Source organism: Ochotona princeps, chromosome 17 (assembly GCF_030435755.1).
Source record: "Ochotona princeps isolate mOchPri1 chromosome 17, mOchPri1.hap1, whole genome shotgun sequence".
NCBI classification, from domain to species: domain Eukaryota; kingdom Metazoa; phylum Chordata; class Mammalia; order Lagomorpha; family Ochotonidae; genus Ochotona; species Ochotona princeps.
In genome coordinates this window covers 4,106,738-4,242,589 of record NC_080848.1, presented here as the reverse complement: position 1 = coordinate 4,242,589, position 135,852 = coordinate 4,106,738, and the positions used below count along the sequence as shown (strand labels likewise).

The 135,852-nt window shown below is 57.6% G+C and overlaps 7 protein-coding genes and 1 pseudogene across 13 annotated transcripts in view; 3 read left to right on the top strand and 5 right to left on the bottom strand.

Annotated features, from left to right (window-relative positions):
* The window catches only part of RAB37 (RAB37, member RAS oncogene family), a 50,382-nt gene extending 12,448 nt beyond the window's left edge, over positions 1–37,934 (top strand). The window contains exons 1-9 of one of the 3 annotated variants that reach the window (XM_058676481.1): positions 30,236–30,384; positions 32,451–32,561; positions 33,385–33,426; positions 33,912–33,978; positions 34,074–34,126; positions 35,845–35,910; positions 36,428–36,484; positions 36,571–36,647; positions 36,793–37,934. In XM_058676481.1, the coding sequence (XP_058532464.1) occupies positions 30,292–30,384; positions 32,451–32,561; positions 33,385–33,426; positions 33,912–33,978; positions 34,074–34,126; positions 35,845–35,910; positions 36,428–36,484; positions 36,571–36,647; positions 36,793–36,898 (672 nt within the window). In that variant the 5' untranslated portion in view covers positions 30,236–30,291 and the 3' untranslated portion in view covers positions 36,899–37,934. Of the gene's footprint in view, positions 1–27,446; positions 27,558–30,235; positions 30,385–32,450; positions 32,562–33,384; positions 33,427–33,911; positions 33,979–34,073; positions 34,127–35,844; positions 35,911–36,427; positions 36,485–36,570; positions 36,648–36,792 lie in introns of those variants that run through there. The other 2 variants (XM_036495979.2, XM_058676482.1) reach the window with 2 other exon arrangements.
* Positions 10,236–19,084, bottom strand: CD300LF (CD300 molecule like family member f). Its single transcript, XM_058676486.1, has 7 exons — positions 18,892–19,084; positions 13,859–14,200; positions 13,409–13,535; positions 12,935–13,041; positions 11,406–11,434; positions 10,931–11,068; positions 10,236–10,529 (listed from the first exon to the last, which is right to left on the bottom strand). Exons 1-7 carry the CDS (start codon positions 18,929–18,931, stop codon positions 10,386–10,388), a joined length of 927 nt encoding a protein of 308 aa, XP_058532469.1. The 5' UTR covers positions 18,932–19,084; the 3' UTR covers positions 10,236–10,385.
* LOC118759698 (U6 spliceosomal RNA) lies at positions 17,225–17,306 on the bottom strand (annotated as a pseudogene).
* Positions 37,935–38,946: 1,012 nt separating the features above from the next.
* Positions 38,947–55,922, top strand: NHERF1 (NHERF family PDZ scaffold protein 1). The gene is made up of 6 exons (XM_004592939.4): positions 38,947–39,616; positions 51,326–51,487; positions 51,998–52,151; positions 53,797–53,837; positions 54,794–54,883; positions 55,083–55,922. The coding sequence occupies exons 1-6, from the start codon at positions 39,182–39,184 to the stop codon at positions 55,272–55,274; spliced, it is 1,074 nt and encodes a 357-aa protein (XP_004592996.1). The 5' UTR covers positions 38,947–39,181; the 3' UTR covers positions 55,275–55,922.
* Positions 55,923–57,619: 1,697 nt separating this feature from the next.
* NAT9 (N-acetyltransferase 9 (putative)) lies at positions 57,620–61,798 on the bottom strand. Of its 3 annotated transcripts, none has more exons than XM_058675672.1 (7): positions 61,516–61,625; positions 61,181–61,267; positions 59,627–59,736; positions 58,899–59,042; positions 58,406–58,465; positions 58,152–58,246; positions 57,620–58,059 (listed from the first exon to the last, which is right to left on the bottom strand). In XM_058675672.1, the coding sequence occupies exons 1-7, from the start codon at positions 61,590–61,592 to the stop codon at positions 57,925–57,927; spliced, it is 708 nt and encodes a 235-aa protein (XP_058531655.1). In that variant the 5' UTR covers positions 61,593–61,625; the 3' UTR covers positions 57,620–57,924. The 3 variants fall into 3 exon arrangements, with proteins under 3 accessions (XP_058531655.1, XP_004592995.1, XP_058531656.1); XM_004592938.4 differs by having other exon boundaries at positions 61,511–61,616; XM_058675673.1 differs by lacking the exon at positions 61,516–61,625 and adding an exon at positions 61,695–61,798 and having other exon boundaries at positions 57,622–58,059.
* Positions 61,799–61,910: 112 nt separating this feature from the next.
* Positions 61,911–109,197, top strand: TMEM104 (transmembrane protein 104). 2 transcript variants are annotated; one of them, XM_058675619.1, is made up of 10 exons: positions 61,911–62,018; positions 62,525–62,620; positions 71,421–71,542; positions 73,710–73,791; positions 74,151–74,250; positions 74,664–74,744; positions 77,789–77,888; positions 78,214–78,322; positions 95,042–95,135; positions 106,096–109,197. In XM_058675619.1, exons 2-10 carry the CDS (start codon positions 62,576–62,578, stop codon positions 106,854–106,856), a joined length of 1,494 nt encoding a protein of 497 aa, XP_058531602.1. In that variant the 5' UTR covers positions 61,911–62,018; positions 62,525–62,575; the 3' UTR covers positions 106,857–109,197. The 2 variants fall into 2 exon arrangements, with proteins under 2 accessions (XP_058531602.1, XP_058531603.1); XM_058675620.1 differs by lacking the exons at positions 61,911–62,018; positions 62,525–62,620; positions 71,421–71,542; ... (1 more) ...; positions 74,151–74,250; positions 74,664–74,744 and adding an exon at positions 77,456–77,681.
* A 2,289-nt stretch (positions 109,198–111,486) lies between these two features.
* On the bottom strand, positions 111,487–120,008 carry GRIN2C (glutamate ionotropic receptor NMDA type subunit 2C). The gene is made up of 12 exons (XM_004592936.3): positions 119,610–120,008; positions 117,668–118,266; positions 117,284–117,398; positions 116,495–116,706; positions 116,210–116,375; positions 115,885–116,038; positions 115,350–115,475; positions 114,940–115,169; positions 114,679–114,839; positions 113,980–114,167; positions 113,133–113,365; positions 111,487–112,778 (listed from the first exon to the last, which is right to left on the bottom strand). Exons 1-12 carry the CDS (start codon positions 120,006–120,008, stop codon positions 111,630–111,632), a joined length of 3,732 nt encoding a protein of 1,243 aa, XP_004592993.2. The 3' UTR covers positions 111,487–111,629.
* A 5,988-nt stretch (positions 120,009–125,996) lies between these two features.
* Positions 125,997–133,048, bottom strand: FDXR (ferredoxin reductase). 2 transcript variants are annotated; one of them, XM_004592935.2, is made up of 12 exons: positions 132,904–133,048; positions 132,257–132,354; positions 129,453–129,548; positions 129,206–129,328; positions 129,022–129,135; positions 128,791–128,892; positions 128,118–128,225; positions 127,848–127,932; positions 127,526–127,725; positions 127,272–127,443; positions 126,574–126,744; positions 125,997–126,395 (listed from the first exon to the last, which is right to left on the bottom strand). In XM_004592935.2, exons 1-12 carry the CDS (start codon positions 132,980–132,982, stop codon positions 126,265–126,267), a joined length of 1,479 nt encoding a protein of 492 aa, XP_004592992.2. In that variant the 5' UTR covers positions 132,983–133,048; the 3' UTR covers positions 125,997–126,264. The 2 variants fall into 2 exon arrangements, with proteins under 2 accessions (XP_004592992.2, XP_004592991.2); XM_004592934.2 differs by lacking the exon at positions 132,904–133,048 and having other exon boundaries at positions 132,257–132,538.
* Positions 133,049–135,852: the final 2,804 nt, after the last annotated feature.

The following is a 135,852-nucleotide window of genomic DNA, read 5'->3' as shown; positions in this document are numbered from 1 at the left end:
GCGTCTCAACTGAAAAACATCCAACCACGCACAAAATACACCAGATCCTTGGCCCCTGGAGAGCAGCCTGGCCTGGCCCATGAAAAGAGACTTGGAAAAGATGGCAGGGAAGCCAGGGCAGGGGTTCATGCCCTACAGGACCTCACTCCTCCATCCCCAAAGCCTGGTTTCCTCCTGACAGCATGGCATATATGTTGACCACACAGGAAAACAACATTGTAGAGTCCCTCAGCATACCCATCCCGTCTACCACCTGCCAGACCACCCCATGTCCTGGGGGCCCACCACCTGTCTACCCCTGCCCTGCCTGTTGACTTCCTTAGAGCAAGCGACAGCTCATTGGTAAAGTAAGAGAACTGAGCTTGGGGTGCCAGCACTGCTATGAGCCCGGTGTGCATCCTTGGTCATCCATCCAAATAACCACTTTGCAACAGGCAGAGCTCATGCTTGTCAATTGTTTCCTTGATTTCTGCAAATGAGCATGAGTAGTGCAGACTAAGAGGAAAATGCGATGGCCAGGACCCTTCTGATTACCAGGGACAGAATCCAACTCTATTGCTAGAAGAAGAGAAGAAAGAAGAGGAGGAGAGAGAAGGAGAAAGAGAAGGGAAGGAGGAGGAGAAAAAAAAAGAGGAAACCTGGGCTTGCAACTGACATTGAGCCTGGCTGAACTAAGGAACTGAAGCAGTGACATCCATCTCATTCTCTCTCAGTATTGTTCCTTCAGACCGAGCTTCAGTCACAGGAAGCTGGTTCCTCGTGGGGTCACATGATCACCAGCAACTCCAGGACCACAGCCTCACATCTCCTATTCTCAACTGTAGCCCTAGATAGAAAGCACATGGGGGCCTAGGATGGTCACCCATGAACTCATCGCTGTGGAGAATATGATGATCGTATGTCTCTTCCAGAACCAATGTGCTGAATGGCTTACACTTGACTCACAGGGCCACTCTTGAAAGTGGAGTCCAACCCATCCCAGCCCTCTGGGTCAAGAACGGAAGAGAAAAGTGTCCAAGGGAAATTGTGAGCTAGCCACTACTCACACAAAAAGCAGCTGTCCCCATGAGGACTCTGGGTGAGGCAGGGTCTCAATCTTTTTACATCTTTAATGAGCAGTGACCAAAACAGAAATGAACAGATCTCGTCACTGTCTCAGCTGAACTGGGAGTGATGGGAGCAATTAGGGACCCTGCTGTGTGGCTTTCTGGCATGTTCCTGTGAATCACACTGTCCCCCAGTGGTGTCATTAAAGACTGAATAACTAGACTTGGCTTGTTAACCGCTGGACTTGGAAAGCACATTGCTCCTATGGGTGGGAGCAGCATTTCCTCTAGGGGACAATCAACAGCTGAACAGGCTGGAGAGAGGTTGACTTGGCAGGGGGTGAGGAGCCAGGTGTGAAACTCACCTTGACTGAGGGATGCCCTTCCTCCTCTTGGCGATCAGGGCAAGCTGGGATGAAGATGCCTGGAGCTTTCTGCTTGGGGATGACAGCAGGCACAGTCCAGGGCTACAGGAAGCAGAGGAGGAGCAAGGGGCACCTGCCCCACAGCCCGGCCCCCCAGCTGGGTGAGCTATACCATCACACACATGGCCCTGTGCTCCAGGGGCCTCCGGCTTGTGTCATGCTGTGTGGGCACACTGCTCAGAATCTTAACGTGTATGCAAGGAGCCCTGGACTTCTATCACACGCTTGGCCCCACAGATGATGCAGCCCTTCCTGCTTTCTGGTTAAAACCCCTGAAGGGTCTGAGTCTGGCTCTGCGGGATAGTTCTGCACTGTATCCCTCCTTTAGACTTCACACCACATCTGGTGTCAGACATAGCTGGAAGGACTAAGCTATGCTTTGGGCCAATAGGCAACAGGTGGACAGTGCCCCCTCACCAGTAAGTATAGTGTCAATGTGATGGTCCCAGCAAGGTCAACTGCAAAGCCCACAGCACAGCATCTGCAGGGGCCAGGACAGCAAAGGCACAGCATGGAAGGCTGATCAGGAAACCTGAATGTGGACAGGTGGGCCTTGGCCCTGGTGGGTCCCCGGGGGGTGAATGTCTATCGCCCAGGGGTAGGGAAGAAGCATGTGAGGCCTATGGCTACCGTGGAAGCACGGTGCTGGATGGTTACTTGTGAATCATTTGGAAGATGAAAAAAAGTTGAAAAGCTCTCTGTGTGTAACCACATCAAAAATACATACCTCAGGCCCAGTGCGCTGGCTCAATGGCTACACCCTTGCTCCGCAGATGTTGGGATCCCACATGGGCAGCAGTTCATGCCATGGCTGCTCCACTTCCCATCCAGCTCCCTGCTTGTACCCTAGGAGGACAGTCAAGGACGGCCCAAGTCTTGGAACCCTGCATCCATGTGGGAGACCCAAAAGAAACTCCTGGCTCCTGGCTTTGGATCAGCTCAGCTCCGACCATTGTGGCCATCTGGGGAGTAAATCAGCAGTTGGAGGATCTTTCTGTCTCTCCTTCTCTCTGTAAATTTGATCTGCCTTTCCAGTAAAATAAATAAATCTTTAAAAAAAATACATACTTCAAATGAAATTGAAATAACACCCTAAAATACAGACAGGTGTGTGTGTACACATGTGTGCCAAATAGATAGGTGATCAATGGATGATATAGATAAATAATTGATGTGAAGATGAGCAATAGATGATTGGTAGATAGGCGACACAGATTATTAATAGATAGATGATTGAGAGGTGATGGATAAGTGATTGACAAGGACTTATTTATCTACTGATAAATGATCGACAGCAGATAGAGTGACAGATCTGTTTTGCCAAGCATGTATTCACCCTCATTCTTGCTAGTGACAGAGGAGCGTTCCAGTGAAGAGAAACATGAAAATCTATTCTTTCTTCTGAAACGGTAAAACCACAGAGAAAGATACAAAGAATAGAAAAACAGAAAAACCAGCCAGCCATGCACCCACTGTCCCTGCGCGCCAAACACTAAGGGAGCCTCCGTGGGGGCAGTGTGAAGGAATCCGGGAGCCCCTAAAACAGCCGGGTCCACTCTGGGGCAGGCGGGGGTAGGGGCCAGAAGTGAGCACCCTGACACTGACACCGCAGCCCTGGGGGTGGGGTCTGCGGCACCTGGTTTCACAGTGGTTGCCTCTGATCTGTAGTCTCAAGCCCTGCGGTCCCAACCTCTCCCCCAAGTTCAATGAGGGGTAAGGAGGCTGCAAGAGAGAAACCACATCCACATGACTCATGTGACATTGTGGCATTTCTCTCGCTCTATTTTGTCCTTGCTTCTGTTGCTCGTCTTTTACTGGGCCTCATTTGCAAAGGAAACTTGGTCACGGGCCATCAGGTCTAGGAAAAAAAAAAAAAACAGGACGTGCTCACAGGTGGGCTTCGGTACTTAGGGCATGATTTCATTAGCTGGGCTTCTTGCAATGTGTGCACCTCAGACAAGGCAGGAGGTTACTTCTCAACTCTGTTTGGCAGAGGGGCAGTGGCATCCCAAGGGAGGCAGCCTAGGGTTGCCCAAGGCCACTCAGCAGGTCACAAAAGGCAGGACCTCAGGGCTGAGCTGGTGCAGACCCTAGCTCTGGCAAGGCCTTTCCCAGGCCTTCAGGGTCCTTAAGGAAGAGGAAGGTAGAGCTGGAAGCACACAGCTCCCCTCAACCCAGTTCCTTTTGTCATTGGCCTCCCAGGAATTTGGCCAAAGCAACCTCAGCCTGGCGCAGGGCAAACACAGAAGCAGAGCCCTTGATGGGTAGACAAAGCAGGTAGAAGGCTGCTCTGATGGAGTGGCCTGCACGCACTGAGCCCCCACTTTCCGACCTCAGCTTTGGAAGTGCTGACAGCTTCCTCCCCCCCTCCATACCCTCCCCGCCACCCCCTGGGGGTGGCCTCCCTCTGAACCCAGCTGTGGATGACAAGCCCAGGAGAGGAAGCAGAGCCTGACCTCCACCACCATCATCCTTACCATCTCCACTTCACATCTCCCCCATCAGATATTAAGACACATCTTCCCCTGCCTGGGCCCTGGATCCACCATCACCCTCTGCCTACAGATGGCGGGGTGTTTCCCAACAAACCCACCAAGTCACTGGGTCTTGGTCCTTCTGCTTTTGAGGCTTGCTCGCTTTTGCAAGAGTTCCATGAGGTTGTTTTTTTTTTTTTTTTTTTTAGATTTATTTTTATTACAAAGTCAGATATACAGAGAGGAGGAGAGACAGAGAGGAAGATCTTCCGTCCGATGATTCACTCCCCAAGTGAGCCGCAACGGCCGGTGCGCGCCAATCCATGCCAGGAACCAGGAACCTCTTCTGGGTCTCCCACGCGGGTGCAGAGTCCCAAGGCTTTGGGCCGTCCTCAACTGCCTTCCCAGGCCACAAGCAGGGAGCTGGATGGGAAGTGGAGCTGCTGGGATTAGAACCGGCGCCCAAATGGGATCCCGGGGCTTTCAAGGCGAGGACTTTTAGCCGCTAGGCCACACGGCCGGGTCCAGAGTTCCATAAGGTTTTGAAATGAGTGCGCCACCGGAGCTTGCGGCTCTCTGTGGGGACCCAGAAGGGCACTTCGAGGCCTGACTGAGGCCAGGGGCTGTCGCTGTCACAGAGCAACATCTCAGTGGAGACCTCAATGGAGTTCCTGGCTAGCCCCAGCTGTTGCAGCCATTTGGGGAGTGAACCAGCAGATGGAAGGTTCTTTCCCTCTCTCTTTCATTCTGCCTTCCAAAAAAAAAATAAATAGGCTGATAGATGATCAGGTTGGAATAAGAAAGTTTAAGGCCCCGAATATAGAGAGGGGGAGAGAGACTTTTTTTGGGGGAGGAAGGTTGGGGTTTTTTATTTTTTATTATTTTTTTTATTCTGGAATCTGTGGCACATGGACAGGAACAGACAGCTCTATTCTGTTCATAGCAGATTTCCAGAACTTTCCTTCCTTCCCTAGGGACAGCTTCTGCCTCCCCCAACTCTGAACCCCTCCTCAGAGGCACCGTCTGCGAATGAAATGAATCAGTCCCTTTCTTGGTGCCAGAACACACGTGCTCAGGACAGGGCCATGTGGACCTGGGAACACAGTGAACCATGGACTATGAGGAGGGGGCTTATTCTGGGGAGGAGAAGTCTGCCAGCTTGCCGGAGTCCTTCACCCCATGGATGGGGTACCCCGTGCTTCCACAAGTGACACCATCGTTAGGAGCCCACTCAGGGTACAGGCAAGGACTGGGCCTGGACCAAGCATTCTCCCATGAGGAGGGATCTGCAGGCACACAACATAAATAGCACTGGCATAAAGCTAGGAACTTGTAAATGACACGTGTTCATTACTGTGATGCACTTGGATTAACTGAGCTAGGAACTCGTGAATGAGGAGTATAAACGGAAAGAATATTGTCCAATGAAGCAAACGTATAAACAAAAAGAGAGAGCTGCTATTTCTACAAAAACTAAAATTAAATGCTTTACAAAGACTTTAGAAAGACCTGTCATTCAGAGCCAAGAAAGCCAAATAGCGACAGGTCAAGGAAACATAACATATGAGAGAGAACCACAAAAACGAACAAGGGTTTTTGTCGTCGGATTGCTTCGTGAGTGTCTGGAATTTCTGGCTTCAAGTTGGAGTTGGAAACTGCACTTGGGGCAGCACAGTGTGTGTGACGCCCCCTAATCCCAGCAACAGAAAGCCAGAGGCCAATGTCAAAACCCCGGCAGAAGGGCTGCATACCCAGATACTCTGAGTCAAAACCTAACATTTTAAGAATGAATGCATCTCTGTTACGCTTGCCTAATTTGGCCAACTTTTCTTTAAAAAAAAAGTTTTTTATTTATTATTTGGAAGGCAGCACAGCAAGGAGGAATGGAGAGACAGAGATCTTCCAACTGCTGCTTCACTTTCCAAATGGCCACAACAATTGGAACTAGCCAGAACGCAAGAGCTCTCTCCAGGGTCTCCCCTGTGGAGTTCAGGCGCCTGAGATCCTGGGCCGGCATCTGTGGATTTGTGTGAAGCTGGAGCAGATGTGTGGAGTAGCTGGGGCTTGAACCCGGCACTGTGACCTGGAATGTGGGCCTCCCAGGTGGTAGCTAAATCCTCTGTGCCACAACTCCTGCCTCATTCAACATCTTCAATGAACTAACTAGTTGCCGATTTCAATCACACTGTATAAGAGTGTACTTACTTGATTTAAAAAAAAAAAATGCTGGGCCTGGTATGAAAGCATAGCAGCTAAAGTCCTCACTTGTACGTGCCGGGATCCCATATGGGTGCCAGTCCTAATCCTGACAGCCCTGCTTCCCATCCAGCTCCCTGCTTGTAGCCTGGGAAAGCAATTGAGGACAGCCCAAAGCCTGAAGATCCTGCAACCACATGGGAAACCCGGAAGAACTCCTGGCTCCTGGCTTCAGATTGGCACAGCTCCAGCCATTGCAGCCACTCGGGGAGTGAACCATAGAACAGAAGATCTTCCTCTCTCTCTCTCTCTCTCCTCCTCTCTGTATATGTGCCTTCACAATATAAATAAATAAATAATTTTTTAAAATGCTGATGCCCATATCTGCGGCTCTCCGCAACCTGAAAAATTATTGGTGCACAAAATCCATGGACTCTGAGACGGCCTGGTCCCTCTGAGGCTGCACAGCTGTGACTTCTACTTTCCTAGGTACCGGGCAAAGGTAGCCATTGCCTCACGTCACACCCACATTTATCTTAATCCTATGTTTTGGACTTGGTCTTCTGATCCAATCAGAAGTGCATATGGTTCTCACAGGAAGCTATCCAAACCCCCCAAGTTTTATCAGGCGCAGCCTTTAAACATTAATAATTCAGAAGCCCAAGAGGGAAACCCCAGGGACCTTAGCAAGGCTATAAATAATGAGGCACTCAATCAGAACTGAGTGCTTCCATGACTTGGAGCCTACAGAAGCTGCTTTCCTGGAAACCCTAGAGCAAGATGGGAAATGCCAACCTTGCCCAGAGCCCAGGATCCCTCTCTCAGTTCTCTCCCTTGCACTAAAGGTGTGCCAGTTCCCCCAAAATCACCCAAGAAAATTCATATGAGGCAGCCAGGTAGAGCTGAGACAATACCCAGATACAGATCAGCAAACATCGTGATTTTCTTTCTAGCCGCTGGCTTGTGTCGCCTCCCCTCCTCCGCCGACTACTTCCCAGCACGCTTCAGACTAGGTCAGCCTGGACCAATCCAGGCTGGATAGTCAGCTGACATCCTGCCACTCCAACCCAACATACAAAGGAACTAGATGCTCCCACCAGGGCCAGGGAAAGACATCTGCTCCATACAGTAAAAGAATTGACTGGCCTGGTGCATGAGTCTCACAGTGTAACCAGTTCCATGTCTGCGCAAAGGATCCCTGAAGACACCATCAGTCCAGGTTCTGGAATTTTAGATAAAAGCGTTGTATCCAAGGATCAGAGCCATGGTATAGTATGTTAGGCCTCTGCCTGTAGTACCAGCAATCTGTGTGGGCACTGGTTTGAGTCCCAGCTGCTCCATTTCTTTTCCTTTTTCTTTCTTTCTTTCTTTCTTTCTTTCTTTCTTTCTTTCTTTCTTTCTTTCTTTCTTTCTTTCTTTCTTTCATTCTTTCTTTCTCTCCAAAGATTTATTTATTAATGGGAAAGGAAGATTTACAGAGAGAAGGAAAAATGGAGAGAAATATTTTCCAACTGCTGGTTCACTCCCCAAATGGTCGTAACAGCCATAACTGAGCTGATCCAAAGCCAGGAGTTTCTTCTGAGTCTTCCATGCAGGTGCAGAACCCCAAAGGCTTTGGGCCATCTTCTGCTGCTTTCCCAGGCCACAAACAGAGAGCTGGATGGAAAGTGACACAGCCAGGACATGAACCAGGGGTCATATGGGATGCCAGAGCTTGAAAGTGGAGGATTAGCTAATTGACCCATGGTGCCAGCCCTATGGCTGCTCCATGAATTCTTTGCTGCCTAACATTAGCAAGTGCTTGAACGTTCTGCTTGCTACTGGCTGCTTCAAATCAGCTCAGAACTAAAGCTGCCTCCTGCGCAGTAGTTAACAATGGCACAGTAACGCGCCAGTCCCCAGGCATTACCTCGTGACTGATATTAGTCTGTAGAGTCGTCCACTTTAGGTCACTCTAATTTAGCTTCACTTAAAGATCTCTATGGCTCTGCAGACCCAAGGTACTCTGGGTCAGAAATGGCCTGGCCAGCAAAAGTGGCCAGTTCAACAACATCTGGGCTTTTGAGGCCCTGTCCCAGGTTGGAGAAGTTCTCGTCATTTCAGGAAATCATCTTTGGGGAGATGAGCTCAGGAGTCCTCCACCACTATAGACAGCTCTCTTGGATTTGCCAAGGGGGTTCCCAGCTCAGTAGACACTGATCATGGTCCACTGCCCACTATTGTTGCCCTGTCACTTGCCAGTGTCCCCTGGCATGATGGCTCCCCTTGATACCTTACCCTGTGCCCCTCCCCACCAGATTCACCTTACATTCATAGAGACATTTCTTCACCACTCACTTCCAGGTAGTCAATCCTGAGGTTCCTCAGTCTGCGTGGCCCAAGACTGCCTTCCTGTGCCCACTCTGAGAGCTCGCCCTGAGTGCCCAAGTCAGAACCATCCACCTTGTCAACTCATTGAGTCCAGAATAAATTGGGTGCCACCACCAGCAATACCAGCATCCCACATGGTTCACTTCCCAGCTGCTCCACTTCTGATCCAGCTCCCTACTAATGGCTTTAGAAAAGCAGTGTATAATGGTCCTAGTTTTTGGGCCCCTACAACCAACATGGGAGATCCAGAAGAAGCTCCTGGTTCCTGGCTTTAGCGTGGCCCAGCACTGACCATTGTGGCCATCTGGGGAATGAACCAGTAAATTAAATACCCTTCTTTCAAATTTAGTAAGTGTGTGTGTGTGTGTGTGTGTGTGTGTGTGTGTGTGTGTGTGTGTGCCAACCATTAATTAGACACAGGGAATACAGAAGTGAATGAGACAAAATTATGACACAGAGGAGCTAACTATTCTCAAATCTACAGCAACAGTATTCTAGAAAGAAGGAACAGCAGGTGCAGTGCTCAGAGAAGGAGACAAGCCTCACTTTGCTAGAACAGAAGAAAGGCCAATGTGGCTAGAACAGAGTGGGCGAGAGGCAGGTGGGTTGAAGGGGCAGAAAGGGACTGGAGAAGAAGCCATTGGAAGATGATGTGCAGGGAGTTTTAAGTCTGTGCTTAGCAGGATCCACCCTGGCAGCTGGGAGGAGAAGGGACTCTGGACAGTGAGAGCAGGATGGAGACCAGGCAGAGAGTAGACGGTTGGACCAGGCTGGTATCATGCAGATACTGGGATGTGTTAGGATACAGGATACAGGAGACACTTCAGAAGGAAGAACTGAAAAATGAGTTTATTCTGGTATAAACAAAGGTTGAAACCCATGTGTCACTTTCTCACAACATGCATTTTCCCATGAATTTTCAGGGATTCCTGTTTTCCAGAGGGAGGGCTACCAGGACTGTGGGATGAGATAGCACATGCCATGTCCATGAATTCTGACTTGCATTGCCCAGCAAATGGTGGCACAAGTGGGCACACACACATGGCAGAGTGGGGGCTTAACTCCACCCTCCACAACCATAACACCTGGGTTCAATCCCTGCTCATCTGCTCCCAACCCAACTCTCCCTCCTGTAGCTCCAGGGAAGGTGGCCACACAGGCTGAGCACCTGCCATGCAAGGTGTAAATTCCAGCTGTTGCAAAAAAAACAAAAACAAAACAAATGACCAGAGTTTCAGCGCCTTAACTGAAAACCAGACCATAAAGTCAAAGTTGTCTTTTCAGGGCTTGGAGCAAAGGGTCGGCAGGGCTGGCTCCTTTCAAGGCTCCCAGCGAGGATGGGTCCCTTGGCTTTGCTTGGTGAGCCCCACGGCTTTCCTCAGCTGCTGGTCCTGCTTCAGCAATCACATTATCTTACCCCCATTTGATCTTCTCGCCTCTGTCCCCTTTGTGATCACAGGAGTCACCTGGATAAGCCAGAATCTCCTCCTAAAAACCTTTGCCTAATTACATCTTCCCCATCTCTTCCATGCAAGGTCACATTCACAAGCTCTAGGGGCTGGGACGTAAGTATCTTTGGGGGCTATTCTGAGCCCCCTCTACATAAGCAATAAATAAAGGCTGATGACTACTGTCCATATCATTTTGGCAGGGGTGGGGACAATCCCAGAGTATGGGCCAGCCCCCTCCTCCAAGTCAGATGGCAGAGGAGATATGAGGAGAACCCTAACAACAGAAACCCCTTACGATACGGTCCCAGGCCCAAACAGGAGGTGGGAGCCATGCAGGATGGCCAGTTAGTGCTGTTGAGTATGTGTGCAGCCAGAAGACAAGACAGGCCCATGCTCCCAGGACCATCCATGAGGGAGGCCTGGCTAAGGCTTCTTGATGATGCTGTATTCCGTGGCCTCGTGATGAACCCTGATGGGAATGTGGCTGGTATTGCTGTAGGTTGGCTCCTGGTCCGAGACGTGTTGCAACAGAGATATGTAGGAGATTTCCTCCCTCGGACAGGGAGCCTGAAACCGACATTGGCAGAGGTTAGAGAGGCTGAGGGGAAGGGCTACATCACAGGATGGGCAGGAAGGACCCTCAGATGAGGCTGGCTGGGGAAAGACGCCCCCGGCTGTCTGAGCTCTGCTCCCAAGCCCTGCAGCTTCCCTCTCCTCTCAGCTGGTCAGGAATTTCAGCCACAATGGCACCTGCACCACCCAAGCAGCACGTTCCCACAGAGTCCCAGTCCCTCAGCCAGTCTAGCTGTCTCCTGCCCAACACCAATACTGAGCTTGGCCCATCCCTGAGCCCTGGGTTGGGACTTGGATCAGTGACGCCCAGGCCAGGCTTGCAGTGACCGCAGCTTTGCTGAGCGCCTGCCCACCTAAGTGGAACCGATGCAGGCAACCCCTTGCAGGTAACGCACCATGGTGACATAGTCCATGTCCTCCTGACCATCCTGGGCAGAGGAGAGCCTCCTGGGGGCCTTTTTCTGGGAGGAGCTGGCAGAACTTCCTGTCTGATGCAGAGTCAAGTTGGCATAGCACAGGTCACTCTCCAGGGTCTGCAGTATGTGGGACAGGGAACCCGGGTTGGAATCACAAGATCAGTCTGGGGCGCAGGTTCCTCTTCTGGGGGTGGTTGTGAGCTTCTCAGTTTGCCCGGTTGCCTCTCTCCCTGTGCTTCTCTGGCTCCCATCCCAACCCCAGTCCTCCTCCCTCTGGTTGTTTCCAGCCCATCCTCCCCCTCCACCCCACCAGATACCTCCCCAGCCTCTCCTCCCACATCCTCCCAGCCCCTGCAGGGACAGTGACACTCTGGCAAGTGGTTGAAGCATTCAGACCTCAGGGCTCCTGGGAGATGGTTAAACAAAGGGCCTAGGGACAGAGCTGCCAGGGAACTCTCACCTGTTCTGGAGGTGGTCCCGAGGCTAGAAGGAGAAAATAGTCTGGGATTAGGAAGCTGAGCCCTGTGGGTCACAAGGGAAGAGACACATGGAAGGAGGGTGCAGAGTCTGCTCTCTGAGCTTCCGTGTGTCCCCGTGATAAGCAGGGAGACCCAGTGCACCTGTTCCCCACATCCCAGAGCTATGCATCAACTGTCCATACAAAGTCCAGGCTCCCCTGGGTTAAATTTCCTTTTTCAGAACTCCAGGCTCAGCCGCCCTAGCTTCTGCCTGAAGTGCCAGTCCTGGTTTCCCCTGCAGGATTAACTCCAAGTCATTCCTACCTGCTGCACCTCCAGCAGGTAGCTGTCTCACCCCTGCCTCCCTGGCTCCACGGCACATTCCTCCTGGCTTTCTCATCACCTTTATCCCACAGAATTCCACTTCAGGTTTCTGCAAACCACTGGGAGGTTGGGCCTGTTTCTTGCTTGCATCCCAGGTGCCTGAGTGTGCCTGGCAGGTACATGCTGGCTGAGATGTGCGTCAGCGAGCCACCTGGCTCCAGGCACAGCATGAGGGGATGCTCAGGATGAACCAGTACCTACACTGTTGCTGCTCCTGGGATTTCTCTCTGCTCCTGTTCTATGCACCTGCCCCCTGACCCCTATCATGGCCTCCCTTGATCCAAAGACAACAAAGAAATTAGAGGTTACACACACACACACACACACACACACACACACACAGGTTTTCAGTTTCACAAGTCTAGATGGGAGGAAAGAAGAGAAACAAGAGGGAAGCTCCCTGTTCTCAGATTCAAAAAAAAAAAATTTTCCCCAAGCTGTGAGGAAGGAGGAGCTCAGGTCCCAAGGCACTCTGGGAAAAAGAAAGGGTGCCAGCATGTGAGGATGTGAGAATGGGGGAGAAAGGCCAGGCAGGAAAAGGGTTTGAGCAAGACTAGACCTCATGATCTGTGACCCAGAGAGCAAGGTCCCTGGGACAAGCCAGCCAGTCTGGAGGAGCAAGGGTAAGAGTCACTTCGCCTCTTCTGATCAGACCTGAAGGACCAAGCGTGTGGGTGCATGCATGAGTGTGTGACTGTGCAGATGACCGTGTTCTGTGTGTGTGTGTGTGAGTGTGTGTGTGTGTTTCTCCATCACCCTTTTGTTAGCACAATGTTTCCTTGGCAGCCTCACAGTCCCCAGTCTGTCACCCCAGACAGGGCTGCTCACCTCAGGCCATTGCCACTTCTGTAGCCACTTCTACCACCAAAAGCCAAGGCAGGCAACAGAGTGAAACATATCAGAGAGAAGAAAAGGGCCAGGAGAACACAGGGTTAGTGGCTCATGCCAAACAGCACGGGAATTACCAGCAAGCTCCAGGGTACCCAATCATCAACTACGCTGACTCCCAACTGTTGGAGACATTTGGGACAGCACCCTTACAAAGTGTCTGGGTAATCTGGATCAGGCACCGTCCAGATGGCAACATTGGCCACCAGCCACACCTAGCCTCGTCCAATGCAGCTGGACCAGGTGCACTCACCTTTCTTCTGTTGTTTCATCATCCAAGCCAAGAGGGTGGCCCCCACAAAGAGAAGCAGCAACACAGCAAAAATGAGGGGGAGGAGGATGCTGAGCTTCAGGGTGGGGCTGAAAACACAGATGGAGGCCCCGTGTACCCCAAGTCCACTGACTGCCTCTGAACCCCATCCCGCCCACCCAGGACTGGGGGAGTATCACAAACCTGACAACCCCAGGGGCCCTGTGGTTTACATTCAATTGCCCTCACTGCCAGGTTACTAAGAGAGAGGATACGGGGCTCCAAGCCCAAAAGAAACAGTGGGATGGCTGAAGAAAATAACCAGCAAACTTATACCAAGCTCCATAAGAAGGCCCGAGGCAGCGGGGAGGGCCCAGCAACCCACCCTCTCTAAGGAGTTGGAGTCTGGGAGAAATGCTGGCTGGGGCCTGACACTGCAGAGAGCAAATTCACTGGAGGAATCCCCATGTGGCTTACCTGCCATCCCCGGAATGGCTGGACATGGTCGGGGAGCCATGGTTCTCTCTCCTGGTGGCTGGCGCTGTAGACATATTCATGGTGGAGGTGACGGTGGTGGATGATGTGGTCAGCACAGTAGTGGGTGCTTGGTGCATTGAACAAGGTCACCTGCTGCCCTGGGCACTGCTGCCCCTGCTCCCAACCCTGCACCCAGCTCTGAGCAGGGAAGTGTGGGCTGCCCGCAATGGAGGGCAGCTGAGGAGAGCAGTTTAGCCTGGCCCCACCCATGTCCCCAGCCTGCAGGAGGCTCAGAAGCAGGAGGAGGAGCAGACCCTGAAGGGACAGGAGGAATGGGAAGGGCTTTAGGCAGTTCAGAAAGCCCCAGGACAGAGCCCCACTCCAGTTGACCACTCAAGCAAGGCTTTGAGGACCAGGGACGAGCAGGCCCGTGACATACCTGCCCCTTACCTGGTTCAACAATCACTTCAACTGGCACCCCAGGGTCAGCCCCAACTTTCTCCATCCCACACCAGTAAGTGTCAGCATCGTCTTCACTGAGCTGCTCCACAGTCACGGTGAACGTGCAACTTCTGTGATGATCCCTGATGGACAAACGGCCCCGCCGCACCTCGTGCTCTGACCCGGTGGTTCTGATGAGGATCTTGCAGTAACTCCACTCAGCTCCCCGACACCAGTACTTGTTGTATGTCTCCCATCCTCCGTCATAACGACACCGCACAGACAGGTTGCCCCGCTCTGGGCCTCTAACTGTTCCTGGACCCGTGATAGCTTCCCTGGCATCAGAGCTGCCTGCAAAACACAGATCCATGTGTCTGCACAGGGCATGGCTCTCACATCCGAGTGCCCCATGGAGGATAGTCCAGGACAGCAGGAGTGCACCTGCACCTAGACCAGCCTTGTGCCCTTCTCCAGGACCCTGTGCCCCAGCCACCGGGAAACCCTGGGAAGACACAACTGCAGATCTCAAAAGTAACACAAACATTACCCTGAGCAATAAGCTGTAATTCACCTGTCCCATGTCCCCACTGGCCCGTCACCCTAGGGTTTCAAGGAAGAGCCTTCTACACATGCCTCTGTGTGAATTTGGTCTTGAGGAGCAGCAGAGGGCAGAGAGACACAGGAGAGGGACACTGACCCAGCTCTCATATCAGTGAGCCTGGGGAAGGCCTGTGGTTGCAGCCAAGCCATGCTGCTGCTGGGGCTCTGCAGTGAACCACCTGGATGAACACCCTTGAACTTGATGGCAGCCAGGCCAGCACCTGGACTCCCTATGCCACATGCCGCTTCTCCTGCACAGCCTCCTGCTCTCTGCTGAAGTGTGTGGTTTCTTTGTCGATCAGCAAATTTGTGACTCATTTATGAATTTTTCATTGATGCATTTGTCCGTGTCAGTGCCAATCTCACATTACCTTACTACAGCTTTATAAAATCAGAGGCAGCAAAGCGGCTTTCTCTAATATATATATATATATATATATATATATATATATATATATATACATATACATATATATATGTAACTAGAAGATGGTTGAGGTATGACCATTGGAGCTCCCACGCATTGCTGGCATGAGTGTGAAATTATGTAATTACTTTGCAGCACTTCAGAGAACTGTTTTTTCAGTTGATAATAAAGTAGCCCAGGAATTTCATTCTGAAGGTTTTTTTTTAATGAAAAGAAATGTCCATAACATTCTTTTCATGACTTTACTCATGATAACCATACATGAGAAAAAAATTCAAATGTCCAGCACGAGAATGGATAAACAAATGATTCTGCACCCACAGTGATGGCACACCAGAGAAAGAAAACGAACAAAACACCGACATGCAAAGCAGCGGAGATGGGTGCTGGGAGTGCAGCCATGCAGAGTGACAGGCGAGCAAAAGCGTGCTCTCTGGCCCCACCCATGCAAAGTTCTGTGGCAGGTGGGTTACGGTGGTGGACTGTCAACATGGTTCCTGAGCAGAGAGCTCAGGAACATTCTGGGTGGTGGAATGTTCCGTAACTCGACGGGGCTGTGAGACACAAGTTACATGCATGTGTGGAAAACTCACAGACTTCAGCACTAAAGACCCACACACTCCACCACATGTAAATTCTATCTCATTTTAAAAGAAAATTGTGGGTTGCATCTAAATTGTGCTTAGAGACATTTTTCAGTGTTAGATGCTTGCATTGAAAAGAAAAAGGAAAAAAATAGAAATTGTAAAAGCTTAAACAACTGTGCCAAAAGTTAGAAAAAGGGACACTATATAGCCTCCTGGGTAAGATACCCTCGTCCCGTGTTGAAGCACCTGGGCTCAAATCCTGCCTCCAGCTCCTGAGTCCTGCTTCCTGTTAAGGCGGACCCTGAGAGGCAGCGGTGACTGTTCAAGGAGCTAGATACTATCGCCCCTGTGGGAGGCCTGGATTGAGTTTGCAGCTTCCAACTTCTGCCCAACCTAACGCCAGCCACTCTGGGCATTTGAGAACTAAAACAGGAGATGTGAGCTTTCTCTTTCTTTCTCCTTCTCTCTCTCTTTCTCACATACACACACACTGAAAAATAAGAATAAACTAAAAGTATTCGATGGGATACGCTAGAATGGTAAAGCTGCTAGCTTGGGACACCTACATTCCGTATTGGTTAGACCAGGCCAAAAGCAAGAGCATGCGATTCCATCCAGTTCTCCAGCATCCAGTGGATGCTAGGGTTCAAACACTCCAACCATCTTCCACTTATTTCCCAGGAGCATTAGCAGGGAGTTGAATCAAAAGTGGAGCAGCTGGGACACAAACCAGCACTCTTACGGGGGGTTAACACCACCAACAGCAGCCTAACCCTCTGCACTGTGTCAGCCCTTGTGTCTGCACTTCTGTGGGAGAGGCTGGGAAGAAGCTGGTGGGTACAGCAAGGGCTCACGCTGGAGACCTGAGTCCCGAGTGATTCACACTCCAGACAGGGCCTCAGACACACACTCAACACGACTGTCACATCCACTTACCACCAAGCTCTCCCATTTGCAGATGCCAGAGCAAAGTAGCCCGGAATACGCACTCCTGACCCTGTTGGATTGTCCCACAATACCCCTCCCCAAGCCAGCCTGCTCCAGGTCTGGGCTGAGGCCCTCTCCCAGTTCCTGGGCTCCTGGACAAGGCCCATTTCTCCCCCTCTAAGATCAAACAAAATCCTCCCGACCCTTCCCCCAGGCATGTGATCCACCACCCTGACCTTTCTGTTCTTCAGATGTGCCAAGGCCAAGCTTATTTCCACAGCAGATCCCCAGGGGACTCGCTGCCTCCCTGAAAGAAACTGCCCACTCATTAGCACCTATTCATCCTTTACACTATCTGGGCTCCAGCACACCTGCCCACCAACTGCTCCATCTTACTTACACTATGGCGGATGGAATGGAGCGTCCATTAAGCTGTGTAAGAGAACCACAGACCATTCAGGACTACCCAGCTGCCATGTCCCTTTCAGAGACTTCTGTCCACGTGCTACCCAGCAACACGTGCCAGGAGAACACCACTTCCGCTGGGCTCCCATTCCTCACTGCCAGTGGGGTGTTCCTCCTGAGCCATCATTCACACTCCACCCTTTAAAGGCTACAGCTCGGCGGGTGTTCGTCCATGCAACTGTCATTCCTGTCTAAATCCAGAACACCTTCAACTCCCCAAAAAGAAACTCCACTCATCAGGGGCCACTTTGCCTGACCCCCTCCCCCAGGCCCTGTGGATTCACCTCTCTGGACGAGTTCACGTGAACGGGATCCCATGCAGGACGTGGCCTGCCCTGTCCACGCTGGCTCCTTCACTCAGTGCCATGCTTTTCATGTCGCCCTTGTTCAGGGACCATGCTGATCTTCTCTGTATCTTTCCAATTTTAGTACACGCGTGGCTGAAGCGAGCACGGCGCCATGCTCTTCAGCCCCTTCCCTCCATGCTGCAGCACACAGCAGAACCTCCATCTAGACAGCTACGTCCTCCTCCTCTCGTTTAGCCCTTCCTCAGGGAATGGACTGCTGGGTGGTCTGCATGTTCCAGGCACCAGGAAGAACACTGTCACAGTTTTTTCTGTAGATAAACATTTTCGGGAGTCCTAGGTAGAAACCTAGGGGTTGGGGGGAGGGGCGTTGTTGGGTCACATGCTTCTGTGCTTAAAGCTTTGAAGTGTAGCCAGATGGCTTTGCAAAGGGGCTCAACACTCACGAATCCCCATCAAGTGGTGGGTCCTCTCCAAAGAGCTGTTAGAGTCCTAACTGCTTCTCTCTCGAAAAGCGGAGGAAGATGGGTAGGGTGGGAGGGAGGGGGCATGGCAGCAGTTGCATTACTCTCTCACTATTGGATGTGGTCACTCATTCAACAGAACTTACTACTTGTCCAATCAGTACCTTTTAGAAACTCATTGTGGGCCCAGGACTCCTTGCCCTGCTGGAGCTTACCTCCCATGGGACTGGAGGAGATGAGGCAGAAAACACAAGAGAATCAGAGTTCTGATCAGGGTCATGGATGAAGTAAAGACACGGAAGATGCAAGGGCTTGGAGCCTGTGGCTGTCTCAGAAAGAACATTCTGGGCCCAGATGACAGCCCAAGGAAAATCCTTGAGGCCACAGTGTGACTCACACATTCAAAACCAAGTTGGCTGGAGTGAGATGAGTCCCAGGAGAAGGGGAGGAAGTGGGGAGCCCCCAGAATATATTTGGATTTTAATTGTAACTCACATAGGCACTCCTGAAAAACAGACAAGCGTCCCCTAGATTTTGGCTGAGTACCAAGAAAGTGCCAAGCACAATGATAGGTGAGGCTGGGAGAGAAACAGCCTCAAGAGAGGCAGACGCGGTTGGATCATGAGTCGATGTGTGAAGTAGGCAACTGTATGGAAAATTCTGGAGTCCCAGGGGAGGTCTAAAGCTTGGACTATACCACAGGACGCCCCCTGCACTGAGTCCTCAGACCCTCCAACATTCAGAACTCAAGGACATCAATGTTAAGCCAAACTCCGGTATCTGCCTACACAGCAGTCAGTGCTTTCCATGGTGGGTCTGGACCCTAAGAACCTCAACAGCTTCCTCCTGCCCCAAGCACTGAGAGCTGCCTCTGCCTGCCTCTGGTGCCTGGCAAACTCCCTCTGCCCTGGCTCCCTCCCATGTTGAGGGCACATGTACAAAGACACGTCAGGTGCCCGGCAGGACCTGACCTTTGCTGGCCCTCCCCACTGCTCGCAGACTGGCAGGGCCAATACTCTCTCCCTATTCAGTGTCGCCAGCTCCCATGAGAGCAGGAATCATACCTCATGCTGGATATGGGGTGATGACGCTCGTGCACCCTGTTCTTGCTGAGGCAGCTGTGGACACTGAGATCCCAAGTGACAGTGGTTGCAACTCACGAGGCCCTTAGCAGAAAGGATCTTCTTGCTGAGTTCCTTTCTCCACTCTGCCAGCCACATCCCCCTGCTGCCTACAGCTTCCCAGGAGGACAGCCCCGTCCACTCACCTGAAAGCCAGAGGAGGAAGGGAAGCAGCAGCAAGTACATCTTCTCTGCTCACTGGTCTCTCCCTGAAGAGGTAGCCGGTCAGCGAGAACACTCGCCACGGTTCGACTCCTTAAGCTCCCGGCCCTCTGTTTCTTTTCACTTTAACACTTCCTCCTTCAGTCACTTCCCACTGGTGGACACGGCAAAACAGGAAGGAGGTGCAATTTCAAGGCAAGGTTGGGGGTGGAGGCTGAGGCGGGGGTGGACCCTGATCCACCAGCAGGTCTCGGTGAGCCCCAAGCCTATGGTTTCAAGAGTAGCTAGGATCTTGGGAGATCTAAGAGTTCAACAGAGGATTGGGACCAAAGTTAGACATCTGGGCGATTAGATTCGGGTCCAAAGTTGGGGATGAGAGGATGACGGAGATGTGGGGTATCAGACCCAGACCAAAAGGAGTTTCAAAGACCAAGGAGATATGGCCAGGGACCTACAAGCCTCACAAGCCAGAGGGACTTTGTCCTAAGACCCCTTTAGTAAGTGAATGCTCTGCCCCTTCCTGACAGATGGGGGCCCATGGATGATGGAAGCCTGAGTCCTCTGAGAACCTGTCCTGCACTCCAGGGCCCTCCAGCTTTTTGTTCATGACCTTTGCCCCACCCCCACCCCTTTTCCATAACTATGGAAGAAACAGATGGGAAAAAAGAAAGAAAGAAAACCCAGCTTTCTTTTCTCACTCCCTTTCTCTGACTACTGTGCCCATTCCCCAAGTCCCCTCCTCCATCAAGACCCCAGCGAACCGAGGGTCACCTGCAGCCACTTTTGCAGTGAGTCACCCACACCCTGTGTGACATCGGACCAATATATCCCAAAAGAGGACATGAACCCTTCACACCCCAACCAGACACGAGACAGGAGGAGTTATTTGCACATAAAACCAGAGCCACTGACATGGGGGAGTTTCCAGGAGGTGGTCAGAGAGAACCTTGTGCTTTCCTGTGTATCTACAGGCCGTAAAGTCAGCTCAGCAAGCTGGGGTGCAGGCATGGGCAGCTCACAGAGCTCCAGCACTCATCGAACAGGCCTGCTGCCCAGGACACTGGGAGACAGCAACCGCCTGCATCAGGAAAAGCTCCAGCTTCCAGGAGATGACCAGGCATGAGACAGGTTATGGCAGCCTGCAAGAGTAAAGGGGCAGGGGCCAGCGCCATGGCTCAGTTGGCTAATCCTCTGCCTACAAGCACTGACATCCCACATTGGCACCAATGTCCAAGCTGCTCCACTTCCCTTCCAGCTCCCTACTTGTGGCCTGAGAGAACAGTAGAAGATGACCCAAACCCTTGGCACCCTGCATGGGAAACCCCGAGGGAATTCCGGGCTCCTGGTTTCAGAACAGCTCAGCTCTAGACACTGCAGCCATTTGGAGATTAAATTAGCAGATGGAAGATCTTTCTGTCTCTCTTTCTCTATGTAAATCTGCCTTTCCAAGAAAAATGTTAAAACATTAAAAAGAGAGAGAGAGAGCAATGAGGGTCAGGGGAAGCCTCTCCTTTCCCCAGAATGGGCACAAAAGAGTGAGCAGATCTGTGCCCTGTGCCCTGTGCCCTGCCCTTGGTCCCTGGTCCTGCCTAGTCCCAGTCTTGACTTTGGGAGGACTCAACAGGGAGCAGACTTGTCCTGGTGGTCCTGCATCCTCAATTCAGGACCCTCATCCCAATTTGAGCATTGACTTGTATATGCATGACTTACCCCTGAGCTTTCACCTGCCACTCGATGAAGGAAGGGATCAACAGAGCATCAGACAGCCTCCCTGTGTGTACATGACTGTGGCACTCACCTGCGTGTAGCCGATGCCTCTGTGCACGTGTAATGTGTGTGCTCTTATCCGTGGGGGGAGCTGGATGTACTGTGTGTTGTACATAGGTGCACATGTGTTGTGTGTGTGTACGTGGGACTAGCTGAGCATGTTGTGCACATGTGTGTGTATTAATACAATTGTTTGGCTTCTCTCAGTAGCAAGGACAGAATCTACAGCATTCCTGCTCAGTCACTGGGACTTATCAACTACGGACTGCGGTCTCTGAACTCAACCCATTGGCAAAGGGGGCCCTCGTGCAGAAATAGGACCAGCTTTACAAGGCCTTCCTCACTGTGCAGTACAAGTCCCCTGGGAAGGACAAGACCCACCTGGGAATGAACACTGAGTACTGAAGTCTGAACCAGGTGGAGCAGAAAGCCAAAGAGTTGAGCTCCTAGGTGTAGAAGAGTCACTTGCATGTGAACTTATGCCAAAGCTCACTGGCACTCAGAGTGCTTGCAGGAGCTTGCAAGCTCTGCTGGGTAGTGTTGGCAATCACTAGGTAGAGCCAGCTGTAAGGTCATAGATGGAAGTCCCAGCATCAGGTGTGAAATAAGAATAGTCAACTATAGAGTAGTTTGCTTCACACGGTTGGCTTTATGAGTTATTTCCTGGACAGGTGTCCATGAGCTGAATGTTCCCCTTCTTTCTCACGGTTCAGTGGAACTTTCCCCTGATGAGTTTTCACAGCTGAATGGTTTATTCGTGTAGATACTACCGTGAGCATCCTTACATACACACCTTGGTTTGCTTGTGAAAGGAGAATTACAGCCCTGCTGTGTCAGTAGAATTTGCCTTGGTAACTGTGACATGCTGGGGTCCGTGTGATGGATGCGGAAAACAGGAAGGTGTGAGGAGCATTGCTTCCATTGCAGGCAGGGCCGCGAAGGAGCCCCCGCCGAGCAGGGCTTCCACGGGCCGTTGCTTTGATCACCTGAACGCAGCCTGCTTTCCATCGCCGGACACCGGACTTCCCCACTGAGTTTTCAGTGATCTGCCTAGGCACTGTCTGCCCCTGCGGAGTTAACAGTTGACGTGTGGTATCTGTGCGAGCTTGGCAGTTGATGTTACTGATATTCGCTTCTAGCATAAAGGTTTTTACCTGCTACTGCTATGGCTGCCACCATTGCTATGTTAATCAAAGGTGTTCTGTCCTCAGGTGGCGGGAACTTGTTTACAGCCTTTCCTCTCCCATTGACGATATGCTAATCAAGGGTGCTAACTTCCCAGGTATAGGGGAAGCCCATTCTTTCCTTCTTTCTTTGATCTTTGGATCTTGCCTCCTGTGTTACATTTCCTCCCTTAGTTGATTCAAGAGGTATGAGCTTGCCTTAGGTGAGACAAACGGCAGAATTATCTTTAGCAACACCCATTTAATCATGACGTAAAAAGTCTGAGCCAGGGTTTAACTGATTCTGTATAAATAAAGCGGACGGCTTTATTGCTGCGTCCACTATCATCATGGAATCCTAGTAGTCCGCCTCTTTCTTTCTGCGCCTCATCCACGCACCCTTCCCGAGTTCCGAAACCCAGGTTGGAGCTGGACTCCGGCAGTGACAGACATTGTCAACTGCTGACAATGTTATATAAGTTATCCTAACTTAGGTATCTATCATTGCTGTCTAAATGAGTGTCTATTCTCCAAAGTGTAACTCAGTATGGAGCATTATCCAAGGACTACTGCCAAGCTGTTATCAAGCAAATGCATATTATATTGTACCAGTCAAGGTTTTCTAGGGAAACAGCACAGGTAGAATAGATGGGGAGTGCGGCAGAGAGACAGAGAAATCTCCTATTTGCTGGTTCACTCCTCAAATGGCTGCAATGGCCAGTGCTGAGCCAGCCTAGAGCTAGAAGTCCGGGACATCAACCAGGTTTCCCATGTGGCTGGTAGAGGCCCAAGCACTTGAACCATCTTCTGCTACCTTTCCAGGTACAATAGCAGGGAGCTGAATTGAAAGTGGAGCAACCAAGACTCAAACCAGCATTCGTATGGAAAGCTGATGACACAAGTGGTGGCTTAAACTACAACGCCAGCCCCCTTCCCATTGGACTTCATTTCTGGCATCTTCCATTGACTGGAACTTTTTCATTTCTGTGCACCAGACTTATTGATCCTTTTCTTTATGGATTCAGCACTTCCTGTCTTATTAAGAAGGTCACTCGGAGCTACTTGAGGAGCCCTGGTAACCACCCATTCACCTAGATTGTCTAAATGCTGCTCTCAATGACAGAGCCACAGGAAAACCACATACCAGGACAGCCTTTGTAAGGAGTTATTCCAATACCCGGCGCCATTCCTTCTTCCTCACAGCTCATGAAGTTCTCGCCCGCCTAGCTATCCACCAATCGGATGTAACCTGGCATTCCACCTGAGAATCCCACCCCAATCTTCCAGCCCCCTCCCCAACTCCGCCCACTCACCAATCATCCCTAGGCATTCACCTGCAGGCGCCAATCCCCTGGGGGCCTGCCCTCAATCCCTCCCAATCCCCACCCCCTACACCTGGCCGACAAAAAGGCCCCCCAGGTGCGGCTCGCTCTCTTATCCCCCCCCTCTTATCCCTCTCCTACCCTTCTCTCTCTCCCCCTTTCTTGCTGTTCCTGCCCCGTTGGAATAAACCTCCTAAGATACCTCGTTGCGTCTGGTGTGTTTCAGCTCACGGTAAAGAACCAGGTTGTGGGAATTAGCTGCGCGTAATAATATCGTAACATCCTATGAACTAGAACTCTATCATCTTTTTAAATAACTAACAGCCTTGGCCCAGTTCCCATTGAAAGGTCATCATTGAGGCATGGTTTAGTACTAGGTCCTTGCTTTCACCAAGGTGGATGCAAAACTCCTGGGGAAGCTCGCTGGCTTTGCATCATGGCCACGGCCCATCCTGTTATCCAGTTTAGCATGGAGGAATATCAGAGGTTCCACATAAGATGCAGCCACCTGGAGACAGCCGGACGCTGGCCCCCAGCCCCACCTGCAGGCAGCTCCCTTCCCTTACCCCTCCCACTGACCTCAGCACCATAGTCTCTCGGGAAAATGCAAGTGGACATCCCAGCCTTCAAGTCCAAATTCTGGCCGCACACTGCCCCTCCCCCAAATGAGACACCTGTTGTTTGCACACTCCTCAAACATGCAGAAGTGCCAACAGCACAAGCTAGAAACAAAACGTGGCCTGTAGGAGGACCAGGCCTTGGACTCTGAGGACTCATTGCATTTAGAGCAGGAGCATAATGGAGGAGGGACAGGACTAAAGGGAAATCGTTCAACAACACTTGTGAATGAACCAGCTCTGCACTCTCCTACTTTTTTTTTTTTTTTAAGATTTATTTATTTTATTGGAAAGGCAGATATACAGAGAGGAGGAGAGACAGAAAGGAAGATCTTACGTCTGATGATTCACTCCCCGAGTGAGCGCAACAGCCGGTGCGTGCCAATCCGAAGCCAGGATCCAGGAACTTCCTCCAGGTCTCCCACGCGGGTGCAGGGTCCCAAGGACTTGGACTGTCCTCCACTGCTTTCCCAGGCCACAAGCAGGGAGCTGGATGGGAAGTAGAACTGCCGGGACTAGAACCGGCACCCATATGGGATCCCGGCACATTCAAGGCAAGAACTATGGCCGCTAGGCCATTGCACTGGGCCCCTGCACTCTCCCCACTTTGGCCTGGGATGAAAGCTCTTGGAGGGACCACCACTGTGTAGGAAGGTTAAGCTACAGCTTGCAACACCTTCACCATCCCACAGCAGAGTGATAATTTGAGTCCCAGCTGCTCTGCTTCAGCTCCAGCTTCCTGATTATGCTCTTGGGAAAGCAGTGGATGATGGACCAAGTACCGTGATGGAATTCCTGGCCTTGCCTTTGGCCCGACCCACAGCTGGCTGTTGTAGCCAATTGGGGAGCGAAGCAGGGGATGGAAGACACTTGATCTCTCTCTCTCTGCCTTTCATACAAATAAATATTTTCTTAAAAGATTTATTTATTTTTATTGGAAAGTCAGATATATAGAGAGAGCAGGAGAGATAGAGAGGAAGATCTTCTGTCCGATAATTCACTCCCCAAGTGACCGCAACGGCCGGTGCTGAGCTGATCTGAAGCCAGGAGCCAGCAGCTTTTCAGGGTCTCCCATGCAGGTGCAGGGTCCCAAGGCTTTGGGCCATCCTCAACTGCTTTCCCAGGCCACAAGCAGGGAGCTGGATGGGAAGCGAGGCCTCCAGGATTAGAACCGGTGCCCATATGGGATCCCAGCACAGTCAAGGTGAGGACTTTAACTGCTAGGCTTCCGTGCTGAACCCACAAATAAATCTTAAGGGGAAAAAAAGGCCAAGATGAGTTGGACCTGAAACACTGAACCCCAAGTGCACCTCTGGACTGGTCCCCAAAGCAGAAAGGAAAGCGGAAGTTTTCCCCACCGTGAGAGAAGAGAGTGATGGGAGGGAATCCGTTATCCTGGAGAAGAAAAAGATAAAAAAAAAAAAAAAGAAAAGAAAGAAAAGAAAAAGAAAGAATTAGAAGCTGTTGTATCTGTTACAGGAATGAGAGGGACATGTATGGATTTGTTCCTCAATTTCTGGAACATTCTATCTAAAAAGCACGGCTTAAAGCATATGCAGATGGCCAATAAATGGCACAGTGGGCTAATCTGTCCCTGATGCAGCATGCATCTCATGCTGTTTTCCCATCCAGCTCCCTGCTGATGCACCTGGAAAGGCAGTGCAAGGTGGCCTACATGCGCGAGCCCTTCCACCCAGATGGGAGACCGGGAATTCCAGGCTCCTGGTTCCGACTAGTTTTGACTCAGCCTGGCCTTGGATTTGTACCTATTTAGGGCATGAACCCAGTGAATGGAAGATCTCTCTCTCTCTCTCTCTCTCACATACACACACACACACACAAAATCTTTCAAATGAATAAATAAATCATTTCCAAGAAGTATGAGGAAGTTAGATTTGAAGCATAAACTATTGAAGCCACTCCTCACAGCAAACAAAAGGAGCCTTTAGCTCAACAGGAAATGGAAAGTTGAGAATAGTTAGGAAGGGGGGACAGAGGAACCATAGTCAGGGGACGTCCAAAGTCAACATTTCAGCCAACGTCATGGCACCAGTTCCCTGAGATGCCATCATCAGAGCCCAGCAGTGGCTAGGGCTCAAGGGTCACTTCCGAAGAGGCCTGGCCATCTTAATGCTTGCATGTTTCTGCAAATCCAGCCAGTTTGTTGCCCCCAAGCCTTTCCAACGACCTCGAAGGCTGGTCTTTGGTGTCCACTTTGTGTTTTTTGTTAGTTTGTTAAGGCTTATTTATTTTTATTGAAAAGGCAGAGTTATAGAGAAAGAAGTACAGAGATAAAGATATTCCATCCACTGGTTCACTCCTCAAGTGGCCACCAATGGCCAGAGCTGAGCCGATCTGAAACCAGGAGCCAGAAGCATCTTCTTAGTCTCCCATCCAGGTGCTTTGGGCCATCCTCTACTACTTTTCCGGGACACAAGCAGGGAGCTGAATGTGAAGTAGAGCAGCTGGGGCATGAACTAGCACCCATATGGGATGCCAGCACTTGTGAGGCAAGGATTTAGCTAGTGAGCCATCGTGCCAGGCCCTTTGGTGTCCACTTTAAAGCAAAAAGACATTTATCCACTGCCCAGGAAAGCACTCATTCCCCGAGCACCTGCTGGGCACAGCCACCACATGCACATCTGTCTTCTGTAGTGCTGATGGCTTTCTTTCCATAATTCCAATAACCGCCACTTCCTGCAGTTCCTACAGTACACACATGGCCGAGGACAATGGCCTTGCCCACTTCCGCAGTGCCACTTCCCTCTGAAATGGGATCCACTACAAGGCCAGTCCCACGGCCAAGTGTGAAACCACCCCAAGGCACACATCAGACTACCCCGTTTGCTGTATTCCAGGAACTGGCGCTCTGGGACTTTTGCATTTCGGGAAACCCACAGACACCCTCTTAGCTTTGATCTTCCAAGGAGCAGATGACAGAAAGGAATCCATTTATGAAGAGAAGGTTCCAGGGACGCCAGGGGGAACCATCCAACCACGATGCGGGGTCAGCCCCTCTTGAGTGGACCCTCGAGCTGACACGGTTGTTGGAGGAGTCACATGTCTGCCGGTAGCAGGCCTGTCTCGTCGTCCCTGCCATGCCCTGGGAGATGTAGCCTCAGCACAGACTCAGGAGCATGGTCCCCGGGCCAGATCTTCCCCTGTGGCTGGGGTCTGGGAAGTGTTCTCATGGTCTCTGCAGAAATTCACCAGCCTGGATTAGAACAAGATTCCCAGGCTGGGTCAGACAAGGCGTGCTAAGCCTCTGCCTGCAAGCACCAGCATCCCGTATGAGCACTGGATCAAGTCCCGGCAGCTCCACTTGTGTTCCAGCTCTGCTTGTGGCCTTGGAAGGTGGCAGAGGAGGACCTCAATCCTTGTCCCCCCTTCCTCACGCCACAACTCCACCTTTCTTTAAAAAAGAAAAAAAAATTCCTTCCTGCCTCCAGGCCTTCGGGGACTTGGATAAAAAAAAAAATCCAGACAGCTGTGTGTGTGGCTCTAAGTGCCAGTCCGTGTATCTTGTGTGAATGCGTGTGTGCACTGATGTTACGCTACAGCAAGTGTCCGCTTGTGTCTGAGTGGAATCGGTTCTCTCAGCCTTGCCCACGCCTTGACAGCCTCACCCGCAACCCAGGCCCTCACCCGTCTCTCTCTCGCTCCCTTGCAGACCATTCTGGTGGGCGACAGCGGCGTGGGGAAGACTTCTCTGCTGGTTCAGTTCGACCAGGGCAAGTTCATCCCAGGCTCCTTCTCGGCCACTGTGGGCATCGGATTCACAGTAAGTGCTGTGCCTGGCACTGCCCCCGGGGCTCTGGGACCCTAGTGTGTTCCTGCTTGGAGCCTGCTGGGAACAAGTGAACCCTCACATCAGCTCACACAGGAGGTTGAGCAAAAACAGCATTTCCCAAGGTGCAGGCAGGGTGGTGGGTACCAGGGGAGGCAGGGCTGCAGTGCCCACGGGTGGCCCAGGGACTCCATTCTCCCTCTCACTGTAGCCCCAGGAATCCTCCCTCCGTAGGCACTGCACCTGCAGCCTGCAGCTCTGAGGCCTTGAAGTGAATCTGCTCACCCTGGCCAGCCCATGTCCACAGGCCACACCCACAGCTCCACCTCCATCCTTCTGACAGCAGGATTTGGAGACCAGAATGGCGGGTTGGGTGTGAGCCACACTCCACAGACCACAGGCAAAAAAAAAACAAAAAGCAAATCTGCTGTGGAAAGCAGAAAGCACCTGGTCTACCTGCAGGCCCAGAGCTGCCAGAGATGATCCAGGCTGGGCCTTCCCAACCACTGCTGTCTGCTCAACTTGTCAGGATGCAGCTCCAGCCTCTGTCCTTGTCCCCTCCACAGCCCGACCCTGAGCTCCCTGACCTGTGCTATCTGCAACTCAGGGCTCTCCTGGCCACATGGGGCATCAGGGAGGCCTCTTCAGATCACCATGACTGCACCCAAGGGCCCTTATAGGACAAAGTGAGGTGTTCACCGGGTACTCGGCACTTCCTCCAGGCGGGAATAAGTGACTGAGTGTGGTGTACAGAGCGGGGGGCGGGGAGCTGTGTATACACTTCCTGTTCACCTCTGGCTGGAGGGCTGACAGCCCGCGGGCAGCAGGGGAGCGTGGCAAGCACGGAGGAAAGGGGACAGCCGCTGCTGGGAACTGTGCAGTAACATGACGTGGGCTGGGCATGCATATGTTCGGGGGAAAGTGAGGAATATGAGACTAGGGTTGTACAAGACATTGTGTGTGTGACATGATACAAACTGTGACTGTCACAGAAGCTAGGGGTGTCAACAGAGTATGGGAAATGTGTGTACGTGGTGTGAGGGGAGGAGAGCTGACGTGAAGTGGGATGTGTGGTGCGAGGTGGGGGTGGTTATAATATAGAAGGTGTTTGTATGCTTTGATTTGAGGGGGTGTGTCTGGGATTGTATATTTGGAGTGTGATATGAGGCATATGTAGTCGAGAGGCTGTTTGTGGTGAAAGATGTGTGTATGAGGCATGATGTGAGCTGTGTGTGGTGTGATGTGTTTATGTGTAGAGTGTGGTGTGAGGTGTGTCAGAATGGGAACTGTGTATGTTTGTCTATGGTGGTATAAGATGTGTGGGAGAGATGGAGCGTGTGGGGGGGGGGTGTGAGGAATGTGTGAGGTATGTGGTAAGATGTAGAATGCCTGCGCATTTATAATAGAAAGTGTGTATATGTGTGTGTGTGTGCAATGGTGTGAGGGATGTGTGTCTGGGGTGTGTTGTGAGGTATCTGTGTGTGGCAAGCTGTAGAGGGTGTATGTGGTGTGGTGTGAGGTATATTTGTATGCATAGTGATGTGAGGTATGTGTGTGTCTGTGGTGTGTGACGTGTGTGAGCTGTGTGTATCTTGGGTATGATGTCTCTGGTGTGTCTCTGGTGTGTGAGATGTGTGTGTGCATTTGTGCTATAGTGTGTGGTATGAGATGTGTGTGTGAGGCGCATGTGGCAAGATGTAGTGTGTGTATGTATGTGGCGTGTGTGGTGTGTGTGGTGGTGTGAGATGTTACGTATGCGTGAGCAGTAGAGAGTATGTGAGGTTTGGTGTGAGGTGTGGGTATCTGGCGTGTGAGAAGTGTGGGGGAGTGTGAAGTGTGTACGTGATGTGTGTGAGGTGTGGGGGGGGTTGTGTCAGTGCTGTCTGTGTGATGCAGCGTGTGCCGTGTGAGGGAGGGTTGAAGCAGTGGTTCTGAGCACCCCGACCCTGTCCCCCTTCAGAGGCTTCCGGTCGCTCCCTGGCGGGCGTTCCCGGGATGGCGCCGCTCGGCTGGGATCGACCTCGCGGTCCCTCGGAACCACAGTCAGTGCAGCCTCCAGCAACAGCAGGGTTCCGCCAGGGGGCGCCGTGCTGCCCTGCTGTGCTGCGGAGCATCCCGCCTGAGGGGGCCAGTGCCCCGGGAACCATACCTCAGCAACTCCCAGACCTTTCCTCCAACCGTCACCAGGAACTGCGCAGCGAACTGTGCTCAAAAGAAGGCCACCTGTTGTGCGGCGGGACCTTCCTGGCGCACGCAGCCCGCAGCCCGCAGGTCAAAGTCCAGCGGGGCGCGGGCTGGGGTGCACCTGCGAACGCAAGGCTGCACCCCGCCTCCCTGCCGCGGGACCACCTGTCACCTGCCGGGGCTAGGGTGCCGCCTGCTGACTGCGCAGTGCGGGTCCGGAGGCCAGACCCAGGCGGCTAGGGACCTGGCAGGGCTAAATCTGACCCCACTCTAAGAGCACGAAACCAGGCCGGTGTTGCTCAGGGGGTCCCACCCTCCCCATCAGCCCAGGGACCCTGGGGTCCAGCGCGCCATCCTGGGGACAGCCCACTGCGGACCAGGTGTCGTCGAGGAGGTGGCGTGGGCAGAGGGTGGAGCCAGTCTGTCGGGGTCTGAGCCGGGTGGGTGGCGGGGAGGAAGGGGTGGGCGGAGCTGGGGCGGGGCCGTCCCTGAGCTGTCCCTCGCCGCTGGCTGGTCAGGCCCAGCGTACCTCTTGCCTGGGGACATGACCTGCACGCCTGGAGAAGCTACCGCCTGGGATGGCGAGGCCCCCCGGACCTACCCACCCTGCGTTCAGAACTACGATCTCACGGGCAAGGTGGGTGGGTGCTGTGCTGGTTCTGAGGGACACGCTGCCCTGTGCCCTGCTTGAAGAGACCCTGCTGTATCCCTCTCCCCCAGCCCTTCTCTATATCTGGGCTGGACCCCAGGGGCAGCTGAGCTTAACAGAGGAGAAAGCAGGGAGGGGTGGGGTGTTGAGATGGGATAGGGATGGGGTTTCAGGCACACCCCCTGGACTGGTCTCCAGCTTGTGCAGCCCAGGGCAGGTAACTCAGAAGACCTGCAGAACTCAACCCAATTTTCCTGTGCCGCACAAGCCTCTCACAGCGCCCGTGGTCCTCCCAATCCTAGGACCACGTGGAGATGAGAAGGGCGCCCCCTGGAGGTGGGGCAGCTAATGACTGACACCTTTGTGGAGTTGAGTTCCAAGGCAGGCCTTAGGTTTCGAGGGTCCCCACCTGTCCCCACATCCTACCCCTTTCCTTACTCCGCCTTACTTCCTGGCACCTCTCTCCTGCAATCAGATGAGCACCCTCCTTTCAGGAAGTTGTCCCATGCGGACAGGCTGGTTCCCTGTTCCTGCCACCCCCATACCCTCCATATGAGCAGATGCCAACAGGAGCTGCCAAAGGACTGCCAATGGGCACAGGTGGGATGTGGGGGAGAGTATCTGAGCATTGCAGTCTTCCTGGGGACCTGGGCTTGGCCCCATGGCCCCATCTCCATGGAAGCCTTGGGTCCCACCACCACTCCCCGAGAGCACAGAGTTTCAGAGGAAGCGACAGAACCGTTGAGATAGGCGCGTGGTGTGTGTGCTCGCGGCCGGAAATGGGCCCTGCACCTTCCGAGGACGGGGAGCTGTGGTCGGCCAGCCTCAGACAGATGAGGGCCTCCTCCCGACCTCCGTGGCCCACAGGCCTGCGAGGCTGTTTGCCTAGCAGGCGGGGAGTCTGGGCAGCTGTTTGTGCTGGGTGGGAAGGCCTGGCTGGCCTCGTTTGCTCAGGGCAGCTGTGACCTATGAAGTACACACACATTGGCCAGTCCTCCCACCCCTGCTCTGGCACTGGGTTGCAGGAACCAGAGAGGAGCTCACCCCCACGCCCACCCCTCAGCTGTCCCTTAGGCCAAGCCACATCTGCAGGAGGGCCAATCACTGGCTGCCCCCAGGCCTGTCCCAGCCCCCTCCCAACTGCCCACCCAAATGAACTGATTCCAGTGTCCCATGCCCACGGCAGGAGAGCATCTGAGCCCCACGGTCAAGCTCAGAATCTTGGAGCTGATTCCCACCTAGTCCCTGCTCAACCGAGAACATCCCAGCACTGGGTCTAGATGCTGGAAAGGACCAAGGTCCCCTCTGCACATTCCCCAGAGAAGATGTGCAGGGACCAGCCCCTCCCCTGAGGCCAGGGGACATGCCCACCGCATACTCTGAGGGCCCCCTCCCCCGCCACTTGTGGTGACCCTCTCGGCCAGGTCAGTTGGTATGCATGTGTCCCAGCTCTGCTGAAAGGACTTTAAAACTAAAGTCTCCATTTTCAGTGCAAACCTCCACTTTCTCTAACACGCTACCCTTTTGTCCACATGAAACATCACTGGGAACTGCCCCCCCCCCCAATACCTGTCCAAATCCAAACAGAAAGAAGCCCAAACAACAATAGTTTCAGAATATGCCCATGCAAGCGACGGGACCCCCTGGGAATCCCTTCCCAGGTAGTAATGTGGCCCTGGCCCCGCCCACAGGTATACACCAGAGTGGGATCCGCACATGGGGGTGGGGGCAGAATCCCTGCCCACTGTGGCAAGAGGTAGATGTGACCAGAGTCCCCGCCATGTGGTTCTCTGGGACCACTGAGACCATCTGGGGGGACCTGTTAGTGTCACCTTGTGCTCCCACAATGTTGGACAAGAACAGGAGGGCTGGAGGACACAGCAAGGAGAGGGGAAGGTGTTGGCGGCAGCACGGACTTCCCAGAAGCAGGTGGCCCTTGTGCCCTCAGCATCCATCTCCAGCCCCACTCCTCCTCCACTCTGCCACCTGCCCTCTCTCTGCAACCCCAGAAGCTCCCCAACTCCCCCGTTAACTACCTCTGCCCCATCCCCTAGGTGATGCTTCTGGGAGACTCGGGCGTCGGCAAAACCTGTTTCCTGATCCAATTCAAAGATGGGGCCTTCCTGTCGGGGACCTTCCTGGCCACTGTCGGCATAGACTTCAGGGTGAGGTGGCTGCAGGCTCCTCCTCCCCACGCACGCCACGGGCCACGGCTCAGGCACAGCAGCTGCCCTCTCCCTGCCCACACCTGCAAGGCAGCAAGGATACCCCCACCCCTGCACAGGTTCAAAGAGCATGGGCAGGGCCGTCTGCTCTACTCCAAAACAAGACAATTTCACTCCCTGCCCTCGAGGTCTGGAAAGGGGGGTGGCCTTTCTGAAGCTCCCAGGACGCACAGTGCCGCAGGAGGCTTCAGGTCTGGGCGGGCCCTGCAGGGAAAAGAGTGGCCAACCCAAATCCCTCCCCTCCTCCCTGTGAACACCATCCTCCTAGCCCTGCTTGGGAGCTGCAAACTGATACACAGAAAAGAGTCCAAGATCTAACCAGCAGGTGGGGTCTGACCAGCCTGAGACCAGCACCTGCAGCTGCATTGGGAGAACGCTGGGGGGTGGTAGGGAGATGGGGTCAGTAAGTCCAGCTTCTTGGGCCCCCAGGATTGCAGGTGGAGGTGAGCGTGGGAGCCTCTCAATGCTAGGGTGATGGAAGTGAGGATGGGGCAGAAACTTTCCTGCCAACACCCAGCCCTGTGCTGCCCACAGTGCCCTGCCCGCAGTCCCCCAGCGCACATTCTGGGCTTCCCTTCTGCCTGAAATGTTGTGAGAAGAGCAGAAAAAGCACCCCCATCCAACTCCAGGGGGTAGGAAGCGCTCACTCTGTAGCCGGTGTGCCAGGGGACAGGGTCCCTGCTACCCTGACATGACAGGGCAACAGGCTGGAGAGGGACAGGCGTCCCGTGCCCTCCCTACTCTGCACCCCTTTGCCTTTCAGAACAAGGTGGTGAGTGTGGATGGCGCAAGAGTGAAGCTGCAGGTGAGGTGGGAGGCTGGGCTGGGGGAGGGAGGTTGCAGGAACCAGACCTCCCCACTCCTGACCCTGAACCACAGGCAGCCTGCAGCCCTGCCCTGCAGCCTGGGGCAATTTCCTGTGGGGCCCATGAGAGCGGAAACAGCTTTTGTTTGCCTGCTGTCTATAGAAGTAGCGGTTCCCAGGCACCCTGGCCTCTAGTTAAGGCAGCTCAAAATGCCTTTAGACTGGGACTCCAGAGAGCAGACAGAGTGTGGCATCCCTTCTGTGGTCTCTGCAGTCTCGGCACCTCTATCCAGAAGGCTGGCTAGCTCGCCCAGCCCTCGGCCAGGCTCTGATGAGCCTCAGAACTCAAGGACTGCCACCCCCACTCCCAGGAGTTCCCAGGCATCATTAGGAAGTCCCTGCCTTGCCATGGGCCTGGCTCATGCCACCTGCTCCCAGCATCCTTGCCCCCACCTCCTCTGACCACTTCTCTGTCCCCTTCCTAGATCTGGGACACTGCAGGGCAGGAGCGGTTCCGCAGTGTCACCCACGCTTACTACCGAGACGCCCAGGGTGAGTTCCCCGTGCTTGCTAAGCCCTTCCCCAGTCCCCTGTCACACGCACACACTGCTGGGCTGAGTGTTCTCCGCCGCCTTTCTCCCCTACAGCATTGCTGCTGCTCTATGACATCACCAACAGAGCTTCCTTCGACAACATCAGGGTAGGTCCTGCCACCTGCCACCCCCACCCCGGCTCTCTTAACCACCAGAAGACCTGACCAGCTTCCTGCTCTGTGCTGCCTTCTGAAAACACCTGGCGGTGACTCAGAAGTCATACTCGCTGTTGGGCTTTTTACTACCATGCAGGCACGGAGGCCGGGCAAGCTGGCATGCCCCAGCGCCACCTGCACAGCCCTGACTGATTCATGAGTGCACTGCTTGTCAAAGTGTCTACAAGGGCCCCAGCTCCACCCTGCACAATTAGCCACAGAAGCCGAGGGCAGAGCCTGACCAGAAAGATCTACACAGCATCCAGCCCAATTCGCAAGAGAGTGAGTCAGACAGAATGACTGCTAGGTCCTACCCAAGCCCTCGGACTGGAGATGGTAATTCAGCAAACATCAGCACCAGTTCTGTGTCCGACAGCACGTGCGCTTCCCAGGCTCCCTGTCCTCAACAGGGGACAGTTTGCTTGTAAGCAAGCCAGAGGAATAAGGTATATCAGGCGTCTCCCAAACAGCCACAGTATGGTTAAGAATCCCGCGCATGGATTCCAAAATGTTGAGTAGCAAAGGAACAGCTTTTCATTTCACCTTTCCACTAATGTTATCAAATAAGAATTAATTCTTTTCTTGGAAAGGCAGAATTACAGAGAGATCTTCCATTCCCTGGTTCACTCCTCACGTGGCTACATTGGCAGGGGCTGGGTTAGGCCAACGCCAGGAGATGGCAGCTTCTTTCAGATCTTCCACTGCTTTCCCAGGCACATGGGCAGGCACCTGGATTGGAAGTGGAGCAACCAGAACCTGAACTGGAGTCCGTATGAGATGCCGGCTGTGGTTTTGATTTTATTATTATTGGAAAGCCGAATATACAGAGAGGAGGAGAGACAGAGAGGAAGATCTTCCATCCGATGTTTCACTCCCCAAGTGAGCCGCAATGGGCCGGTGCGCGCCAATCCGAAGCCGGGAACCAGGAACCTCTTCAAGGTCTCCCACACGGGTGCAGGGTCCCAAGGCTCTGGGCCATCCTCGACTGTTTTCCCAGGCCACAAGCAGGGAGCTGGATGGGAAGTGGAGCTGCTGGGATTAGAACCGGCGCCCATATGGGATCCCGGCGCGTTCAAGGCGAGGACTTTAGCCGCTAGGCCACGCCACCAGGCCCCTGGCTGTGGTTTTCTTGCTATGCCACAGCACCAGCCCCTTTCCACTAACTTCATACACTTTTTTTTTTTTGGAAGGGGAAGGAAGACAGACAGAGGGAGACAAACAGCTCCCACCTGCTTTCTCACTCTCCAGTTACCTACAATGGCTGGGGCTGGGTCAGGCTGAAGCCTGGGACCAGGAACCCAATCTGAATTCTCCCATGAGGGTTGCACGGACCCATCTATTTGAGCCATCATCTGCTGCCTCCCAAGGTCTGGAAATCTGAAACATAACTGTCCAAACTGGTGGCTTAACCGCTAGGTCTAAAAGCTCAGCCCACCACAAACTTTTTGACATCCACTTAGGGTTATTTAAAAAAGAAAGAAAATCCATAGCACTTATTTTACTACCTGCAACCACGTAGTGATGCCACCGCAGACATCACTAATCAATCACAGAGCTCGCTGAGCCCTCACGTGCTCTGTGCTCTTGTATCTCTCTCCCCCCCCCGGGCACTTCAGTAGGACAGTGAGCTGCCTAGGCCTTGGCCTGGCTCAGCTTGCCTTCTCCCCCAGGCCTGGCTCACTGAGATTCACGAGTATGCCCAGAGGGATGTGGTGATCATGCTGCTAGGCAACAAGGTGAGTGGCTCCAAGCAGGGTCAGCCCGCCCTGCACCTCCTCTCCAGCGGCCTGGGCCCCACCCTGCCCCATACACGCCCAGAAATACTCATCCAGGCACCCTTCAAGCCGAGGACTCCCCAGGCTGCAGTTCAGAGGTCAAAGCATCTGCCAGTTTCTGCCCATCCCATCTGCCTTGTCCAAGCATTGGCAGCAGTCCATCCAGGGGTTACCCAGGGAAAATCCTAGTGAACCGGGTCAGGGGTCAACACTGTAGAGATTAGCCCCCGTTGCAGCCAGCCCTGTGAGGCTGGGTCATCCACCAGCCTCTTAGACCCTGGGCGTGAGATGGGTGCCTGCTGGGCTGGGCAACACAGCCTGAAAAGACAGGAAAAAAATCATCCCAGAGCCTCAGGCATCTGCTGTCAGTGCCTCAGGCCACCAGCAGAGGGCAGGCAGTGCCTGCTCCTCTGGCAAAAGCTGGGCCAGTTGGGGTCAAGGCTGCCTTCCCCCAGAGTGACCCATATCGGCTTGACAGGCGGATGTGAGCAGTGAAAGAGTGATCCGGTCAGAGGACGGGGAGACGCTGGCCAGGGTGAGTGGCCACTGGCGGGGCCAGGGCAGGGTGAAGGCTCGGGCAGCCGGGGCCGGCCCTGTGGACACCTCCTCTCTGTCCTGCAGGAGTACGGCGTTCCCTTCATGGAGACCAGCGCCAAGACGGGCATGAACGTGGAGTTAGCCTTCCTGGCCATCGCCAAGTGAGAGCTGCGGGGGAAGGGGCCCAGCCCGGGCAGGGTGGCTTGCACTCGGGAACCTCGGAGTTCCATTTGCTGAGAGCTGTTAAAAAGGGTGGAGGGGGCGCACACTTAAGCCTCTCCTCCCCCACACCTTTTGGTCTCCTAGGGAGTTGATCCACCGGGCGGGGCAGCAAACTCAAGAGCCCAGCTTCCAGATCCGAGACTACGTGCGGTCTCAGAAGCAACACTCGAGCTGTTGCACCCTTGCGTGAAAAGCCCCGCTTTCTCCCCAGCATGGCTTCTTCTCCGAGGGGGAGGGGAGGCCCACCAGAGTCCCCTTCTGCAAAGGAGAAGACTCAACTCCCACCCCAGTTCCTGCTTCCCCTGGGATTGTAGCATCATTTAAAACATTCACTGGGTGGGGAACCAGGATACAACTAAGTTAGGGCCTCAGTGGCTCACTTTTGCCTTCTGGGACTGAGGGACTCCCCCCAGGTCCCCACCCTGGGCAGTACCAGGGAGGACCATGCACTTGTAGTTGTATGAAGGCAGGAGACCCCATGCCTACTGTCACTTTAACTGGACAGGGGCTGGGCTGCCCCTCCATGTCCTGGGGAGCTAGAGCACAGCCTGGGGCAGTCACAGCTATGGCTTTGGAGGCAGCCCACTCCCCAGGACAAGGGGAAGAGGATCAGAGACCAGAGTTGGCCTGTTTGGCCCTCTGGCCTTACCAAGCCCTTCCCAGTGGACACCTGGTGAGCCTGGCTCTTGTCTCTGCACCTTAGTTCCTAGGGAACCCCGCCCCCATCTCTATCTTACCTGCCTCCTGCCTGCACCCCTAGCCACCATCCTAATCCTGCAGCAGGTACACCTGGTAGTGCTAAGCTCTCCAGGGTCAAGAGTCAGATGAACTCCTGGCTCCTGGAGCAGGTGGCCCAAGCACCCCTAGCCCGTCCCCCCTAAGCCCAAGCTCCACCTCTTACCTGACCAGCGTGCCCTAGCACTTTTCAATGTTGAGGGTCCCAACTGCCCAGTGTCCTCTCACTGTGTCGGGTGAGGGAGTGAGAGGTCATTCATGTCTGGGACCAGTGTGCCAAACAAGGTCACGTGGGTACACCTGCCCCCCGAGGCAGGGTGGGCAAAGGGCCAGCAAAGAGTTCAAACAGGACCAAGGTCACAGTTCCCAAAGCCCTGCTGTCCAGTTCCAAGGAAGTGACCCTAAGATCCCCAGGTCATGACCTACAGGTACTTTGACCTCAGCCCTGCTGGCCAGGGGTGGAGTTGGAGGGGTGTTGGGGGGCGGGGAGATGAGAATGAAACCAGCACCTTGCTGAAGCTGCCCAGAATAACAGCTCCCTGGAGCAGACTCCGGGCCGGGACTTGGGCGGGATAAGGAAGCAGGGAGGAGCCTGACCTTGCCAGTCTATCCTAGGGCTAGCGAATGCCCTGGGCCTGCAGCGCGCGTTTTTCGGGATTAAATTGCAGTATTTTGGAAAATAACACCCTGTCCCTCCACTGCTTCTGTGAGGTGGGCCTGGGGGAATGGGGGTGCGATCCCGCGGGAGTATGCATGCGGCCGAGATCGTCCACTCCTCGAGGTCCTTCAGTGTTCTCAAATGGTCACCTCCCGCTTGGACAGATGGCCCCCAGGCCTCCCTGGCCAGCCTGGCACCTGGCAAGGGGGCGCTTTCTACTCCTTCCCTGTGCAGTGACTTTCTTCTGCCCCTCCCACCCCCACCCGCGCCTCCCAAATTCACAAGACTCCGGTTGGGGAGGAGTGGGAGCTTCCCCCTCCTCAGCCGGGATCGCAGCCCGCACTCCTGGACTCGGGTCCTGGGACAGAGCAAACTGCCTCCACCACGGGGAAAAAAAATGGCCCTGGCTGCCAGGGAACTGGGGCGGTTTCCCTGGCAACGGCCGCGCGCGCACCTCCCCCTCCCCACCCACCCCCACTTCAAACCAAGTTTTGGCGAAGAGCTGTGAGTACTTCAGGGTCCTGTAACCCGAAGGCCGCCTCTCCTCAGTCCCCGCCACAGGTTGGGGGGCACCAGAAGCTAGCCTCTGGCTCCCCGGCCCCGGTACCTGACCCTCGCGCCGGGCGCCGCCCCTCCCGCCCCGCTCCGGCACTTGGTAACAAACACTTCCACTTCCTGAGCCCGCTTTCTGGGCCCTCGGCGGGGCGCCGCGCCGAGCGCAGGCCCGCCCCCTCGGGCTCCCATTGGCCGGCACTGTCCATCCGGCCCGAGCGCCCCGGCTTTCGGGGCCGCTGAGTGGCCCTCGATGGTCCACACCCTCGAAGAGGCCCCGCCCCCGGGATTAGGGGCCGGGGCGGGTTCTGGAACGCTCAGACGCCGCGCGGGGAGGGGATTGGTCCGGGCTCGTCCTCCGTGCGTCTCCTCGCCGTTCTCCGGACACCTGCTCGCTCCTTGGTGTCCGGCGGTGTGCGGATCTTCCTGCCACACTGCCCGCTTTCTCCCGGTTCGCAGAGCTGGGCCGTCCCATCCCCGCACCCAAACCGGAGCCCGCTTGGCGCCGCTGAACCGTTGCGGGGCGAGATGAGCGCGGACTCGGCGGCCGGGGCACCCCTGCCCCGGCTCTGCTGCCTAGAGAAGGGTCCCAACGGCTACGGCTTCCATCTGCACGGGGAGAAGGGCAAGCTGGGCCAGTACATCCGGCTGGTGGAGCCGGGCTCGCCGGCCGAGAAGGCGGGGCTGCTGGCCGGGGACCGGCTGGTGGAGGTGAACGGCGAGAACGTGGAGAAGGAGACCCACCAGCAGGTGGTGAGCCGCATCCGCGCCGCGCTCAACGCCGTGCGCCTGCTGGTGGTCGACTCGGAGACGGACGAGCAGTTCAAGAAACTCGGTGTCCAGATCCGGGGGGAGATGCTGCGGGCCCAGCCGGGGCAGGCCAAGCCACCGGCGGCCACCGAAGCTCAGGGGGTTGGCGGCAGAGACGAGCTGCACGAGGCAAACAAGAGCCCCCCGGAGCGGGTGAGTGCGCGCCGGGGCCGGGATTAGGGGTGCAGGGGGAAGACCCGGGCGCCCCTACAGCCCCGCCAGCGGCGGGGTGTCTAAGGGGAAGGAGACTGCTTCCGCCCGGCGCCCCTGCTGTTTCCAGACTGCCGCGGGGCTGCTTCCCACGACCCCATCCCCCTCCGCAGAGCTCGGCGGGGAGCCAGGGTACCTTATCCTTAGTTCTGCTGGGGGCTGCCCTCGTGCCTCGGAAACCCCTTCCTGTTCTTCCGTGGAGTCCTGTCCCCCTGTCCCGAGCCCACGGCCCCTGTGGGTGGGTTCCTGTGCGGTGTTGAAAGGCGAGTGTATCCTGTCTTCAGAAAGTAAGCGGAGTAGGAAGCGGGTGTGTGCCCAGTCCCGTGCGCGGATGGGGAGGAGGTGGCCCTTCCCCCCGCCAGCCCGCCGGCCGGCCCGGTGTGTATATTAACCTCAACCCGCTGGACTTCATCCTCCGGGAGCCCAGGGTGACTCCGGAGAAACAGGGAGGAAGCCCCGTGGTCTCAGGGCGCCGTGTGGGGGTGGGGCGCGTGGAGGAGGCGCGGAGGCGTCTGGGGGTGGTGTCTCTGCCACCCAGGAGGATTTATGAGTCTCAGGAATGTGAGGAGTAAGCGCAAGCTTGTATCAGGCCGCAGAGGGAGGACCTTGGAGGGGGGGGAGATGGCTGGGGGAGGGCGCGAGCAGCGGCCCGCGGAGCTTCCTGCCGTGGACAGGTGGTCCTTCCTGACCTCGTTCACTCTCCTGCCCGCACAGCTAGCAGGCTGGTTGCTTTTTGCCGGCGCTCCAAACAGTCCCAGCTGGGACCAGCTGCAGGCGCGCTGCAGCTGGTAAAACAGGAGCTGCTGCGCGTCCTGAGAGCCACGCGCGGTGCAAGTGGTGGGGAGAGGCACCTGAGGGGCCGGTGTGGCACGGCCTTCTCTGGAACCAGGAGGATCCTACCTGGACAGAGAAAGGGCCCGGTTCAGCATGAAGGTGGAGACTGAGAGGCCCAACTCGTTGGGTGGGAGTGAAGGAAGTGAGGTCACCAAGAACACTGTCCAGCCGGAATTGGGTGCCAGGAGTGCCAGGGCCGCCAGGCTCCTGCTTCCTGCCACTGCCAAGCTGGCAGAGGCTAAGGTTATGGGGTGAGGTGGGTCAGAGCACCCCTGATAAGGGGGGAAGCCAGGGATCTGGAACTCGATGACCTCTGGCCCCAGGAAGAAATTGGTCCTGAACTTTGTGCTGAGGGGAGGATTTACCATCCGCCTCCCCGTTTTCATTCCTAGGCTCCGGCTCATCAGGCCCCTCCCCCACCCATCGAAGTCTCAGCTCCTTCCTGGGCTCTATTGGTTTTGCTGCTGGTGCAGGGGGTCTGGGGAGGGGGCGGGGAGGATGGAGGGGCGGGGCTCACCTGGAAGCCTGCACGGCCCAGCTCCCGCACAAGCCTTTTGAGATACCCAAGAACCCGGCTTATACACACACACAGTCCTTGGTGAAGTGGCCCCTACATCTGCGGGCCAGCGGAACCACCTTAGGCAGGGATCCTGGGGACACCAGGCAAGTCAGTTCTGCTCTCTAAAATGAGGGCATTGGCCAAGTGGCACCTACCTTCTCACTGCGATAAAAAAAAAGATTTATTTGTATTGCAAAGTCAGGTATACAAGGAGGAGAGACAGAAAAATCTTCCATCTGTTGACTCACTCCCCAAGCAGCCACAACGGCAGGGACTGAGCTGAGCTGAGTTGAACTGAAGCCAGGAGCCACGAGCCTCTTCCAGATCTCCCATGCAGGCACAGGGTCCCAAGGCTTTGAGTTGTCCTCAACAGCTTTCCCAGGCCACAAGCAGGGAGTTGGAGGGCAAGTGGGGCTGCCGGGATTAGAACTGTCACCCACATGGGACCCTGGCATGTTCAAGGTGAAGACTTTAGCCACTAGGTTACCGCACCGGGTCCTGAATTGAGCTCCTTTATGAGGCTTGAATGCACCCCCTACCCCATCCCCTGCTCCAGGTAATCAACCCCTTAAACTGTAGTAAGAGCCACCCAATGCTGAAAATCCTGCTGGTAGAAGATCCCCTGTGCCAGGGTGATGAGGGTGACCCGCTTTGCATTGGGAGGGCATACCTTTCCTCTACACAGCATCTAGTTGAGGTCTGAATGTGCTTGCAGCAGCCAGGCTGTTCCATTTCCATCCCCAGTTCTCAGAAATGCAGAAGGGGCCGTGTGGGAGCCCTGGCCTGGGAAGACCAGGCATGGTGAGCGGTGACCAGGCAGCCGGCACTTGGCAGAGCAGTAAAGTTGCTGCTTGAGACGCCCATCTGAGTGGCTGGTTCGAGTCCCAGCTGCTGTGCACCAGATCCCAGCCTACTACTAACGCATACATACTCTGGGGGTCAGCAAGTGATAGAGCAGGTGACCCGGGTCCCGGCCTCTCGCGGGAGAGACCCTGCTTCAGCCGGTCTGGCCCCGGCTCTTCCTGGCGCTGGAGAATAAATCACCCAAGCCAATGTAGATGCAGGATCTCTATGTGGGTCTCTCTGTGTCGCTCTGCCTTTCAAAGAAAAAAAAAAGCCACAGGGCAGAGCATGAGGCTGCCTGGCCGCTGGCCACCAAGTGAGCGGTCTGGTCTTTCTGGGCCAGGAGGGGGTGTGCTGTGGTTGGCCTTTGTTCATTCCAGTGCTCTGCTGCTGTACGTTTCCCCCTACCCCGTGCCCAGGTCCGCTTCTCTGCTGGTCACTGACAAAGACCTGAACCCTTGTTCTTGGGGCTTGACCCCTGGGCAGGCCCGAACCAGCTCAGCCGCACTAGCCTGGCTGTCTGGAGTTGGGTCATCTTTGTAAGCATCAACTTCCTCTTGTGTAAACCGTGGGTAGCAGCAGCCACCTCCCAAAGCTGTCTGGATTGCGTGAGGGTGAGTGTGCAGTGAGTGCCCAGCCAGCAAGGGTTCCTCAGCATTTGGATTAACAAGGGACTCACAGGGGCAGGTGTTTGGCACAGCGGGTGAATTGCCACTTGGGTCAGCCGCATTCCCTGTCTGGTGTGAGTTCCAGCTCCTCTGCTTCCTAGCCAGTTTCCTGCTACTGCACATCCTGGGAAGCAGCCGCTGATGGCTCAGGGACCTCGGTCCCCACAGGGGTGACCATTGTGGACGACAGGTTCATCAGCTGCCACTGGGGGTGCCACGTTGGTGTGCTGGTTTGAGTCTATCCAGCTGCCTGCTAAGGGGCCTGGGAGGCAGACAGTGATGACTCAGGTATCTGAGTTCCTGCTACTCATGTGGGTGACCCTGCTGGGGCTTTTGACTCTTGGCTTCAGCCTGGGTTAGTCCCAGCTGTTGTAGCCATTGGGAGAGTAAGCCAACAGCAGGTGGAGGATCCGTCTCTCTTACTCTGCCTTTCAAATATGTCCTTTTTTTTTTTTTTTTTTCAAGAGAGACACCCAGATTGAGTGCCCGGCTCTTGGCTCCTGCCTGGCCTAGCCCTGGCTGTTCAGGAGCATCTGATGGGTAAACCAGTCACTGGCAGATCTCCATCGCTCTGCCTTTACAATGAAAGGAGAAAAAGTCAATAAAAAAACTAGCTCAGTGGTCATTGCACCTGGTCCCATGGGGCAGTGAGTGCTCTGTGCCTCTCTGCTGGTGGGGCAATGGCTGGGCCTGGTTCTTAGGCAGTGCTCAGTGAGTGGTTGCTGCTATTCTCTGCAGTCCCAGGGCCCCTGGAGGTGTGGCCACCTACTCCCACCACCCCAAGAATCTGAACTCGGCTCCAGCAAGCTAGGCCCACCTTCCCCTCCCTCTGATGCCCTACCCTCCGAGACTTCTCCAGTTGGCGGTGTCTGCAGGTGCTGCTCGGGTCACTCACCTCCACAGCACCTTGGCAGATTCAGCTCTTCTTCTCTCCTGCTCTTTGTCCTTGTATCTTTTTTAGTATTATCATCTGTAACTTTATTATTTATCTGCTTGTTCACTCCCTAAATGCCCATACCAGCTGGAGCCAGTTCAGGGCTGAGGCAGATGGAAGGAGCCAGGAACTCGGTCCAGGACTCCCACCTGGACTGCAAGCACCCATGGGCCTGAGCCATCGCTGCTGCCTCCCAGGATCTGCATGTGGCAGGAAGCTAGAGTCTGGAGTCGGACCCGGGTGCTCCAGTGCAGGACTTGGGTGTCTTAACCAGAGGCTTAACTTCAAGGCCAGGAACCCGCCCCATGTCTTATCTTTTTATCACTCGGAACACGCAATATTTTAGTCATATGTCCCTGACCGCCGCCACCACCTCTCCTTCATGGTAAGCCCTAAGGGTCATGACCGCGGTTTATTTGTGTTTATATCCCGAGCTCTGTGCCTGGCACGTGGTAGGGAGGTGCTCAATAAATATTTTTGAATTAATGGGGGAATTACTGCCAGCCATAAGGAACCTTTGTCCCTGCTCATCTCCATCCAGGGCCAGCACATCTGGGCTTGTTTGTGCCACCGACACACCCAGAGATTGGCATTCCAGATAAACCTCTCCCTCCTCTTTCCTGCCTGCTGGCAGCTTCCATTTGAAGATTAGGCAGGCAGGGTCTAGGCCTCGGGTTGAGCCAGATCAGTGTTTGGAGCCCAGCACTGCCCGTTGTTGGCTCCAGGTCTCTGGGAGTTCCTTGGTCAGGCAAGCCTCAACTTCCACGTCTATGAAATGGGGCTGTGGGAACCCCTCCCCTAGTGGGGTTGCTGGGCAGATGTGATGAGATGATAGGGGTGACAGCTTGAAGGAGCTCGTGCCTGCCACTGCTCTGACCACAGGGGCAGAAACAGCAGCATCACCCCTGTAGTTAGGTGGAGGGGTGGTGCAATTAGCTGGCAGCCTACCAGCCTCTTTCCCAGAGTGGGGGCACCTGTGTCCGACCTACCAGGCTGGAGTTTGGCAAGGTGCAAGTGTTTGGATTCAAGATGCAGGGACTATAAGACAGATGGTGCTGGTTCCTACTTGTCTGTTGTTAACTTTCTCCACTGGCAAATCAAGATAATCCCTGATTCTCTCCTTCAAGCTCTTGTTCAGCTAACTCAGTCATCCTATAGCCGATTCTCTTAGAGGGTACTGGACAACCTTCTCCTGCCCCCCCCCCCCACCTTCCAACTTTTCCAGGGACCCTGGGAAAGATGAGGGAGCACATTGATAAGAACAAGGGCTGGCACTGTGGCGCAGGAGGTGAAGCTGCAGCCTGCAGTGCTGGCATCCTGTATGATGATTGCCTGTTTGAGTCCCAGCTGCTCCACTTCCAGTCAGCCCCCTGCAAGTGCACCTGGGAAGGTAGCAGAAGCTGGCCCAAGTGCTTGGATCCCGGGGACCTACATAGGAGACCCGGATGGAGTCCCAGGCGCTTGGTCTTGGTCTGACCCAGACCTGACTTGTTAACCGCTATTTGGGGGAGTGAACCACCAGGCAGATGGAAGATCTCTCTCTGTCTCCTCATCTCTCTATAACTGTGCCATAAAATAATAAAAATTGAAAAGTTCTGCCAGTCGACATTCAGAGTAACGCAATTTTCACAGTGCGCAGTCACACACCTAGCATTGCTCGGGCTGCTAAGGATCCATACATCTGTGATAAAACGACTCCCTAGGATTCAGTACAACACTTCCGGACAGTGGCTACCTGTCCTGGAGGAGCGGAGGGGAAGGAGAACTCATCTGGGGCAAACCATGTGGGCATCCAATACATTTTATTTTTAATTTTTTTTAAGATTTATTTTTATTTTTATTGGAAAGGTGGATATACAGAGAGGAGGAGAGACAGAAAGATCTTCGTCCGATGGTTCACTCCCCAAGTGAGCGCAACGGCTGGAGCTGAGCCAATCCAGAGCCAGGAGCTAGGAGCTCTTCCGGGTCTCCCACACAGGTACAGGGTCCCTAGGATTTGGGCCGTCCTCAACTGCTGTCCCAGGCCACAAGCAGGGAGCTGGATGGGAAGCAGGGCCGCCAGGATCAGAACTGGCAGCCACACGGATCCCGGCACATGCAAGGCGAGGACTTTAACCACTACGCTATCGCGCTGGGCCCATCCAATACATTTTTACAGTATTAATTAAAAAGAAAAAGAGAGAGAGAGATCATCTAAGGTTGTGGGGCTTGCAAGGCCTCTTCCCAAGGAGCGAGCAGGTCTCTGGGTGGTCCCAACACCAGGCATTCTCTGCCACTGAAGACTCAGTAACTCTGCCCGGGAAAGGAAACTGCCAGCTGTTCCTAGTAGGTGTCGATGCGCCTGTCAATCTGCCAGCCAGTGTGATTTCGTTTTCTCTGTTTTATAAGCTCTTGGTCAGTGTTCAACACACAAAAGCTGTCGTGTGTGCCTGGGAATGAACCTGTGCCTTGGTTCACGTGCCCACCCACGTGGCAGATGTTAGCGCCTTTCTGCACGTGTGTAGACTGAGGCTGTGGAAAGCCCCCTCCGGCCCCAGCCACAGCGGGAATCCCTGGGGCTGCATCAGGCATGGGCTTGGAGGGCCCACAAGGGCCATCACACTGGCTTTAACTTAACCTGCAGGAACCAGCTTCCAGACGAAGATTCTTTTATCTCCTCGGCCCGGACAGACGCCATGGGGCATCTGTTCTCTGTACCTAGTGACGGACAGTTGGCGAGATGGAGTCCTGCCCCTGCCCTGGGAAGGGGTGGGGTGGGGTGGGGTGGGGTGGGTGGGAGGGTGAAGGTGAGGTTGTATTCAGCATGCAGCAAATGCCTACTCAGTCCAGGTGAGGGCAGAACCCTGACCTCTCAGACGTAAAAGCTGGACCCTCGTGTCCTGCCTGTGGCAAGGTCATGGATACCTGATCCCAACCACAGACACAGGACGTGGGGGTTAGGAGAGCGCATGGCCATGGCCAGGAGAGAAGCCGCTGCCTCTGTGCCTTACCGGGTGGCAGCCACTGGCCACTGGGGGTCGTGAGCCCCTGGACAGTGCTGGTCCCAAGGGAGAGCTGGGATGTGAGTGTCCAACCTGGATATTCCTTGTTGGAAAAGCCTGAAACCGTTAGTGTTTTGGGTTTCCAGGTTTTCTCAAATTTTGGAGTTTTTGCATTTAGTACATGAGATACCTTCACAATTGATTTGTTTTATGCGCATACATTTCAAAGATTTATTGGGAACAGCACCACTGCAGGTGTAGTGGATAAAGCTGCCGCCTTTCATGCTGGCTCCCATGGGACATCAGTTGAAGTCTTGGCTGGCTGTTCCACTTCTGGTCCAGTTCCCTGCTATTGCACCTGGAAAAGCAGTAAAGGATGGCCCAAGTACGTTGGGCCTGTGCTGTCCGCACGGGAGACCTGGAAAACACTCCTGGCTTTGGCCTACTCTAGCCCATGCCATTATAGCCATGTGGGAAGTAAACCAATAAATGAAGCACTCCGTCTCGCTTTCTTTATTTTTCCTTTATAATGTGGCTTCTAGGAAATGTTAAAATTCCGAACGGGCTGTCAGGTCCAAGTTTACATTCTGCCTGTGTGTTTTTGAGCCAGCTACTCCATCTCCTTAAACTCGAGTCCCTGCAGCTGTGAGGCAGGGCTTAACAATCACCGTGGTCGCAGGGTCAGAGAAAATAACACCTAAAGCCACCAGCACAGGCCCTGGGACATAGCAAGCATGCAGTCAGTGACAGCATGGAGTCCCAGTGTCACCAGCTCCCTTAAGGGCCTCGGGCAGCCTCTCAGGACAGCCCAGTGCAATGGGAGGGGGGCGGGAGGAGGGGTGTTGGTGGAGCACTTGCTAGGCAGGCTGAGTGTAAGGCAAGGGCCGCCAGCCCTGAGTGCTGTCCGGCCGGGCAGTAGCCCAGGTTCCAGCCTGCCCCGTCCCAAGCCTGCCCATCTCTGAGGAGGCCTGAGCCAAGCTGCACCACAGTGGGTCTCTGGTTGGCACTGGAGGCACGGCCAGCCTGGCTCGGGTCCCTGAGTCCCGGGTATACAGGAGCTAAGACTGGCTATGCCCCAACCCTTCCCCTCACTGCCCTGCTACAGGAAAGAACCTCTTCCCACTCAGAACACGAAGTGCAAGATCAAGGATTCTGGGAGTAGCATCCTTTGGTTCCAAGGAAGGAGTTCAGCGTTCCTCAGGCTGCAGAGATGCGGGGCTGGGCAAGGGGTCCTGAAGGGCACCTGGAAGACACCAGGGCGTGGGGGCACTGGCCGCCCAGCCTCTTGTCCTTCACCCAGGGCAAGGAGAGGACACCATCTCAGCTCAGAGTTCCAGAGTTGGCCATGTGTGCAGAACCGCCCCCCACCCAGGCCAGCATGTCCCAGCTTGCCCCAAGGACAGGGTCCTGTCGCTCAATGACGCCCCAGGCAGGGCCAGCTCTCTCCATCTGGTTTGCTTGAGGAGCCAATGCTAGACCCAAGCCTGTGTTCCCAGAATCCCCGGAACAAACCATGCCTGCTCCCAGAGTGGCCTGGGCTTATAACCCCAACATATCCTCAGATGCCACACGCCCTGGGCTGCTCCCTGCCCTGTCCCCTCCTCCTGTTGTCCAAGCTGATTTCCATGTGTGGTGAAGAAGACAGAGCCACAGCATTCTTGTTTGCATCACCTGGAGCCCAGGGTTGAGGCCGGGCTAGGGAAGGGAGAAGGCGGTCACTTCTGATGTCCCCTTGCCGTTCTAGTGGTCTTCCTGCTCCTCCAGCCTGTGTCCCAGGGCTGCCTGCCAGCTGGAAGCATGCAAGCGGCCAGGCTTTCTAGAGGCCCCATTCCCAAGGCATCCGCCAGGGAGAGGCTGAACACCACGGGGCGTTGGCCCCCAGCCACAGCAGCCTGCCTTCTACCCCCGCCCCTCCCCCAAGGAGCAGCAGGGCGCGGGCCTGGACCTGCTCCTGCTCCCCGGAGACGTCACCAGGATTAGGGTATCGACTTTCCTGGCTTTCCAGGTGGCTGCTGGTGGCGCCTATTGAATTCCGTGCCCGCTGTCCGCTCCCTGGGATGCGTGGGTGGAGGTGATGGGGCGGCCACTTGGGCTGGGGCTGGGCTCCCAGGGAGGAGGAGGGCTGAGGTGGCAGAAGGGCCGTGGGGAAGGGCTGGAAGCAGCTGTGCCAGCAGGGTGGGCCCGGCCTGCCTGATCCCTGGGCACATCTGGATTGTGACCCCTTCCTCCCCAGATGCTCTGAATGCCTTGGTTCCCCTTGATACCCTCCTACTCCCATTGCCCTGGGCCCTTCCGAGGCTGGCACCCAACAGGGAGTCCCTTGGAGCTCCTCCGACCCACACACCAAGCTCAAGATGACCCAGACTTAGTCCCCATACCTATCCTCCTGTCTTCCAGGGTAGGTTCAAACCCTGCCCCAGCCAGGGTGAGCTGGCCCAGGGGACTCTTGTAGCTGCAGCCTCCGCCCAGGCTGGAATGGGCCACTTGCCCAGTTGAGTCGGCTGGGACACCTGGGTGGCTTCTCCCGGTAACATGGAAAACCCTTTGTCCCCATGTCCGAGAAGGGTCATGTAGGTGTCTGAATGCGGGCAACTTCCTAGGCTTCCTGTCCCAACATCCTGAAGTCTACAAAGAGTCCCCCAGCAGGTTCTGGGATGGGGATGGGACTGAGCCCCTTGGCATGGGTTCCCCTTGCCCCTCGCCACTGCCTCTCGTAGCTTGGTGGGCCTTGGACTTTGAAAACATGTCACCTTTAGTGACACTTCTTGGCCCAGAAGGCAGCACCATGGGGGTGGGGGGTCAGTCAGCATAGCCCTAGTGACCAGGAAGTAGCCAAGGCCACCTGCACCCCTTTCCCCAGCCCAGGCGTGTTAGCTGCCTATCTCCCATGTGACTCCCACCAAGCCTTATCCTTCAGTTCAGTCTGTAGCACTGGCTGAGAGGCCTAGGTACCCAGAAGCAAGGTGGTATTTCGTCAGCTCCCAGGCCGCCTCCCCCTACCAAGACTGTAAGCCCTCTGTGGCCCAGCTCTGCCAGGGCCTCAGCTCTCAGTGGGCTGCCCCGTTCTGAACATGAATCCCTGAGTACCAGTGCACCGTGTGGCTGGCAGAGCGTGGGTCCCAGGGCAGGCCCAGGGTGGCCTCAAGCTGTAGGTCATCAGACTTTGGGCTCCCCGGCTCTGAGCCTGTTTGTCTACCCCCAAGGATCCGTGGCTCTGTGGTCCAGGGAAGGTGCTCTGGGGCTGTCCTCTGGGCGGCAAAGGGCCAGCCAGGTCGCCCAGCCCAGGTGGCCAAGGCAGAAAGCTGAGCCTGTCTTGGTGGTGGCAACTGGTCAGACCTGTTCCTGCTGCCCGGGCCGGCCCGGGGAGGGCCTTGGCTGGCAGCTTTGCTGAGGGATTAGCTGGAGGAGAGAAGAGCTTCTTGGTATAAGCCCAGAATCTGATCAGGATCTTGGAGGGCCCTGGGGGGGGGGGGTGTCCTGCTGTGGGGAATGGGACGCCAGCTCTGCCTGCCCTGGTGTCCGCCTTGGCATCCGGGGCAGTGGACACCGCCTTTTCACAGCTCACTTGGTTACCTTTGTCTCTGTGGTTGTCTGGGGCAAGGTGCCCTTAACCCAGGTTTGGGTCAGTGGCAGCCAGGGAACGGCCGCTCCACACCCCGCACTGAACTGACATCCTGAAATACAGGCAAGACAAAGCCTCCTAGCAACCAGACAGAATCCCCTCAGCACCTCCAGTGAGCAGCAGGGACGGGGGTTGGAGGGGGGAAAGGCCCTAGCAGGTGGCAGCCACTCTGTGGGGCCCCCAAGTCCCCCTCTGCCTCACTTCCCACCCTCCCCTGCTTTCTGCACTGGGGGCTTGGGTTTCATAGCAGCTGGGTCCCCCCTCCCCCCACACCTGCCTCACTTCTTGGCCTAAGACCACCATGCGTTGACACGAACAACAGGTGTAGCATAGGTGTGCGTAAAGATTTGGCGGTCAGAGTTTCCCACACTTGTTCACCATCTCACTGGGCATCACCGTGGGCCTGGAAGGCAGGTGGCAGCAAGACTAGCCTAACCATGAGGAACTGAGGCTGTGGGAAGGAAACAACTCCCAGGTCACGCACTGAGCAAACAGGGCAGCTGGAACCCTGACCGGCGCCTGTGTCCCGCCAGCGTCCCATGCTGGCTGCTCATGTGCCTGTTGGTGACCCAAGGCCGCTGTCTGGGCCAGCAGAACTCCCCAGGCTGTCGGGGTGGTAGGGGCAGTCCCTCTGCTCTGCTTGGTCCCACAGCTTGCTTTCCCCAGCCTCTCCCCCTGGGGGTTCCCTAGGGCTGCCTGGGGTCTCTCTCTGTCATGGTTATCCCCAAACCTGGAGATCCTAAGATGGCCCTGCCTGGCGGGACCCCTCCGTGTACTGCTCACCACATCACTGTCCTCCCTGCGCCCCCGACTTGGCCGTGGCCTTGGTGGGGCTGAGATAAGGGTTTACTGTAAACTGCTGACCGCTTTCAGTAAACGGGCCCACACATTCCTCAAGGACCCAGCTGGGCCCATGACGGGGATGCTCCATTCCCTCACCCAGAAGGGCCAGGGTGAGCCGAGGAGGAAGAGAGCTGAAGTAAGCTGCCAGGCACAGACCATCAGGAGGGGAGGGCTGTGGAGGCCAGCTTGGTCCCGCGCTAGGTTGGCGGCTCGGACAGGAGCAGCGTATCTGAAGCAGTTTTGCTGCAATGCGGGGCTGTACTGAGATTTCGGAAGACTCCTCGGGGGAGGCAGGAGCTGGCAGAGAACAGGAGACACAGGGTCTGGAGCTCATGGAATGGCCGTGACCCCCTCCTCTGTCTCCACAGCGTGAGCTCCGGCCTCGACTCTGTGCCATGAAGAAGGGTCCCAATGGCTATGGCTTCAACCTGCACAGCGACAAGACCCGGCCAGGCCAGTATATTCGAGCGGTGGACCCAGACTCTCCAGCCGAGGCCTCGGGACTCCGGGCCCAGGACCGCATTGTGGAGGTGACTTGATCACTTGCTTCCCCCAAACCCTTCCGGGCTTCTTCCTGCCTGCCTGACCACCATCTGTCAGGCTCATCCGCCACCAGGCAGTCCCCACAGCACCCCACTGAGGCTCTGAGCTTGCGCCGTCTCTTGCCAAGCTCACAGAGAGAGGCCACGGGGATCCAGTGCTTGGGCAGGTCCCGGAATCCCAGACCTTTGAGCCGGAGACCAGCTCGCTCTAAACTGCTCAGTTGACACGTGAGAAAGCCCAGGCCCCAGGAGGGAGTGGGCCCGCAGGCCTGGCCCTTCCCAGCTCTACAGCTGTGTTTACTTAGCCGTCCCCTCTGGATATTTCTTTGGCTTTTCCCACGTGTCCTGCCTCTCCCAGCTGACTGTCAAGTGGGAGGACCACTGGCCCCACCCAGGACCCTGATGGGGGGAGCTCCTTGTCCCCTCCCTTCCCCTCCCCCAAAGTGGGATCTGTGCCTGCAACCTGTGCCTGCAACCCGTGCCTTCCCTGCCCCACAGGTGAATGGAGTCTGTGTGGAAGGCAAACAGCACGGGGACGTGGTGTCTGCCATTAAGGCCGGTGGGGATGAGGCCAAGCTGCTGGTGGTGGACAAGGAGACCGATGAGTTCTTCAAAAAATGCAAAGTGATCCCATCTTCGGAGCACTTGAAGGGTGAGCTGGGTGACAAACTGACCGACAGCTGCTGGAGGCCTGGATGTACCCCCATGTCCATCAGGGGATGCCAGTCCAGAGATGGTTGCTAGGGGGAAGAACGGGACCCAGCAAGGGGAGAGGAAGCGGGGATTACCAACAGGCTTCTGTGAGTGGGTGCCCTGGCTTGCCGTGGTGAGAGCTGGGCACCACTGGGAGGTCTGGGCTGCAACTCCTGCACTATCTTGGGCCCCTGGTGATGCCAGGAAAGGGTTAACTCTTAGGGGGCCTCCAGCCTGTGCTGGTCAGATTAGAGTCCAATGACAGGGGCCCTCTGCCTCCCCCTCCCCCTTGTTGTCTTGGAAACTGTTGGCTCTGGAGAGCAGTGGGCCCCCCCTAAGTCCCTGGGCCCCTGCCTTTCCCTTCCCCCACAACCCCCTTTGCCAAGCCTGATACCTCCCCCTGCCCATGCTGAGCCAAACGGGGCAGGGCTACTTTGGCAGGGCAGGGAATGGGTTAAGCAGCCTCTGATCCCCGTTCTGGACTTTCTCCCTGGGAAGATGGCTCAGGGAATAAGGGTGCCTGGCGGGCCACACTGAGGCCGAAACCTTTGGACTTTGCCATGGGTGAGGCTTCTGTGAAGGTCAGGGTTCTGTGTGTAGGTAAAGGTCCACGTGACCCAAGCCCCAACCAAGGGGCTCTGGAGAGGAGGGTCCAATGCCCTCTGGCTCTGGGAAGTCTTTAAACACTCTGGGCCTGGGGGATGGGGCTCCATGTGCCCCAGCTTACGGAGATGAACCCCTTCTAGCACATGGTGAGGGGTTTTGCTGAGGCCCAGAGGCACTCATCTTGCTCTTGGGGACCCATCCCGGGGGCCCCATTAGGTCTCCAGAAGCTGGACCCTGCTCCTGCAGCCTGCCCCCTGGACATCCACAATGCCCACAGTGCCCTGCCAGCAGGCTGTGGGGGTCAGAAGCAGGGTCCCTGGCCGTGCCCTGGAGTGGGGACACGGGTGCCCAAGGATTGTCACCCGAGAGCTCAGAAGGCCCACCAGTGCCTGAAACTGGAACTGCCCCCACCCAGGAAGCCAGGTAGGGTAACTGCGGGCGTGCGCTGTCGCCAGGTTCCCATCGGCTAGGGGAGAGGCTGCTCAGGACATTGCCCCTTCACCTGCAGGCTGACAGGTAGGCCTTGGTGCCACTGTTCTTTGTGCTGAGGTAGGTCTTAACTCTAACCTGGGCTTACCAACAGCACTGGGCAAGCATTTGGGCCTGCCCCCAGCCTCCACTGGTGTGGAATCCCTGTTGCTGAGGCTCTGAAATCTGTAATGTTTAACCAGTTTCTTTCCCAAGTAGGAGCCGGGGAGCCAGCCTGGAATTTCAACCTCAGGGAGGACAATAGGTTTTCATACAGCTCAAATAACCCAAGAGCAGCTTGTGTTTTCTGAATGAAACGAAATGGAAAATAGCAGAACACTGCCCTGTCATATAGTTTTGTAATTCTTACATAATCTGCGTGTGCCAGGTTGTTAAGACAGGATCTGTAATTACTACGGGCTACAGACAAGGGCACTGGGCCTGATGATCCATCCCCATGCCCCTTGTCCTGCCTGCACTCCACACCGCCTTCCCCAAGGCTCTGGGCTCATCTCTGCTATCTCTCCTAGGTCCGTTGCCAGAGCCGTTCACCAATGGGGAAATACAGAAGGTAAGGACCCGTCCCCACAACTGCATCAGGTCGAGAGGCTGAAACCTTGGGTGCCTGGTCCCGGTTCCTCCCCGAGCTCCAAGCTGTGGACTAGCCAGTGTGCCCCTCAGTCAAGAGAGGGCACCCTGGCCATGCCCCTCTTGCAGCCTGCCATCCTGGTGACAGGTCCCTGCCTCCAGCACCCCACTGGACAGAGGCGGCCATTCTTCCCCCCAAGAACAGAGCTTCAGTGTCTGGCCGCGGGACGCTGGGGCCTCTGCTCCTCAGAGTCTGGGTTGGAAGAACAAAGCCCCTCCCCCATCCCCCCTTCAGGCAAGAGGAAGGGGGTGAGTGAGGCTGGGGGAGAGCCGGGCCCTGGGGCCAGCCCAAGCCTTGGAGGAACCCAGGAAGGGGGCTGGGTGCCAAGCAGATGCCCTCACCAAAGCCTCCACTCTGGGACCAGCCAACTGTGGCCACGGGGTGGGAACTCTGCAGGGCCTGCCACAAGGCGTCCCTTCCCCAGGGGCTTCTGCTGAGGGACCTAGCAGAGCAGGGTCCCTGTGTCCCTGATGGGAGTCTATAGAACTCTCCATCCACCCTGTTCCTTCAAGGCCCAGCCTGGCTTTCTGAGGTTCCTGGGGTTGAGTGGCCACAGAAGGTTCAAGGAGCACCCCATCCCATGTTTCCCATGCTGAGAGAGGAGTGCTAGAGTTCTAGGCAGCTTGGTCACTGGCCAAGAGGTGAGTTAGTACATAGTAGGGACCCAAGCAGGCAGTTGAGCTCTTGAATCTCCTGACGGTTGTGGCCCTGCAGCCCCTCCAAGTCCCAGGCTGGGCCGGCCCTGGGGGTGGACCGCTGCCCTCTGATCCTTGAAGGAATGTGAAAATGTAAATCCGCTACAGCCTAGAACTGGGGCGGGGTTCAGCCAGAGCGTCGGACCCCATCCCTCACCAGTGCACGCCCCCTCTCTGTACCAGGAGAACAGCTCTGAAGCACTGGCCCCAGGGACCTCTGAGAGCCCCCGGCCAACCCTGGCGAGGTCCACCTCCAGTGACACCAGTGAGGAGGTGAGCCGACCAACTGGGCAGGGGGCGGTGACTGTGTTCCTGGAGCCGATTTCCAGCCTGCCCTGGTGGTCACATGCTGAGCCACTTTCTGTTCTTATGACCTGGCTTGCCTGGGCACTACAGAGGCTGAGCACAGGGGAGCTTAGGGATCCGCTCAGCTTGCTGCTCCTCCACCGGCTCTACTCTGTTCTCTCAACAGCTGGCTTCCCAAGACAGCCCCAAGAGAGAGGACTCCACGGCACCCTCATCTACCTCCTCCTCCTCCGACCCCATCCTGGACTTCAACATCTCGCTGGCCGTGGCCAAAGAGAGGGCTCACCAGAAGCGCAGCAGCAAACGGGCCCCCCAGATGGACTGGAGCAAGAAAAATGAACTCTTCAGCAATCTCTGAACGCCCTGGCCACTCCCACCTCCCTTCCTGCTATCCCCCCACACACACCCCTGCCAGTTCCCCTCGAATCCACACACCAATCAGCACCAGCATCCTCCTCCTTGGCCATCTGATTTTTCTACTGAACTATTTGCTTCCCTGTCTTAGGGAAGGTGAATGTTCTGTCCCACCCAATCACACATCCCCGCTAGTGCCTCTCTCCCAGGCTGGCCAGGGATACCCTGCCTTGGGACATCACTGGGACCTGCTCTTGAGCCAGAATGGTGTGGGACCAGGCAGGTGGTCATCCTCCTTCATGACCTTGCACGGTGACCAAGGAACTCTGCGGCAGCCACAGCTTGCTGGGTGGGATGACCGCTGTCCTGGCAGCTGTGGCCTGTGCATCTTATTTTTGTTCGTTTGATTTTTTTTATTTTTTAAGGAGTGCATGTCACAGTTTAGAGGGATGCTCCTTTCCTTGATTAACAGTGATTTTCGTGGTTGTTGTATCCAGGGCATAGCAGCAGCCTAAGCCTTAAAACTTTCATCCTTGCTCTTCCTCCCCGTGGAGGCCGCACGCGTGGGGAGGGCTTGGCTAGCCCTGCCCAGCCCTGAGCCAGGCCCCTATTGTAAGGAAACTCCTTCAGAAATTAACTCATTCCTGTAAACGGCTCCCGTTTCCGTGTCTTCCTTTGGAGTTTTCTTTGCCCTGGGACCCCTTCTAGGTAGAACCGAGAAATGACAAGCCCCCACAGCCGCCCTGGGCTTACCCCCAGAAGTCTAGGCCCCCAAGTCTGGATGGCTTTGTGGCCTGGAGTCTGTGCAGAAGTCTGGGGGCGACCAGGACACCCACCACCACCACCACCATTCCCAAGTGTTTAGCTCAGGGCCACACAGGGCTGTAGGCGCTGCCAGGGGACCAGGGCCCCTTAAACAGGAATGTAGATCTAGGAAAGCAGGAGGGGCCTGGCTTCGTGTTTAGAACACTGGGAGGGGCCTTGAGAGCCCTGGACGCCTGAATCCCAGGATGGAGCAGACTCTGGAATGCAAGGACTGGGCTTTCCTCCTGCCCACAGCCAGTGGGGGCAGGACTCCCAGGAGCAGGCTGAGCCAGCACCAGATAATCTATCTTATCTGGCTGCGGACCTGATTGGAGGGCGGTTGCCCAGCAGTGCTGGGGAGGGTCCTGGGACAGGCAGTGTGGCCAGGTGTAGGAGAATGAACCTCACAGGGGTGACATGCCCTGGTCCAGCACAAGACCTGGGTCTCTTGTACCTGTTTCGCCGGAGGCCACCTGTGGGAGGTCTGCCAGAGTGACCTGGGAGAGCACAGGCTGCGGGGTCAGGAGGTTCCAGGGCAGCATAAAAGTTGGCTACAGGCTACTTCCTACCTGCCCCTCCAGGAAGCCCACTGGGAAAGTGGTGGACTGCTGGACTGAAGAGCAGCCAGTGTGCCAGCCAGCCCGCAGCCCCGGGCTGTAGAGAAGAGCCAGGCACTATCTTGTCATCTCTGCCGCTTGTCAGGGCTCAGATTCCGTGGACCCTTATCACAGCACTCATCGTCCCTGGGCCCTGCCTGGCTGGACCTGGCCTGCCCCCACCCCACCCTTGCCTTTACCCTTTGACCCCTAGTGGAGGTCCCCCGCCCCCAACAGGCAGAACAGGCCTAAGGCTTGTGCCACAGGGCTGTGGAGGGCCCCTCCCTGCTTCACCTGCAGGGTGTGGACACCTTGGTAGACCTTTGATCAATAAAATGGAAGACGCAGGTGGCTGAGGGGCCTCCTATCAACGGGGACAGGTTCCAGCAGCTGGCATGATGATGGGTCTCCAGGTCCCTGGCCAGGTTACCTAACTTGGTGGGACTGTTTCCCCCTTAACTTGAAAAATCATCCCACATAAATGGCCTTTTTTATCAGCCAGCCCACAGGGTATCCAGGCCTAGGGAACTCAGGGTGCTCTTCACTTGAGGGAGGGGAGACTCAGCCCACCCACCCACCCTGTAAGCAGGCTGGGTAGTCTGGCTAGGTTGACTGTGTGCCTGCACTGCCCCCTTGTGGCCTGGTAAGATGCTGCTGCCCCAGAGGCAGAGGGCGGGGGTGCCGGTGGGGAGGACATGTGAAGGGCAGACAGCCTTCCCCTGGATGGCCAGGTGACCCCTGTTTCCTCCTGTAGTCCCAGCATCCCAGGAGACCCATACTTCACCTGCAGGGGAACCCTCCAGCCTCAAAGAGCTGAATCCAAAACTCAACTCCTGTACACTATCAAGTGCTGGACATCCACCTCTGAGTCATGCAGGACACAAGGAGACTGGACCTGCACACAGGCCAAACATGAGAACCGAGAAAGGCTGGCCACGCCATGTGCTTTACTCTGACCAGTGAAGGAGACAGGCCTGTCCATTCCCCACAATGCCTTCACCCCTGCCCTCCCCGACTGCTCAGGATTCCTGGCGGCCACCCTGGGTTCCTGGAGTCTGAGTCAGTTTGGCCAGGAGGAAGGAGGGCACGACCCTGATGTGTTCAGCCACATTGCTGGCTGGTGCAGGAGTGCCAGAGACAGTTCGTTGAGTCCAGGAAGGTGATCCTAGTAGGACGTGGGCACAGAGCGTTCTGGCCCCGAAGGCCCCCATGGTTTCCACACAGGGCTCTAAGCTGTGGCAGAGGTGGCCCAGGTCAGCAGGACTCTGTCAACCTGTCCCGGTAGGATTTCTCTTCCACGTGGCTCGTCTGCTCCAGCAGCCACCGCTGTTGAGGCTCGCTCATGGTTAGCCTGAGTGTCACCTCCTGGAAGACGCTGCTCACAGCCACCTGTGCACCGGACAGAACAGGGCTCACAAAGGCACAGATGCCACAACAGCGTTCTAGCACCACTACAGCGAGGGCCTCTCCCGCCTGCTTACCTGCTCAAAGTGAAGTTTCCGGAACATCCGGAGACTCGGTTCATTTCCTTGTCCAATTTTAGCTTCAAACTTGGTCAGACCCAGCTTGGTCACTCCTCCCGGGGGTCAGAGAAAGGGGTAAGCAACAGGAATAAGCCTCCCCGCCCCCAACACCATGCGCCCCTCCTGGTTCAGGCTTCAGTGGGGTACCTGTCACCTGCCCCAACCCTAATGCGCTGGGCCACTCCCCACATCACCTGCTCAGAGGTGCTCACCGTACGACAACATCATGAGTGCAGCCTCAGTGCCCAGGCCCTTGCCCCTGGAGCTGGGCTCTAGGAGAGAGAACAGCAGCTGACGCCGGTGCCAGGCTCCAGCGTGCACCCCCAACATCCCCCTCAGTCCAACCATTCTGCGGCTGAGGAAGAGAGGTGCAGAGAAGGTCAAAGATACGCCCACAGGCCTCGTGGCATGCAATCTTGTGGGGAGCTGACCGCCACTAACTTCGGTCTGCTGCCTCGTGGAGACAGCTGGTAACCCCTCGGGGAAGCTGAGAAGCCCCTTGGTTGTGGGGGATCCCCAATCTGCCCCTAAGGAGGGGACACAGTGAATTTTAAAACCTTAATGTCAAACATTAGGGAATAAAGAATCCAGGAGTGAACCACCAGGCTAAAGGGGTGCCGTGGGGGTCGGTGTGCCCTGGCTATGGGCTGGGCTCCCATGTGGAGGGTCCTTTGCAGATGGCAGGCAGGGCCAGGCGGAACACACCTGCGATCATGACCTCCACCTCCCCCAGGGTGGGGTCTCCCGGGTCTGTGAGGAAGAGGTTCACGTCTCCCACCATGCAGCTCTCTTCGGCGGCAGCGGGCTGGGCCTGCCACTTTTCGGCATCCAGCACGATGAAGGTGCACTCTAGGAGGGAGGGTGGCAGCGGGATCACCTGCTGCCCCAGATCAGAGAGGTGAGGCTGGCATGGAGAGCTGGGGAGAGGACAGAAGGCTCAGCCAGCTTCAGTGGGCGGGAGAGCCCAGGGGTTTCTGGCACCTTCCAGGCTTTCCCTGACACTTCCATGGCCCTAGAAGGGCTGCAGCTGAGTTTAAGAAAGTGGAGTCAGGGCCCGGTGTCGTGGTCTAGCAGTTAAAGTCCTCGCCTTGAACGCACCAGGATCCCATATGGGCGCCGGTTCTAATCCTGGCAGCTCCACTTCCCATCCAGCTCCCTGTTGTTGCCTGGGAAAGCAGTCAAGGATGGCCCAAAGCTTTGGGACTCTGCACCCACATGGGAGACCCAGAAGAGGTTCCTGGTTCCCGGCTTCGGATAGGTGCAGTACCAGCCGTTGCAGTCACTTAGGAAGTGAATCGTCGGACAGAAGATTTTCCTCCCTGTCTCTCCTCCTCTCTGTATATCTGACTTTCCAATAAAAAAAAGAAAAAAAAAATCTTTAAAAAAAAAAAGAAAGTGGAGTCAGCCCTCCCACCCACAGCTCTCGGACTCACTGTCCGCGTCTTCCTGCCAGCTGCGCTGCATGGCGTACTCCTGCTCCAGGGTCAGCGGCTCCGAGGCGGTCAGACGCTGCAGCTCCTCAGACTGCATCCACTCGTGGTACCTGTACAATGGGACAGCCTTGGACATGGAGGGCCGGCTGAGAGGCCCATGTCTGGGGTCTTGCTAAGATGAAGCGATGGATGGCAGAGAAGGGCCCCTGAAGGTTCCCAGGAGCCCTAAAGGGAGGGACCTGCCAGCAGAGCGGCTCCATGTGCCTGGCTTCCCAGCTGGACTCAGGGGTCAGCACAGGGTAGCAGCCTACAGCAAACATTCCTGATTGCTGAGGGAAGGAAACAGGCAGCCGACCTCAGCCAAGGACAGGCCACTGGGAAAAACTGCATGTAGCACACCACCCCCACCCCCCACCATCCCCCCCACTAGCCATCTGCAAGCACCCCCACGGCTAAATGCTGTGTCAGCCTGAGTCCTAGGACAAGCCACAGTTAAGGCCCCAATAACCGAGCTCATTATTGACAGACACCAGGGGAATCTCCTAATGAGGCGTTATGCCAATTTCCCTCTTTTTTTTTTTTTTTTAAATTTATTCCTTTTCATTGGAAAGGCAGATTTATAGAGAGAAGGAAATATAAAGAGAATGATCTTCAGGCCACTGGTTCCCACTGCAACAGCTGAGAGCTGAGCTGACCCAAAGCCAGGAGCTTCTTCCGGGTCTCCCACGGGGTGCAGGGTCCCAAGGCTTTAGGCCATCCTCTGCTGCTTTCCCAGAAGCAGGGAGCCGGACGGGAAGTAGAAGAGCCAGGACACAAACCAGCACCCATATGGGATATCAGTGCGTGCAAGGCGAGGACTTAGCCACTGAGCCATTGTGCCAGGCCCTCCTTTTCTTTCTTACAAATATTTTACATAAAATAATTCCTGGTTGGTGTCTGCAACACCAGCATCCCATACAGGCACCTGTTCCAGTGCCAGGGCTGCTCCACGTCCAATCCAGCTCTCCGATAACGTGCCTGTGCAAGCAGCAGAGGCCTTGGGTCCCGGCCACCTACAGGGGAGCCCCGGGTGGAGTTCCAGGCTCTCCTGGCTTTGGCGTGGCCCTTAGGGTCACTTGGGGGGTAAAGCAGCAGATGGAAGACCTCTTTCCCTCTCTGTAACTCTCCCTTTCAGGTTAATGGATTTTTTTTTTAAAGACTTATTTATTTTATTACAAAGTCAGATATACAGAGAGGAGGAGAGACAGAGAGGAAGATCTTCCCTCCGATGTTTCACTCCCCAAGTGAGCCGCAACGGGCCGGTGCGTGGCGATCCGCGTGGGAGACCTGGAAGAGGTTCCAGGTTAATGGATCTTTTAAGGGAAAACAAAATCCGTGCAGCAAGGCCAAGGGGGGAGAAGTGGTCAGCTCCCTCCAGGGAAGTCCGGCCCTCCGTGTTGCCTGCTGTCTTTTCCCTTGGTGAGTCACTTCTCACTGTGGAGCCACGGAATGCAGGCTCAGGACAGCTGCCCGCCCTGGCTGACTCAGCCTGCCCACACAGCGGGCATTCGTTACCTGGGCACATGCTCCGCGGTGTAGGGCACCAGGACCACCTTCCTCCCCAACAGCAAGGTGTTCTGATTCAACCTCATTGGAACCAGCCTGCAAAGGCGCGGGGAGAGCGGATTTCAGGGACCCTGTCCGAGCTAGGCTCCCGCCCTTCTTCCCAACACCTCAGAAAGGTGAGCAGGGCTGGAAGGAAGAACAAATGATCCTTGGCCCGCATTTCAAGGAGGAGGCCAAGCCAGGCTGCTGTTTGTGCCCTGTTCCTTCTGTCCGCTCCAATGGTCATCGACTCCTCAACACCAAGTCATGAGGCTTATCTAGCCCCAAAGCTGCCATCACCTGACCTCCAACCAGGAACCGCAGCCCGGCCTTCCACCTGTTTGCAGCTCTCCTCTGCGCCCCCAACTCCAGTCTCCCTCATCCCTGAGTGCGGTAGGCAGATTCCTCCTCTTCGCCTGGCGCCAGCTACCCTCCCGGGCCCTCCCTAATCCCAGCCACCAAGTCCCGGAACTGCCAAACTCACACCCCAGGCCCCAGCCAACGAAAACGTCTCCAAACCCAGCGCGGCGCCACCCTTCCTTCGCAAGCGAGCCACGCTTCCCCGCCGGGCCCGCGGCCCCGGCCGCATGCGCGTGAGCGCGCACCCGCCCACTTCCGCCACGCAGACGGCGGCCGCGAGGTGTCCATCCCGGTCCGCCCCCGCCAGGGGCCCAATCCGCGCGCGGCCTTCCGCCCGGGGGTGTGCCCAGGAAGGAGGGCTCGCGCGCGGACGCCTGCGCGCTCTGGGCGCTGGTGCCGGTCAGCTGGCACCCGGCGCCGCACCGGCGGGGAGCGACGCGTGCAGCAGGTGTCGTGCAGGGTGGGGTGCGCCGGAGTGGGGCGCTGGGCTCGGGGCTCCTCCTGGAGTGAGAGGAGGCTCGGAGCAAGGCTCCTTCCGAAGAGAGGAAGATTTGAGGGTGGGGAACCCTTGGGCAAGTGACGGAGCGCAAAGTGGAGGCCCCGTTAATTAAAGAGAAGCTCTGGGACCAGGAGCTGGGTGGAGGGACTGTCCAGGGAGCGGACAGTTCCGGCGGGCACTGCCCTGTGTGAAGTGACAGTTCCCCGAATTCGGTGGGGGACACCGCGCACAGATGGGTGCGACGTGGCGGCTTTGGGCGCCCCAGAGAGATTGGGAGTCCGAGCCGCTGAGTTCCTCCTTGTGAGGCAGAGCGTCTCAGGTCTGTGATGTATCTTGGGGGCTCCCACAGTCTGATTGCAGAACAAGAGATGGAGGGGGGGAACCTACCGTGCTACCCTTGCCTCACAGTTTCTGGATCCCTCGGAAAGCTAAAGTCTGCTGCTCTTTCGTCCTAGGGAGCTGCCCCCTGCCCTGAGGACCCCTGTGGTGCAGCCCTCCTTGCGGAAATGGCGGGGGAAATCACGGACACCGGAGAGCTCTATTCCCCCTACGTGAGTTTTCCCTTCGCTCACCTCAGGGCTCCTGGGGTTTAGAGAGGCACCCTGCCTGCTAGGGACTAGCCGTGCCAGCTGCTGGGGTCAGCCCCAGGGACAGCAGGATTGGGGACCGGGGGTGGTGCTCCGTGGAGCTGCAGGTGCTGGCAGCTGCTGACCGGGCTCAGAAGTCGCGTCAGGTTTATCCCCTTTGTAGGGGCTCACCAGAGCGTTGACTCGCCTCCTCTTGTGATAGTCACCTCCCAGCTGCTACGGCTTGCTTGCTGTACTCCCCACGTGGACTGTGGCTGCAGTTTCACTCCTGTCAGCTGTTTGAAACTGCTTTGGTCTTTCGTGAAATCTTGTGAATCTTACACAACTTTTATGGTCTTGGATGGCGTAAGAGGCTTCCAATTGCGGTTTGGTTGTATCGGCAGTTAACACAATTAGGATGCATGATTTCTCCCCTCCTGGGCTCCATGTGATCCCTCACATCCCCGCACCCCTTACGCCCCTACTCCCACACGTGCTCACTTTATCTTCTGTGTGATGTCCGGCTGGTCCTGGTTGCTGTCTTTTAGGGCCCTCTGGCTGGCAGGGCTTAGCTAGAGGATAATCATGTTGCTACCATGTATCCCAGGCCCAGTTGCTCTGAGCAGCAGCAATCTTTCTAGAACTTACTGCCTGTGTCTCTTGGCAGCCTTTGCTACCGCTCCAGCTGTGACAGACAAGGAAGTACTTCTTAGGTCAGCGGGAAGGACTCTCTGCTTTCTTGAGTCTTCGACCTGTGAACTTCCTGGGCAGTGTGAGAGAGCCCCGTCCCACCCTGCGGTACACTAGGGAGAGGCTTTCGCAGCCGTAGAACAAGATGCATGGGGTCTCCCTCCTTGGAGTAGTGGTGTGCCAGCTGCTAGCCTCCTCATGTCAGCAGTGAAACATGCAAGCTGTCCCTGAAAGTCACCATGGTCCCTGTTTTTTCTTTCAACGTCCAAACTCAGGGATGAGGAACTGAGTCATCTTTATAACAGTTTGAGAGGAAGACGCTGGTATGGCCGCCGTGCTGGTGTTTCCCAGCTGTCCCAGTCACCATCCCGTTGTCAGCTTTGGCCCACGGGGGATGGCGCTGCTTCGACAGGCTCTGCTTTGCGTTCTTCATTTCCTGCATTTTTCCTTTTGTCCAGGGTCATTCCTGGGGCCAGCCGTGGGCATTTGCTATAAACCCATGTTCTTTTCTCTTGCTGGTGCAAGAGGGACGCAGGGAAAGATGAGCAGTGTTGGGGGTGATGCGGAAAGCCAGGGCTCAGAGGTGAGGTTATTAAACGGAAAGAATTAGGGCAAAGAGAGACCTCCCCCATCCACTGGTTCACTCCACAAGTGACCGCAGTTGTCAAGATTGGGCCAGGTGGAAGCCAGCAGCTGGGAACTCCAGCTGGAGCTTGCTTGTGGCTGCAGGGCCCGAGTGCCTAAGCCATCTCCTGCTGCTTTCCCAGGCACAGGAGTAGGAAGCAGGATCAGAGTAGGGCAACCGGGGTCTGAACCAGCGCTCATCTGGGGTACTGATGTTGAAAATGGTGCCGGCCCCAATGAAAATGAACCTTGATCACCCTGTGAGACCAGAGAAGGGCCCATATAGCCTCCAATGCACCCCGGAATTCCCCTGTAGGCCTGGCTTGGCACAGTGTGAGCAGATCCCTATTCTGGCTGCCTTGGAGAACCAAGGTACAAGACAGACCTTGGTAACAGTGCATCATCCCATGGTCATCCCCAGTCCAAGCCTTTGCTCGGCCATGGTCGCTCCATGCAAGCTGTGCTTGGCCCCAGGGTGCCCTGGGAGTTTGTAGCAGGCAGAGGAGCCTCGGGAGGCTCTCAAGGGTAGTGCTGCACATGGAAGCAGCAGACCTGTGTCCCCAGAGTGACATGGGGCCAGCAGTCTGGTTCCCCACATACAAGGAGCCAAATGGTTGTGTGCTCACAGGTACAGCGGCTTCGAGGTCCTCTGCTGTTCTGCTGCCCGGCGCCCACTGTGGCTGACTGCTGTTGTTTGTGAAGGAGTTGGTCCTTGCTTCAAAGCCCTGAATCCCAGTGCTGGCTGCCTCCTCTTTCCTTTCCCAATATCAGAGGGGGTGCTGTTGACAGACACTGGTGGCCCTGATTGGTGTGATATGGGTGACACTGCTGGGTGTGGGGGAAAGGGACAGTGCTTCTCTGAGCTTCCTGGGACACTAGGGCAGCAGTGAGCAGCACAGGGAGCAGGGTGTGCCTCCTGCGGTGGACTCCCAGAATTGGAGGAAGCTTGGTTACACCTTTAGGCTGAGGTCCCTTATGGAGTCTGCAGGGGGTCCTGACTCCTCTGCGCTCTGCCTCACCTGGTGACCAAGCAGTCACCTGACCAGTGGAAGAGCATGTCTTTTTCTCTGCTTCCTTCCCTACAGCTGCACCTGATCGGGTCCGTCACAGTTCACATTGCTTCCTGCCTCTAGGGACTGTTCTTAGGATCATTCCTTACCTTACTTCTTTACTGCAGCCGTCCTTCCAGGCCTACTGAGACCCCCTGAGGGTGACAAAGTCCTACATAATCCTACAGGACCTCAAGCCCATGCCAGGGGCACAGTGGTTGCTTTGGAGTTAAAACAACATCCACAAAGCAAGACAAAAGCATTTGCCTATTTCTGCTCCCATCTGCCTGTATTTTATTCTACGTTAACTTCTTTGTAGAGTTCCTAGAGTTTGCTTTTCATTAAGATGGGTTGGAAGCTTTTCTTGGGAGCATTAAAAAACACATATTTGGGCCTGGCGCGATGGCCTAGCGGCTAAGGTCCTTGCCTTGCATGCACCAGAATCCTATATGGGTGCCGGTTCGTGTCCTGACAGCTCCACTTCCCTTTCAGCTCCCTGCTTGTGGCCTGGGAAGGCAGTGGAGGATGGCCAAAGCCTTGGGACCCTGCATGGGAGACCCAGAAGAAGCTTCTGGCTCCTGGCTTCAGATCAGCTCAGCTTTAGCTGTTGTGGTCACTTGGGGAATGAGCCAGCAGAAAAAGATATTCCTATCTCTCCTTCTGTCTGTAAATCTGAATTTCCAATACAAATAATTTTTTTTCAAAAACCATGTTATTTATTTATTGGAAAGGCAACATTATAGAAAGAGCAGGAGAGACAGATCTTGCATCCGTTGGTTCGCTCCCGAACCAGCAGCAAGGCCAAAGCCAGGAGTATGGAACTCCATCTGGGTCTCCGCTTGGGTGGCAAGGCCCCAAGTACTTGGAACATCTTCCAGTGCTTTCTCAGGTGTGTGTGCAGGGATCTGGAGTGGAAGTGAAGCAGCCAGGACTTAAACCAGTGCTCACAGGGGATGCTGGGTCACGGCTGGTGGCTTAACGTGCTGAGCTGTGATGCTGGCGTTTGGGAACATTCTTCTTTTGTCGCGTTTGTGTCTTTGGTGGTGATTCTGAGCTGGTGTTCATGTTGTCAATAGAAGACATTGAACGGTGTTGGAAGACATTTGGGGTTGGCATGATATTGTTGTCGGGGGAGTTATTACTGGTCAGATGCCATGGGTGCTACTAAATATCCTTGGGTGCACAGGACAGGTTCTCCCTTGAAGAATGGCCAGCCGTCAGCAGTGTCCAAGTTGATCAACTCTAATCTCCAATAGGCCTTTGACCCCTCTGTCCCCAGACCTGCAGGCCTCCCTGAGCTTACAGAAGCCTCTGTACTGTCTTACTTTTCCACAAAACTTTTGCCTAATAGTCATCATTTCTTTTAAAAAAGATTTATTTACTTGGAAGGCAGAATTAAAATCTTCCCTCTGCTAGTTCATCCCCCAAGTGTACAATGGTTAGGGCTAGTCCAGATTGAAGCCAGGACATTTTTCCAGGTCTCCTGCATGAGGACGGGCTCAGGGGCCAGGGCCATGGCCATCTTCCCTGGTTTCCCGAGTATGTTAGCAAGGAGCTGGGTCACAAGTGGAGCAGCCAAGATCCCCATTTGGGAGACCAGTGCCACAGGCAGTGGCTTTACCCTCTACACCATGGTGCCAGCCCCAAGCTTTCTTAATCCTATTGGCTTTCTCTTTTCTTCTGTCATAAGAATTGTCTCTACCCAGACAGACCATTTTCCCTAAAGGGATCAAGTGCCTGGGCAGCCACCTGCACATCCATCCGATGCCAGCTTGAAGGTCACCACGAGGCCTCCCTGGAGTGCCCTGTACTTGATTGTTTCCGTTATTCTCTGTGCTGTCACCCTGATTCTTCATAGTGCCCCTTGGAGGTGGTTATCATGCTCTGTTCTCTTTTTTATTTGTTTGAGGACCAGAGCTCCCATCTGCTGGGTCATTCCTTAAACTCCTGTGCTGACCTGGACCAGGCTGGCCTTGGCTGGGCTGAAGTTGGGCACTGGGAACTCAGTCCAGGTCTCCTGCAAGCGTGGCAGGAACCAGTGTACTTGAGCCATCTCTGCTGCCTCCCAGGGCCACGTTAGCAGGAGGCTAGGGGCTAGAGCAGAGCACTCCAGTGTGGGTTCTTAACCGCCAGGCTAAGCAGCCGCCTCTCATGGTTCTGTGTGTTTTGTTGCCTGTCTTCTCGTTCGAACCTAGCTCCCTGAGGTCAACGGCCAGTCTGTCTGTCTGCCATCATGCTGCCAGCTCTGAGCTCTGGTCCTTGCCCATGGGAAGTTCTCACAGTTGACCGCATGAGTGAAGAAGCAGAAGAGGTCTAGTGAGGTGACCCAGTACTCTTTTTTTTTTTTTTTTGAAGATTTATTTTATTTTCATTACAAAGTCAGATATACAGAGAGGAGGATCTTCTGTCTGATGAATCACTCCCCAAGTGAGCGTGACGGCTGATGCTGCGCCTATCCAAAGCCAGGAGCCAGGAACCTCTTTCGGGTCTCCCACGCAGGTGCAGGGTCCCAAGACTTTGGGCCATCCTCGACTGCTTTCCCAGGCCACAACAGGGAGCTGGATGGGAAGCGGAGCTGCCGGGACTAGAACCGGCACCCATATGGGATCCTGGTGCGTTCAAGGCGAGGACTTTAACTGCTACACCATCGTGCCGGGCCCGACCCTGTACTCTTGAACATGCTAGCCTCAGAGTACCAGTGACTGAGGCTAACCCCTGCCGTGGGGAAACAGTAGGCCATCCTGGCTGTGCTCCCGAGTGGGGCTGGATTGTGTCGGGTGGGACCCGCTAGCTGCTGTAGGAAGGTGATTCACATTTATCGTACCTTCCTGAGATCACGTGGGGATTGTGACACCTGAAACAGTACTCAGACCCCTCAGGTCAGAGACAATCTGAGTGACTCCTGTCCTTAGGCACCCTGTGACATGGGATGAGAAATGGCCACCGCAAGCCTCAGGTTTAGAAACGGGGCAAAGGTAGATAGTCTTCCTCCAGCTCCTGTGGGAGGTGGGCTCAGGACCTCCTGTAGACAAAAGTCCCTTATAAAATGGCGTGATGTTACCATATAACCTTACACGCAATGTCCTGTACGCTTTGGATCCTCTACGGGCCATGTAGCTCTTATACTGGTGGATGCTGTGTAAATAGTGGTGACACTGTTTAGGGAATCGTGACAAGGGAAAAGATCGCTTGTTCAGTACAGTCACATTCTTTTTTCTTTTTTTGGTAAATGTGTTTGAATCTGTGATGGCTAGCCCACAGCTATTGGGGGCCTCCAGGATGGAGAATAAGAAGCTTTTAAAATTTGTGTGTGTGTATGCATGTATGTATGTATTTTCTGAAAGGAAGATTTAGAGGGAAGGAGATATCTTCCATGTTCCTGTTTGTTCTCCAAAAAGCCCCGACAGGAGCTTCATACAGGTCTCCTCTGTGTACAACAGGGACCCAAACACTTGGGCCCCCTTCCACTGCTTTCCCAGGCTATTAGCAGGGAGCCGGATGGGAAATAAAGCTGCCTGAACACAAACCAGTGCCCTATGAGATGCCAGCAGCTGCTTTAACCGCCGTGCCACAATGGCTAGGCCCTGGAATAAGAGGTGTTATTGCTCCCAGAATTCACAGGTGGGAAGCAAGACAAGTTTGAAAGTCTGGGAGAGCTTTTTGGTGGCAGTAGCATCTGGATGGACCCAAAAGCCTGGCTGGGAATTGAGGGGTTGGAGAGGAGCCACAGCAGGGCTTGGAACCCTGTACAGGAACAAGTATGCTGTGAGCAGAGCTGTTCTCCCTCCACAAGGTACCCCCCGCCGTACCCCACCCAGCCCTTGCATGCCCAGTAGACACGTGCTGGGAAGCCTGGCACTCACTCTCTCCCTCTTTTTAAGATTTATTTGTTTATTTGAAAGAGTGACAGAGGGGGAGAGAAAGAGTTCTCCCATCCACTGATTCACTCCCTGGTGACTGACCACAATGGCCAGGCCTGAGGCTGGGACCTGGTTCCAGCTAAAGCCTGTGGCCCTGGAGCCGCACCTGGGTCTCTGTCATAAGCAGAGGCCCAAGCACTCAGACCATCATCCTGTGCTTTCCCAGACACGTTAGCAGTTAACCGAATCAGAAACTGAGCAGCTGGGACTCGAACCATCACCCCAGTGTGGGATGCTGGCATCCGCAAACAGTGGCTTCAGTCACTGAGCCACCACACTAGCCCTGAGGCCTTTTCTGCCATCACACTGCCCCGTCCCTCAGTCCTTCCCAGCCAGAGCCTCAGGGTGATGGTTGACAAACCCTGTCTCTACTTCTTCATGCTTAAAAAAAAAATCTAGGTTTGCACAAGCAGGCCTCACTTTGTGTATGTGATGACAAATTCAGCACATAACTATCCTGGAAACATTTAAAAATGTAGGAAAGTGTGCCTTTCTAAGAACGGGAAGTGAAAAATGAGAGGTGGGCGGCTGTAGCCAGAGCTACGGTGTCTGTTGTTTTTAAATAAACAAACAGGCAGTAAAGCCAAGGCTAAGTCAACCGATTTAGCATACCGGAAGAGCAAGTAGGAGTCACCTGCGGTGACTGGCTGGGAGGATTCACGGGGGACTGTAGAGAGGCAGCAGCTGGAGGTGCCCCCCCCAAGAATTCGGAAATGAAAGCAGTTGCCCTGTGACTCGGAGTGGAGGGGTGGGAAGGGGCCCGGGCCCCTGGGGGGACGCCCCGCTGGACAGAGGAGCTGCCTGTGTTGGGAGGTCTGCAGAGGGCTTGTGCTAGCGAAACAGCCAGCAAGGCCCAGTCGCAGGTCAGGCCAGGTGCCATGGGCAAGGTGCACAGAGGGAGGAGAAGGGAACAGACTGAGGTGTGACAGGAGGGCATCGGTGATGTTTTCAGAGTCCTGGGGAGGGGGGAGTGTGGAAGCTGTGTGGTTGGAGATGAGCAGAGCGTGTGCTTGGTGAGTGCTGCTGAGGGGAGCCAGGCTCCTGTTTTAAGGAAGTTTGCTGGTAGAGCGGAGGAGCCACTGGGAAGAGAGAATTCCAGCAGGGTAGGATAATGCCAGAAGTCTAAGCTCAGGGTGGCTTCCTGCAGGAACAGCGCCTGTGCCTCACAAAGGCAGGTGGGACAGCAGGGAGAATGAAGGCTTCTGTTTTATTATTATTATTATTATTATTATTGTTCTTGTTGATTTAAAAAAATATTATGTGAAGTGCATCTGCTGGTTCTCTCCCCAGTGCCTGCTACAGCCAGGCCGCTTGAGCTCCCGTCGGTTCCCTCCCAGGCTGGATCAGACTCAACCAGGCACTCCGACACGGGACGCAGGCACCTGAATTGGCAGCTTAGCTTGCTGCACCACAGTGCCCCCCTCGAAGACGTGGCTATTTTTGAGCCAGGATGGACTGATGCTTCGGTTACATACCCCAAACCAGTCTCAGTGCCTCCCACAAGTCAGGGGCGGCACCCTCACCGTGAGTGCCGGACCTGCCGGCCTGGGGCTTTGAAGTACCAAGGATCACTGTGGGAAATGCCAGCAGGCCCCTTACAGAGAAACCAGGAACGCCCTGATGCTGCCACTCCCTGGTGAAGGAGCCCTTTGTTGTGGGTCCAAGAAAACATCTCCAGGAACCTGTCCCAGGGAGCGGGGGAGAGCAGGTGCTGGCTTCCCCCCCAGTAGGAAAGCGGGGAGGAGGCAGATTGGGCATGCGCGGTGGGACCAGCAGCTTGGACTGTGACGATGTCCAGGTGGGGAAGGGGTGAGCATCCCGCTGAGATGTGCAGGGGGAGAGGGGAGAGTGGAAGAGACTGAGCAGGGGAAATGGAATGGGTCAGCTCGGAGCTTCAGAACCACCCCTCCTCCCCCCCCCCGCCCCCCGCGCCCCGGGCGGACAGTTGGCTGTGGCTGGGAGGGGCATTTGTTGCTAGTGGCAGTGGAGTTTCCTGGGGCATGACCACAGCAGCAGAACCCACTGAATCTCCAGGGTGTATTGTATGATATGTGAGTAATGTATTTCCCCCTCCCCCCAAAACTCTGAAGTTGTCATTAGGTGTGGCCTACGATAAAGTCAGTGTGGATGTTGATGTCCTTCCCAGAGGACAGTGGCTAGGGGTGGCAGAAAGGAGGGTGGGGGTCCCTTGGCGACCTGTGTCCCACAGGAGTCCTGCAGGGAGCCTTAGCATCTGTGGCACAGCTTTGAATAATGGCCAAGTGATGAGGAAGTGGCAGGGATGATGGCCAAAACAGACCCCGCCCCCTCAGAGCTTCCAGAAGAGCTGCCAGAGTGGTGCTTTCCTGCCCAAGTGCTGGCAATTGGCTCCCGAAACCTCGCAGCAGCGCTGGCTCCTGGCTCCGTGGGGCTCAGGTGTGGCGTCCACAGCTATCCCTGGGAGCCGCTCACGGCAAAGGACAGCCGATCTCTGGCCTTCAGTGTCGCTCCTGTTGCTTCCAGGTGGGGCTGGTGTACATGTTTAACCTGATCGTGGGCACGGGCGCGCTCACCATGCCCAAGGCCTTCGCCACAGCCGGCTGGCTCGTCAGCCTCCTCCTGCTCATGTTCCTGGGCTTCATGAGGTAAGAGGCCATGGGAGGCGGTCACCCAGCCCGGGAGCTGAGCCCTGGGCCCCAGAGGGTGCTGGAGGAGGGCTGAGTGTCTGCCTCTTGTAGGTCAGTGAGTCCTAACCAGGCGGCGGGAGGGGTGCTGGGGGAGGGCAGGCACGGAGTTCCCGCCCTCTCCAGCCAATGGGGTAGTTGCACGGCAGGAACTGAGAGACTTGGATGGGCTGGGGGTGTGGCAAATTCTGCTGGCTGCTTTATGCTTTTTCTGCTGGGAGCTCCAGTTCTGAGAAAATGCCGCCCCAGAGAAAGAACCTATCCAGCAGTGCAGGTGAGGACAGGAGTCAGCTGGCCACCCAGGATTCGCTGGAGCTGACTCACAGAGCCAGGGTTTATGACCTTGCCTGTCTGGGGCTCCCCAAGCCTTCAGGGGCACCTGCTTCTTGAGGCAGGTGCAGAATCCATCCACAGGTGTTTCAGGGAGTTGGTCCACCGAGGGCTTCTCCCAGGGCTTCCACTGTGTGGGCTTTTTTTTATTATTTATTTATTTATTTTGTAAGTGCTCCAGGCCAGGGAGGGATTTAGAAGCAGGCGTTTCCAACCCTTGCTCTCCTCCCCAAGCCACGTGGGAATCCAGTTGCAGGTGTGGAAAGGAACACCTAGGTGGCTCTCTCAGAACTCCTCCCCCGAGGAGCAGGTCGGCTCCTGCTTCCCTAACCCGGCAGAGCCCACCTGCTGCTGCGGTGGGGAGGCAGGCAGTGGGTAGAGAGGAGACTGGACGGTGATGGGGGAAAAAAGGCAAAGTGTGGGACGGGCTGCAAGGCAAGGCTGACTCAATTTCTAGCCGTGTGGCCAGGGACCCGGAGGACAGCCCCGAGGAGCCAGGGAAGCCCTCTCTGAGACCCCTGCAGGAGCTGGAAGGGAGAGAAAAACTTCCTGGATTTTCAGTGTCTGTGGGGGAGCTCTGGGAGTCCTTGCCCTTGTGCGGTTCAGCCATCCCCGTTACAAGTCCTTCAGCGCAGGTGGTTCCAGGAGCCCCCCAGCCCCCACTGTACCTGCTGCAGCCCCTCACTGCAAAGCTAATCTCTTCTGAACCTGATCAGTGAGTCGGTTCTGTGCAGTTTCTTGATGCCTTAATTAAGATGGATTTCAGTCTTACTTCCGGAAACAGGGGAGCAGCAAAAGCCCTGAAAATGGTCACTTAAGCAAGATAATGAGAAACTTCTCTCAGAGGCTCTTCGGGAGCTGGCTCCCTGGGGCTGTAATTACATCTGTCTGCAGGGCTGGGACAAGGGTCGGCTCCAGAAGGCAGCCTGCCCCTGCAGCCCCAGGGGCTTCCGGCTGTCAGCTGGGTCCCTCCAGTCACACTTCTCCCAGGCCCACTGTGGGCTGTGGCTGCTGTTGGTAGGAGCCGGAGGATTCAGGAATTCAAAGTCCTTCCAAAGGGAGGGAGATTGCTGCGGGCGTCACTTGCCCTGTGTGTCTCCCTGTGCCCGCATCGTAGCAAGAATGGGAGCACACTGTCCCTACAAATGCTGGGAGGTGAGGGCAGGGGGTGGAATAAGCTCCCTCTGGCAACTCGGAACCCCCCTTCCCTGGGGTCTGTCCCCAGAGCACCAGTGCACCCTTTGACCTCTGCCCACCCCAGCTCCCTCCCTCCCATCAGCCTGTTTCTGCACCTGTGGGAGAGCCCAGGCCCTGAGGTGTGCACACACACACACACACACACACACCTGTTTCTGTAAATAAGCATCATCCACAGAGCTCCCTAAGGATCCGCGCTCACACAGAGAAGGCTTTAGGCTTGTTGTTGGCAGGCCTTTTTTTTTTTAAGATCTATTTTTATTTAGGTGGGTGGTAGAGTTAGGGAAAGAGAGAGAACTATCCTCAGGTTCACTCCCCAAATGGCTGTGACTGTGGGGGCTGGGCCAGGCCAAAACCAGGAGCCGGAAGCCAAGAACATCATCTGGGTCTTCCATGCGGGTGCGGAGTCCCAGCACTTGGGGCATCCTCCACTGCCTTCTCAGGCACATTAGCAAGGAGCTGGAGCAGAAGTGGAGCAGCCGGGACTCCAACTGGTGCCCATATGAGGTTGCAGGTGGTCGCTTAACCTGTCACGCCACAGCACACGCCCCTTTTCCTTCCTCTGTGACATCTCCAACTTCCTGCCTCATCCCACCCCCAGCTTCATGACCACCACCTTCGTGATAGAGGCCATGGCCGTGGCCAACGCGCAGCTCCACTGGAAGAGGACAGAGAGCCACAAGGTGGGTACATTGCCCTTCACCCCAGGCAGCACCTCCATTTAGTCCTGTACGCCAGAGCTGATTTCGGCTGCTGGTGCCCCCTCACCCCCAGACTCTCACCCCAGGGCTGAGGTTTCAGCAGGATAAGCTTGGAGGATGGTGCAGCCTCGTCCAGGGCCACCTCGCAGCTCTGCTCCCCAGCCCCTGACCCTTAGTGCCCAGGAACCTGTCCTGGGACGTGGCCCTGGGGACATTCGAGAGCCTCGTGGTCAGGTTGCCGCCTAGAAAGAGCCGAGGCAGTGGATCTGCCGCTGTGCTGTGGTTTGCCGAGGTCAGAACCCCTTCCTTTTTCCCTCCTCTTCCTTCCCCGAACCCCGCAGCAGGAGGAGGAAGACGACTCCTCCACAGCCTCAGACAGCGACGACATTATGGTGCAGGAGAGCTACGAGCGGGCAGAGAGACGGCCCATCCTGTCTGTGCGTAAGTCTTGGAGTGCCAGTGCCGCCTTCGCTCCCTGCAGAGAAGGCCCTGGTGGGGAGGGGGCAGCAGACATCTGAAGCGTTTTGAAAGGCGCTGTTAGGAGACCCAGCGGCACAGGCCTGGCCCTGCTGGCTGTGTCCCCCACCAGGCGCATGGCCTGACCCCTGTGCTTCAGTTTCCCCTTTCTCCTGCTCTGGACAGTGAGATACCTGGGATCTGGGGGGATGGGTCACTGGCTTCTCTCCACCGTCCCACCTGCCCCCTGTCTCGCTGGCTGGCTGGCCAGGGCTCAGGGATTCCCTTGCCCCGCTCAGCCCTGGCAGGGGGTGACCCTTGAGGCTGTCGCTGTTCTGGAGAATTCCATCCTGCAAGGGGAAGACCCATCTCCTCCCCCTGTTCTTTTGGCTCCACAGAGAGGCGTGGCTCTCCCAGCCTTTTCGAGATCACAGACCGAGTGGAAATGGGACAGATGGCCTCCATGTTCTTCAGCAAAGGTAGACATTCTTGGGGGGCGGGGAGTCCCCCTCTGGGACTCTGCTCTGACCACCAAGAGACATGGAGGAGTGACCTCCCAGAGCCCACAGCCTCCAGCTGCTTGCTTGGGAGTGGCTGTCCCAGCAGCGGTCAGCCCACACATGCCAGCCAAAAGCTTTGTGCCTGTTGCTTGAGTCCCCAGGCTTGGTGGTTTTCTGGTGTGCCAGGCACAACACGCCAGAGGAGACAGGATCTGCCACAGGCACATACGGCCTGTCTCCCTAGTGACCAGCAGAGGGCGCCAGGAGCCCATGCCTAGGGCTGCTGCAGGCCTGAGGGTCTGGATTCCCCTGACCCCTCTACCTGATTCCTTGCTGGGATTTGGCCGCAACCTGGAGGGGTCCTCCCAGCCCAGGGATGTTCCAGAGACAACCTCTTATGCCTGCATTAGCAAATCTTGTTGTTTTGGAAGACGGATCTCTTTAGTAAGGTATATATATATATATATACACACACAGATATAGATATAGATATAGATATATGTACAGATATAGATATATATGTATGCAAAATTACAGAGAGGGAAGAGTCCGAGAAAGATATTTCTTCTGCTGATTCACTTCCCAAATGGCCACAATGACCAGTACTGGGCCGGACCAAAATCAGGAGCCAGGAGTTTCTTTCTAGTCTTCCACATTGGGTACAGGGATTCAAGGGCTTGGGCCGTCCTCTACTGCTTTACCAGGCACAACAGCAGAGAGCTGGATTAAAAGTGGAGCAGCCAGGACTCCAACCTGTGCCTGCATGGTAAGCCGGCATGGCAAGTGGAGGCTTAACATGGAGTGCCACAACACCAATCCCAGTAAAATAGCTATGGGTGCCCAGACCCGTCCAGCTCTACCTCACTGGGAATCAGAATCTCTGAGCATCCGTCCCCTCACAGCCTTCCTTGGGGGCTGGCTGCCCCTTTGTCAGAGGCCCTTCTGTGCTGGGCATGGGCCTGTCTGTTCCTTCCAGTCTCTGGTGTGGCTACATTCAAAGCCGGGGTCCTGTTGAAATGAGGGTCTTTTTGACTGCTGCTCAGCTCATCACTGGCGGCACTATCGGGCTGCTGGTCAGATGGAGGTGACCATCAGGGAAGGGTCACTCCGAGGGCCCGGCTCCATCCTCCCTCCCAGACCCGCCTCACAGATGTTTCCAGAGTTGGACAAGACCAGGACCACATTGGCTGGCCCTAGCCCACTTCTGTGCTTTCCTTCCCATCCAGTTCTGTTACTCCCCGTCTTGCCAGGCCAGGAGGGTCCCCAAATTTCCCCCACACGAGCTTTCCAGGATGAGGCCCCTGGGAGGCACAGCACCTGCCTGTCCTATGTTCCCAGTCTTCAGTGAGCCCTGATTCCTTTAGGAACTGGTAGGTCGGCTGCCATCCTCATGCCCTGGCATGGGAATAGCCCCCTCCACCCCACACTTGTGGGACCCAGCAGTCACCTCCTTCTCCACAGGTACCCCCAAGCCCAGCTCTGGGGAAACCTGGCACAGGCCATTCTTCCTTAGGCTGGCATCCCTGGCCTATGGCAGTAGCCCCCCTGAATTAAGACAGTCAGAACCATCCTCCAGTGTGGCCACATGCCAGCCGGTGGCAGCGGGCAGAGGCAGCTTTTCTCAAAAACCATTGCCCTGCACTCCTTTAGCTCACAGAGGGTCCATGTCCCTTCCAACCTGTGCTGTTTAGCTCACAGAGGGTCCGTGTGTCACCTTCGCCTGTGGCAGGGCACCCCCTCCATATGGGGCTCCAGTGGATGGTGAGTGTTTGTGTGTGTGTGTGCTTGTTTCTCATCATCAGAAATGCTGGCTCTAGTCCCTGACCTTGGCTCAGGAGGGGCCTGGGTCATCCTGCTGTGTGTCCAGTAATGATACCTACTGCTCAGTAAGGGCGCTTGGCAGTTACCCCTACAGGAGCTGGTAGTGGGGAGTAGAGAGGGGTCGGGAGTGGGCAGGGCAGTGCCTCCCCTCCTGCAGAGAGCAGGCAGAGAAGCCCGAGCATGGACTGACCCAAAGGCTTGGGTCAAGTGCATGGGCCCCCGAGCTTACACATCAAGGACACCAAGGCCTGCCGGGGTGCTCTCAAGAGCTAGGCTTTCTGGTCTTCCTGACTCCTAGATGCATTGCTGATCTTACGGAGCCCGGGACAGTGCTGCGTGCTGGACCTCCCCTTGGGGAGCCGCCAGCCCAAGCAGGGAGCTGTCACTTCATTTTTCTTTCTCAAGCCAGCAGCTTGAGCCAGTGGCACCCCATACCAAAGCATTTAGTCTGAAGGGCAAGTCAGACTGGCTGCTCAGGCCATGCGCTTGGGTCCCGGAGGCCCTGGCCACTGTTTTTCCCCAGGGCTTCTGCACCAGGTCTTTACAGCTGGAACCCCACGGGAAGAGTACAGGTAGAATTCTTAGGATGACTGGTGGGGTTTGCTAGAGTCACAGAGCAGGTCTGATGGTGCAAGGCCAAGGGCCCTGCGTCCCTGGGACCTGGGAGCCTCTGCTCCCCCTAAGGAGGGAGCGGCCCACAGTGAACACTGCTCCCGCCCAGCTGGGAGGTGACCCAGGCTGGGAAGAAGGCTTTGGGTCTGGAAATCAAGAATTCCTTACTCTCTTTGCTCTCCACTGAGCTGGACCCAATTTCCCATTAAAGGCTGTGTCCTAGCCCCGATGCACCGTGGGCTTCTGGCTTCTGGGCTGCTGGTTTGGGCCCCTCCTTTGCCATCTGTCCCCTCACCCCCTTGCTGCCTGACCTCAACAAGAAGGCTCTCCTGGCTCTTCCCAGATCGGCCATGCTTCACTCTCCCCTTGCAGCTGTCCAGTGCTCCCAGCTCAGTGAGCCTCTCTCAGGTGACAGTCACAAGCTGATGTGTCTCCTGCCAGCGTCACAGCATAAGCAGCGGAAACAACAGACAGGACCGGAGGGTCGGCTGGGGGAACTGCAAGCTCTGAGGGGCTTGGTGTTTGAGTCCCCAGAAAAGGGTTGTCTATGTCTGGCTCTGGCTCCCTGACTCATGCTCTGTTCCTTTCAGTGGGGGTCAACTTGTTTTACTTCTGCATCATCATTTACCTGTACGGGGACCTGGCCATCTATGCCGCCGCTGTGCCCTTCTCCCTCATGCAGGTGACCTGGTGAGTGCCTCCCCCTCCTTCCTGCTTGTGGCCACGTCGAGGCAGGTGGCCAGGGTGGAAGCATGGCCCCAAGCAAGCACACAGCTGGCCGCGCCCGCGTCCTTAGTAGACCCACTGCACGCGCACCACAGTCCCTTTTCCTGCCCCAAGGGGACGATGGTTAGGATGCCTGCCAGGGGCTCTTGAGTCATCAGGAGACAGCGGGACAGGAGCAGGTAGGGTCCATCCTGCGAGGGGGTTTCTGGGAGGTCGCCTGGGCAGCGGGAATGGCAGCTGCCTGGAGGGCAGCCCTGAACTCCATGCTCCCGCCTTGTGTCCCCCACAGCAGCGCTATTGGCAACGACTCCTGCGGCGTGGATGCAGACACCAGACACAATGACACTGACCAGTGCTGGGGGCCTCTGCGTCGGGTGGACGCCTACCGCATCTACTTGGTGAGTGCTCTCAGCCCCGCTCTGGCCGCTCTGAGTGCCTGTGGATGTTCAAGCTGCCTCTGACCTCCTGGGGAGACCTTGCCCCAGAGGAGAGGGGCTGCAAGGCCTCGCACCCTGGTGGATTGCACTGCTGCATGCCTAGCCCCAGAGGGAGGCAGCCTGGCCTGGGAGTCATCTGTGGTTACAAGTTGGCACATAGGTCCCTGCCAGCTCTGGGGCTGTGAGCTGTTGTAACTTAGCTCAAGGTTTCAGGGGCACTTGGCAAAAGCTTATTTTACACAGGCTTGCCAAGGTGTGACCTTGCACCTGGCCAGCCAAAGAGCATGTGGGTTGGTACTGGCCTAAGCCCCCCTGACCATTGACCCTGACCGTGAGCAGACTCTTCAGCTGGCCCTGTGGGTGGGGAAGGACATGACTCCCCAGGCTGGTTCTTGACTGCTGTGTGCTGTGGCAGGGAGGTGGGGAGTGGAGGGTGGGTGGTCCCGCCAACCAGAGACAAAACTGGAGCTGTTATTTATCTCTGCCTGCTCAGCAGGCAGGACGCCGAGATGTTTCCCTTGAACTTTCACAGTGTCTATTAATATTCCCTGCTCAGCCCTGACACAGATTCAGGTGTGCTAGGTGACACGCAGCGGGCCGCGTGGCCGCTTAGCCGATTGGGGGCGGGCCGGAGCGGAGCTCTCGGGGCTGGTCTCTGGATGTGATTACCCCTGACCTGGCAGAGGTCGCTGCAGACCCTGCCGACGCCGTGCTTTGGGTGTGGGTCTGGTAACGCCAGGGCCTCCCGAGCGTGCTCTTTCTCCCCACCCTGTGGACTGTTGGGAGAGCCAGTGGCCCAGGGCCTGGACGCACTTTCTCTTCCTCTTTCTGTTTGGCAAGTGTTTCTGCTCTCATGGGTTCCGCTGTGACTGATGAGGGTGGAGGTTCAGTGGGAGAGCTGCCCTGTCGTGGGATTGCAGGGTGGGCACAGGAATGCCCAGGCTCCAGCGGCACCGCTCAGGTCTTGGCCCTGTAGCATCTTGGCTGCCTGTGTAGGGTGAAATGGGGAAAAGTACAAGTAAGCGAGGGCCCATCTGGCTTAGCAAGCAGCGTGGATGAGGAGGAGGTGATGAGGCGATGAGGCCGGCAGTCTCCGGGGTGTCCACCGGGGAGGCCTCTGGTGCCTGTGCTAACCCTGCCTCACATGCAGCCCCAGATGGATCCAAGCACTGGGTGCTGGGCTGCTGCCGATTGCCTGGTCTGTTACCCGCAGGCATTACTCTCACCTATGAACTTGTCCCTTCACGCATGCCTGTGAAGCCCCTTGCCCCATGACGGACGCCTTACCCCCTGCGTCTCGATAACTCTCCAGCCCTTTGGCAGCAACTGCCTCTGTCTCCCACCTCCCCTCGGAGCTGTCGCCAGCACCCTGGGCGTGGGCTGGCGAGACACGGAGCAAGGCCACAGAGTGAGACAGCAGAGCGGGAGTGGGCTTGGCTGCCCAGCCACAGCCAGTTCCTCTGGGTCACTGTCCAGTCTGGGGAGGTTGGGGGTTTCAGCCTGTGCAGGAGGTTTTGGGTTTATTTGTGCCCTCCTACCTGGTTTGGAGGCAGAGGGAGCTGGTGGCTGAGTCGGATGGGCCTGAATGTTATCTCAGAAGTCCCTGACAGCTCAGCATGTGCCTGTCGGGGCCTAAGTCCCTGCCGAACCGCAGTCCCTGGTACTGCCGACACTGGGCAGCCCTCTGCACCCTGGGTGAGTAGCATGGGCAGAGCAGCTGCGGGGCGGGGCCAGGAGGGGCAGGAAGGAACAGCTTTCCTCCAGCCGCCATGAGCTGTCTTAGGAGTTGCAGCAGCGTCTTTCCCCCTCAGGTTGTACTTTCAGGGTTCATTGCTCTGTGTCCTGTAGGTCAGAGCACCACAGGCCACCTGGTAGCCGCTACTGACCCCAGGGAGCAGGGTCATTGTCCCGCCGTGGCCCTCAGACTTTCGAAATGTTGTCCCTGCCTTCTGGAGACTCCCACCATAGCTCCTGTCACCACCACCTGCTTCTGGTTGTGCTGCCCGGTGGTTCCCATAAATGTTCAGCAAAGCAGCAGGCAGGTTGGGGTGGGGGAGGGCAGTGGTCAGAGAGCCCCCTTCTGTGTGCACACATCAGCTCTTCGTCTCAGAGAAACGATGCCCATAGCTGCTGTTCTGAAGAGCCCAGTGATAACTGCTTCTGCTGGCTGTTTTGGGGGCAAGGCTGTGGGTCCTCTGGAAGCGATCCCTGGGAAGCACATCCAGGAGGAGGGTATTTGGAATGCTGACTTCTCTAGGGTGCATGCGCACGCACACACACACCAGCTATCAGCCGCCTTCCCAAGCCTTTGACCTTAAGAAATGGAAAATTCCTCCTGCTGCCACATACCCTACAAGACCCTGTCCGTGTCTGGCGATGCCTGGTGCCGCCCCGCATGAGTCAGAGTCTCCCCCTCCTTCCCGGGCAAACCACAGAGCAGGGTGTCATGGCGGGAGGTGGGCTGTGACTCACCTGCTGCCCCACGTGGGCTCCAGGGAGCCACCCAATGGGAGCCAACAGTGACCTGGCCCCGTCGCCTTCTAAGGCCCCGCCGCTCAACCTTTGAAGACCCCAGTGGGAAGGCGTCAGGGGCCACGGCTCACTGGGGTGTGGCGGTGGCATGGCCCCCTAGCTGGTGGATATTTGGGATTCCTTCTACCCCCACCCCACTTCTCTGGTGTCTCAGAGGGACTAGAGACCATATCTGAATCCATTCTCTCTGCGACTTGGATGAGTGCCGGGGTAACCCATTTCCCTGCCCACAGGCCTGTGGGCGCTACAGCCTCCCAACCCATCTCTCCCCTCATTTTCTGGGTGCCCCTCCTTCTAGAGAGGGTGTGAGAGAAGCCTTGGGGGACAGTGGGGATTCCCCCAAGTGCTGAAAGTTCCTGGCCATTCGTAAGTGGCCACTGCCCAAGCGGACAGGTGACGGTGGGTCACCCAGCAGGTGCCGGCCACATATGACCTGGGGCACACATGACAGAGTGGAGCTTCTGGCTGGAGATGAGGTTGTAAAGGGGCTTGGTGGAGCAGGGGACCCTCGTGGGCTGCCTTGGGACAGGAAAATATTGCTGTGGCTTATATTTAGGAGATGTTAGCTCCACTCTCAGGGCACAGGTAACTCAGGAGAGTCACAGGTGCCTGGCATGGAGTACCATCCCCTGGCCTGAGGGCACTGTTCCCAGACAATTCCATGAAGAAGTGGGGGCTCTGTCCGCCAGGCTTTCTGGAGGAGCATGGTCTGAGATTCAGGCTCCAGGTAGTGTAGGAGGGAGCCTCCGCCGAGGCCCTGCCTTCTGATTGTGTCTTGGCTCCGTTCCGCACATCGGCACCAACCCCTGTCAGCTCGCATCAGTGAAATAGCGTGTCTTCCGCTTCCCAAAGCCAGCACTCTCCTCCTCCAGCCATACCACTCAAGGAGACAGTCCCCTTCTTGTGAGGAATGTGAGCAGGGAGTGAGCGTTGGCCCAGCAGTGCCGTGCCAGGCTCTGACAGCTTCTCTACCCCAGTCTGCCTGCCTGCCTGTGCCTGTGCCCATGGCCCGTCACCCGTGACTCTCACGGTTCCCGTTTAGGTCTCCCAGCCACAGGGTTCAGCCCATGGTGTCATCCATTTCGTGATGGTACAGACATGAACACAAGCTTCCCTGGGGGTCACAGAGCCAGAGCAGACAGCAGCTGCTCTTCCTCCTCTCGGCCCAGTTGCTCTGCTTGCCCAAGACGCAGGTCTGTGCTGCACCTGCTGGTGGTACGTGGGACCACACACAGACTCAGCCCTCAGAGCCTGACTCATGCTGAGGGCCCTGGGCCCCTGGCTTGATGGGCCTGCACATCCAGTCTCCCAGGGACTCTGCCTGGCTTCCCAGGTGGGGCTGGAAGGGGCACCTGTTCCCAAGGACATTGCCCTTGCTCCCTGGCCTCTGTGTTCTGCATGTGCCACTGTGCCCCAGGGCTGTGGCATCTGCTCATAAGTGGGTCGCCACTGGCTGGCTCTGACTTGCTGTTTCCTGTTCATTCCCACCTCCTGAATATTTATTCTTACCAATTCTGGGGCAGGAAGTGGCCTAGAGGCCCTCAGGACCAGTGACTGGGGCAGGGGGATAGGGAGGTGGGAATGGACAGGAAACAGCAAGTCTGAGACCAGCCAGGGTGTCACGGGACTCCCGCATCTGGGAAGCAGGCAGCCTCGTGAGCACTTGCCTGCTCCGTCAGGGCTTGGGCCAGCACCAGACCAGAGCAGATCAGGAGACGCCTGGGTGCCTGGGCTGGGGAGGCGACGGCTCACTGGGTCGGGATGTCCAGAGGCCTTCGCGACACGGGGGTCTGTGGGGATTCCCCAGGAGGGTCAGAGGGCTGGCTGCCTCCTTTTCCTCTTCCTCCTCCTCAATGTGCTGCTCAATCCCCCAGCCCGCCCTCACCCGTCCCCCACATCAGCTCCTTCCTTTCTGGAGGTTCCAGAAAGTGAGGCTTGTTTTGCCTTTTTCCCTCTCCTCCCCGCTGGCCCACGGAAAGACTCCATCATAGGTGCAGGGAGCAGGCTGGCCCCTGCCTGGACCCAACTCCTGCACCACTGAGGGTGTGGCTCAGTGGACATGGAGTGCAGCTTGAGTCTGTGGCAGGGTGGCGTGTCTTGGAGTGTGTATCATCCCCATGGTGCCAAGCCCCCCAGCATGCCAGAGATGGGGTCTCAGGGAGAAGGGATTTCTTGCCCAACTCCTCGAGGTCGAGCCATTACCCAGAGCAGGAGCTGGGGGCCCCATTGATTGGAGGGAGCCCTCACTTCCAGCAGGGCCATGCTCAGATCGAAGTGACTGACTTGAAAGGCTCTGCGTGTCTCTCCTTTTCAAGGAAATCAATAACAGGCACAGGTCCACGTTTTTCTTTCTTCCTTCCCTCCGCCATCCATGCGCCGCCCCTCTGGGGAAAGCTGCCTGTCGTCTTGTTCTCCGCGTGCTTTCCACCCCACCCCCTCTCCTCTGTGAAGGAATTCAGGTTGCCTGTCACTCACTGTGGCACTTGCCTGTCTGGCCAGCCTCAGTCCAAGGCCCCCACCACCCCACCACACTCACCCTGCAGTGTCTCCCCTCCCCCCCACCTGCTCCTGCTCAGCCCCAACAGCACACCTGAGTGTGGTCCCTCGAGCCCCACTGTGATCCCAATCCCATGCCCTGGCTGCGCACTGCTGCTGTTAGGCCAGCCCTCTTCTGCCCAGGGAGAGGGCCTGTAGTTTTCTTTTTAATGGAGCTCTCAGGGACACAAGTTCTGTCGGCTGGCATTAAGCCCACCATCCATCATGGCCCCACGTCCAGCCTCTGCCACGGCCGCTGCCTGGAGGACGATGCTGCGTCCCTGGGCCTCCTTCCTCATCTCCATCCATCACCTGAGAGTGACCGGCAGCGCAAATCCCACCTGCCCCTGGCAGGCCCATCTCACTGAGCGTGGCAGGGCCTGGCTGGTCAGCCCCTGGCCCGGCTCACCCCAGGGAAGTGACTCGAGATGGGAAAAGTGGCCTTGAGCAGCTGCCCTCCACACTGATGTGTTATCCCCTTGGGACGAACATTCAAATGTGCAAAACACACTTCTGGTGTGGAAGGGGAATGGGGGGGTTCATTGTTATGAAATGGCTCCTGTCTTTGCAGAAGGAGTTGCCCCCTGCCCAGGTTTTCTGGAAATACTGAGCCTCCCCAGTGCATTGAGAATGTTGTGCTATAAAAATCAAGCGTTTATAAATGGAACGTTGTGGTGTAAAGGGACATCTCCAAGTATCCAGGTGCAGAGCCCATTGTGCATAACCGGAGAGACAGGCGCTTTGGGGAGACCTTGCTAGCAGCCCCCTGAGAACAGTGACCAGGAACGCCCCCGCCCCCCCCCCCCCAGCCAGGGCACTTGGGGTTGTGCTGTGCACCTGCCGCCCACGCTCATGCACCTGCAGTCCACACCCGTGCACAGGCCTGTTTGCTTGGGAGGCTTCCAAGTAGGTCTCCGTGGGGAGCACTACTCCCTGCCAGGGACCTTCTGCCCGATGCTTTTTTGGGACCGTTTTGAAACACATTTCACACAGATCTCAGGCACACCCTGGCCTTGGAGCTTGAGCCCCGCCCCCTTGTTTGCGTGTCAACAGTTTTGGGCAAGAAGACCTGGTGCAACTCCATTCCCAAGCTGCTGCCCCCTGCCCCTGCCCTCCAGGCTGATGCCATCCCCTGCTTTGAGGGTGTGGGCCTGGGCTTTTCCAGTCTGTTCCTTCAGGCAGCCTGGGAGCCCACACTCTGCTTCCCTCTCTATTGCCAAAACCACAATTTCTGGGCAGAGAATTAAAATCAATTATATTTAAGAAAATGGCCTACCCCTTCCCCGCTTTTTGTTACTTCATTGTGCAAGCAAAAGAAAAAAGCAAACCTTACGACACCCCCTCCCCCCAACACATAAAAACAGGCTTCTCTGCCTTTAGAATACTAGGAAGTGTGCTCTTGTTTTGTGCCCACTGGAATGCAACCCCTGTGCTGAACCATCTTCCTTCTTTGTGTCGGCTACTTCTGTCCCCCAGGTTGGTCCAAGAGCTCGGTGGCCCTGCACAGTTACATGGTGCTCACTCTAAAGTAATAACCATGCTCCCCCAGGTCACTCCTGCCCTGTGCACCTGCTGGAGGAGTGGGGGAGAAATTTGGGGACCCCAGAGGCTGTCAGCCTGCAGGGAGGGGCAAGGACATGGGTATTGAGGGGACTTTCACAGAGCTGTTAAGCAGGCAGGTGCTCATGAATGCCGGCATCTGATTAACGTGACCTCAGAGTGTCTCGTGGCTGAGCCGAGAACACGTGGTGTCACCAGGCAGAGGCTGAGTGTGACTAGCGGAATAGGCACACGCCATGCAGGACAAGTGTAGCTTGGTGTGGCTGCAGCTTCCTTCAGCCACAAATTGAGACATTCCCTGGAAGGTCCCTCCAGACCCTCATTTCTCAGGAGCCCTAGGGCTATCCCTTGCTGGTGATCTGTCTCCAGGGAGATTTGCCAGGTATGTTGCTGCCCTCAGGAGCGCAGAGCCTGGTTCCTGAACATTGGCCTGAGATGACCTTCAGGCCCTTGTTAAAATATACGTATACAGATTCCTGGGCCATTCCTTGTGTGGTTCTACAGCTGCAGAGCCCGGGAATCTGCATTTTCGCACAGTGTTCCTGGCAATTCTGTGTGCTTTCACCTTGGAGCAGTCCTGCTGCCCAGGGACCTCTCATAGCAGGGAGGGTCCTGCCAGCACCTGGTAAAACCCCAGCTTCCCAGGGCACCACCTTGAGCAGAGTCACGGACTGCCTGTGCCTTGCCAAACCGTCCACAGGTCTGCGGCCTGGTGCCACAGGTGCCATCCTGGCCTTGATACTCAAGATGCAGGTAGGGGGCAGCTTTCCTCTGGTGCGGCTGTTTTCAGTCTGGGCGTCCCCAAGAGAAAAGGGACTCTCCATACCCCTTTGCCATTGGCTGCCTTGCCCCTGAGGCCAAGTACCTGCCCTACTCCTTGTGGAAAGCGCCCCCTGCTGACCACCCACTAGGGAGGACACTTGTGCAAGGCTGGACAGAGTTCATCAGTCAGCCTGCCTGATGCACCATCTTCCTCATCTCTGCCTCCAAGGTTACTCGGTTCCCAGCTATTTGGAGGTCAGACATCAGCAGGGGGGGCGGAGCCAGCCCGGCCTGCGTGTTCCTCTCTGCAAGCTCCCACACTCCAGGCACCTGACTCCCCTCCCCCCTCCCCTCCCTCCAGTGCAGAGCCTTTCCACCACCATCCCCATCGCCCTTCCCTTCCGGAGAGCATGGAATGAGGGGAAGGTATGCCTGGAGCATCTCAAGTGATCACCTGGCACCTCCCGGGGAGTGTCGGCAAATTCCAAGCAGTTGAGGGGACCGAGGGGGCAGCCTCTGCCTCCTGCTGTTCCGGGGAAGGGAATGAGGGCCAGACTGCAGATGTCAGCTGGAGCCAGGAGAGGTGAGCCTGCAGGGCACCCACATGGATACCACTGAGGACCAGGTGCTTTCCGTGAGGTTAATGAGGGACCGGGTTGATGGCCGAGAGTGGCCACGTCCTTCTGTCACTTACAGCATCGCTCACCTGTTCCTCTCTGTTCTTTTCATTTCTTGGGACCAAGATGACCGCTGGTGATGACCTGTGACCCAGCCAGACACTGCAGCTTTCTTTCATATGAGGTCACGTTCCCAGCCTCTCTGTCTTCTCCAACATCCAACAGAAGTAAATAAGACAGGGATGACTTTGAGGAGAAGTTACAGGAGCTAAAACATCCAGAGCCAGTGAGGCAAGCCCCGTGCCTGAGCTGGGAAGAGGCTGTTGCTGTCTGCTGGAGCTTTCCAACTTCAGCACCCTTCAGAGGAGCCCTACCTCCCTCCACGGGCCTCTTCGTCTCCCTGCCTAAGGGGGTTTCTCCAAACTTGCCCGAGACAGATGCACACCCCACACCTGTCCTGCTGTGGACTCCAGAGAGGGAGAGCGGGCAGTAACATCGTCACCCATCTGTCCTTCGGAACAAACATCCCTGCTGCTGCTCTTCCCCCATCCGTACTCATGCCACAAATGACCAACGTCTCATTTTAAACGTCGTTAGGTTAGGACAGAGAGGGCCCCGTCCAGGGTCCCCTGCCCCCAGGACTGGGAGCTGGGACTTCCCTTTCGGTGTCCCTGCATCAGCCCAGGCCTTGCGTCTAGCAGCATGACAATCAGCTCAAGGTCGCAAGGATTGTCTGCTAATTTCAGTCTTTCCAGGTTGATTTTACGTAAATGTGCCTGCCATTTCCCTGCTTAAACCTCTTTAGGAGGGTCTAAACTCTTTGCTGAGGCCTGGCCTGGCCATCTCCTTCTGGAGCCGCCTTTTCCACTAACTGCCCACCCTCACTGGCCCGCGTCTCCAACGGACACTGGGCACCCCTGGCTCTGGATCCGTGGTGAATCCCACCATCTGACAAGCATTCCCCTGTTCCCCACTGAACTCAGAGCCCCTCCTCCGGCCCCGGCCCACCCCTGCCATGGCGTTAATTGGACGTTCATAATCACTCACTTGCCACCTCTGGATACATGGCCAGTCCCTCCCTCCACTCCTGGCTCTCAGGCCTGAAGGTGCGCACAGCTGGTCCCTCGCTTCCCAGAGGCACAGTTTGTCCTCTGGTCATGGCTGCCCTCAGCAAGGGCAAGTCTGGTATGGATGCACAGGAACATTCAGGAGCTGTCCGCCCCAGGGTGCTGATCCTTCCTGCCACCCCACCTCTGCAACCCCACAGTGAACTGGGACCAGCAGACGAGCTGCCCGCTTCTTAGTCTGGTCCACTGCTGCAGGCAGAGCCCCCTGGCCTTGCCCGCCTCCCCCATGCAGGCAGAGCCCCCCGGCCTCACCCGCCTCCCCCATACAGGCAGAGCCCCTGGCTTCACCCACCTCCCCCATGCAGCCAGGGTCCCCCCAGCCTCTCCTATCTCCCCCACATCCCACAACGTCGCGTGCACACCCCTGTCCCTCTCTGTAGAATGTTCTTCAAGCTCCCCCAGCCCAAGACCAGGCGTCTCCGCCTTCCACCTGAACATGCAGGTGCCGGATCCCATCCCCCTCTGTCACGCTTGGGAGGAGCCCCCCTTATAGACTCTGGGGGCTTATTATTAAGTGGATGATGGTGTGGATTTTCCATAATATTTATCTTTTTCCCCAAACCACATGGATTGCAGCTCTGGCATCAAATACTTGGAACTCTGCCCACCACTGGCTGCCATCTGGCTTCTCAGCTGAGAAAGAGACCACACAGGCCTGCCCTCCAATGAGATGGCGACTGAAACGGTGGCCCTGCCAGGCTAACACCCTCAGACCAATACAACTCCCTGTCACCTGGGAGCCAGCCTCGGGGGGAGGGACATGGGAGAAGTAGCAGAAGAGGCGACCCTTCTAGGGAGGGGTGTATAAAGCAGGGAATGGGCTGTGGGGTGCCCTGGGCTCTCCATCCATTTGGTCCCTCTCACAGCAACGATAGACAGTCCGCAGGATGTCAGATCAAGAGACCTCCCATGGAAGGAGCTGCCTGTCCAGTCGCTCAGGTGGTCCTGGCAGCACCCATCTGTCACCTGTTCTCACACCTCCCTGGAGTGCAGGGCTTAGAGGGGGCTGGGGTAGGGAGGAGCATCCTGCTGGGGACACGGCTTCCTCTCTGCCAACAGTACCCCTCAGTGTAGTTCCCCAGCGCTCCCCGTGGGAGGCTTGTACATTTGGCAACATCACCTGTGGCAGGTGTGTGACTTCTTCTGATTGTGAAGGCTGCCTCGCGCCATTGTGTGCATCTGGGGTAGACGCTGGCTCATTGCAGCAGGGGACATAGTGCGTGGACAATTTCCCAGCCACAGAGTCGAGCCACCCACCGGGTTCTGTCAGTGTAGAGTGATGGTGGCCCCTCCTGGGTAACCACATCTCCCACCCCAGACTCCCAGTGAATGTCCCTGTGCCCAGATAGGGCGATGATGGATTTCCAGACCTTTCTTCCAGGAATAGGTCCCAGGAGCTCAGGCAGCAGGCATTGCAGCTTCCCTGACCCCACCAGCTGCCCAGGAATGCTTGCTTTGTGAGCTCTGGGAAGCTCTGGGCTTTTCTTTCCCATGAGGGACCCCTTCCCCAGCCACAGACATTTGCATTCTGGGCTTGTGGCCACTAGAGTTGTCAGTCTGGGGGTGCCACTCAGGTCCCAGGGATCCTGTCCCTCCCTTGGCTGCCCCCCCAGGAATCATCTTCCCAGGCTCCCTAGTGCCAGAGCCAGATTGTATCTGCTGCAGTAGCTTGGCTGAGCTTGTCTGGTCTTGCGCTTTCATGGGCCGCCTGTGTTCATCTGAAGGGGCTGAGCAGGTGCCCTAGGGGTCCCCCTCTTCATTAACCAGGCAGGGGGTGAGCCCTCCTTCCTGACCTGCTGCTGCTTATCCAGCTGCTGTGTGCATTGTTGGACCCTTTCCTGGCCTCCTTAGCCTAGGCGCTAGTTAGAGCACCATCTGGGGTCTTCCCCTTTGTTCTCAGTGTGGCCTCTCATGAAGGATGGCCTCCTCGGTGGAGGACAGACTTGGCCTTGGTGAGGGCAGCAGGCGTTGTCTCCCTGCTCACCTGTTCCGAGTGGGACCGCACAGCTTGGCCTGGGCAGACACGGTTGGTGCTCAAGGCTCTGCTAAGACGCTAGCAAGATCTACAGTTCACCTTTAACCAGGAAGCAATACTTCTTGAGAATCCCACTGGCATCAAGAACTGAGTTTCTCTCTAGTCGTCCCTGGAATCTTTTCCTTTGTACAGCAGGCACCTCCCAGATACCTTCTGGGGAGGGATTTGGGGGATCAGGGGCGAGGGGAGACATGAGGTGGCCCTGGGAGGGACGGTGAGACCCGCTGACTTGTTTCAAGTAGTGTTCTGGCAGGGGGAAGGGCAGACATCAGCCGCAGCTGCGAGTGACTCCGTCCCTGGAAGAGGCCGCCCAGGCCTCCGCTGGTGCTCGTGACTCACTGCCTGCCAGGTTCACCCTGTCAGCCGCCCTTGTCGCTGCTGGCCTGGTGTAGCCCGACAGCTGGAGTCCTCGGGTCCTCTGGCCAGCACCTGCTGTGCTGTTCATCTCCTGCCCCAGGGCGGGTTGTTCCAGAAAAACTCCTCACCAAGAGTCCTGGCAAAGCACAGCCTCCTCAGAGTGGCTGGTGCCCCTCCTCCCAGGTGATAGCTCACTACCCTTGCTGACGTGTGTCCAGCACATGGCATCTTCCCTGGCAGGCCCCTTCTGCATGGTGACTCATGTTTGGCCTGGAAGTGTTTACGCTCCCCTAAAGAGTGTTGGGCCAAAGTTGAACTTGGGCAGGGACAGCCACAGTCTGATAAGAACTCTTTTGTCCGTAACGTTAGATCTTGCCCTGGCGTCCGTGAGGTATCGTTGGAGGCTGGGTACGGTGCGGTGGCCTGGTACGTGCTGGTGCTCAGTGGTCTCATAGTCAGGAGGGACGACATCGGAGGGCATGCAGATGCCCTCCTACCCATGGGACCCGAAGCCCAGGACTCCCCCCAACCCCACCGCCTCAGTTGCCCCAAACTGCCCTGGGACTCATCTCCCATGGATGAATCCCCAGATGCCATAACTCGAGTTGGGAAAATAAATTCCCATGCCAGAGTGTTCACGGCTACTTGAGAAGTAAAAATAGCATCCTTGAGTGCTCATGCACTGTACTTCAAGGACGCAGTGAAAGTTCTCAGTTCAGGAAGGGGCTCCTGCTGAGCCACCATTAACCCCAATTAACTCTCGACCCTGGTGTCCCACGCTGGCCACAGCCCTGTGGCCTCAGGGTCCCTTTCTGTGTCTCTTGGTAAAGGATCAGACCAGAGAACTCAGCTGTGCCATCCACCAGTCCCCATCTCCACCAAACCCCAGGTCTCCCTAAGCAGCCCCTGGGTCCTGGTGTGTCTGGAACAGCCCTGCCACCTTCTGTATGGTGCCTTTGTCAGCCTTGATAACCAACAGAGAAAACCAAGTCACCTCCCAGACCTGAAGCAAGAAGGCCCCAGGGTGTGTGCTGGCATCTGGAAGGCAGCAGGTAAAGTGAAGAGGGGAAATATGCCTGGAACTTGGCACTGGGTGATTCCGTCTCCCCACTGCAGGGAGCCAAAACCAGACAGAGGCCTCTTGTTTCAAGAGGGAGCAGACTCTCTGGGAGCTGACTGTGTCGGGACTGAGCCAGGTGGGCTCACTGTCCCTCCTCCTGGTTATCAGCACCTCTGCTGGGCTCTGGGAGTCAGAGATCACCAGGTGAGCATCGCCCCACACCGCCCCTGCCACTGCTGGCATCCTTGGCCCCACAGACACTGCCCCTTTGTGCAACTCTGGGTCTGGAGGCAGGCCTGGGTGGGGTCCACGCCCCAGTGAGTTGGTGAACGGCTGGCCACTGTGCCATCTTCAATGTACTTTCCCACGGTCATCTGGGGCACAGGTGACTGGGGTTGCTTCTTGTCACAGGGCTTGTTTGTAATGCGTGCCGGGGAGGGGCAGAGTCTCTTGGCACGTTTGTACTGTGGTTACTCCAGCCCTTCAGGCTCTCCTCCTCCACCCCCTGCACCATTCCCCCTTTTAGTGAGGAGCACCCAAAAGCTGTGGGTGCCATTGAATGTCATCACAGCTCAAGTTCTGGCCAGCAGCTGAAGTCCACGTCGCCCCTTCCCAGCAGAAGAGCTGATGATGAACAGGGTCTGGGGTCTTGGGCTTTGTTGGAGAACTGGGGGAAGGCCCCATCTGTGACTCTGGGAGAGCTGTGAATCCACCACGTTCAAAATAGCAGGCATGGGACTTGCCGTTCCTTGGGAGACCTCTGGGCTCCTCACTTGACCTAGAGGCCTGGCAGGTACAGAGTGGTCACAGCCCACCAAGGCTCCTCCCCTCCCTTGGCGGGGTCCCAAGAGGTGCTACCAATGGAGGGAGCCAAGCGCCCCAGCCCTTCCCAGATCTGCACTCCCCTTCATGGGGCGTGGATCCTCCCTGAAACTAGGTAAGCCTGAGGCTTACTGTTTTGTTTGGATTTGCTCCTCCCAAATCAGAGCAGGTGGATTTCACAGCTGTTTGAGGAACAGTTCCTATCCTCCCAGCAAAGCAAAGTGGCCCCAGGCAGGTGTACTTGCCAGCGCAGGCATCCACCAAGGATCCCAGGGTAGGAGCGTTCTCAGCTGGCCTGCAGAGATTCGCAGAGAGGATATGCGGCACAGGTAATCACACAGAGCTGTAGACTTTGGGATATTCTGAAAGAGCCTTGGGGACATGAGCTGCCGGGTCCCCATGAAGGCTCTGGCAAGGCTATCCTGGACCTTTGGTGCGCAGCTACTAAAACCACTGACCCAAAAGGAGGGACATAAGCATCCCAATTTCCCTCTCAGGTCTGTCTCGGCCTGAGCCCCAGTGAGCGGCTGCCAGAGCTCAGTAGGAATCAGAGCTGCTCACCGGGGGCCTGAGAGGGGAGCAGTTACAGAAGCACATTTGTGGCAACTGGTGTCCCTGCCTGCTTTAGTACAGACTCATGCACTGAGAGTCCTTGAGCAGAGACTGAGCTGGGAGCCAGTTAATCTACAGCATCACCTGGGCTGCTCGGGGAGCTCAGAGAGGGCAGGTCGGCTCTTGGCCAGCATGCTTGTGAGCAGAGTCCTGGGCTCCTGCTCCTACCAGCTCCCTTCCTCCCACCCTGCTCCTGCAGCTGCACAGTTCTGGCCCTGGTCATTTGTAGAGGACACCTGTTAGTTAATTAGCCCCAGTTCCAGGTCTGCACCTTCATCTGCATCTTCGTTCTCTGATGCATGAGTGCATGGCCCCATGCGATGGCTCCTGTTGGCCCATCTGTGCCTCCTCCTGCCATGCCAGCCACCACCCAGCTGTGGGCCACATCACACAAGACTCCTTTGCTGCCAGTTCCCACCCTTAGGACACGCCTGCCATCCCCAAGAAGGAGTACAAAGCTCCTAGGCTGATATGGACCCTTATTGGAGGGCTGCAGATTGATAGTCCGTACCACTCGCCTGGAACCTCAGCTGTACTGTGTGTGTGTGTGTAGACAGAAGGAGAGTCAGAGCCGTGATAGTCAAGGCTGGGCCAAAGCCAGGAGCCCAAAACTCCATTCTGGCCTCCTCAATGGGTACGGGGACCTAAGCACATGGGCCATCTATTGATGCTCTCCCAGGTGTGTTAGCAGGGAGCTGGGTAGGAGTTGGGGGAGCCAGGACTGGAACGAACTCTCTGGCATGGGATCCTGCTGCTGGTGTTAACCCACTGTGACAATACTGACCCCAACCTCACACATACTCCTTACTGTCTCCCCATGGCGGGAGAGCCAGGATCCCACCCCTCAAGGGTTGACAAGGCCTGAGGATATGAGCTTGGTGCCAGCCAGGGTTCCCCAGGGGGGCAGGACCCCTGCAGCAGCAGAATTCTCTATCCCTGGGGAGAGTTCTGCTGTCCCCTTGTTTTTTAAGTAATGGAACCTTCTAGAAACCACCGTTTAGGCTCCTAAGGTACACTCTGACCTTCCATGGAAGCAGCCCTCAGGAAGGTCTCCAGCACTCACAGCTGGAGCTGTGGCAGGTTGGAGGTGAGCCCCCTGCCCCCAAAGCTTGCAGGTACACCCAGGGTCCTGTTCCTGTGAGACATCGTGTTTGGGAAACAACTGTGGCTTTGCCTTTATTCATGCTACAGACCTCTCCAACCTTCCAGAAAGAGGCTCATGTGTGGTGCCTGAGAAATCTCCCTGGAGTGGCAATTTTCCCAAGTGACCTTCCTGTGTGACACTTGTGCTTGTGCGTGCTATGTGGTGCCCACAGCCTCATTCTCCACTTTCTTGCTTCTGCCAGGAGGGTCCCCCTCAGCCCAGGGAAACTGCATCCTTCAGGGCAGAGGCAGGGTGGGTTCGGAGGGCCCCATGGCAGAAAGCTCAGCTTTCTGGAACCTCCGAGCCCCGTGACTGCCAGACGCCACCACCCTCCCCAGCTAATTAGAGCCTTTTCCCTCAGCAGCCCCAAGTCCTCCTGTCACTCCTTCTCACAGCGATAATGGACTTGGATAAGAGGTCATTGCGGATGGGGCGGGGGCATGGGTGGCACAGATTCAGCCCCCTCCTTGGAGCTGCCGCTTACCCGTCTGTCACGGGGCGGCAGGCCGGGCAGCTGTGACGGACTCACCCAGGTCGCAGGGCCTGGCCCGCTCCCCGCTCTCCACGTCGCTGCCGCTGGCCTGTCTCTGGCGGGCGTCATTAGCATTAACTTGATGAAATGGTACAGCGTAAATGTTAATAAGGTCCAATCCTCTGTGCAGCTTCCGGGTGGCAGATTGGAAACGGTGCCATCATCTTACCTCCAGCCGGCGGCTTCTAATTCCTCTGCACCCCGAGCAGCCCCTCTTTTTTCCCTGCCCACCCCCTCCCCAACCCCTCTCAGCAACTAGGGCTCAGCTCTCCCAGACCTGTCTCCTGAGATCGGATGTGACAATGTTGGTTCACAGTGGACACCCACTTGCCCTCTTCTCCAAGGTTAAGAGGACAGAGGGGCCCCTGCCACAGCACCCACACCTCCGATGGGCTCCCACCCGTACCCCCACTCCCCTCCACCCCTGATTTCCCCAGAGGTGGCTGCTGTCTTCCTAGTGCCAGCTGTTTCTCTGGGTTGGCCTGGAAATTGTTGGCTCTGGTTCCCCACTTCTCGAAGCCACAGGCATGACTGGGGTAAGGGGAGATGGCACCCTTGGGGAGCGGCGTCCTGTGCTGCCTTGACGGAGCTCCTGTGTTGTCCCTCACTTCCTGTGTCTTCACTTCCTGGGAAACTGCAAGGGTCAGAGCTGCCTTCACCTGCTGCTGTCACTTGGTCCTTGCTCTGCATTCACACCTCATGCGTGCTCGCAGCCAGCCCAGTGCCGGGCCCAGGCTCCTGGTCAGGTCCCGCTGAAGAGAACAGAACGGAGCCGGTAGGAGCCGGTACCACCCACTGGGCAGTCAAGAGCAGGAGGAGTGGTGGAGTGGTGGAGAGGCAGGGTGCTGAGCATCCACATGGCCCCCGGAGTGCGGGTGCACACCTGAGTTGGGGCCGGGCCTTGGCTGTAGGCTGAGGCTGCATGAGCTGAGATTTCCTCCCCCAGCCACAAGCCGTTCCTCCTCACTCTGGTTTTCATTGCCAGGCTGCCTTCACGCTCTTCCTCGGACCTTTCACCTTCTTTGACGTCCAGAAGACCAAGTACCTGCAGATCCTGACCTCCCTGATGCGGTGGGTCGGTGAGTGAGCTGCGTGACCCCTCCCTGCCTGCACCCTCCCCGGGAGGCCCAGGGCAGCTCCCAGCGTGGTGACAGCTTCCCCAGGCTCAGGCTCCATCCTCTGACCGTTTCAGCAGGGACTCTGCCTGTCCCCTGCAGGTGGGCAAATTTACTGCCCCCTCTTAAAAAAGTGCTGACTTTTCCACAGTGTGCCTGTAGCTTGGCCTGTGGTATCCCTGCTGACCCACAGGCCTGGGTTGGGCAGTGTTCTGGAGGGCATGGGAGTGGCAGCGTTCTGATTCTGTGGGTGTGCCTCGTGGTACAGCCATAAAATCTAGGTGGCCCATGGAGACAGCCATTCTTTCCCTTCCCCATCCCCAGCCACCAGAGCATGAAAAACACCCTACCCGTAGTGGTTTCCGTCCTGACCCAGCCGGGCAAGCCTGCTGGAGTCTGGAAGTCTCTCTCCCTTAAACCGAGTGGGCATTCGAGAGCTTGCTTTCTCCAGCCATACTGCCCGCCGCCAGCCGCCCCAGGGACAGGGCCAGCTGGACTAAGGCTGTGGAGGTTGGGGATGGTGAGGGCTCCCTGCCACCCCATGGGCCAGCGTGCATGTTCTGGGTGTCAGGTGGATGCTGGCATCACCCGTCTGAGGGCAGGGAAGGCTGTTGCTGCTTTGGCTAAGGAACCTGGGATGAGTAATGCCTCCCAGAGCCCAGGGGCTTCCTGGGCGGCCCACCTGCCCCACCTCACCCAGCCTCCGAAAGTGCCAGGACTGGGGCTGCTTCTCCATCACACCTTCCCCAGCCCCCATGTTCTTTTTTGTTTTTCCAGCTTTTTTTTAAAGATTTTTAAAATTTTTTTTGGAAAGGCAGATATACAGAGGAGGAGAGACAGATAGGAAGATCTTCCATCCGATGATTCACTCCCTAAGTGACCGCAACTGCTGGAGCTGAGCCAATCCGAAGCCAGGAGCTAGGAGCTCTTCCGGGTCTCCCACATGGGTGCAGGGTCCCAAGGCTTTGGGCCGTCCTCGACTGCTTTCCCAGGCACAAGCAGGGAGCTGGATGGGAAGCAGGGCCGCCGGGATCAGAACCGGCGACCATATGTGATCCCAACGCATGCAAGGCAAGGACCTTAACCACTACGCATCACGCCGGACTCTTTTCCAGCTTTTGGTCACCCTGTAATACTGGATGTTTCCCTGTTTCTCCCTCGTCAGGCTCCTGAGATGTACCTGGCTCCAAGTGATACAGGGTGCCCCCAGGGTGGTGTCTAATCCCAGCAATTTGGAGGAATTCTGGCATCCCCAATCCCATGGGTTACAGATCCTGGCATAAAGAGTTCCCTGTGTCTGTCTGGAAGGGACCGTGGTGGTCAGGGAGCCCCCAGCAGGGGGAGCAGAGCCGCCCTCAGCCCAGGGCCTCAGGGCAGCTGTGTTGGAGCTGGGACTTCTTCCCTATCTTAAACCACACTCACCAGCTGCCCTCTTCCCACTTGCAGCCTGTTCCCACAAGGAGACGAAACAGGATGGAGCTGGGTGTGGGGCGCTTGGGAGGTCCCACAGGAGGTGTCCTTCTGGCCCCTGTAGCCTGACTAGCCCCGACTCAGTGCAGTGATCTGCAGCCCCGGCCCAGCTCCCAAGTGGCCATCTGTGATGTGCCGTATCAGCAGTGGGGAGCACCAGCCCAGGAGGACAGGGACACAGCGGGGCCTACGAGGAGGGCTCATTCATGCTCTAACAGGTGTGCTGGCAGTGAGCCCAGGAGGACCAGGCACTGGGTGGTGACAGTGGTTCCTGCATACCTGCCTGCGATTGTATGCTGTGTAGTTTCCTCTCTGCATTTGGGAAGCAGCATGTTCTATAAAAGGACAAGAAGGCAACAGCTGGTCAGTAAAAAGCCCACACAGATGCCAGGCTCAGGGCAAGGCAGGAGCCTCCTTGTGGCCGCGGGCACCTGAGCAGCAGCTTGCCAGCAGCCTGTTAGACCGAGAGTTTGGCAAGGACTGTGACTAGAGCTAGGTTTAGGGCTAGGAGGAAGGTTGTGTTTAGGGTTGGCATCTGGGTTAGGGCTTGGGCTCTGGCTAGGGCTGTGTTATGGTTAGGACCAAACCAGGATGGTTGCTTGCTTTGGAAAATCATCACTAGCTGTTTCCTGGATGCCAGGGCCTGGCCAGCCTCACCTGAGTCTTAATGCCCACCCTTCTCATCAGAGTCCTCCTGCTACAGAGCAACAGGCGCTGTCACTAGCCCCTGGTGCTGCAGTAGTCCCCCTACCTCCCAGCAAGGCCCCATCCTGTCTCCATCCCCGGGTGCCCTGTGTCTCGCTCCTGGCATCCTAGAAGCTGCCCAGCAGTGCTGCAAGCCAAGGTGATGAGGCTTTACAGGGGGAGGTTCTTGGAGGAGATGCTATGTGTGATCCTTGGCATTCGCTTCCTCACTGCCCTTGACTTGAGATGAAGAGCCATCAGGAGGCTCTCGGCAGCTCTTTGTCGAGGCACTGCCGCAGGCAACAGTGCTGGACGCCGGCATTTCTGAAGCAAACCCCCCTGTGACACCTGCCACCTCACCCGCTGGGGGAATGGGGCCGGCCAGGGGGAGACTTGTTCATGGTTTTCTTCTTCGACCTAGTGCAGGTGCCTTCCTGGTCCCCATGCAGGCCTCAGAGGGGAGGACCAGAGCCCTAAGTGGAGGGCTGGACCCCCAGGGATGTTTCTCCTACACACCAAGCTTGCCCCAGGCAGTTTTCTAGAATACCCTAAAAGCAGTGATCTCAGAGACACACACCCCCCTCCTGCTCCTCTCAGCCCCTGCCAAGTTACCAATTTACAACAATCTCCCTCTTCTTTTTGCTCTGAATTCAAGGCAGCTGTGTGGCCGCCTCAAGCCCCCACACGACCCTCCCTGCTGTTCCTCCCCCTGCCCGGCAGGCCGTACCAAGATGGCAAGAAGCTGGCCTGGGTTCCAAGACAGAGAGGGAGAATGAGCACCAAAGGGACCGGAAAATCATAAATAAATGTGCTGAGCCGGAAACTTTCTCGTGCTTAATTAGGAATTTGTTCTGCCATCTGTTGAAGCAAGGCCGGGGGAGAGTGCAGGCCCCAAGCAGTGCCAGGAGCCTTCAGATCGACTTCTTCTCGAGCTCCTTCCAAGAGCCCCCCTCCTGCTGCCCGAGTGAGATTTAAAGGGTTAAACAGGCCGTTGCCATTGCAAAGAGCTCCTGTGCAGGGAACATGTTATGATGTGTAAGACAAAGGTCAGTAACAGTTTCTAATGCTCCTCAGAAGAGTTCTGGAGAGACCAGGCTGGGCAGTTCCAGGTGCCCGGACTGCAGTGCAGTCACCATGCCTGAAGGTCCGTGTTGGGTTGGCCATCCCAACAGGCGAGGTGGTGGTTGTGGCCTCAGCCGAGCTCCTGGCCAGGCCCCTATTGTCTGGTCAGCTCCCCTGTGGACTGCTGCTCCTGAGCACAGTCTGGGTTCCGGCAGCTGGTTTGTAGTACCTGTCACACCCAGCGGGTGTCACACCACACTGCCTCCCCTGGTTCCCTCCCGCGTGGGTCAGTGGCTACTCCCACTGAGCAGGGAGCCTCGAGACCTGCCCCAGTCAGGCTGCCTGTCTGTACCACAGTAATGAGGACTTGCCTCACTGGGGCTGTGGGAGACACATTTATTCACCCAATGCCCAGCCAGTGTTCAGATAGGAACAGCAAGGGGCATCATCAGCCTTCTTGTCATCCTGAGTGTGGCCTCCAAGTGAGCCTCCCCTGAGGGGGCCGTGAGGTCAAGGACAGGACCAGCCCCGTGGGGCAGTAGTGCCAACTCGGTCCACAGTCAGCAGACGGGGCACTAGGGAGCAGTGCAGCTGAGACTTCATGCTTAAGCTGGCCTTCATGCTTACAGCCCAGAGCCTTGAGCAGCGAAGCGGGGACCCTGGCTGCCACCACCTGGGATACCTGCTGGCTGTCGGAGGCAGGAGGGGTTCTCAGCTAGAAGGGGCCACAGCGGCCCATTCCTTCCATCCCGTTCCCATTCAAGCCCTGACCCTCCCTACTTGCCCCCATAAATGCCTGCAAACACCTCCCACACAGGGACCTGAACAGCTGGCTGAGCTCGGGGCGCCCTGACTGGCATTATTAAAAAAAACCAATTCTTTCTAATAAAGGCTGCTCCGGAGCGCCGCCTCCCTGGGTCTGGCTGTCTAGGACCGCAGGGCTCCCTCCTCTCTGCTTGTGTATTCAGAGCAGCCACCACACTGTCTCCACATTCCCCTCAAAGTGGGTCAGACGCCAGCCTCCCTGGGCCTTTGTGGATAAACTTGAGCCTGCCTCATGAACTTTTCTCAGCCTGACTTGCCCCACCTCCCCCCTGACAAGTGCCCCAGATTTGTGTTCCAAGCCACAGAAGTGGCCCTTGGAGGTGGTAGCCAGGGTCGCTAAGCGGAGACTGTCCCCTAGGAACAGAAGGGCACTGTGGTTTCTACCTGTCCCCAGCCCTAGGACTGATGTCAGTGGATGGCTCCCTGTGGGGCCGCCCCACTGAGTCCCCACCTGCAGCTGCGGTCTGCATGCTGGGCCATCTGTTGCCCACCACGGCCAACCTGGCACCCGAATTCCTTCACTGCCACTCCCCCAGTGCTTCTTGGGGACTCCGCCCCCATTCAGCACTCCAGCCCCTCGCTGTCCCTCCACCTACTCACCCTCAGCTTCTGTCCCTCCACCTACTCACCCTCAGCTTCTGTCCAGATCTCTCCAAAACCAAACGTTCCCAGTCCAGCTTGCATGGAGGTCCATGTAGGTACCTGAGTTTTCCAGAGCTCCCAGGTAAAGTGAACCCTGAGTTAGCTTTGTAAGAGAAGGCACAACCTTATGCTGCCCGTCACCCCCACTGTCCCATGAGCCAGGACTGACCAGGTAGCTCTACTGGGCCACACAGAACTTCTGGGCCTCTTGGCAGCCCCTCTGAGCAGGGTGTGGCCTGGACCACCCCTCATCCCTCACCCCCTCTCTCTGCATCCAGTTGGCTGCTGGAGAGAAAGGAACAGCAGCCTTCCAGAAGGGGCATCGCTGGCTGAGCTGTAGGTTGCCAGTCACCAGGAAGGGATTGCTGGGGAGGTCACCTTCTCCAGGTGCCACCCGCCAGGCCCGAGGACAAGTTGTCTGCCTCCGAAGCTGGGAGTCCGCCCCACCTGCCAGCCCGTTCCCTGCCCCTCCGAGCTCCCTGGGAACTCAGTGAGGTGAAGCCAGAACCCAGCCCTGCGCCCTTCTCTGCATCCTGGCAAGAACAGGCAGGTCGAGGACCCTCAAGAGAGTTCCCAGGGTGGGCAGCTGGCCAGGTCAGGGAGGGCAGCATGCACAGAGCGGCTATGGGACTGAGATGAGGATCTAACCAGGGACCAGACAGGTACAGATGTGTGTGGTGGGGAAGGTGCCTCCTGGGCAGAGACCCAGAGTGCCCTGTCTTCTGGGGTAGCTCGAGCTCCTCCCTGGCCCCTGGTGGGTGACCTAGGAAGGTGGGAACTCCCACAGGTCCCATGGAATCCCCCAGTTGCTGGGATGGGGAGAATGGCTTAGCTTCAGGAACTTCCAATTCACAGAGCAGGTGCAAGCAATGTATCCTGGGTCCCCCATGCCTGCAGCCTCCTCGCCCAGGTCCTCAAAGACTGGCCAGCACCAGGGTCAGATGTCCCTGGGATGTGTCCTGACAGCAGCCAGGTTCGTCCAGGAGGAGGGGTCACCTGTGAACCCCCAGGCCTTGGACAATCCAGGGGTTCTGACTGACCGGCTTAAACATCAGGGCTCCCACAAACCTCTCCTTGTGTCCAAGAGCTCTATTCACAAGAGCAGCTCACAGAGCTCAGGGCAACAGTCGGTTTTATTCAGTTGGTCATGAGGGAGTTTGTCAAGGACACAGAGGAGCAGCCAGTGAAGAGCAGCAGGGCTAGGTGAGCTGCTGTCCCCAGGAACCCCTGCCCCGCCCAGGGGTGAGCTCTTGGTAACCTTCCTGCAGCGTTCGTGAGCTCAGCCTGAGTTCCCCAAACCCTGTCCTCTCGGGTCACTGTGGAGCTTTGTTGCATAAGTGTGATGGAAGCATAGACAAGCATGTGGAAACGGGACCGGGCCAAGGGCTGTGACCAGTGCTGAGGGACCAGGAACCCTGCCAGCCTCCTCAGCCTCGTGCGTTGCACTCAGCCCTCCCCCAGGGCTGGGGAGGGACCATCTCTGAAACGGGGGTCCTCTGAGTTGTCAGAGTGATTTCTTTATAGTCAGCTCCAACGCAGCCAAGGAAAGGTCCGAGAGCTTGTCCTGACCTGCTCGAGGGAGACGCGTGCTGGTTTCTATGGGGGTGTGGGGGGCAGGGGAGGAGTTCTGAGCCAGAAACCATGCAAGAAAGCAAACACAGAGACCATACTTCAAAAGTCCATAGAAAAAAATTGGTGCCAATATTTTTTTTTAGATTTATGCATGGGTTTTTTTCATAATACACATTTTCTATAGAATTGTAAATTTTTATTTGAAAGGCAGAGTTATGGAAGAGAGATGAATCTTCCATCAGCTTGTTCAGTCCCCAGATAACCGCAGCAGCTGGGTCTGTGCCAGGCCGAAGCCAAGAGCCCAGAGCTTCCGTGTGTCCAGGACTCCCGTGTGTGCAGGGGGCCCAGGCACTTGGGTCATCTTTCGCTGCTTTTGCTAGGCACATCGGTGGAAACTGAATCGAAAGTGGAGTAGCTGGGTCTCCAACCTGGTGCCCATATGGGATATTGGCATTGCAGGTGGTGGCTTAGCTCGCACTACCACAATGCCAGCCCCTTCCGTATATCTCTTGAAGGCCCCACACACATTACAACATGAGAAGAGCCTGTGCTGGAGCCTACACGAGTGGGCATCTCAGCCCCGGGCCCCAACCTCAGGTACCTGCTCTCACTGTGTGGCCCTAACAACCAGCCCCCTGTGCCTCCTGCCAGGTCCTGGCCCATTTGTAGCTTCACCTGACCCTAAGACCCCATCGCCTTCCCCAGGTGTGAGGTCGGGCAGGGTAGCATCGGGGAAGGTGTGAGCAGTCTCGCCTGTGCCTCCCACGGGTGTTCAGAGCGGTGGGGGCTCCCCTCTCACTCTCTTCCAAGGACAGGTGTGGTGAGGACAGACAGGTGCTGCCTGCAGGAGACATCCTGATTTCTCCTGTTGGTCAAAGAAGGAAGGAGGGCTGAGGCTGTCCGCGGACAGGGCCCTTTCCCCTCTGTGTGCTCTGACACTCCTGACTCGTTGATTGTGGTGAGAACGCATCTTGGCATGAAGTATCACCCGGATTGCTCCAAGTGATACCACCACATTTGGCACCTGCTATTAACACGAATCATCTGAGCTGTGCCCAGCTGACCCCAACAGGCCCTACTAGGAGGGGTGTGAGCCACCCTGGCATGGGTTCTACCCCTCATTGAATCGCTGGGCCAAGTGCCTTCTCTACATTAGCTGCTCCAGGCTCAGGCTCCCTGCCCGTTTGCCTCTGAGCTCCCAGGGTGTGAGAAGGACTCATGTTCCACACCTGCCTTTCTCACTCCCAAGGAGCTGGGTGTGTGCTGATGGGGAGAAGGGGGAGGGAAGCACTGGCTGCATCTCCTGGTGAGTGAACTCTGGAGGGGAGTGGGCACAGCTTGTAGGACTTGATTCTGCGTGTGCACCCCAGAAGTGAGAGCCATTCCACCTGTCAGTCACCCCTGGGTGCACCTGACTCCTTGTCACTGCCCAGGATGTGTCGTCCCAGAAGCCCTTCTGTTCCCACTCCAACCCGACTCCTCCCTGTGAACTGCCCACACCCTTGGGCACTTCCCACAAAGGGGTCTTATCATCCCCACCCCTCCGGCGAATGTAGCCACAGACCAGCGCTTTTCTGTGCTCTGTCACTCATAGTTTCCCCTGTTGGTCGCCTGGACTGTGGGCAGCAGAAGGACGGACCTCTGTCCCCATTGTACTCTCCAGACAGAGCACTGGCCAACATGCAGCAGACTTGGGACCTCGTTGAATAGATGAATGGACCTGGTTGAACGTGTGGGTCTCACATAACCTCATCACCACACAGCCCAGGCCCTGGTGGCCATGTGGAATGCTATCAGGCCCTCGCCCGCCCCTCTGAATCTGCCCTGGCTCCATGCGCTTTCCACCCTTGGAAGCATGACTTCCACAGTAGACAGTGGAGGCAGAGACAGGTTCCCTGACTGCGTCCTACGGGGGCTCCGAGAGTCTGGCTGGCCCTAGGCAGACCCCTGCACGTGCCCCAGTGAGGTCCTGGATGTCCTCCCTCAGTGAGATGGGTGAGAGCTGGGGTGGTACAGCCTCAGACCCCGGGTTGAGCCCTCAAGCCCTGCTCTGTGCCATGCTTCCCGCGGTTTCTGTCACTCCCAGCCTATCATCCTCATTTCGCCTTGATCGATGGTCCTACCTAATGAGTTTGGGGAGCAGCTGTCTCCCGGGCACAGGAACATCCATCTGGGAGACAGCCGTTAAACTCTCCTCCCATAGTCGGTGACGGGGAGGGACTGCGATCACAGGGCCATGGCCACAGCAACTCTAAGCCCAGAACTCTGCAGATTCCCTCCAGTCTAAGTCTCCATCAGAGCCAGCTTTAGGATAGCGGTGGTTGCTCTTGAACCTGCCAGTTTGGAGACTTTTGCCTCATCACTCCCGAGGGCCTGGCCAGCACCTGCCTCAGGTCTTTGTGATGAGGGAGACACAAGGGGACTTGCCCTGCTGGGGTTGGCTAGACCGTGTGTTCAGGGAAATGGCTTCGAGGGCAGGCCCAAATCTGGCCTCTCCTGGACGGGTGCGGGCCTGGCATGCACAGAGCAGGCGCTAGGTTGAGTGACTCTGCTTGACACATGACACTGATTCTGTCACCCCAAAAGCTGGTGGCATTTCTGTGCTGCCGAGCCACACAGCCAGGTGTGATGAGGAAGGTAGAACATCACCCCCAATTCCCACACTGCCCTCTAGCCACTTATGAAACTGGTTTCATAGGCCATGTTGAAATTTCTCTAAAGTGTCCCACATCATCACTGATATAAAGATACAGTTTCCAGCCCCAGCCCAGGCAGCCGCATGGAGGCCCCCTCTAGCAGCCAGGTGTGCTGGGGCAGGTATGCTTTGTCTAGCCTCATTTCCTTGGATATGATTTAGGATAAGGAGCTGCCCCACTCAGAACCGTGCAGACCACTTGCCTTGGAGCTAGCCGGCCAACCAGCCACGCTCCATTTGCATTTCACAACTTCCTGGGGCCTAGAGGCTGGGAGAAAGATGAATAAAGAAGCCCGCTTACCTTGTTGAGCCCAGACACCTAGAGGATGTCTCCACTGGACTGTTTCCAAGTCCACACCAGCCTGGCTGCCCAGCGAGCAGCACTGGATCACGAGGTGACACCCGGGCAGTAGGAACCCAGCAGGGTGCCAGTTGTGCCTTACAGCAGCCGCTGCCCTTTGTCCCGACCTGATGGCCCCGCCACCCAGGTGGCCAACCTGCTTGCTCTGGCCTCCTGATTAACTCCCCACCCGGCAGCCCCAGGGGCCCCAATCCCAAGCCAGATCCTGCCTGCTCAGCCTTGTAATGCTCTCTGGCCCAGAACAGTCTTGGTGGCTCACCGGGGAATCTGCCCCAGCCTGTCTAGCCTTTCTGTTTCCCTGTAGTGCATCAGGGCCCTGGGGTCAGAAAGGAGTAGGGACAGACAGGTGTGAGAGGCAGAGACAAATCGTGGTCTTCATTGGCCGCTGTCACAGGCTGGTCCCGCTCTCCTTCCTCCTCCTTCCCCCTCCCTGTCCCCAACAGTGTCGGGTTTCTGATTAAAGCCACAGAGGAAGATTCTGTCCCTGCTCTCCCTGGGGTCTCTGAGGGAAGACACTGGCCTGGCCTTCTGGGTCCTGGGAGAAGCTTCTAGAAGCCAAGGAGTATGCCATGGCCTGAGGGAGCAATCTGAGGGGTCCTTGTCACCCTGAGGACAGCCTGGAGCTGCAAGCTCTGGCACACCCCACCAGCGGCTGTTTTCATGCCTGCCTGCGTTACACACCAAGAGGCACTGCGTGTCCTTGCCTCTGTACCTGAGGGGACACAGGCTGTCGCAGCTGTTCTGAGTACAGACAACTAGGGGGAGGGTCACAAACTCCAGAGTGGAGACAAGGACACCAGTGCCTTCTGCCATGGCAGTTTCAGGTAATCTGAATAGCTAACACCAGCAGCCTGCCAGATACAGAAAGATCTAGAAGCGCCATTTCCCCAGAGCATCAGGAATGCTGGTCTTTGGCAGCATGGCTCCCACTGGGTGCTGCGAGGTGCAGCAGCCTGTCGTGTGTGCCTACTCGGCTTGGCCCCATCTACAGGGACCTGGCATTCAGGACATGGGACACCTGTCCTCAGAAGGCTGCCTCTTTAGCTGGTCCTCTGTCCCCTCCTGTGGGGAGCAGCCCTGGTGCCAACAGCTCAAGGACTCGGGGGGTCCCCCTGCTCTGGGCCCCAGGACACCCACCTTCCCCATTACTGCCTGCTTGCCCTCAGCCCAAGAGGTCAGCTCCTCCCCTGCCCCCAACTCCACCAAATGTCCCTCCCCTTCCAGCAGCCCCCCTCACAGGCTTTAAACCGGTACCGGGAGAGTATCAAATAGAACCCTGACCAGGCCAGCTTCATGCCGGATGGAGCCTCCTGGTGCCCCAGTGGCCCAAGGAGGGAGCTGCTGGGACCAGGCCTGGCCAAAACAGGCTGGGCTGCCCTGCTCTGGACCCCGCCTGGGGTCTCCTGCTCTTGGGTGAGGGAGAAGGACCCGGAAAGCATTGCTGGGATGGGGGTAGGGGGCATCTGTAAGGCCTGGCTCCTGTGGACCTGCCTGGGGTGAGGGCGAGGGAGAGTGTGGGTCTGACTGTCCTCCTTTTCCTTGGGGCTGCAGGCCCTAGGAGGGAGGCCCATGCCCCCCTCCACCATGGTGATGTCTCCTCTCTGTCTTTGCAGCCTTCGCCATCATGATCGTGCTGGCACTGGTCCGCATCGGGCACGGGCAGGGTGAGGGCCACCCGCCCCTGGCCAACTTGTCAGGACTCCGGAACCTGTTCGGGGTGTGCGTCTACTCCTTCATGTGCCAGCACTCCCTCCCATCCCTTGTCACCCCGATCTCATCTAAGCGCCACCTCACGCGCCTGGTGTTCCTGGACTACGTGCTCATCCTGGCCTTCTACGGCCTGCTGTCTTTCACTGCCATCTTCTGCTTCCGCGGCGACAGCCTCCTGGACATGTACACGCTCAACTTCGCACGCTGCGATGTCGTGAGCCTGGCCGCCGCCCGCTTCTTCCTGGGCCTCTTCCCTGTGTTCACCATCAGCACTAACTTCCCCATCATCGCTGTGACGCTGCGCAACAACTGGAAGGCGCTGTTCCACCGTGAGGGCGGCACCTACCCCTGGGTGGTGGACCGCGTGGTGTTCCCCACCATCACCCTCGTGCCGCCCGTGCTGGTTGCCTTCTGCACCCACGACCTTGAGTCCCTGGTGGGCATAACTGGGGCCTATGCGGGCACCGGCATCCAGTACGTCATCCCGGCCTTCCTGGTATACCACTGTCGCAAGGACGCACAGCTTGCCTTCGGCCACGGGACCCCCAACAAGCACAGGTCCCCCTTCCGCCACACCTTCTGGGTGGGCTTCGTGCTGTTCTGGGCTTTCTCCTGCTTCTTCTTTGTCACAGCCAACATCGTCCTCAGCGAGACCAAGCTCTGACAGACGGCAGGAGGAGGTGTCTGGTGACAGAAGGGTCGGGGACTCAGCCCCACGCAGCGCCGGCCTGCAGGGCCGCAAAGGAGTCGCCCCCTCACCCCATCCTGGGTGTTGGTGGGCAGGCAAAGCTGGACCTGAGGGACCCTCCCCGACCAAGACTCTGCTGAGCCTGTGCCTGGCCTCACTGCTGGGACGGCTTCCTCCCAGGTCCCATCCCCAGCCCGCCCCGTCAGCGCTGGCAGGTGCTGTTCCTGGTTCCTGGACTTGGTACTGCAGTCCCTGTTCCTGTTCCATGTACTCCTCCCCCACCTGAGCTGCACTCCCCTTCTCTGCCTGATGGACCACGCGGTGCTGGCACCGCTGCTATATGTGCCACACCCCAAGTCCCTCCTGCTCCCCTCTATGCCCAGAAGTGTGTCTGGGCAATCTGCTCCATGAGTAGCTGCTGCCTGTGCCCTGCTCCTCCCCACCCCCCCAGGCCCATCCCTGCCCCCCACATCCCTACCCAGTCTTCTAGGCCTGGGAGTCCCTAAGTGACGCTGCTAGGGGAGGGCCTGGCCACCTCAGTGGTGTGGACAAGAAGTGCTGATTGGCACCAGGACCAGGAGGGCCCTTGTTGTGGAAGGCAGACTGCATGGACAGTCCCTTCCACGGGGACACAACAGCTGCTGCCCCAACACTGGGAACGGTTCCCTCCGGAGCTGGGCCATGCGTACCCAGTACTCGCGTGCTTCACACTCCATCTGCCCCGGGGTCACGGATCCGGGAAGGGCCACCCACTGCCCCTCCCTGAGAGGGAGGCCAGGCCTCAGCTGCTCCCCACACAATCCTGCATGCCCTGCAGGGGCTTGGGGTCCTGGAGACTCAATGTGCCTTTTCCCGCTTCGTGCCCAGAGGTCCTCCCTGGCTTGTCCCTGGAGCCAGACCAGTCTGTCCAAGACTCCACAGCAGCTCACTCTGGCTGCCTCTCTAGGGTAGGGTTGGGTCTCAGGCCCCCTGCCCCTGCCCCCTTTGATTTCAGTGCCTTGCTCAGCCCCCACGAGCATACCTGCCTCTCCCCCTGGCCATGCTGCTCACCGTCTAGGAGTCTGGCTGGCCCAGGGCAGCGATGCTAGAGGCCCAGGGTGGTGGAAGCTTGCAGTTGCCCCCACCCCCCACAGTGGTCATGCCTCGGCAGTCGCCACAGTGTATCCCTGCATAGCCCTGTTTCCCATCTGTTTGAGAAATGCCCCTTCCCCATCTGCCTTTTCAGGCTTCTCAGGAGGCCCTGCCCCAGGTGGGCGGAGCCAGGCAGGCACCACAGCGCACTGAGGCCAAAAGTGACAAAGACGGGCTGGTGGCCTCCCTGCTGCTGCCTGGATGCTTGCTGAAAACTCAATTAAAACATCTGCACTTTCCCTTCTCCAATTACGGTCCCCATTGCTTAAGGACAAAACAAATTAAATCATCCTGCCACCCCAGGCGCCAACCCAAATTTTTGGAGGCAAATTTATGAGCATCAGCGAGCCAGGGTGATTGATGTGACAATCTGGCTCCACACACAGCAGTGGAGTCTAGTGGCTACACTTCCCGCCACCTCTGAGCCAGGGGACCAATTGGCAGGAGGTGACCACATTGCCTATACCAAGCGGGGACCCTCCTGCTGACAGTCTGGCTCCCTGCTCCATTGTGCATCTGCTGCCTGCCCTGCCAGCGGTCATAGGAGGCCACTTTCCCTTCTCATCGCCAGTGGGGCTGAGGGCACAGGGAGAAAGTCCTTCCCCCATAACTGGGTATCACCAGACAATGCTTGCCAGTCCTGCACATCAGACACACCCAGCCAGAGACTGGGCAAGTTTGATCATGGTTTCAGGTTTACAGGTGAGCCACTGGGGTCAGTGGAGGTAGGAACAGCAGAGGGTGCCAGCCCAGCCTGTCTGCAGGGACAAGTGTCCCTGTGGAGCCAGATTTAAACTTGAAGAGCCTCCAGCCATGCTACCCAAATGCCCCAAGGACAGGCCAGCTCAAGCAGGGAGTGAGCACTTCTAACCAAGCTCCCTGCCAAAGCAGCAGGCCCACCTGTGCACCACAGCCTTCTGTCTGCGGCTCCTGACTGCACCCCACCTTGCTGGTGGCTGTAGGCTTAGAGATGGGCAGGTGGCAGGCTAGAGAGGCACTGCTGGATGGTGGAACGTGGCAGAGGGCCCCGTGCCAGGCCCTTAGGCACAAAGCTGTTCTAGCCACATGGGGGCCAGGACGACTTTGGCAACTGCAACCTGGCCTCCCCATGTTCTGCCCCTGGAGTGGTGGGTAGGTCAAGGTCATTCGCCACCTATTGAGAAGTCAGTCCAGAGGGGAAGTGGTGGGCACAAGTTCCCAAACAAGGCACCCAAAAGTGGCTCTTCAGAGACCGAAATCCCCCAGGGCTGCAGAAGGGAGCTGGGCCATCCCCATTCCTCTAGCCTGGGGGACTCACAGCGATGATTGCACGGAATTCTGGGGGTCTGGGTACCTCCCTCAGGACGAGTTGGCCGGACCTGCTGTTTGCACACAGCGAGCTTGGTCTGCTATATCCCTGGCCACCTGGAAGGAGGCCTAAGCTTGCTGCCTGTCTCCACAGAAGTCAATAAAGCTGTTTCCTGATGGACCAGCTAGTGCCCGCCTCCCATGTCACTTGCCGGCTATAACCACACAGAGCCAAGAAGTCACTGAAGACTCAGACACTTGGCTGGCTGATTCCGGCCTCCTGGCGGCGCGAGAGGCACCACCTGACTCTTGGGATCCAGAGGACTCCTTCCCTGATGCCCTAGAATATTTGTAAAGGGCAAGGCAGGCAGGTGGAGAGGCCTGACACAGGGCAGCCTGCCTGCCCTGGGTGAGCCCTGCCCCTCTGCCACCACACAACCCTGCTACATAGACATGGGGAAACAGCAGGAAGGAACCGGTCAGATCATAAATTTCCTCCCCGGAGGCTGGTGACAAGGGCCTCTGGCTGAGCTGTTGCAGCAGAAGCAAGCAGCAGCCTGGTGTCTGAGTGGGCAGGCCAGCGTGATGCTTTTCCACCTGTGGCCAGCTCCTGGCCAGCCCCTCTGCTCCTGCTCTGCAGGAGAGGCAGGCCCCCCACAGCTCCAGGCCATAGGGGACTTTCCTTCTGCGTCCCCCCTACCCCCCACTTGTGTTTCCCTCTCCGTGCACTACATTCCTGGAGAAGGAAGGAGGCTGCCAGCCGCCAGCCCAGGCAGCAGGAGGAGTGGCGCCTCCTTGGAGCCAGCAGCAGGCTCAACTCCACATTTGCCTCTTAATTATCTTTCCAGTTCTTGGTTATTAATGATCTTGGGCAGTGAGCAGAGCCGCCTGGCTCTCACACTTCCTCCCAGCCTCACCTTCTGCAGCCTTCCCACCCAGAGCCCAGGCAGATTCCTGCTCCGAGAATGAGGGTTCAGTTAACCCTCTCAACACCAGTATCTCCAAGGTCAAGCCTCCCAGCCTTTATCATCACACTCCATACCTGTTGGTGAGTTCCCAACCTCCATCTAGTTTTTTAAAAAATATTTTTCTTAATTTGAAAGCCGGAGTTACAGAGAGAAAGAGACAGCCAGATCATCATACAATGGTTCATTCCCTGATCGGCCATAACAGCCAGAGTTGGGCCAGTCCCAAGCCAAGAGCCAGGAGCTTCTTCCAACTCTCCCACATGGATGGCAGGGAGGCCCAAGCACTTGGGTCATCTGCTGCTGCTTTCCCAGGCCTCAGGCAGCGAGCTGGATTGGATGTAGAACAGCAGGGACTTGCAGCAGCACCCCACATGTAGAGAGTTAACTTGCGCCCCTCCCTCTCCCACCCCCTGGTCCAGCGAATCGGGTTCCAATCCAATAAAAATGTACAGGGCTAAACTGTACTCCACTGAATGCAGGCACCCTTTCATGAGATGGTCAGACCCTCCAGCCAAAAAATGGAGCCTTTTCCTGGCCTATAGTTACGCTGCAGTTGCCTTAAAGCCACCCTTTAGAGTGTTCTCATGGTGGGGGGCCTTTGAGCTGGGAGACAGAAGCTCAGCTAGCAGCTCTGAGCCACGGAGCCAGGGCAGCCAGCCAGGTGCCCCACAACAGCCCTTCCTCACCCTCTCCACCGCGAAGCTCCCAGGAGTGAGTCTGGCAAGGAATGGCAGCCACAGTCCCTGCCATGAGCCTACTTCTTCAAGGAGACAGGGATGAGTCTATCCATTGGCACTGTGCCCCCCACCCCCGTGAAGCACATTTGTCACATCCAGCATCAGGGTCGGGGGAGCTGGCAGAGTGGAGTGCCAAGTGGCTCCTGCTGCCTAGGGTGCTCTCAGCTTCCAGTGCTTCCCCCTATCCTATCCACGTGCCCCAGAGGCAGGCTTGGCTCCAGAGGCATTGCCCCCTGCTCCAGCTGGCATTCAGGGATACTCCCAGCATGCTCTGTGCAGTGCCCCCACCCGGGATGCAGAATGAGGCAGCCAGGACCAGTAGGTTGTAAAAGGTTTGTTTATTGTCCCAGCAAGTGGAAGAAGCAATGGGTTGACCTGGCCTCAACCTCAGGGTCTCTGCACCCACACCCAGGTCACAGCAGCCATGGCCAGGGACCACAGAGCCTGACACGCTGACCCCTCTGCTCCTGTGACTTCAGATCAGGTAAGCAGGGAGACAGCAGAGAGCCCAGCCCCACGTCAGGACCTAGGCTGCTGAGCTCACTGAAGTGGCCGTGGAAGACATTGTCCAGGGAAGCCAGACAAGTGCCAGTTTGTGTCAGGTGGAGACCCAGAGCGGCTGGCACTCAAACTTCTGACTCCAAGCTGGAGATGCGCCTCCAGACACAGGGTCGGGGAAAGTCTTGTTTCTCACAACCCCCTGCGCCAACCTCTGATGGCCCCCCACAGTCCCTGTAGCCTGTGCTCAATCCCAGGGTCCTGCCCCCGTGTGCCGGAAGCCCCCAGGCCCCAGGGAACCAGGGGCCTTGGCTGGCACAGGGTGGGAGATGAGGACACACGGCCCCCCAGCAAAACGGCAGGTGGCCGTGGGAGTGCAGGCAGACTTGCCCACGATGCCGCCAGCCAGGGAGCCCCTCGGATGCGCCCTCCAGGCAGGCCTCCCCGTAGGACGGCAGCCGCCTGGACTGCGCCTGCGCCAGGCTCCTACAGGCCACGTCGCCGTTGAGGCAGGAGCACGCCGAGCACCTGCACCGGACAGGCAGCGGACAGGGCCTAGCGAAGACCTCGGCCACCGAGCTGGGCAGGGAGGCGTGGCGCGGACGCCGGCCCTGGGCCCAGGCCGCGCGCAGCAGAGCCTCTCGCCGGGCCAGCTGTTCCGGCCCCAGCAGTGGTAGGTCCACCGGCTCCCGGGGCTCGGGGAAGAGCGCAAGAAAGGGGCGCCCCGAGCGTTCAGCCCGAGGGAAGGAGCTGTAGCGGCAGGGCGCGGGGGCCAGAGGGCGCTCTGGCCACAGGCACCGCTCAGAAGCCCCGAGGTGCCGCACGCCTCGCCCGGTGCGTGCTGGCCACTGCACCCCCCTGGCGGGCCGACAGGATGCTCCGGAGACACCGGGCGGGAGCGGCCTGGGCGTCGGGGGACGGCACGAGGGTTGCGGGGCCCTGTGCCCTAGAGGGACGCGACTTGTACCTGGCGCCTCCCAAACCCTGGTGCTGGGCTCGGGGAGCACCCCGGAAGCAGCCGGGCGCGGGCAGCACGCAGGCCCCGAGGCAGAGCAGGCAGACGGCGCCGGCGCCCTACGGCTGCTGCCCCAGCTCTGGATGGTACGCGTGGCGCGGTCCAGGGAGCTACTGACCCCCGCCGTGGTTACCATGTCCCGCGCCGTCTGCAACATCTTGAGCACGTTGGCCTGCGCCGCTGAGCCGGCTGTGAGGTCGGGGCTGGGCGGTGGCACGGGGCTGGCCAGGCTCTGCACTCCACTGAAGCAGGAATAGATGCCCTGGAGGGAGGTGATGGTTGGTGAAGGAGCTACGCCTGCCCCCTCAGATCAACCCGACTGTCCATGCCGGGCGGGTCAGCTGGCTGAGTCGCAGGCAACGGCTGTTAGTGAAGGGTCTCCTGGAGGCCAAGTACCCGAACAAGCTGCCTAAGCTAGAGGGTGTCACGGTGGGGATTCCAGCCCCTCTCCCTGCAGGACCAGGGCTGCCAGCTGCAGGCACACCAGGGGCCACCCCTAGGGACTTCGGCTTCACATCCCCGTGCAGCTGCTGCCAGTTCTGACTTAGCCCTGGATTCCCTTCCAGCTGGGGCCCACAGACTGTTTGGGATTGAGGGGAGGAAAGTGGCCACCCACCCTACTGAAAGCCAGCAGGAAGTCCAGCTGGGATGAGCTGGGCACCGAGTGCCGCAGCCTCCAGTAGACCAGGTGTTCCCAGGCGAAGACCAGCAGCGCCAGCCCCATGGCCACCAGCAGCATGTAGAAGACACCCGCCATGTTGTCAATGTCCAACTTGCTGCTCATCACCTCATTCTTCTCATTCTGGCAGATCCCCGACAGCCAGACCGTCTCTAGTTTCTGTGTCTCTCCTGGAGGAGAAGGGGTGGGGCGTGCTTGGCTCAGGAGCCCCTTATAGAGGATCATGTGTATGTGCATACACATACGTGCACATGCCAACCATCACACCCCCAGCCTGGACCGAGCAGGGCTCAGGGGCCAGCCCCTGATTCAAGTGGGACCATCCTGGGCTCCAACCCAGCAAAGGCAGGAGGGTGCTGAGGGCCACTCAGTGATGCAGGGTGGACAACAGGGGTGGGAGGAGCAATTACAGACTTTAGGTTCTAGACCAGCCCACCCCTGCAAATGGCAGCCATGTGCCTAGCAAAGACCTGCTGAGCAGGTACATCTCAGCCTACGTTCATCCATGCCCACCTCCTCCTCTTTGTCATACACCTGCTGAGGGTGGAGACCCATATGCACTCATTACTCTCAGGATGCATGGCGTTGATGGGGGAAACTGAGTTTGTGTTGTTTGAGTTAGACTGGGAGGCCTTGAAACTTCAGCCCCAAGCCCTTGCCCTGGACCTTCCCCAAGCCCCCACCCCTCGCCCTGGACCTACCCCAACCCCTAGCCCCAGTCGCAGTCCCAGCCCTCACCTTGGGCTCGCCCCAGTCCCCAGCCTCCAGCAGCAGCAGAACCCACCGTCCCCCAGGAACTGCAGCAGTGCTAGGTCGATGGCCCGCTTCCAGTGTGAGTCCTTCTGCATGGCGATGCCATAGCCTGTGGTGGCGAAGACCTTGCCGGAGCCAATGGTGACCAGCTTGCAGCCCTCATCCTTGCCGGCCATGTAGTTGAGAACAGCAGCATCATAGATGAAGGCGTCCAGCTTCCTAGGGACAGGCTGAGCCCTCAGGGCCAGGCCCCTTGCCCGGGGCCAGGGGGAGGGCGGAGAGAGAATGAACAAAGCACCCAATCTGGGGCCTCATGGGCACCTAGGCCATGCAAGTTTGCTGGGCAGTGCCCAGGGGGTCAAACGGGCAGAGCCTTCTCTGGGTCCCTTGGATTCTGGATGTAGCAAAACAAAACAAAACAAAAAAACCAACCTCCCAGCTTCCTCTGTCACCAGAGGTCACACCCTTTCTGCACAGCCCCTCTAGGCCCCAAGATCCGAAGAAGGTCCCAGTCATGGCGTGAGGCCAAGGCTGAGCTCTGGTGGACAACACAGGTGCCTTTCAGGGACACAGGCTGGCCGTCTGTTTTTGCTCCCAGCTCCATGACACCCCCCACGATCACCCCATCCCCTCCCCAGAGGATCCCACAGGATCACCCAGCCCACCCTTTCTTGGGTCTCCTAGGAAGGGACAGGGCCAGAGGATGGTGGGAGCAAGGTTGGGAACCCACCCCATTTTGAGGCTGGTGAGCGCGTCCTCCACGGAGCGCTGGTTGAACTTGACCATGTGCGTGTGCATGTCACGGTAGTTACTGCGGATATTGCGCTCTGTGCTGCCGTTGGGCACCGTGCCAAAGCGGAAGGGTGGGTACTGATCCTGGGGCCTCTGGAACTGCAGCCCAGAGCAGCAGCTGTTTGCCCTGTCACCTGGGGCCACAGGCCCATCTGTGGCCCTATACCCCTGCCCCCTCCACAAGCCACAGCCCTGGCACCTTCTTGTCGCTGAGACCAGACACAGTATCAATATATTGTTCCTGGATCATGAAGGCGGCCAGGTTGGCAGTATAGCTGGCGAGGAAGATGACGGCGAAGAAAGCCCAGACCAGGACCATGATCTTGCTGGTGGTACCCCGTGGGTTCTCGATGGGCACCGAGTTGTTGAAGACCAGTGCCCACAGCAGCCACACGGACTTGCCAATGGTGAAGGATGGGCCCCCGGGCTCTGGGGGGTGGGGAAAAGGGGTGACAGGATGCACACTGGGGCTCCCCCTGCCTGGCAGGAGAGGACTCAGGTCTCAGCACCCCCCACACACCCACCATCACCACCACAGGCCTGACCAGAAAACCCATCCCCATGCACCCCTGCCTTGGAACCTCTTCCCAGGCCAGGCCCCCCGCTTACTCTTGCCTCTGGTGAGGTTTTGGTTGTAGCTTACGGGGCTGAAGTACTCAAACATGAAGACGGTGATGGCCACCACGGTGAGGCACATGACAAACATCATCACCCACACGGCGGGGCTATAGGGCTCTGTGGGCAGGTGCAGGCAGCTCGCTGCATACACCTGCTGTCGTCACCACTGCCTGCGTCTGCTGCCGCAAGTCCCACTGACTACTGGGAAGGCGAGGGCTGTGGCCGTGTACCCAAGGGAGTCCTCAGTCCACAGGTGCCCAGTGGGCTTCTGATCTGCTCCCCTGATGCCATGGCCGCAGTCCTGGCCTGCCTTCTTGGTAGACCACAGTGATGCCACCACCACCCTGCCCTATGCCCCCAAACCAGGCTTGGAACCCAGTACTGGTTGCACTTGTTCCTGCTCCACCCGCCTCTACCCCTCCACTCCACTCCTGCCATGCCAGCCACAAGAGAACCCCTCTCACCTGCCCTGCCCCGCACACTCGCCTCTACCCCTGAAGCCTTGCTGGCTGCCCATGCGCCTCACCCAGGAAGGCAGAAGGGGAGACGGTGCCATTGCTACGTGCCACCATGACACTGATGCCTGTCTCCACGAAGGGCACGGAGAAGTCAACAATCTCAGAGCGCTCCTCGTTGATGGTGAGGGAGCCGATGGCCATGTCCGCCCGCCTGTAGTATACCTGGGGGACAGGGAGCTCCCGAGGGCTGGGGCATTCCCCCAAATCCCCTCCCTCTGGGCTCCCCTGCCAGCACCCACTGCCTGCGAGTCCAGCTCTGAGTCCTGCCACTCCCCGCCAGGTTCCTCCCTGGGCACAGCCCAGAGTCCCCGGCCTCCAGGCGGGCGCGCCTACCTCCCCGATCATGCCGTTCCACACACCGCGCACCCTCTTGCCGTGCTTGCCATTGGTCACCAGGTACAGGTCATAGGAGAACTTGACCACCTTGGCCAGCTTCTTGAGGATGTCGATGCAGAAGCCCTTACAGCACAGCTTGGTGTAGGGCGCGGCGTCCCTGCTGCTGCTGCAGCCACCAGGAGTCAGGGCACACACCGCACGTGGCCACCACTGGCCACTACCCCCAAGCGCTGGCCAGCCACCCCTGCCCCTCCCCCGCCGGCCGCACTCAGCCCGACTCACCTAAAGGTGTGGTTGCTGTGCCTGCGGCAGGGCACGGTGTTGGGGACACAGCCACCAGTGCCAGGGTCAGGGGTCTCCACAATGACGAAGGGTCGCTCTTCCAGTGTGGCCACTGTCAGGTGCCGGCTGTCCACCACAGGCTGCAGGGAGGCACTGTAGCGAGGCCACACTGGGTACTTCATGTGCAGGACACCACGCTCCCAACGCCCCACCTGCGGATACGGACAGGCCTCAGTCCCTGACTTCCAGCCCCAGGGCCACTGCTCTCAGGGAGCGGCCCTTCAAACTCAGCTCAGACACAGCCCCCACTTCCCCTGCTCTTCCTCAAACACACCCACCCCAAGCCCTCGTGTTTCTGTCTGCACCAGGCTGGTACCCCTTGCTGGCAGGGAGGGGGTCCCCTGCTCAACTCTCCGCAGCCCAGCTCGCATAGCACAGCCTCTGTGACTTCTTCCCCTATGCCTACAGCGCTTTGCACACATCTCTAGCCAGACACTGCCCTCTCTCCTTATCCTGCGCCTTCTCTCCTCTGCCAGGCCAGCACCCCTGCCGGGACCAGGTGAGAGGAACAGCTGCTAAGTTCAGCAGTGGCAAGCAGCCAGGAGGTGGGGGGCACCTCCCCCATCCCAGGGCCCTGGCAGGCTTCCCAGTGGAGGAGCTGTTGCACCCGAGACCCAGAAAACACGGAGTTGGAGAAGGCGTGGACGGGAAGGCTCTCTGCTCAGCTGTGATGGGGGGTTGGGGACAAGTCAAGAGCAAACCCAGGGTCCGGGCTCACCCCCTTCTCACCATCTCCCAGAGGCGATGCCGGCTGAGTGCGATCACAACCATGGTGGGCTGCACCAAGTACCCACCCGGGCTGAAGGAGAAGTCTCGGCCCTCCCAGGAGATGTTCAGTAAGTGCCTGCGGGGTGGGGTAGAGAAAGAGGCCAAGGTATCCCCCCACCCCTGCCTGCAGTGCTCCCCCAAGACCAGCCACCCCAACTTCGGCATGTCCGCCCCCACCCCCAAGCACAGGGAACAATTTTTGTGTTTTGTGTCCCATCACCCTATTCACCAAGTACCCATGCAAAGGCCCTAGGCATACAGCTGGTAGAGACGCCCCCAAGAGCCCAAGTTCACTGCCCCCAAGGCTTTTCACCTCCCCTTGCCATTCCCTGAACAGATGCCCACCTGTAGAAAGCCTCCCGAGCAGGGCTGACTGGCCCAGGGTGACCTTGACAGTTCCCAGCTGGCGCAGGCAGAGCGCCATGCTGGCGTTGGTAGCTATGGGCACCCAGAGCCAGGATGGCCACGCCGTCGCGGACTTTCTGGCGCAGGCTGAGACGCCAGCTCTCGGTGACCACACTGATGAGGCCCACAGGGAAGGCTGCAGGGGGCGTGTCAGTACTGCCCAGTGCCAGGCTGGGCACCAACCACACATGACCAGGCCCTACCAAGCCAGCCTGTGCCGCCTCAGTGAACAGCACCTCAGCCTCGTCACGGGAGCAGTAGGCCACCAGCACAGGTGCATCCAGCTGGCGCAGCAGGCGCTGAGTCCGTGCCCGTGGTCCACCAGGGCCTAGCTCCAGTGTCAGCACGTCCAGCAGCCGCCAGCTCACATAGCTGGCATCAGCTACAGCACGCACACCTTCCAGGAAGAGCGCGTGGCCCGGGTGCAGGCTGGTGATGACAGCGAAGGCACTCCAGTCGTACTCCTCCAATACCTTGAACAGCACGTTCAGCTGCTGCTCCAGGGACACACCCAGCTGCAGGAAGGCGGAGCCCGGCTCCTGGGTGGGGCCGGGACCAGGGCCTGAGCCAGCGCCAGGCTGGCCAAGCCCCCACCTTGGGCCCCTCCCTCTTCCTATCCTCCCTAGGGGCCCCCTGGAGCAGTGCCCAGGTGCTCTGGAGACCCTCTGCTCTGCTAAGGTGGCTCCCAGCCCCCTGAGCCCTTGGAGTCACCTTGGGGAGCTTTTAAGGCCAAGCCTGCTAAGCCCCTAGGGACCAGCGTGCCAGAACCACACAGGAGCTTGCTGGGACTGCAAATGGGTCTCTGGGGGTCAAAATCTCTGGGATCTCTTGGAGCAGGTCTTGGGGGTGATTCTTGAGCTGCTGGTTTGAGAGGTAACCCAAACCAGTAACTCAGTAACTGGGTCTGACCTCCAGAAGGAGATGTAACCTGGGGGTCTGGCTTTTCACAGGCACTGGGAGGCAAGAGGGCCACCACCCTCAGAGCCAGTGTGAGGTCCAAGGGGCTGGGAAGGTGGTCCCAGGAGCCCTGGGCCCAGAAGGTCCCTGCTCTACACCAGCCCTGATACCACCAAAACCCAAAACACCATGTCCTCTCTCCCTTTTGCAGCCCTTCGGAGACTGCACCAAACCTGGCCGAGTGATTGGTTTCTGAACAAGTGGTGGGAAAGGAAAAGGAGGAGGAGGAAGAGCAAAGAGACTGAGAGAGACTTAGGGGCCACGTCAGCCCGCTGGCACGTATGGGGCCTAATCTGGCTGCTGAGCCAAGCAACTGGGCTTAAGAATAAACGTGGAAGGCATTCATGAGACAAGGAGGAAATGAGCACAGTGGCTGGCTGCTTGACGGAGTTGAGGGGTGTTATGAGGATTTAGAGATGAACGTGAGGGGTGGTTTTATTTAAGTTCTCCTCTGCCAACCACACAAACTGAAATACTTGCAGGTGGAATAACAGGGTGCTGGGTTCCCTTTAAGCAGAGAAGAGGAAAAGTGGCCAAAGTGAGGGTGGCCCAGGGAATGTACCAGCTCCATGGAGACACAGTCATTTCTGTCCCGCCCCTATCCTCATCCCCAAGCCCAGGACAGTGGCCTAGGACCTGTTCTTGGAGCACTCCTTCCTACGGGCTGCCCAGAGAGGCCGGCATCAGATCCCATGCCAACCTACCCCTTGCCTGAACCCAGGTGGGAGGCAGGCTGCACACATGCCCAGCCTTCATCCCAACACCAACATGAAATAGCTCAGAGAGCTGGCCTTTAGAACATAGGATTACAGTGCCCACTGCCTCCTGCCATGTCCCTGCCACCAGCCAATGCCAGCTTCCCAGGACTAAGTCCCTCCCTGGCTGCAGGCCCCAGGGACAAGGGAACAAGCATTCAGATGGGCACCTTGGGGGTGAGGACCACCGCAGAGCCCCCGCTGATGCTGAGGATGGGCGCGTGCGTCTGGGAGGAGACAAAGTCCAGGAGCTGAGCCACCGCCTCGGTGCCCACATTGTCCTCGAAGACGATGCCGTGGACGTGGGCGGCACCCAGGAGGCCACAGATCTGGGTGAGAAGGCTGCTGGGGTTGGTGTGGTTGACGCCCACGGTGAGCGGCTGGATCTCCAGGGGCAGGTCCAGGAAATTCTGGGAGGTGAGGCGGGGGCGGGCTTGGGCCTGCTGGAACCCAGAGCTCCCGAATACCACGGCAACCGTCACGGCTTGGTCACCCTGCCCCAGGCCCAAGCCTGCCCAGGCACCAAGCAGCGAGGTGAGCAGCAGGGCCGGCCTCAGGGTCCCACCCATGTCCACTGGAGGGTCCTGTGCAGAAAACAGGATGGGCACAGGGGGAAGTGGGCAAACAGAAGGGCAGAGGGGGCAGGCCAGAGACGGAAGAGAGGAGGGCGAAGCTCACCAGACAGAGAACAGAGGGGACGGGAAGACAGAGAGAGAGAGAGAGAGAGAGAGAGAGGAGGTCAGCTGACAGCCCCAAGACTTTCCCATACACAGTGGCAGGGGGAGACTGTGAGCAGTGACTCGGCTCCCTCCTGGTGTAACAGCTGGAAAGGCGATGCCCTCCAAAGCAGTAAGATGCATTGAACATGCCAGTCCAGGCTGAGCCACTGCCCGTGTAGGAGTTGGTTCAAGCTGGTTCCGATTGCTCCACTTTTGATCCAGGTCCCTGCTAATGCACCTGCTAATGCAGTGAACGGTGGCCAAAGTGCTTGGGCCCCTGTACCCTTGTAGGAAACCTCGAAGAAGCTCCTGACTCCTGGCTTCTGACTGATCCGGTCCTGGCCATTGTGGCACTTGAGGAGTGAACCAGCGGATGGAAAATCTTTCTCTCCTCTCTCTGCCTCTCCCTCTCTGTAACTCTGCCTTTCAAGTAAGTTAAAAATAAACAAAAGAAAGCAAGCTAGCCAGCCCACTGTTGAAGCACATGTACTTGACTGGGACATGCTTGACCCTAGTCCCAGTTCTGCCACTTTCTGGCTGTGTGACTGCAGGGAAGTCACTCCACCTCTGAGACATTTTCTCTCCTGAGCCCATCACAGCATAGGAGGGCTTCAACGACACAGCCTGTGACAGGCCACACTTGGCAAAACTCTAAGAAGCAAGAGACCCTCAGCCAGCTGAAGGAAGGTAGCTCACAGGGGATATCCCCGGGCCTCCCCCAGTCCTCCCAGTGGGCTGCAGTAGCCCTTCCATGTCCTGCTTGCCACGGAGCTAGCCCTGAGCTCGCGAGCTCACCCCCCACCAAGATCCTCCATTAGGAGCAGGGACTCCACACACAGGCAGGGCACGGAGCACCGGGCTGGCTCGTGTCCCTGCTCCATCTCATTATTCTGGATTCAGACCAAAGGCCAAGCCCTGGGTGCAGGGACTGCAAATCAGAGAGGAATGTGTGGATGGAACACTGCCGCCTGGCTGCCCACGGCCACTGCATGGCCACTTCTTCCTCTTCAACTCTTGCCTAGCAAAACTTCCCAACAGGGCCAACCCAAGGGGTGCAGGTGTGTGCATGAAGGGGAGACTGCGCTCTAGCGCCCCCTTCAGGATGTGCACAAACTCCAAGTGGCTGCCCACACACTCCCCTTCAGAGGCCCACTGGCCTTTGGCAGCTGGGGCTAAGAAGCCTCCCAGTGGCCTCCAGCTTTCTTTCAAGGCTTTCCTCCTGCTGCCACCAAACCTCTCTCTCGCCTTTGATTGCCAAATGCTCTCACACACCCCTCTGCACACAGGCCACCCGGGGATCGAGAACTCTCCGAGGAAACCAGGAGACCACCGATGACACAGGGAGTCCCCCTTCCTCCTCTCCCCTGTCAGGGTTGCTAAGAAGCTGGCTCCAAAGAGATCACCACAAGATGGACTTTGCGCTGGAGGGTGCAACCTGAGCCCTGGGAAGCGGCCTGCAAGGTGGGCCCCAATGCCCCGCCTGCCTGGCACGCCCCATGAGGCTGCAGACTGCCATCTTGTGCTCACAACTGCCGGCTCCTGCTTCCGCACTTACTTCACTTTCCCCCAACATCCTGCCCTCCCCCCGCCCCCGCCGGCTCCTCACCCCCACTCTCTCTTAGCAAAAGATTGATGGTTCATTCCCAGGATGGTGTAAGACACCTGACAGCGGCTCCCAGCATTCCCCCCCTCCAAAGAGACGCTTCCGAGCAAGGAGCAGGGCCTTGCACTAAAATACCCAGTGGAGACAGAGCAAGAAAAACACTCAAGCCAGCGCCGACTATGTCCAGCTTGTGATCCCCCCAAGCCGGTCACTCTGCACCCCCACACCTCGGCCACCAGTGATGGGCACTCCCTCTGTCCAGCCTTTGCCGCCCTGTCTCCAGCAAGGAGCTTTAAGCCTGCACTGTCTGGTGCAGAAGCCCCCTTACCCCTGTGAGAGCCAGAGTGCTTCTCCGCCAAGCTGAGGCAAGTGCCAAGGCCGGCCGGGGGTGCAAGGCAAATGGAGTGAACAGGCTCTCACCGTATCTGGGATGGATCGTGTACCGGAAAACAACCATGACGGAGAGACTGAGTGACACAGGTGACACCACGGAAATGAATTTCACTCGTTTTTTTTCTCTCTTGTCTCAGGAAGTGGCTACTAGAAAACGTAAGATGCCTACTCCACCCAAAGAGCCCTGGCGGAGCTTCTCCCGTCCACCGCCCCACCCCCCCCGGACCTTGTGTTCCTGGGCTGCAGATGGCGAGGAAGGCAAACTGTGACAGGTGGTACCTCTTGCCAGGGGAACTCAGACTGGGGGCTCGTCAGCATGTGGGGTCCTGCCAACCCAGGAGGGCAGGAGGGACAGACTCCCGGCCTCCTCTGTCCACTGTTACCCCAAGCTCCTGGGTACCTACAATGAAGTCCGGAGATCTTAGTGACATGGACAGGGTCCCCCTGCCCCCTCCCTTCCCATGGATCCCACAGCCTTGCCAATGTGGTGGCCAACTGGGCTCATGCTGACCACACCTACAGGCCTAACTTGGAAGTGCCAGCGCTGGACCATCCTCTTGGAAGCAAAATTCTACCATCCCAAGAGTGCTCCCACCTCCACCCCACTCCACCCTATCCCACCTCCATTCCAACCCTCACCCACCCATCCTTCCCCTGGCACAGGCTCCTGGTCCTGGGTGGCAAGATACAGGAGCTGGATCCCAGGACAGGCCAGAGGCCCTCCTGCTTGCTCCCCTCCTCCCTCTGCCCGCTGCTCACCCCTCCCTCTGCCACCCCCTCCCAGCAGGATGCCCCTGCCCACATTGGACCCTGGGTACACAGAGGAGGACAGAGGCTGATCTGCAAACTCCAGTCCACTCACTCCAGGTCTCTGCTGCAAGACCCTCAGCAGGACCTGGGGGTCCCATGCCTGGGCTCTCCTCCGCCACCCTGTCTGGACTCAGCCCCCCAATCCCAACCCAGGACCTGCGTGTGCACATCCACAGCGGACAATGCAGATGCCTCTGGTAGACCTGGCGGCCGGAGCTGCTGTCCTTTGGCCCAGAGGCCCCTCTCTGCCGTCGGGGTTCCCTCCCTCCCTCCTTTCCTTAGGCCCAATCCCAGCCACAGCCCGCCTCCCTCCCATCTCGCGCTCGCCGGCGGGTGCCAAACCCGCACCTCCTCTGGGACGACCGCTGCCTCCCTGCGGATCCCTCTCAGGCCCCCGGTGGGCACCCCGCCCCCTCCCCTCCTCGGGAGTCTCTTACACTCTGGCCGTGGAGTCCGGGGTTATTTTTAGGCTGGCGATAAATAATTCATGGGCAACGTGGCATCAGGCTGCCCCCGCGGGAGGAAGGGGCGCGCGCGGCGAGAGCGCCGTCACCCGCGGCTCAAGGACACTCGCGATGCGGCGGCGGCGGCGGCGGCACCAGCGGCTCTGGGCGCCCGCGGGGACCCACGCCACGCCTCCTGGCGGCTGAAAGGGGCACCATGCACTTGGTGCCACCATGCACTTGGTGCCCCCTGAGGGGCTCCCCCACACCCTCCTGCTCCCACCAGGATGGGTCGTGGCCTCCAGTCCGGGGGCGCGGGAATGGCCGAGGTCGCCGAGTGAGCGCGCGGGTCTCTTAGCAGCCGAGGTCTGCCCCAGGATCCGGGCTGACCCTAAAGTCCGTGTTCCCGTGCTTATTCTCTGGAGCTCGGGGCAGACTCCACGACACCAGCGCGGCCAGGAACCGGACCGGCTCCGAAACGCTCGCTCCTCTCCCCAACATCCCTCCACCCAGTTTCACTCCAGCCTCCGAAAGGCGGGGTGGGGTGGGGTGGGACGCAGCAGGCAGTCGCCTCGGGCGAGCGATCAGAGTGTCCCACAGCAAATCTCCCCCACCCTCACCTCGCTCCCGTAGCAAGTCCTCTGAAGTGTGCAGGGTCGTAGTTGCGCCCTCGGGACCTCCCGGTGTCTTGGCTTTCGCCTGCCCATGTCTGGCCCGCCTGGGCCTAGCAGGGCGCAAACACCCCAAGAAGTTGGCATCCTCGGCGTCGCCGTCGGGAATCCTGGTGGAAGCCCGAGGCGGGGTGGGGGAGCCCAGCGCCGCTGGCTGGTATCGCAGCCGGCCGGGGACAGCCTGGGTCTGCCCTTCGTGGGGTTAGCCGTCACCTGAGCCCACTCTATGATTCCCTAAGGTCAGAAGTGTGGGGACAGGGCAGAGTGAAGAAGGGAACTTGGAGGTAAGGGTCCCCAGGACTGGTGGCGAGTGAAGGGGTCGCAGCAAAGAGGCAGATGCGTGCACGCAGCAGGAGACAGATGTGCGCACGCAGCAGGTGCTCAGAACCACCCTCCTCCCGTTCCCCCCAAAAGCTCTGGGCACTGCGCCCCCTCCAGCCGTCTGGCTCTCAGGGACCCGGGCTTTGGTTGCTGCTCTGCATCCCCCTCCTTTCTCTAGGGGGGGAGGGGGCTTCCAGAAGCAACAGTTAGGGCCCCCCATCACACCCACGAGTACAGACTTCTGCGTTTCCATAGTCCCTAGCGACCCCAGGGAGGAAAGTCTGGGGCGCTTAGCAAGCCCGTCCTTTCCTTGCTTCCACGCAGAGCCTGTCTCCTTGGCCCCTCGCCTCTTCTTTGCCGCCCATGTCCAAACTCCAAACCGGGTCCAAAGGGTCCTCATCCCCTTCCCCCCCACCCTTAGTCACCCTCTTCTGCTCCCTGCAGCCCGAATCTGCCCAGGGGCAAGGTGTTGTGTGTATGTGTCCTCCGTCCTTGTCCGTGCGGTGCCCAAACCCAGCCCCAAGTTGGCGAGAAGTTGGTGCCCCCAGCTCGCCCAGGACCGCCACTCACCGAAGGGAAGGGGTGCTGTACCCGCGCTGAGCGACCGCGCCGGCCGCCTCCCGCACGCAGCATGGCCCGGCGCCTCCTCCCGGGTGCGCTGGCGTGCTCGCGGCTACCCTGGTGGACGAGCGGGCGCCTGAGCCTGGGGCCCTCGGAGCCAGTTCCCCGCCGCGCACACAGCCTGGCCGGCTAAGCCGGGCCCGCCCCGATCCCCTCTCCGTGGCTGACCGGGTCCCAGGCTTGGTCCCCGGCAGAGCTGCGCGCTGTGTCTCCGGCTCCCTGGGCTCTCCAACGATCTGTGGTGGAACCCGCCCCGCGCCGGCCCGCCGCCTCCGCCCCTCAAGGTCCCTCCAGGCGCCCGCGCCTTCCCGCCCCCCTCCCAATCCTCCCCATCACTGCCCTGTCCGTGCCAGACGCCAGGGAAGTCCCTTGTCTTTAGGACCCTGTTCCCAGCCTGCGCAGCCCAGAGTTTGAACTAGCTGCTCGAGGGCTGTGTGACCTTGGGCCAGTTCACTTCCAGGACCCTGCATTTACAAAGTGAGACCGTGCATTTGGGGGATGCTGTCAGGAGAGATATGTCAACTGCCAGGCACCGTGGAGACCGAGGTGCTATTTTTAAAGGTGTGGGGATCTGGCTGGAGACTCAGGAGGCAGGAAGGCATTGGGGATGGACAGAGAGAGGGAACCAGGACTGGAGACCCAGACCAGATGGCCGGGCCCTGGGAGGGCCTGGGTGCGAGCTGCCGTCTGTGCTCTGTTGTTCCACTGTTTCTTCTTTCCTTTCTGGGACTGTCCGGAGGGCGCTCCAGAGAGGGTCACGGGCAGTGTGGCCAGCAGGGGCAGCGGACTGGGGCCTGGGTATGCGGGCAGGGCAGCGGCAGGGCGGGAGGAGCGCGGGAGGCTGGGCGGGTGCATGCCAGGCCTGGCTGCCGAACCCGTCAGCCCTGAGCGGGAGCCTTGCCGGCAGCGCCTCCTGGCGGCCACAGGCCAGAGTGCCTCCCAGACCCCAGATAAAAGCCCGCGTCGTCCACAGCGGTTGGTTGTAGCCCATTTATTTCCAGCCCCGTCTCCCTCGCTCGTGGGGCCTGTGCAGTCCAGCGGGGCAGAGGTGGGAGAAAGCACAGCCACCCGCGCCTCCGTCCACCCTTGCTGCGGCTGCCACCTTGTTGAATGCGAACTCCACAGTGGCCCTGGGGTACTGGTAGAGGGGACGCAGCCCAGCCCCCAGCAGGTCAGGACTGATGGCCATGCAGCCTCCAGGCTGGGCCCCTCTCCCCCAGCACTGCGGGGGCTGGGATGTGGGCTCAGTGCCCCAGCAGCCGCAACATCTCCTGAGGATCCACCAGCTTCTCCCGGGGTTTCCCAACACTCTGGCCCCGTGACACCTCCTCAGCATCCAGTTTCTCCCAGTCTGAGAAGGAGACTGGCCAGACCCCTGGAGCAGAAGAGAGACGGGTCACTCCCCTCACCACCCCTGGGGAACCCCACCCCTCCCTGCCCTCCACCCTACCTCCTGCACCCCTGCAGAGAGGGGAGATGGGTCACACTATCTACCATCCCCCAGATCCCATCCCATCCCATCCCACCCCATCCCCACCTGCCGGGGCCCAGACCTCGGCTGTCGAGTAGGGCCTGGATGGCCACGTAGCCGGACCTGGGGCCTGAGGGCAGCAGGCCGGCCTGCAGGTCCTGCAGCAGCGTCTGCCCCGTGAGAAAGCTGTCGGTCATGGTGGTGGCGATGACACCTGTGGGGCCCCTCTTCACCCAGCCGCTGCAGTAGAGCCCTGACAGGGGGTGGGACAAGTAAGAGGGTGCAGGAGGCTGGATGCCCCCCACCCTGTTCTGTGCACCCCGAGTCTCCCAGCTGACTCTGGCAGCCAGGCCCACTGTGGCCCTGGGTTCCCCACCTGTACACCCTTCTCAGCCTGGTTCTCCCCTACCCTCTCTCCGCACCCACCCCCTGCCCCATCACTAGGGACGGGAGCTGGGGCTCGGCCATCTCCCTCTTTGGCAGACTCTACTGATGAGCCAGTGGGCACTGCAGACTGACAGGGGCTGCCCTGTGCCTCTTGGCTGCCAGCACCGGCCAGTGGGCCGAGCACCCAGCAGAGCCAGGAAGTGTTTATTGCATGACTCAATGCCTGGCTGCGTGGCCTGCAGGTCCCAGAGAGATGGACACCCTCCCCAAGAGGCATGCTACACGAACAAGTGACGTGAAGCAGAGTAGCAAGCACCAAGCACCAAGCACCAAGCACCAAGCACCTTGCCTTCCTCCGTAATGCTGTGCCCAGCCCTCCCCCCACACCCTCACCTGGCGCATCCACAACCCGGCCCTCTGTATTGGGGATGATCCCGAGCTTGGGGTCAAAGGGCACGCTGGGGTCGATGGGGCGGCTCCTGTATCCGAGGCTGCTAAGCACAAGCCCACAGGGTAGGTCCTCCATGTCGCCTGTAGGCACCGCCCGGGCGGCCTCACCGGTTCCCTGTCGGGCAGAACGTGGCCAACAGCAGGCTGGGCAGGGTGAGGCCGGGGAAGGGGGTGTCTTGGGGGGACAGGAGACTCACCTCCAGCCTGGTGACTGCCAAGCGGACACCTGCCGCCCGCTGCCCGTCTGGCGAAGGCAGCACCTGCTGGGGACTCCGGAAGAAGCGGAGGCCCCAGGCGCGGGGGGCCCGTGCTCGGCGGTCGGCCTCGGCCTGTCCGGGCTGTCCTGTGGCTGTCCGGAGCAGCAGCTCGGCCAGCCGCTTCCGTGGGCGGGGCACCTCTGCAGGCGACAGGGACACCTCAGGCCTGGTCCCCGCTGGCCCCGTCCCTCACTAAGCCCTCTCTGACCTAGGCCATCCTCTCACTAGGGGGCTGGGGCACCATGCCAGGCCCCCCCCTCACCCTTGATTCTGTCTTGGAGGCCCAAGAAATCCGCAGGATCCAAGAGGGGCCGCGTTCCTGGTAACTGAATCATCTCCCGGAGCTCCTGGGGGTGAGGGTGCGGGAGGGGGCGGACGTGGTCAGGCCCAGGACGCTGCCCACCCCCATGCCCACCCCGAGTCCTGCTCACCCCGTCTCTACTACAGAAGGCCTGGGACCCTACCCATGCAGAAGGGTGGGGGAACAGGGGGGAGGGAAATACTCCACCGCCACCCTCTCCAGCCTTGGCACCTTAATGGTGAAAGCCACTTGTAGCGGCCCGCGCCGGCCCACTATCCACACCGTCTTCACCTGGCTCTGCCTCAGGGTCTCCAGGGCCGCCTTGGTGATGTCTGTTCTCTGGCAAAAGGAGGACCTTGAAGTCATACGGTCTGGGAAGGGGACACGTCCCGGCCCTAAGCCTTGGAGAAGCCCAAAGCTGTACCGCCTCCGCCCCCTGGTGGCCACACGGAGTATTGCCGGCCGCGCTGCGAAGCACTGCAACTGGACAGCCTCTCCCTGCTTGCCCGCATTCCTGTGGTCAGCGAGTGTCCACCGAGCATTTCCTGCGTGCCCAGCACCAGGTGAGGCGCTTGAGAGGGTAGTGGTGGCCAGCCCCACTGAACTTCCGATCTAGAGGGCAGGGGGACACTTGGGAGGGACAGCAGGCAGGTCTGAGCGCGGTAAACAGCAAAAACCAGACGATAGACTTTACCTACCAACTGCAGGGAGTGAATCAGAAGGTTTCGGGGGGTGAGGGAGGGTCCTGGGGCAAGTTGAGGGGGTGCACAGAGCCAAGGGGGAAGTGGTGTAGCAGGAAGCCGAGGGGGCTGCCTTTCAGGGCCCTGCACTTGGCAGTGCAGGGGTGAGGCAGGCTGCAGTGAGCCCATGTCCAACACCCAGAGCCCCTGACCCGCCTGCTCACCTCTAGGTGCTCAACAGGGGTCAGCAGTATCCGGGCCACATCCAGAGCCACGTTCCCCTGCCCCAGGATCACGGCCGTGTCGCAGCTCAGGTCCGGGGCCAGCTGCAGGGGGAGGTCACAGGAAGATGGCCAGCCTTGGCTCGGGCCAGGCTAACCTCAGGCTGCAGCCGTGAGCCCCAGGGCTGGGGTGGGGAGGAAGAGGCCATGGAGGACACCCACGCACACACTCACGGCCTGGTTCTCCGGAAGCCCATTGTACCAGCCTACAAAGGCCCGTGCCGACAGCACGCCCGGCAGCTGCTCACCCTGCACACCCAGGGTCTGGTGGTCCTCAGCGCCGTAGCTCTGCCGAAGGTCCGGAGTCTTCAGCATCCTCCCCGGGGTCCCCGCGCTGCCTCCCCTACCCCACACTCACCAGCACCACGGCGTGGTAGGCCTCCCGCAGCTCGGCCACTGTCACGTCCCTGCCCACGGCCACGTTGCCCCAGAAGGCGCAGCGTGGAGAGCGGGCTGTCTGCGTGAAGGTGTTGATGACATTCTGTGGAGATCCCACGGGCGCCAGGGCTGAGCAACTGAGCGGAGTCGGGGTCTGGGGGGCACCACCCATACCCAGCAGCACCCAGGGCACCTCTACACTCCACCTTCCATGCCCACAGACTCACCTTCACCTCAGGGTGGTCTGGTGCCACACCAAAGCGCACCAGGCCGAAAGGCACCGGCTGCCTCTCGTAGATGTCCACATGGGCCTTGGCATGGTGCTGGGGAGAGGGCAGCAGGTGGCTGGGGGAGCGCGGTGAGGGAAGGGAGGCCCCCTACCCCGGGACAGAGTTTGGATCAGTGTCCTGAGAACAGCAACAGGGCCTGCCCACAGAGAGCCAGGCAAGGGAGACAGGACAACGCAGGCAGCAAGAGGAACTGAGGTCAGACCTCAAGAAGGACCAGCCTCCCTGCAATTGTGAGAAATGTGGCTGGGGGAGGAGGGTGGTGAAAAGCAGGGGAGCTTTGGGAGGGACTTCAGCTGTGCCCTGCAGCCCTAATACCCTGCCAGGCACACCCACCCATCTGGGCTGCTGGCCTAAGGGCTCCCCTTCAGTTCACTTCGCAGGACAACAGGATGTCCTGTCTGGGCTGTACTCAAGGTTCATCGAGGGAGGCTCAATGCACTGAGGCTGGGTCCCCTGAAAGCGTCCACTCCATGTGGATGGCAGCTGCTGTCGCTGTCACACGTCACCGCATCGTGCATGCTGCCCGCTGCTGGGACGGAGCTCAGGGCTCAGCCTCCCTCCGTTCTTGCCCACTGCAGCTCCTCCAAGGGACTCCCCTTAGCCCCCAGAGCTGATCTCATCCTCCCAGGCAGGCCTTCCCAGCCACCCAGCACCTCCCTCCCGGGCCCCTTCTGTCCCCACCCCTAAACAAGGACATCTTCTGAGACTCTCCCCATATGGAGAGGGGAGGTTTTACTCCCTTCTGGGACCTCACATTCCTACAGACTCTCTCTCTCTCTCTCTCTCTCTCTCTCTCGCTCTCCACTGCCCAGACTCCAGGCCATGCAGATTAAAGCCAAGCCCCCTGCCCCTTTCAACTCTCCCCTTCTGTTCTTGGGCTCTTGGCTCGCACACCTCTGCCCCACCCCAAGCATCTATCCCACACCCTCCCTCACTCTCCCCCACTCTGCCTGTGGCCCCACAGCCCTGCCCACGCCCTCCCTGCAAACAGCATCCTGAAGAAGAACGGGCCCTGTCTGTCCCTGCCTAAAGCTGCCCAACAAAGCCGCCACTCCAGCAGAGAGTGCAGGAGTCCCAGGTGCTGGCTTCAGCCGGCTCGTTCCCACCGCCTGAGTCTAATTAGAGCTAAGACCGAGCCCAGCGGCATGGCCTAGTGGCTAAAGTCCTCGCCTTGAACGCCCTGGGATCCCATATGGGCGCCGGTTCTAATCCCGGCAGCTCCACTTCCCATCCAGCTCCCTGCTTGTGGCCTGGGAAAGCAGTTGAGGACGGCCCAAGGCTTTGGGACCCTGCACCCGCGTGGGAGACCTGGAAGAAGTTTCTGGTTCCCGGCTTCAGATTGGCACACCGGCCCATTGCGACTCACTTGGGGAGTGAAACAAAGGATGGAAGATCTTCCTCTCTGTCTCTCCTCCTCTCTGTATATCCGGCTTTCCAATAATAATAAATCTTCAAAAAAAAAAAAAAAAAAAAAAAGAGCTAAGACCTTCTGTCTGCTGGTTCTCTCTCTAAGTGTCCACAAATAGCCCGGGCTGGGCCTGGCTGCAAGTAGGAGTCCAGGAAGGCACTGCAGCACTTCATGGGACTGGGGTTGGGCCCCAGGTCACAAGCTGCCATCTGCAGCATCTCAGCGTGTGTCTTCGCAAAGAGCTGGAAGTGGAAGCGGGGCCACACTGGGGCCGCATCCCAGACACACATCCCCGCCATGCACACGGAGCTGGAGACGAGGGGGCCTGTGACCCAGAGCGACCTGCTGAGCCCAGAGCCTGGGCAGTGGCCTCCAGCCCCAGCTGGGTTAGGGGTCCCGCTGAACCCCAATCCATGCTTTCTATGCTCACACGCGTCATAGCCTCCAAATGTGTTGTACACTAGCCCTTCCCAAGCTGAGGCTTCCCTCAACGAAGGAATACCGGGAATCCTGCCTGGTTGGTCCACTTGCCTGCTCACTCTGAAAGCTTTAGCCTCAACCACTCCAGACAGCTCCGCTTCCATGAAGCTCTCTAGGGCTTCCCTGGGCCCTAGCCCAGAGCCCCAGCGGCAGCCTGTGCGTTCCAGGACGACTCCTGCGTGCAGCTGACACACCTGCCCCAGCTCACTTCCTCCCCTCCTTCCCTCCCTCTCTTCCTAGGAGGAGGAGAGAAGATAGGGACAGAGCAGGGAGAGCAAGAGGAAGAAGGGCGGTAAGTGCTGGGTCACTCCTGAGTCTGGGATTTCCTTCCAGGTCTTCCAGCTGGGTGGCAGGAATCCAGCTGTTGCCTCCCAGGATCTACATTAGCAGGAAGCTGGGGGCTGGAACCCAGGAACTACAACATGGGACATGGGACACTTGAGCTGGGGTCCTGACAGACTGGGGGCACGCTGCATGTGTTCCTGGAGGGAGCTCTGTGCTCGGTGTCGCCGGACAGCAGGGCGAGAGCACCTCGCCTCCCCGTCCCAGCCACAGTGCCGGGGGTCTCGGGTCCTGAGCAATCAGCATGGCATTGCCAGCCATGCTGGCATCAGTTCATCTGTATGTAACTGCAGTCTTCATTAGGGACACGCAGGCCCACACCCTCCCTGAGGCTAGACCACAGCCTGTGCAGGCAGAATGGCCTCAGGGCCTCCCCACCAAGGTCACCATCAAAAGCCCCGAGACCTTGGCCTTCCTGTGCCAGAAGGGAGGAGCTATGAGTCCAGGGGCACAGTGGACAAACTCAGCAGGTTTGGGGGGGTTCACTTAGGGGCTGGACGGAGCAGCTTACCTTGAGCACGTGCTGGGCTGTGTAGAAGCCAGCTGGGCCACTACCCACCACACAGATCTGGGGGGTCATCTCCTGCGTGGAGAACTGCCGGCGGAGGCCTGGGTGTGGACAGGAGTAAGGCGCAAACGCGGGTGGAGGGACCCAGGCTGCCCCAGCACCCACTACATTCCCAGGGATCCCAAAGGCAGAGCTCCACGCCTCACCGCCAGACTGACCATGAGGCTGGCCAAAGCCCATCCAGCACCCCTCAGCTCCCCACAGCTACTGGGCGCACAGCACTTCGTTCTTAGGCACTCCCCATCCCGCTTCCTTGCAGCAGAGCCTGTGCGATGCCAGTCTCATGCCTGGGCACCTCCCCACACAGCACCCCTCTTTGCCAAGCCCCTCTCTCACACCAGAACCCTCAGTCCTCCTGACGGCCCCCTCCCCTACAGACCTGGGTTCCGCCCCCAGCCACCCCTTCTCTCACACCTGTGGGCCCAGCGGCTTCCCCTCCCCTCCTCACCCAGGAGGCCTCCCATCTCCTCGTGTGGATGGACCCTTCTGGCCGCACCCCTCCCCAGCCCTACCCCAGCTCTGCGCAGACCCCTGCTGGCACTTGGAGCTCGCAGGCCTCCCCATGAACCCCAGAGGCGCCCTGTTCCTACTCGGGGTGCTCTTGGCGAAGGACGGACGGGTCCGAGGCCACGCTGACCACGGCCGCCTGCATGAGCAGCGCAGAGCCATGGCAGGGGCCGGCGCTCGGCAGCAAGTGGACCCGGAGCTAGTGACGGCTCCGCGCGCGGCGCCGCCGACCCCGCCCCGCCCCGCCCACCACCGCGGTCCCGCCCCAGACTCCGCCCCCACGCGCCGGGAAAGCCCATTGAGGCCTCAGCTCCACCTCTGGATCCGCCCCTATCGCTAAGGCCCGCCCGCCCGAGACTTCCGAACCGTAAATAACTGTCAGACTAAATTTTTTCCCCAATCTTCGCTGGCCCTCCAAATACCGGACGCTTGCAGTTGGAGAAGAGCGAATCCCCATCGCTGTATCAATCGAGGAGCAAGCCAATTAGAAAGGAGCTTGTTTGATTTAGCCCCGCCTATCCTGGAAAGCCCTCGTCGCTCACTGATTACGCAAGCGCTTTTTTTTTGAGAGCGCCGATTTTACCAACAGCCAATCACAAATCAGGCTACCAGCATGCCTCCCGCCGATTGGGCAATGACTGCGGAATTCGGAAGTCTGGAAGCCTAAAGCCGGTTTGCTCCTAGAGGTTCCTTCAGGAGGACGGGGTCTCGAACCTGCAGCCGGGCGGCCTGGGGCTCCCCGGAGCATTGCAAGGCCCCGGGCCGCCGTCCACCCGTCCTGCCCTGGTCTGCACTGGAGGTTCCCGCATAAGGACGGGGTCCCGTCCGGGGGGAAGCTGCAGCCGGGGCGGTCTGGGGCTTCCTGGAGCATGGCAAAGCCCCGGGCCGCCGTTCACCCAGCCACCCGTCCTCTCCTGGTCTGCACTGGCAGGAAGGTGGACGGGCTGCCAGCCTTCAACCTTTCTAGAGTTGAAAATAACAGTTAATCTCCGGCATCCCACTTGGACGCCGGCTGCTCCACTTCTGGTCTGGGAAAGCAGTGGAGGATGGCTGGGTCCTGGGGTCTCCTGCACCTGCCTGGGAGGCGCGGCACCAGCTCCTGATCGGTTCAGTTCCAGCCCTTGCAGCCACTTGGGTAGTGAACCAGCGGGTGGAAGATCTCTGTCACTCTGCCTTTCAGATAATTTTTTGAAGGACAGGGAGACCATTAATATCATGCTGATTGAAACTGGCCTTTGTGGGAAGAGGGTCTGTTATTTCATCCCGACTTCTGGGAAGGTCAGAAAGGTTGAGCTCTGAGGAGTGACTGCACTGTGCGTTTTTTGCCTCATCTGTTGATGCAAGAATTTAGTCCAGAACAACAGTCTTGTAGAGTTTTATTGAACACCTGTTACACCCACTTGCCATTTGTAATCGAGCATCTTTTGTTTCACAGAAGTCCAGCCGGATGGACCACAGCAGGTACAACCCTGGGCCCACCCCAGATCAGGTGTCCCAGGAGCCTGCTCTGCCCCACCTGCTGCCTTCGAGCCATGGGGCTTTAGGACACTTCCCCTAGACCAGGAGTCAGGGCTAAACATCACCTGCCAACCTGCTTGAAGCTAGGAACCCACAAGAGCGAGTCTGGCCTTTTTTTTTTTTTTTTTTAATGGGAAGACATCTTGTTGAAAGCACATTTGGTGACATGTCGGTACTGATGAAGGGATGAAGGGACAGCTGGGCTCGTTTCTTTGCATTTGTGGCCGTTTCCGTCCTGACCAAGACCACACGGTCTTGAATATGTCTCTGGCCCCTGCATTGGACTGTTTGTTCCTTGGAGATGGGGACCCACGCTCATTCACTTGTAAGCCTGCCCAAGCTTTGGAAGGGGCCTGGGCGCCCAGTGAACTTTCTTAATGAACTCCAGAGCAAGCATGACCACAGTCGGCCCCAGGAGGCTGAGAGCAAGCATTCTCAAGTCAGGCAGCCTGGGTCCACATCTTCCCATGGGGGCTGGTGCTCTGCTGTAATGGGTAAAGCTACCACCTGTGCAGCCAGCATCCCTTACAGGTACTGGTTTGGGTCCCGGCAGTCCCACTTTTGGTCCAGCTCCCTGCTAATGCGCCTGGGAAAGCAATAGAGGATGGCCCAAGTGCTTGGGTCCCTTGCACCCACTTGGGAGACCCAGAAGGAGCTCCTGGCTCCAGGCTTCAGTCTGATCTAGCCCCAGCTGTTGCAGCCGTTTGGGGAGTGAACCAGCAGATAGATCTCTAACAATACCTTTCAAATAAATAAGTCTTTGAGGGAAAAAAAATACAAACATTTTCCCCTTACCCATCTGTAGCATGTGAGAGGACAGCAGTGTCACCTTCAAATAGATGACACCCATGAAAGTGCCTGTCCATGTGTGGAGCTGCTGACTACCATGCCCCTCAGGGAATGGGACTGGAAGCCTCCACAGGCTCCAGAAGCATGTTCCTCATCCCTGTCACTCACGTTTCCGGGCAGTCCCAGCCCACATCCTCAGAGGAGCAGAAACCCAAGCTTTGCAGAGATCAGTCGGGGCCTGGAGTGCCCGTGGTGGCATCAAGAGCTCCGGCTGTTGCCCAGCTGGGTCAGTACTGGGGCAGCGAATGACTTAGCAGCTTGATGGCTTGTACTCCCAGACCTTCAGGCTTCTGCTGAGCTGCTAATGCATTTCAAAAGAGCCACCACAGCATATAGCCAAGCAGGAGGCTGCAAGGCCTGCCTCATGCCAGGAGTGTTGCTGGGATCCAACCCTGCCCTTGCAGTGCACGAGCAAGCACACACGGCACTAAATCACCCATCTGTGCAGTAGTGAAGAGAAGTGGGGACACACCTCAGGCAGGCAACAGCTGGCCACAAGAAGCTCAAGGAAGGCCCATGTGGGGGGCCAGTGCCAGCTGGAGCTGTGGGCCACACCATTTCTCTCCGGTGGGTCCCAGCTCAAGGACTGCCTTTGTGTGCAGGCTGCTGTGCCTCCCTGCCCCCAGGGAGCCCATTGGCTGGCACTTAGCCTTCTCCTTGCTGTT

Excerpts from the sequence above, each read along its gene's own strand:
- CD300LF (XM_058676486.1), bottom strand. The coding sequence starts at position 18,931 with ATGTACTTGCTGCTGCTTCCCTTCCTCCTCTGGCTTTCAG. Across the intron at positions 14,201-18,891 it reads CTTCCTCCTCTGGCTTTCAG|GCAGCTCTGATGCCAGGGAA; the intron begins GTGAGTGGACGG and ends TGTGTTTTGCAG. Across the intron at positions 10,530-10,930 it reads ACATGGACTATGTCACCATG|GCTCCCTGTCCGAGGGAGGA; the intron begins GTGCGTTACCTG and ends TGTCGGTTTCAG.
- NHERF1 (XM_004592939.4), top strand. The coding sequence starts at position 39,182 with ATGAGCGCGGACTCGGCGGCCGGGGCACCCCTGCCCCGGCTCTGCTGC. Across the intron at positions 52,152-53,796 it reads ATCTTCGGAGCACTTGAAGG|GTCCGTTGCCAGAGCCGTTC; the intron begins GTGAGCTGGGTG and ends TATCTCTCCTAG. Across the intron at positions 53,838-54,793 it reads CCAATGGGGAAATACAGAAG|GAGAACAGCTCTGAAGCACT; the intron begins GTAAGGACCCGT and ends TCTCTGTACCAG.
- NAT9 (XM_058675672.1), bottom strand. The coding sequence starts at position 61,592 with ATGAGGGAGACTGGAGTTGGGGGCGCAGAGGAGAGCTGCAAACAGGTG. Across the intron at positions 59,043-59,626 it reads CTGGCAGGAAGACGCGGACA|AGTGCACCTTCATCGTGCTG; the intron begins GTGAGTCCGAGA and ends CCTCCCTCCTAG. Across the intron at positions 58,247-58,405 it reads ACTCATGATGTTGTCGTACG|GAGTGACCAAGCTGGGTCTG; the intron begins GTGAGCACCTCT and ends GACCCCCGGGAG.
- TMEM104 (XM_058675619.1), top strand. The coding sequence starts at position 62,576 with ATGGCGGGGGAAATCACGGACACCGGAGAGCTCTATTCCCCCTAC. Across the intron at positions 71,543-73,709 it reads ATGTTCCTGGGCTTCATGAG|CTTCATGACCACCACCTTCG; the intron begins GTAAGAGGCCAT and ends TCCCACCCCCAG. Across the intron at positions 74,745-77,788 it reads CTCCATGTTCTTCAGCAAAG|TGGGGGTCAACTTGTTTTAC; the intron begins GTAGACATTCTT and ends TGTTCCTTTCAG.
- GRIN2C (XM_004592936.3), bottom strand. The coding sequence starts at position 120,008 with ATGGGTGGGACCCTGAGGCCGGCCCTGCTGCTCACCTCGCTGCTTGGT. Across the intron at positions 118,267-119,609 it reads CGGTGGTCCTCACCCCCAAG|GAGCCGGGCTCCGCCTTCCT; the intron begins GTGCCCATCTGA and ends GGCCCCACCCAG. Across the intron at positions 112,779-113,132 it reads TCCTGCTGGCTTTCAGTAGG|GGCATCTATTCCTGCTTCAG; the intron begins GTGGGTGGCCAC and ends ACCTCCCTCCAG.
- FDXR (XM_004592934.2), bottom strand. The coding sequence starts at position 132,493 with ATGGGCTTTGGCCAGCCTCATGGTCAGTCTGGCGGTGAGGCGTGGAGC. Across the intron at positions 127,726-127,847 it reads CCTCCAAGACAGAATCAAGG|AGGTGCCCCGCCCACGGAAG; the intron begins GTGAGGGGGGGG and ends TGTCGCCTGCAG. Across the intron at positions 127,444-127,525 it reads TGGCAGTCACCAGGCTGGAG|GGAACCGGTGAGGCCGCCCG; the intron begins GTGAGTCTCCTG and ends TCTGCCCGACAG.